This window comes from Bos taurus, chromosome 7 (assembly GCF_002263795.3).
Source record: "Bos taurus isolate L1 Dominette 01449 registration number 42190680 breed Hereford chromosome 7, ARS-UCD2.0, whole genome shotgun sequence".
In the NCBI taxonomy this organism is placed as follows: Eukaryota; Metazoa; Chordata; class Mammalia; order Artiodactyla; family Bovidae; genus Bos; species Bos taurus.
This window is the reverse complement of record NC_037334.1, coordinates 50,787,078-50,930,411: the sequence shown is the minus strand read 5'-3', so window position 1 is coordinate 50,930,411 and position 143,334 is coordinate 50,787,078. Positions and strand designations below refer to the sequence as shown.

At 49.1% G+C, this 143,334-nt stretch overlaps 2 protein-coding genes and 3 long non-coding RNA genes across 15 annotated transcripts; 3 read left to right on the top strand and 2 right to left on the bottom strand.

Moving 5' to 3' along the window:
• The first annotated feature begins 37,598 nt into the window (after nt 1–37,598).
• LOC132345751 (uncharacterized) lies at nt 37,599–44,709 on the top strand. The gene is made up of 2 exons (XR_009495274.1): nt 37,599–38,140; nt 43,606–44,709. It is a non-coding gene; the product is annotated as an uncharacterized lncRNA (long non-coding RNA).
• Nucleotides 44,043–78,322, bottom strand: CXXC5 (CXXC finger protein 5). Of its 8 annotated transcripts, none has more exons than XM_024994433.2 (4): nt 77,826–78,322; nt 60,949–61,066; nt 46,602–47,671; nt 44,043–45,075 (listed from the first exon to the last, which is right to left on the bottom strand). In XM_024994433.2, exons 3-4 carry the CDS (start codon nt 47,508–47,510, stop codon nt 45,031–45,033), a joined length of 954 nt encoding a protein of 317 aa, XP_024850201.1. In that variant the 5' UTR covers nt 47,511–47,671; nt 60,949–61,066; nt 77,826–78,322; the 3' UTR covers nt 44,043–45,030. The 8 variants fall into 8 exon arrangements, with proteins under 8 accessions (XP_024850201.1, XP_024850202.1, XP_024850203.1 ...); XM_024994434.2 differs by lacking the exon at nt 77,826–78,322 and adding an exon at nt 77,663–77,742; XM_024994435.2 differs by lacking the exon at nt 60,949–61,066 and having other exon boundaries at nt 46,581–47,671.
• LOC112447430 (uncharacterized) lies at nt 52,197–59,103 on the top strand. Of its 2 annotated transcripts, none has more exons than XR_009495273.1 (4): nt 52,197–52,284; nt 52,713–52,903; nt 53,440–53,619; nt 55,508–59,103. It is a non-coding gene; the product is annotated as an uncharacterized lncRNA (long non-coding RNA). The 2 variants fall into 2 exon arrangements; XR_003035627.2 differs by having other exon boundaries at nt 53,436–53,619.
• Nucleotides 68,686–72,132, top strand: LOC132345752 (uncharacterized). Its single transcript, XR_009495275.1, has 2 exons — nt 68,686–69,044; nt 71,738–72,132. It is a non-coding gene; the product is annotated as an uncharacterized lncRNA (long non-coding RNA).
• A 19,358-nt stretch (nt 78,323–97,680) lies between the features above and the next one.
• UBE2D2 (ubiquitin conjugating enzyme E2 D2) lies at nt 97,681–141,005 on the bottom strand. Of its 3 annotated transcripts, none has more exons than XM_059888352.1 (7): nt 139,378–140,542; nt 110,598–110,661; nt 106,162–106,193; nt 106,005–106,082; nt 105,813–105,918; nt 100,585–100,678; nt 97,681–99,352 (listed from the first exon to the last, which is right to left on the bottom strand). In XM_059888352.1, coding segments are annotated over exons 2-7 (357 nt in total). In that variant the 5' UTR covers nt 110,599–110,661; nt 139,378–140,542; the 3' UTR covers nt 97,681–99,306. The 3 variants fall into 3 exon arrangements, with proteins under 3 accessions (XP_059744335.1, XP_024850309.1, NP_001039961.1); NM_001046496.1 differs by having other exon boundaries at nt 98,422–99,352; nt 140,495–141,005; XM_024994541.1 differs by lacking the exon at nt 139,378–140,542 and having other exon boundaries at nt 110,598–110,712.
• Between the last annotated feature and the right edge of the window lie 2,329 nt (nt 141,006–143,334).

Below are 143,334 nucleotides of genomic sequence, written 5' to 3'. Positions count from 1 at the left end.
CACACAAAAACTCATCCTCACCCTTATGTGTCCACACACACACACTGCCACGGTCACATACAGTTTAACAGTCACACTTCAAACACTCGGTAACCCTCCCACATTCACATGCTTGTACACACTGTCACACACTCTTGTGCTCTCACACACTTCCGGTCACTCTCTGACACATACACTCACCCTATCACACTCACCGCCCCACCTGAACAGACTGAAGTTTGGGGGAACCAAGGTCAGCAGAGCCCCAACAGAGGCTCAGAGTGGGTGCTGACAGCCAGGCTTGCAGAGGAGGGGAAGAGTGGCCACAGAGGCCTGGAGTGAGAGTCCTGAATAATTCAGGGTGGTGGCTGATGCAGTGGCCAGGGGTGCTGTCAGCTGCAGGGAAAGCTTGCTGACTGGATTGTTCTGTGAAGATGAGGAGAATCAGTCCTGATTGGGGACTCACTGAATTTACAGAGGGCTTCTCATACCTGCTTTCACTTTTAATCCTTACTAGAAGCCTGCACATAGGTCCTATAGTCCCATTATACAGATAAGGAAGCTGAGACTCAGAGAAATTTGCTCAAGACTGTAGAGTGGGGTTCCCAAGGCTCTTGCATGCAGGCACCTGCATCTCTCTCCCATGTGCGCACATGCACACATGCTGAAAAGAGGTTCCTATGGTCACTGTGCCCAGATAGAGATGAGAGACCCCAGCCATCTGAGAACAAAACTCTGGAGTGTGCTGCTGGGTCTGATTCCAGGAGGCCCCCTGGCTCAGGGCCTGCACATAGTAGGTGCTTAACTGCTGCCTCCCAAATGAGGGCATTGTGCCGGGGTAGCACACAGGACAAGTTACTAGACATCTCTGAGTTTCAGTTTCCTCATCTGTAAGATGGACATAAAGTGTACCAACTCTTGGGGGCTTGGTAAGGAATGACCAGGAAAACCCATGTAAAGCAGTAAACACAAGGTCTGGCCTACTGGAAGGGCTCTGCTTCTCAGCTTAGATTGTGATGCAGACGCATTTCCCATAAAGAGGCAGCCACAAAGTCGTGGTCTGTGTACGCACAGTTCCCACTGCCTGGGGCATCCTCTCTGCTCTGCCTTGCTGATGCCAAATGTCTTCCATGTCTCCTCTTCAAGGCTGAGTGCATCTGCCACCTCCTTCAAGACAACAGTCATGGTCTCCTGCCATATCCAGCACCCCTCACTGACCTCTCCAGCACCCTCCCTGGTACCCAGGTGGCTGGCCTTGTATGCTGAGAGTGGGTCCAGCCTGCCCCGCCCATGGCCCGTACACAGTAGGTGCTCATGTGTTGCCTGATGAATGGACAACACTGCACCGTGTCAGCACATAGCAACCAGCAGTTAGGGTGCTTCTGCAGTTAAAATAAACTGCTGAGGTCATGGGTCTGTTTTCTCTGCAAAAACAAAAATACCCAACAGCTCGTGTCTGGTGAGACGCACAGAAGACGACCAGGCATGACTGCTTCACTGCCCAGAGGCCAAGCATCAGGCTCCCAGCCAGGTCCCCATCTGAAGGGGTGTCTGCCCACATCCCGGGGTACCAACCCTTAGAGGCAGTTGGGACGTGACTGCTGTGCCCAGTGAGAAAGGTGGGTGCTCTATCCCCAGAGCCCTGAGCTATGAGCAGATTATGGAGCATCCTCCATATTTGATTCAAAATAAAAACCACAGTAAACCATAGACTCGAAACTTATACGTTGGCTGAAATTAAAATAGCTTCTTGCTACGTTTTCTGGTTTCAATATTCTGGATCTGCTCATGGAAGCTGAATCAGGCAATTTGTCTGTCCCTCTTGCTTTTGTTTCTGTTGTTGCCCCTGCTTTACTGAGATCTCAGCACACGCTTGGTCTCCCCTCTGAAGCAGACCCCAGGCAGGTCTGGGGGTCCCATGGCCCTGCACTCATGAGACTGATCCCCCCACCAGCCTCGCAGCACCCCCTGGCCCCTCCCTCTTCCGGGGAACCTTGTGGCTGGGCCCGTGCCTGCGGCGAGTCTCACCCCAGTATTATTTTAGTCGCAGACAGACACGAGGCAGATGGTGACAACATCCCTTCCCCGCTCCCCACTGACGAGCTGTTGCCGCCCTGAAGCCTCAGGGTTCTTCTCCCTCAGGAATATTTCAATCCCAACTCGGTGGCTAAATGCGGCTGCTCTTGTGAGACGCGGGCACATCTGCTCCTCCTCCTCCCTACCCCCTACCCATTTCCTGGGGCTGAGCAGAGAGCCCTGGGGGAGACCCTACCTACTTCCAGTTCTGCCTTAGCCCCCTAGCTGCCCTACTGTGCACCAGCCACCAAGCCCTGAGCATTGTACCCACTGGGGCTGGAGGGGACAATTACTGTGCCCACTTTACAGATGCAGAAGCTGAGGCTCACAGTGAGCCTCATTTCAGTTGAACCTCATCTCAGCAGAGCCCCATCCCAGTTCACATAGCCAGAGAGGAAGTGTTCCCTTGGGTTACTGAACCCTGGAAACACAAGGTACACCCTCCAGTCCCTCCGCACACCTGAATCTCTACCTGACCACCTCTATGCACAGCCTCTGGGGACCACTCCAATCACCTCACCTTCCCTGCAGAGCAACTAGGAGCTCATTATTTAGCTGCTGTACCCACTCTCCAGCATCAGCCAACAGCCCAGGGCACAAGGACCCAAGCGTTGTCTGCCCATCCCCTCGCCCTGCTGGTCCTAGCTCAGTGAGCATGTAGGCTGCAATTGTGAACATCAAGGGCAGGAGGAGGGCGTCTCTGGCACAAGACAGGCCTGGTTTCCAATCTCAGCTTTGTCGTGACTTTGGGCAAATCACTTAACCCATTAAGATCTGGTTCTTCTTCTGTAACACGCACAGCAGTAGGCCCTCTCTCCTCTCTCCGATTCAGTGAGGCTAAATGCTATACTGCCAGCAACTAAAGCAGGGCCTCGAACACGCTCAATAAACATTTGTTGAGTGAATGACACATGTAATGAACTTAGCATCAGGCCTGACTCAGTGAAGCTAGTCCTACCTGCAGCCCCAGCCCAACACAGTGTGGGCCCAGCTCTGCCTCCATGGTCCACCACGAGCTGAAGTTGACCACAGGAGCCAAACTGAGCCATGCCTTTGGCCCTTCCCAATTCCCACAACAAAAAGTGCTTGGAGCCTTAGGAAGACAGGCCCAAGGCACTGGGCTACCACCTCTAGGCTCAAGTGGCAGCAAGGTGCTGGCGGCGGGCCAAGTCTGTTTTGATTCCCTCATGGCGCCTTTCCACCCAGCCACCCTGACTAGCCAGGGGTGTCAAAGCTGGACAGGGGTTCTTTGATGGTTTGTAATGCTCTGTGGGCCAGTGGGGCTTCCCTGATCGCTCAGTTGTAAAGAATCTGCCTGCAATGCAGGAGATGCAGGAGACACAGATTCGATCCCTGGGAAGATCCCCTGGAGGAGGAAATGGCAACCCACTCCAGTATTTTTGCCTGGGAAATCCCATAGACAGAGGAGCCTGGTGGGCTACAGTCCATAGGGTCAGACTTGACTGAGCACACACGCTCACTGAGCCAGTGAAGACTTGTCCATTCCCAGTCAGACCTCCCAGCTGTGGGCTCCCTAGCCCAGCACCAGCCCCACCCCCAACCCCCAATGCCTCAGCAGGCCTTCTGGGACTGGGCCAAGATATACACTGACAAACCACCACACAAAAACACACTCCCACCACAGTGACACTCACACCCCCAAAAGATATACAAAACTATATACTAAAATACACGCCACCCAACTAAAGGCACAAAACACACACACGACTCAACATGGTAGGGTACACACGCTCACAAGCATCTGCACTACAGGGCACATCACATGCCACAGTCACAAACACACGTGACATAGGACACTCCCACACAGTCACACAGCACAGCCGCGCACACCCATATGGTGTGCACAGCACCCAGGAGCACAGCAGGGTAGAGAGGCGTATCTTACGCAGAAACTGAGGTCTGTCTCCCCATCTCAGTCCTGGCCAGTTGAGGCCCAGCAGCACAGGGGGACACGCTGGAGCAGGAACACAGAGCCCCTGGAGGAGAAGAAGGGCACGCCTGGCCCAGGGTGGAGGTGGGAGGCGATCCCTGTTCAGGGTCAGTGCTGCAGCCCCCACTTTCACAGCTCCTGGGTTCAGGCCCTTATCACCCACTGACAGGCCACCACGACCAACCTCTCTCTGCAGCTGTCACCTCTGCTCAGGTCACCCTCCCATGCACGCATGACACAAGAAACCGGGCGAGGCTGGTCACTGTCACCACGACAGCTGATACAAAGGAAGAGAGAAGCTGTCAGTGCAGAAACCTGGGAGACACTTTTCACCAGGGGATTCTGGGCAGCAGACCACACTCTGCCAGTCATGGTCATGAAAGATGAGTCCATCTAAGTAGCCACATGTCACCCCACTCTAAGGGCACAGTCCTGAGGCCAGCTGGCATGGAAAGGCCTCCTGGTGAAGGCCCAGGGCCCCATCTCTGGCCCTGTCTGTCTTTGGGTTCATCTCATCCATCACTGGGCTTCCCCAGTGGCTTAGCAGTAAAAAATCTGCCTGCCAACGCAGGAGACGCAGGTTCAACTCCTGGGTTGGGAAGATCCCCCCTGGAGAAGGAAAAGGCAACCCACTTCAGTATTCTTGCCTGGAGAATCCCATGGACAGAGAAGCCTGGTGGGTTACAGTCCATGGGGTCACAAGAGTTGGACACAACTGAGTGACTAAACAACAGCCATTGCTTCCCCTGTCAACATCGTTCTGTGGTGCCTAGTGCCTTGAGGCTGGCATTCAAGATCCTTAGTTATCTTGCCTCATTATGTGTTCTTTTCCCTAGGCCTTTGCCAGTGCTGTTCCTTCCACTAAGAATGTACTCCCTGGCTCCCACCCCCACCTTTTGCATTCTGGCCAACCATCAAATCAACACTACCTCCCCTAAGAAGTCTCCCCAATCCCTGCCAGGAAAAAAATTCTCATTTTGGTGCTGGAATGAGACATGAGGACCCATATGAGGCTCCAATGGGGCTCAGTGTCCTAATCGGTGAAATATGTAAAACATGGCCCACCACCACCAAGAACAGAACGAGGCAGAATAACTCAGTACACATGAGTGTGATCAGTTTTGCCCAGTCGTGTCCAACTCTTTGCGACCCCACAGACTGTAGCCCACTAGGCTCCTCTGTCCATGAGATTATCCAGGCAAGAATACTAGAGTGGGTTACCATTTCCTCCTCCAGGGGATCTTCTCAACCCAGGGATCAAACCTGCATCTCCTGTGTCTCCTGCATTGGCAGGTGGAATCTTTACTAACACTGAGCCATCTGGGAAGCCTATAACTTAGTCCATAACTTAGTACAGTGGTTCTCAAAGCAGGGTTCATAGAACCTGGGAGTATCTAAGACCTTCTTACTGCAGATGGTGACTGCAGCCATGAAATTAAAAGATGCTTACTCCTTGGAAGGAAAGTTATGACCAACCTAGATGGCATATTCAAAAGCAGAGACATTACTTTGCCAACAAAGGTCCGTCTAGTCAAGGCTATAGTTTTTTCAGTAGTCATGTATGGATGTGAGAGTTGGACTGTGAAGAAAGCTGAGCGCGGAAGAATTGATGCTTTTGAACTGTGGTGTTGGAGAAGACTCTTGAGAGTCCCTTGGACTGCAAGGAGATCCAACCAGTCCATTCTGAAGGAGATCAGTCCTGGGTGTTCTTTGGAAGGAATGAAACTCCAGTACTTTGGCTACCTCATGCAGAGAGTTGACTCATTGGGAAAGACTCTGATGCTGGGAGGGATTGGGGGCAGGAGGAGAAGGGGACGACAGAGGATGAGATGGCTGGATGGCATCACTGACTCGATGGACGTGAGTTTGAGTGAACCCTGGGAGTTGGTGACGGACAGGGAGGCCTGGCGTGCTGTGATTCATGGCGTCGCAAAGAGTCGGACACGACTCAGCAACTGAACTGAACTGAACTGAAGGTCAAAATTATTTTACCAATAATACTAAGGCTTTTTACTGTGCTGAGATTTGCAATGATGGTACAAAAATAATAGTGGGTAAAATTGTTCGTGCCTTAGCACAAATCAAGGCAGTGACACCAAACTGTGCTAGAAGTCATTGTATATATCACTGTCAGGAGCTTCCATTAAAAAAAAAGAAGCAGCTAGTTTCCCTTAAGAATGTCCTTGTTGAAGTGAAGCAGTAAAAAATTAGCGATTTTATTAAATCTCAACCTTGCACACACATCTAGTAAACATTGTGTGTGATGATTTGGGAAATTCACATAAAACAGTCTGTAACATACCAAAGTATGATTTCTACCTCAAAGGGAAGCAGTTCTGCAGTTGTTTGAGTTCTGACCTGAACTAGCTGCTTTTTTATGGAATACCACTTTACTTTAAGGGCTTCCCTCATAGCTCAGTTGGTAAAGAATCAGTCTGCAATGCAGAAGACCCCAGATCAACTCCTGGGTTGGGAAGAAAGAAGGAAAGACAGAAAGAAAAAAAGACAATAAAGACTGACAGATAAACTTTAGACTTGGCTATCTGGCAGATATACTCTCAAAAATAACCAAGTGAGCCTATCACTTCAACAAAAACAACTATAGCATTTATCGCCAATGATAAAATTCTATTTTTTTTAAGTGAAAATCTGAATCGGGAAATACTTGTATAGGTCACCATGAGCTTGAGATCTTGCTGGTACATTTCTGATGAAACTGATGGTGATATCAATGTGACTATTTAATATTACATAATGAAATATATTAACATTTGAGAGATCTGCATAACTCAGTGAACTAAAATTTTTTAAATGACCAATGCATAATGTTATAAAATTATGCATGGGCAAAAGAGCCATTCAAAGGACAAGACAGACAAATGGACTTCAATGAAACAGAATATAAAGGGCCCATTGATGGGATTTCAGATTCTTCATAGCGCCTAACCTTTAAGAAACTATCACTTGTCAAGTTTTGGTGTAGTATCAAATTATCTGCAAAGGCGAGGGAAATACTCATCACTTTCCAAACAGAAATCTGTGTGAGGCCAAGTTTTCCTCATACACTTCAACAAAACAACAGAAACATACCACAACAGATTGAAAGCAAAAACAGACGTGAGAATCCAACCCCAAGGGGGCCTTTTGCTCTATTAAGCCAGATATGAGTGGGATTTGCAAAAATGTATAGATAACACCACTCCTCTTGCTAATTTTGCTTTGTTCCAGAAAATAAAGTTATTTTTCATAAAAGTACATTGTCTATGTTAACCTGTAATAGAGTTAGTATTATTATTTTTTAAATGACTGATTAAATACATGTTTTTAAATTTTGTTTTAATTTCTAATATGGTAAGTCTTGATGAATATAACTCACATAAACAAAAGCTCTTTGGGGTCCTTAGTAATTATCAAGCCTCTAAAGGAAAAGGAGAGGGGGCAGCAGAGGATGAGATGGTTAGATAGCATCACCTACTCAATGGACATGAATTTGAGCAAACTTGCAGAGACAGTGAAGGACAGGGGAGCCTGGCGAGCCGCAGTCCACAGGGTCGCAAAGAGTCAGACACGACTTAGCCGTGAACAACGAAAAGGAGTCCTGAGAACAAAAAGTTTGACAACTGGTGGTCTAGCGCTTCCACAGCAGGAAAGACTAGAGGCAGACATGAAGAAACATCTAGCTCAGCAGACACAGGCAGTGACCAAAAGGGGTTACCAGAGCAGGTTCTTTTGAAGAGGTCTCGGCCCCCAGTGAGACGTCTAAGTGGGGGAAGGGCTTGGAGCTGGGCGGGGCCACATGACTGGAGGGTAGGGGGTCCCCGCAGAGGCTGACTTTGCTCTGCTGCCCCTGGGAGGGTGGTGGGTATTTAGGGGGAGACCCCAAACATACAACAGACCTCCCCCGAAGCTGAAACTCAGCCCGGGAGCCCTGGCCCTCCCCCAGACAGCCTCCATCCTTCCCCCAGCACCCTCGAAAAGGATCTGAGCCTTAAAATTATCGTCACCACTGAGCAGCAGACAATACAGAGGGGACATTATGTGCCGAGAGAGAGGCCTCGTTGTTGGCGCTACGGGGAGAGACAGCAGCGCTCTGTTCTGAGCAGGCTGGGGGCTGCTCATGTGCTCCACCCCAGACCCTCACACCCTGAAGCATGTCCTCACCCCAGTGCACACTCAGACTCACCCGGGGTACCCATCGGGCCGCATGCTGCAGCACTCGGGAGCCTTGGGATGTGCCCCGCTCCCATCCCCCACCTTCCCGCCCACCTCCGCCCACCGTCTACCTGCTCTATAGCTTCACTGCCAGCCCCACCTATGTCCAGGTACTCCAACCGAGACCATGGGGCGTCCTCACCTGGGGAGCCCTGGCCGGGGGGCGGGGGGACCCCAGGAGCCACACTGTGTAGACTGAGGACGCCCTGCCCTGCCCTGCCCCGCCTGGCTGGGATCACAGGGCACTGAAACCGGCAGCCGCCTAGGCTGGGCCAGACGTGCCTAGACCCGCAGAGACGCACAAAGACTGCGTTGTTGCTTTGCCAAACCCTCCCGGCTCTGGAGTGGGAGGGAGGCACGGGGCAACTGGCGCCCCTACCCCCAGCTCCTGGGCTGGCCCTGGAGCAAGACTGGACTTTAACCTCTTAGGCCACCACGCCTGTTGGGGCTGGAGGGCAAAGGGAGGACAATCCAGACCTCCTGATAAAAGCCATCCAAAGTGGGGCTCCCCAGGCCCTGCGCCTAAACTCCACCCAAGGTCTTTTTGTTTTCCCAGAGTTGGGATCTCTCCAACCTTTGCATAGGTTGTGCCCTTGGGCCTGGAATGCCCCCCTCCCCTGTCTAGGAAAGGGTTCATTTTCTTTTAGGACACTATTCAGAGAGCACCTCCTTCAAGAAGCCCTCCTGACCCCCAGGCTTCCCACCAACCAAATGAGGAGTTCCAGATGCCCATAGGAGAATGTCCAGCACTGCCCATCCATGGCTGGGCTCACAGACACTGGCAGGACCAGCAGAGGACTAGGTAAGTGGGCACAGCAGGGACTCAGTCGCATCTCATGCCCCAAGACCACTCTGTGGTGGTGGAGGGAGGAGTTACCAGCCGAAATCATAGATCAGGACAGCCACCATCACCCCCACCAGGTAACACAGAAGGGAGATCCTTGGAGGAACCTGCTTTCCCACATCCATATCCCTGTTCTCTTTGCTGAGGACACTGTTTCTTACCCGTATGCTTGTCAAGTCCTACTCACCCAAGTGGTACTTGGTTTTTTTTTTTTTTTTGGCTGCATGACTTGCGGGATCTTAGTTCCCTGACCAGGGATTGAACCCGTACCCCTGAAGTGAAAGCACAGTGTCCTAACCACTGGATTGTTGGGGTTTTTAGTTTTTACTTAACATTTACAGAATACGTACTGTGTGGCAGGCACTGTCTTCAGGGATATTTAGATGTATTAATTCACTGAATCCTCAGCAACATTAAAAAAAAAAAAAAAAAAACTCTTCCAAGGTCACACAGCTAGTAAGTGGTGGAGCTGTGACTGGAACCCAGCAAGTTATTTCCATGAAGCCTTCCCTGGCCTCTCAGACCAGACCAGATTAAGGCCTTTGCTATGAGCATCCCCACGTTAAAATGTCTGAGATGGAATGAGCTGGCCATGAGTTTGGCTCCCCTCTCTTGACAGTGAGTCCCTGGAGGGGACTTGGTGGTCCAGCTCCTAACACAAACCTGGGCCTTGGGGACTCTCAAGAAACACTGTTGACTAAATAATCTTAAGCTCAGTAAGGACGGCTGGACTCCCAACACCCAAGGGGAGAGGAGGTAGGGGCTGTCCAGACAGGCCAAGGAGTTCCCTCCCCTCTCAAGGTCACACACCATCTACTTTGTCACTCACAGTAAGACCTCTGTGGTCCCTGAGTATATGGGGCTGTAGAAAACTGGGGAGGGTAGAGGGGCTGTCAGGCCCCTCAGGACACCTGGAGGCCCATCTGCTCCAAGGGCTCTGCACCCCTCCAGGCAAAGTTCTCCTGAAATCCTCAGGCACCATGAACTAAAGAGACAGAGCCTTCTTATGGTCCGCTGCCCCATTTCTCTCTTCCTATATCCAGTTTGCCAAACTGTTGGGTCATTTCTCCAGCTCCCATTCAGTGTGGCCAAAATAAAGCTCAGACCCCAACCAGTGGAGAGGGACACACGAGACCGCAGGCACCGCACGCTTCAGGGTTGCCCTATGGACAGAGCCTCTTCCTCTGAGAAGCCCCGTTTCCATCAGCTGCAGCCCCAAAAGGACACACAACAAAGCACCTGCCTTGCATTGGCTGTGTCTTTACTTATAAAGTGTAGTCAACTTCACTGCCCAGAGAAGTAGCCCCAAGATGGGAGCCACTGGAACGTCAATCTCAGTCTTCCCAACTCTGAAATCAGCCTGAAGAGACGGTGGGAAAAGCTACATGTGTTTATGGACAGAGGCACCTTTGGACCTCTGGGGGCAGTCCCTCCATCACCGCAAAGCAGAGTTCCCTGCCGGCCCCTGGATCAGGCCATCTTTCTGTTATTGCTGTTCAGATCTCTTCCCCCTGAGAAAGTGACTGAAGACAAGCCCTCCCTCTGTGAAAGGAGCTGGGGGTCCTCACCTACCCCGACCCTCCTAACCCCAGACACTAAAGGGCAGTTTCCAGAGAATTTGTTTCATAACCAAAAGAGGGTGGCAGTGGGGGCATGGTTGGACAGAGGGAGCTCCCAAATTTCTCTTCAGGCAGCAGTCTGTTTGCAAGGGAGCTGAGGGCTTTGCTTAAAACTGCCTGTGCAGCTGCTGTTTGTACTTAGACAATACATTACAGATCAATAAAAACAGCAAAATTCTCCAAAAGTGCTTTACATAAAATGAAAATGCCAATTGCCCATACCAAAAAATTAATTACTGTTACGATGATCATGACGGAGACTTTGCGGGTGCCAAGTCAATTCCCCCTCTTGTACCAGGCTGACCATGAGGGCTGCCTGGACTGAATGAACCCACACTGCTTGGAAATGTAAATCTACCTCAACTTCAACTGAAAAAATATGCTCCGAGCCAGAAAGCCCTGGGCTGGATCCGTGAGGGACAGAGATGTGAGGAAGCCCTAGATTTACCCTCTCTGGCTGAGTATCGACTCACTGTGTGCCAGGCACATCGGACACCCTTTGCCATCTTTTGTGACCACCTACAAGGGAACATTGAATCCCATTTTACAGATGAAGAAACTGAGGCTAGGAAAGGCTCTGTAACAACTGTTGCCATTTTTTCAGAGACATCCAGACCCTATGCTGAGTGTTTCTATTCATCATCTCTTGGCTCCACACTGTAGGCTCACTTTAACAAATGAAGAAACTGAGGTTCATAAAAGTTGTTGCCCTCCCAAGATCACAGAGCCAATATATGTGACAGACATGGGGACTTCCCTGGCAGTCCAGTGGTTAAGACTCAGCGCTCTCACTGCCGAGGGACAGGGTTCGATCACTGGTTAGGGAACTAAGATGCTGCAGGTCCAGCAGCATAGCCACACACAAAAAGAAAGAAAGAAATGAGACGTGAACCTAAATCCTGGTCTGTCACACTGCAATCCCTGGGCACACAAAGTACGTGTGATAATGGCTCAGAGAGTAGGGCAAATAGAAGTATGAGGCATAAGAGACAAAGGGCAGCCCCTTGCTTGTGGGAAAAAGCATATCAGAAGAGGAAGAAGCTGAATAAAACCATGAGGACTGGTTAGTGAAAGTCAGTCAGTCATGTCCAGCTCTTGGCGACTCCATGAACTGTAACCTGCCAGGATCCTCTGTCCTTGGAACTCTCCAGGCAAGAATACCAGAGTGGATTGCCATTCCCTTCTCCAAGTGATCTTCCCAACCCAGGGATCAAACCCAAGTCCCCCGAATTGCAGGCAGAAGAATGGTTAGAGTCTCAACAAATAGATATAAGGAGGGAGGAGGCTGCAGGCGGAGAGAACCACGCATACAAAGGTGCTGGGGTAGGAACCTGTGAGGTACACTATCTGTGGAACACAGGATAATGGAAAATGGATCAAGAGAAAGTAAGAGTGAGGATGTGGCTACCGGGAAGGCAGTGATGAGGAATGACCCAAGTTGTGAGTTTAAATCCTGGTTTTGCCACTAATTAAGCCTGAGACTTTCAAAAAGTCTCTTTCCTGCCCAAGTCTCAGTTTCCTTATCTGTAACATGGGAGTAACAATAGTTGTTTAACAGCATCATTTTGAGCATTCAGACAGGCGCCACGCCCAACCTAAGGTTCTTGTTACAGGCACTGGGGAGCCACAGAGGAACTCCTGAGAGAGGGATTCAAGCCCGGCTGTGAAGGGACTGACCCAGCCGCTCATGCTGAACCACAAAGGAGCCCTCCCTCGGCTTTAAGATCACTGACTCAGGGTGAGTTGCCCCACCCAACGTTTCTTTGACATCTCCTGTTTTATCTTTAAAGAAGAGTCTTGTGAATTCCCCTATAAGCAATTCAGGCTTGTTTCTACTGTATTAAATTGTAATATTAAATTATTGATCTCCCCCCTAGTAAAATATACAGTAAAAGATACAGGAAGCAGAGCCGTTCACTAGCCTGCCCCCAGCCACCCAAACAGCCAGGCCCAGGCACAGCTGCTCAGGTGATGGCAGTCAGCGGCCCAGGATCATGAGGGGAATGCTTGTCTGGGGGTTGCCTGCCTTAACATCTGCTGGTTCCTTCCCCTAAAATGCACTCTTCCTACCCCAGCCCTCAACAACACTAGATTTTCAGAAAATTTGCTTCACAACGGAAGGGTTACCCCCTTCTGAAACTCAAGTGTCAGCTTAACTGTATCCTCCTCAGAGAGGTCTTGCCTAACCATGCTGGGGAAGTTGGCCACATCACCTGACTTTAATGCTTGCCTGTCTAGTATTTTCTTATTTACCTATTACCAGCGTGTCTGTCTCACCCAGGCAGAATGTCTGTCCCATGAAAGCAGGATTTCTGTCTTGCTCGCTGTGTTCCCACCATACGACAGAGCCTGGCCCATAGCGGGTACTCAGTAAATAAGAGCCGGGAGGGAGGGGAAAAAGAATTAACACAGAACAAAATCTGGGTTCTTGTCCCCAAGATTAGGAGGCTCCTGCAAGCCTCAGTCACTCCTTCTGTAGAAGGCACAGGGTTAGGGTCTTAATCCAGGGACTACCATGGCCACACGAGGACCCCTCCCATTCCTGCACTGCTGTCACTGGCCTGCCTCTGGAGCTGCCCTTCCCTTCCCCATCTCAGAGAGACAGAAATTAATTTCTCTTTGGCATAAACTGATTTTGATGAGCCCAGTCCCGGGCGATTCATCACAGACCTCTCGGGGAGCACTGCAGGGAACGGCGGGTGGCAGCATGACTTATGGGCCTCGCAGCCCCAGACGCCCAGCCGCTTCTGATGGCTCCGGACACCTCCAGCCCCCCTAAATCAGCTGTGACGGAGAGACCTGGAGAGCTGCCCGGCCTGTCCTCCCGCTCGGCGGGTGCCCCTGGCAGGCGCCTCCCAGGTCAGGGGGCACAGGCTGCGCGGAAGCCGGTGACTTCATCCAGGCTGACTCACCCTTAGCCAGCCTCTGGGGACTGCAGGAGGGAGGCGGCAGCAGTCCTCACCAACTTGGAGCTTTGGGGAGGGGGATCCCCACCCTCTCTCCATCCCCAGGGCTTCCCCACACCGGGCTATGCCCCTACCCCACGGCATACCACCATCCCAGAATCTACACTGATGTCCTGCAGATAGCCCAGGCTGAGTACTGGCCTGAAGAGGTCTAGGGCCCAGGCCCAATGCCCCTCATACCAGCCAGGTAAAATGGACCAAGTCAATAACCTCTGAGATTCAGTTTATTCATCTGTAAAGTGGATATGGTGACCCTGGCTCCACCTACTGCTAGGAGGTATTGGGCGAATCCGCTTGATGAAAGAGGGTCTTGAAGATAGGAAAGTACTTATCTAAGTGGAAGAGGGGACAGGAAGCAGGATAAGTGGACCCCCATGCCACAGAGACAATACCAGACCTCTTATCCTGGCGTGACACGTCCTGAGTCAATGGCCCACCCTTCCTCTACCCCTTCCCGCTCCAGCACCTTTAGCATCCTTAATTTCCTGGGATACGTTATTCTCCTTCCACCTTTCAGGCCTCATGGTTCTAGGCTGTACTCAGCCTAAAACTCTTCCCTACCACTCTTTCTTCTTTGTCTGGCTAAGTCCTGAACCCTTAAGTCCTCAGCTTAGACATTACTTCCTCTGAGAAGCCTTTCCTAGCACCTCAGGTAGACCCTCGGGTAGACCTGCGCCTGTGTCCTCACAGTCTAGCTGTTCCCAAACATTAACAGTTATCACCGGTGTCTCATATCCGCCTCTTAGTCATTGCCCTTTTCTCACCTGCAGCCCTCTGTCTCAGCCAAGTGCTCGGTGTCTGGCAGGTGCTCATTGACGCAGGCTCATTGGAACTGAATTCCTGTGCCTACTCATGTCGGCTGGCAGGGCTGCCCGACGCACTGGCCACACAAGAAGTACTATGCACATCACAAAGTGAGGGGCCAGGACAGGTCAACTGTTCACGCTGCTGTGGCTACTGGGAGTTGATTCTTGGGAATCGGCACCCTTTCCTCACCTGTCCCTGCCCTCAATCACAGCACCAGCAATGCAGAGGTGGGGAAGAGAACCGGGAGGGCTTCTGTTCTGAAATAACCTGAAGATGCTTACCTGTGTCTAACAGAAGGAATATTCACATGGAGTCAGGAAATCTGAGTGACAACTCACCACCTTCTGACTTGCTTAGAAGACTGACCCCAACACTCTTGAGCCTCAATATCCTCATCTGTAAAAGAAGAATAATTCCCACCCTGCTGACCTCACAGGGCTGCTGTGAAGACCAAATTCAAAAGTGTGGAGGCAGATGCTTGGTTCATCTTGACAGAGGATACACTTTATCATCATCAACATCATTATCATGGACACACCTCAGCCACTGTCACCTAGGCCAGCGTAGGGCTCAGAGTGTGGAGACCCCAAAATCAGTGCCATTGCCAGCCACGACAGTCTTACCCCAAGGTCCCCCCCTGAGACCCCATCCTCATATAATTGCAGGGCCTGCTGTGAAATTTTAAGAGCAGTATCAGACCATACCTTCATTCTCTAGCTGTGTGACCTTGAGCAAGTCCACTTCACTGAACCTCAGTTTCATTTAAAAATGGCAATGATGGAACTTCCCTGGTGATCCAGTAGCTAAGACCCATGTTCCCAGTGCAGAAGGCCCAGGTTCAATCCCTGGTTGAGGAACTAGATCTCACACGCTACAACTAAGAGTTTGCATACCACAAGTAAAGACCCTAATGCTGTGACTAAAAGATCCCACAGGCCACAGCGAAGATGGAAGATGCTGCGTGACCCAGTATGTGTGTGTGCTAAGTCACTTTAGTCTTGTCCGACTCTTTGAGACCCCATGGAGTGTAGTCTGCCACGCTCCTCTACGGGATTCTCCAGGTAAGAATAGTGGAGTGGGCTGCCATGCCTCCTCCAGGGGGTCTTTCCAACCTGGAGGCTGAAACCGCACGTCCTGCATTGCAGGCAGATTATTTACCCATTGAGCCACCTGGGAAGCCCAAGACCCACACAGTCAAATAAATGTTTTTAAAATGGCAATGATGATGGTAGCTGTCTTCTAGATATCTCAGAAGGATTAAATGGGATAACTGGGTTAAGAGGACACTTAGCAGTCTGCAGCACAGTAAGTGCTCAGTAACTGTTACCCTTCACCATTGCCATCATCATCCCCATAAACGTTGTAGCTATGTGTGGGGTATGACACTCATGCTAATCCCAATCCTCCTCTACTATGTGTGTTAGTCGCTCAGTCGTGTCCGACTCCTTGCGACCCCATGGACTGTAGCCTGCCAGGCTCCTCTGTCCATGGGATTCTCCAGGCAAGAATACTGGAGTGTGCTGCCATTCTCTTCTCCAGGGGATCTTCCCAACCCTGGGATCGAACCCAGGTCTCCTGCACTCCGGCAGATTCTTTACCACCTGAGCCACCAGGGAAGCCCATCCTCTACCATAGTAACTTCCAGAACCTTCACAACAATGTCATCCCCACTTCCTGGGCCTCAGAAAACCTAGGACTTTCCAGACTGAAAACTCTCTGAAGGCAGAGGCCATGTCTCCAAAGTCTGGGCTCCCCATAGAATTGAGGCCATGCCTCTCTCTTCAAACTTTGTCTCCCTCACTGGCCTAGGGGCCAGGTCTCTTTTTTAGACCCACCCCAAGCCAAGGTCAGAGGAGCAAGAAGGGGAGAGGTCCAGCCCCGCTGTCTCCTTGCAGCAGAAGCAGAGGTTCAGGCTGTGGACAGAAGTTGGCCCAGGGCCTGCCTGGTCCTAGCTGCCCCAGCTGATGTAGAGAAGCCTCGTGACTGCCCCTTCTTCCCTGACTCGGGCTCCAGCTTCCCGCCTGACTGGGCTGAGCGCTTCAAAGCCAGCAGCCTCTGAAATGAGGCTGCAGCATCCAAACTGGCAGCTGGTGGAGGGAGTCAGGCAGCCCCCCGGCCCCCTGTGTGTATCTCCAGGCACTCCTGTCAATGTTGACTTGTCGGGCAGCATTGGCCACCAGGGTCCCAGGGGATGGTTCTAGGTGCCCGTATCACAGCCAAAGGAGCATTAAAGCTACCAGCATGCCAGTGAGTCTGGGCTGCAAAAGGCCAACACCTTCAGGCAAGCAGGCACTGGACGCCCACGTGCTGATGGGAGAGGGGAGCCACGGAGAGTGACTGCTAGGACATACACACGTGCTCACACTCTGCACCACACAGTAGGATGGCACTATGGGCTCTGACACTCCAGACCCAGGATCAAACCCTGCTTCCCCTATTTCCCAGATGTGTGACCTTGGGTAGCACTATGGGTTGAATTACTTTCCACCCAAAATGCGTATGTTGCTGTCTTTAACCCCAGTATCTGAGAATGTGAACTTACTTGGAGATAGGGCCTTTACAGAGATAATCAGGTTAAAATGTGGTCATTAGGGTGGGCCCTAATCCAATATGACTGATGTCTTTACAAGAAGGGGAAATTCGGACACAGTCACATATAGAGGGAAGATGATACAAGAAACACGGAGAAGACTGAAAATAGAACTATCCTCATGGAAAACAGACAATCCACATACACACAAGTTAGCTGATGGGAGAGCAAACGGTCAGGGGTTTGCCCATGTGTGCATTTGTTGTTGTTGTTTAGGCTCTAAACAACATCTGACTCTTTTGCAACCCTGTGGACTGTAGCCCACCAGGCTCCTCTGTCAGTGGGATTTCCCAGGCAAGAATACTGGAGTAGGTAGCCATTTCCTTCTCCAGGGGATCTTCCTGACCCAGGGATTGAACCCAAGTCTCCTGCATCGGCAGGCCGATTCTTTACCACTGAACCACCAGGGAAGTCCCCATGTGTGCATCCATGAGTGTTGATGTGTGCATATGTGCGTGCATAGGTGTTAATGTGTGCATTGAGTGCATCAGGATACTGTGTGCACATGCATGTTAGTATCTGTGCATCTGGGAACTCAACTGCATACCAGTGTGAATTCATACAGAAGTATATGTGTGTGTTGCACACGTGTGTGATGCTTTAACATGTGCATACACACATCTTCTTGGGTACATACATGTGGGGATGACAACATATGGGCACAGTGTGAGTCTGGATGAGTGAGCAAAGGCAGATGTTTAGGCAAGCGTGTGTGAGAACTTTAGGGCCCAAAGCTGGTGCTCCACTACTTACAGTCTAATAAGGAGGTCTGAGAGGCCATCTCGGCCATCTGCCAGCTGGTCTCGAATAGATGCACCCCTTCCCCACATCAGACTTCAATGCTCTTGTGCCCAGGGACGACCCCCTAGAACCCTCCCCTGGTTTTCAGGAAGTCCTTCCAGCATTCTAACCACAATCCCTGGGTGACACTTCAGAAACCAGTAGTCCAAAAGCTCCCAAATGAAACAGCCATCAGTCCTGTGTTCCAAGCACATGTTGGTCCTATGTCCTCATTCAGGTCCGATCTGCCTTTCCAAAGAGGAAGGTGGGCTTCCCCACCCTCAAAGATCTCTCCAATTTGAGTATCCTATTCCTATCCTATTCCTGTCCCCAGAAGGCCCCACACCAACACTCCCTGGGTAGGGAGGAGGTACTAAGTTACCTGGCCTATTTCCCACCATCACAGGATCTGATGCACGACAAAGAACCATGGCTGGACATGGGCCTAGGGTGGGGGTAAGCCCTCAAGCACTAACTAAGCCAGTGCCCACTGGGCATCTGGAACTGTTGGAACTGTGACAGGACCAATACTTTCCAAGGGTGAAAAAGGACCAAAGTGTAGGGCTTGTGGTGGGGAGACTCACGGATGAAACCACCCCCTGGGTGGACTGACTCCTAACCCATACACACTCTTCCCTGTTTAAGACTTGGTGAAGTCCTGAAGGACCAGACTCGGGGAATCAGCAACAGCTCAGCCAGAGTCTCTGCCCCCCAAAACTAGTATCTGAACCTCAGACTTGAGTTCTAGTTCTAATAGTGATAACAATGATAATAAAGGCTCACATTTATCACACCTGGACCTATGCTCACACTTTCAATGCACTGTCTCACTGAGGTCACACACTGTTTCAGTGAGGTTAGGGACTATTACTGTTATCCCCATTTTACAATAGAGGAAAACATGGCACAGTTTAGCTCAACATGCAGCTGATTCACAGCAAAGTCAAGAGAGCTTGAGTCAAGAGTTACACTTTAACCATAGAACCCTTACTTCACAGAGTGACCCTAGACGGTCCCTTCTCCTCTCTCCATCTCCCAGTCTATGCAGTGGGGCTGCTAATGGCCATGGCCACCTAGCTCTGTGGGACTCCCAGCTCTGACTCCTTGGGTGAGGGGATCATGCCTCAGAGTGGGAGCCAGGGCCTCCCCCTAGGGTCTTGTGAAGCATGCAGATGACAGGACAACCAAAACCCACTGAATCAGACTCTCAACATACTGCAACCCCTCCCTTCCCACATCTGCAAGCTTACAAGGCCAAATCATGCACCAAGGTTTGAGAATTTCTGGGGTGGTGGGATCCTTTGACAGGAAGGAAAGTAGTGGAAAGCTCCGCCAACTCAAGCCCTGCTAGAAGGACTTCAAGTCACAAGGCTGAGGATGCTCTGGGGTTTGGCTTACCATTCCTTCCTCATCCAAAGGACAATTCCTCATCTAATGGGGAGATCAGTAAATTCTAGAGGTGTTACCTATTATGGGGGTGGGGAGAAGGAAGAAGTGGGTTCTACCCCTTAATCAGCTCTCCTTGCCATCCCTGAGATGGACAGGCACAAGGGTCTGAATAGATGCCTCCTCCCCAAAAAAGAAAAAAAACTTGAGCGAGGTGGGACCAACCAGCATAGCTGAGGGAGGGGGAGCCTGGGGGTACTGGAGTGGCAGGCAGTAAGGTGGGAAGCCGCACATACAAAAGCTGACCCCAGCCAGGCCTACTGGCCAGCCAGCTCATCCCCACCCCCTGCGGCAGGCAGCTTGGCAGAGCTGAGCGCCAGCTTCTCCATCCAAACCCGAGTTCCCACCGAGCGTGCTTAATGCAGCGGCAGTGACATTTCTGCCGTCAGAGGCAAAAACAGGAACTCGGCCATTTTCTTGAAGGGCGCCCACAGTGCAGGCGGGAGATGAAAGAGGGTGGGGTTTCAACTCCTGCATCCACCGTCCTAAACACCCACTCTTGCCTCTGCCCAGTGCTCCAGCCAGGTCTAGGAAGTGCTCCAGACAGTGCTCCAGACAGACTAGGAAGCTGCTACAGGACTCTGACCCTCTTGTAAAACTGGGGAAACTGAGGCCGTAATACTGACGCTAGCTGTTCTGGAAAAGGTAAAAGGAGGGATGGAGAAAAGCCCCGAGGAGAATGCCTTAAAGAATGTTCAGGTGGGAGCACCAGTCTGAGGAGCCAAAGGGCTGAAGCCAGCAGGCCCCAATGACCAGCCTCAAAAGAGCCCACACACCTGGGCCCCCAACACTAGCGCGCCCTCATGAGGGCGCTCGCGGCATCTTTAATCCTCCAAGCAATGAGAGGGTTAAGCTTCCTCGCGTTACTTGCCGCAGTAAGTGGAAAGGAAAGAAGTGTCAACTCTGTTCTCACCACAGCGGGGCTGTCGGATGGCACCTCCCCCCGCCCCGCGCACCCGGCCCGGCCGGCTCCCCCGCCCTCCTCTCGGAGCGCGCGCACACACCTCCCACCGCTTTGCCCAAATTATTTTCGATCCCGGGAGACTCCGGATGCCAGACGCGCTCCGCAGCGGCGGCGGCGGCCGCGCCTGATTCATTGCGCCAAAGCTGCAGATGCGACCTCCCGCCTGCGCCCTGTGCCCCGGCCCGCGCCGGGCTGCGTGCGCGCCTGGAGAGATTCGGGGGGGCGGCAATTTGTAGGCTCTCCCCCCTCAAGAGGCAAGCTCCGGCCCCCCGGGGCCAGGTCCCCAGTCCCCAGCTCCCCGGGCTGCACTAATTAGCTTCCTCGGGGGGCGCCACGCGGCGTGAGGGGCGGCAATTTCCCGGCTAGGCTGCGGGGGAAGCGCTCCCACCGCCTGGGAAGGTGAAATGGGAAACTCGATTCAAAGAGAGCTTTCCCCCCCTCCGCCTAGCGCGGTAGAAAACGGGTTTGAAATTCCTCCTCTCTCTTTTTTTTTTTATTTATAGTGCACCGTCTCCATGGAAACCGCGGAGGAGGTCACGGTAGCTGGGCCCCCTCGCGTCACCCCGAGCCTCGCCGGCTGCAGGCGCCGGGATTGCGGCCTCCCAGGCGCCTCGGCCCGCGTGGACTCTACTCTGAGTTCCCCGCCCCCGCTCCACTCAGCCCGCGGCTCAGACCATATGACTCTGCCGGGTCCTAACCGGGAAGGGCGCACCTGGGCACCAGTGCGCTAGGCTATGCCTCTGTCCCCAGGCTTTGGCACGAGGGAGTGCGCCAAGATACACGTGCCCAGCTCCAAGACTAGAACACGTGCAGCGAGACGCCACCAAGGGGCTCACGGAACTAGTGAATGCCCTGTGCGATCGACCTATATAGGTGCACCACTCCAGACCTCTTGCTAAAACAAGACCACCCGTAAAGAACCTGGAGTCCCGCCTAGGTATCTTGCTAGCTGTGTGACTTCGGGCAAGTCGCAACCTCTCTGCGTCTCACCTTGCTCATCAGCAAAATGGAATTGTCGCGTGGCTTGAGAAAAAGTACGTTAAACGTTTAACACTATGTTTGGCACGTGGTTCTGAAAAATGGTAGCTGTCACTAGGGTTATTTTTTACAGACTGCAAAAGCCGAGGCCCAAAAAGCGTGGCTCAAGGGCGCGGTCAGCCCAAAGGCCGAGTTACACCTTGGGAGCTTCCCAGCATCTTAGCCTAGTCTCAGGCCGGAGGTTGAGGGGACACGTGCCTGCTTTGCTGAGCCTGGGCCTGCCTGGGGCGCGACGGGCGGGACCTCCTAGCCAGCCACATCCGCACCCGGAACCCTGGAGACGGGACTCCCCGCAGTGCGCGCCCCACCCCCCTCCTGCCCCAGCACTATTAGCAACGGGCCTGCCTGCCCTCCCTCCCTCCCAGGGCTGAGGCCGCACCTGCCCCACCGGATGGCCGCCCCGGGGCCAGGCCGTGCCCCCCACCGCGCACACTTCCTCCCGGACCCCCAGCGCCCCGCTGAGCACGCAGGGAGGAGGGGACCCGGCCGCCCCCGCCCAGCCAGCTTCCCACAGCCCGAGCAGCCCGGAGCCGAGGAGGCAGGAAGTCTCAGAGCCGGGGCGTGGAGGCGGGGTAGGGGCAGGAAGTTGGGGGTGACTCTCCCAGAGACCCTAGACAGGCCCCGGCGTGGGAGCGGGATGGGCGGGCGCGTAGGGATTAAGGGCGCGCCCCCACCCCCGCCTCTGTAGCCTTAGACCACGTGATCCCGGCCGGAGCGCCCCGCTGGGTGAGGGCGAAGGCCGCTACCTCTGGCGACCCCCAGCAGCGCGCACTAGGAGGGAGGGGCAGCCTTTGTCTACTTTGCCGCAGAAGCAGCCCCCCACAACCCCTCCCCCACGCGCCCGGCCGGGCCCTGCACAGCCCGGGTTTTCCATCCGGCCCGGCTCGGCTCGGCAGCTGTCAGGGGACCGAGCTGACCTTCGCAAGCAGGGAGTTTCAATTAGCCGCAGATCAGATAAGCGGGCGGGCCAGTCTCTCCGGGCACCGCGGGGGCGCAGCCCCGCCCCCGCCACGCCGCGCCAAACGCGCTCCAGATGGGAACAAAGATGGGGACGCAGCTCCACCTGCCTCCCCGGGGAGGGGGGAACTGGAGGCCCCGCCGAGAGGAGCTTCCCAACGGAGGAAGGGGTTGCGCACCCTCCCCAGCCCGTCTAGGCTCTCATTCGGGGCTGGGGTCTAGTCAAAACGATCCTTGCAACTCTCCTTGCCTCCTGCACAGCGGAGAGGTGCCTGCCACGCTGACCTCATCTCCAGGCGGGCATCGAGCCCTCCCACCCCCGGAGGAACGCTTTTGCCATCTCTGATCTCATCCGGAGCTCTCCCTGGGAGGCAGAGAGGAGACAAGAGCCCAACAGAGAAAGGAACCTGAGGTAGAGAAGGGCTGGACTTCTTGATCCAGATCACACCAACCACAACATTCTTTCAGATGTTTATCTAGTGCGTACTAAGTACCAGGCGCAGTTTAGACCATGGGGACATCAGCCTCTTAGAGCTTACATTCTCATTCAGGGAGACAGACCATAATCAAGTAAACAAATAGTTGAACAGAATCATTTCGGAGATTCTAAAGAGCCATAAGATACTAAAACAGGCCACGTGAGACTGGATTTCAGGGAGGTGACGTGTTATGGTAGTCAGGGAGGGCCTCTCTGAGGAGGTGACATCTGAACTGAAGCCTGAAAGACCAGAAGGAACCAGTCAAGCAAAGGAGAGGGTGTGGAGCATGCCACTGTGGACGTGACTTTTGGTTCAAAGGGGAAGCAGACAGGACAGGGCTTTGCAGACCAGGTGTGGCATCAGGGTTTATGAAAAGTGCAGTGGGAGCCTTTGGTGGGTTCTAAGCTGGGAGTGACATGGTCTGACTTACATTTTTAAAGATCCCTCTGGCTACTGTATAGATCAGAGGAAGGCAGAGGGATAAGAGAGACCAGAGAGGAGCAGGGAGGATGGGGCTGGAGGGGAGGAATGGGGAGGGGGGATGGCTTTCTGCTGTAGTGATATATTTTGACTGATGAAGTGGATTGAGGTGAAGCAACAACAGAAGCCTGGTGAGAAAGAGGCAGGCCTTGAACCTACATCAGCCTTTGGGAGGGAGCATGGAGGGGCTGCCCAGAGGTGAAGGGTAAAGCTATAGAGCAAGAATGCCAGGGTTCAAATGCTGGTACAGATATTTTCCAGCCGAGTAACCTTGAGCAGTGTCTCTATCAATATCACCAAGCATTTAAAAAAGAATAGCAGATTGTCATTGTAAGGTTTGAATATGATAACATCTGAAAAGTGTTTATCACAAAGCCTGGTAAATAGGTGCTCAATAAATTTGGGCTATTTTTATGAGCCTTTACTTCCCCCACACCCACACCCCACACCACCACCACCACCACCTGCCTCTTTGTATCAGGACCATCCCCTGGCATTCCTACCCCATCTCTGGCCTTGCTTTCTTTTGTTGCGAGTAGAAACTCCTGCTCTTATTCCCCCCCACCCTACCTTTATTTAGAAGGAAGTTGGGTGGGGAATTAATTAGAAAAGGACTAACCCAGTCGTTGTTCACTAAACTGACTGCTGGGATCCCTCATCTAGGACCCCAGTTTACTAATCCAGGTAACCCTACAAGCCCCTCGGTGGTCTCCATATGGGCCTGCCCTCCATGCCTGCCAGTCGAGTTGAGAGCATTCAGTTATCATTCATTCAATCAGATGAGTGCCCCTCTGGGCAAGGCTGAGTTGGGGACAGAGAAAAGCAAACCCAGGCCCTGCCCTCAGGCAGATGCTGGGCTGACTCCACTGTGGTTAGTTAGGGAATGTTGTGCTCTAGAAGCTTAGAGCAGGACCAGAGAGGGTGGTGGAGGGGGCTCTGTTGGGAAAGCAGTTAGTACAGTCAGAACTCCCATTTATGGAGCCTTTACCCAGAGCTAGTCACTGTACATGCAGGCATGTCATTGAGTCCTTACAACCACCCAATGAGGTCCATACTATTACTAGCCTTAATTTATGAGCAAATAAACAGAAACTTCCAGAGGTGAAGTGCCTTGCCCAAGATTACACAGCAATTAAGTCGTGGAGCTGAGAATCAAACTCAGGTCTGGCTGAGGTCAGAACAGGAGAATTTAAACATTCTACTATCTGGTCTCAGATTCTATTAAATGCAAGGATATCTCTGAAAGGCCTTCAGTCAAATTCCTGTGGTCATGGCTTTTGCCCTTACTTCACTCAACTTCCCTGTGCCCGAGTCTTTATCTTAACCCTCAGGAACCCAGCCTGGTGCCACTTCCTCTTGACAAAGCAGTGTTGATGCCTGCCCTTACCACCACTCCCCTTGGGTTCTTGGGCCCCTATATCCCATTTCAGAGCCTGTCAGTGCTGCTGACTGGAAAAAGAAAAGTTCTAGTTTGCATAATATTTGCATCTGCTTTGCATGCTATTCTTATAACATCAAAATACACAAAAGCCTGGTCCTGGTACCCTGTCCCCCTGTCCCCCCTGTTCTTGAAATACTCCCCCATCACAACCTGCTGACCAGAACAAGGGGGTGAGGGTTTTGGGGAGTACTCATTTAGGGTCCACCTAACCGTATCTATTTGCAACATTGAGTGGACAGAGATGGGAAGAGTTCTGTCTACCCTCATCCTTCCCTCCCCTACATCCCTTCCTGGCGGAATTCTGGGTCAGGGCAGGGGAGCCAGGGGCAGAAGGCAATGTTTGTGCAGAAGCGACACGCGCACACAGACACACTCACAAGGCAGTGCGGCAGGAAACATCTGGGGTCTGGGTGCTCAGCACCCTGTGACAGAGGATGAGGAGAAGGGAAAAGAGGGGGTCCTGCTGCTGTGGCGACGGCTGGGCATCCTCACGCCCCCACCTCTCTTCTCACAGGGCCAGTCGGCCTCCCCCACAGCCAGCCTCACACCTACAAACCCCTCTACTCTGGCTGCCTGGGCTGGAGGGACATGGGGAGATGGACAGGAAGAAATAGAGACACCAGTGATGGGATGGTAGCAAGGAATGGAAAGAAGGAAACTGTGGCTCTGCGATCCTGGGAAAAGAGAGGGAGAGTCTGTGCCCAGCCTGGCTTCAGCCTGGGCTCTTAACACATCAGGAACTCTTAAGAGACCCGGTGCGGGGGCATAGGAGGAGAGCTGCTGTGATTGGCCGATGAGGTGTGACCCACATGAGTTAACAGAGGACGATAACCTGTCCTGATTGGACTCAGACATAACTGTAATGAGTGTCTAGGGGTCTGAAGGGCCATGAGGTGTCAACAGTTGAGAACTGTGATTTGCAGAGTCATCTTGGCAGTCCACACATGCCCCTTCCCCTACTCTGGGTTGAGATTTTAGGGTTGGAGGCACACGGAAGCTCAACAGGAACCAGAGAGACAGGAACTCAGAATGGTGGGCTCACATGAGGTCCTTGGAGGGCTGGGAGACGGATACTGACTGAGAGGTGACACAGGCACCTTGACAGGCCATAGAAGACGTGAAAGGTGGGTGCACACTGAAGGAAGAGGCTGCCACCCTGGCTTACAGTTCACGTCTTAACCTGCCCTGGGATACACAAAGTGCTAGGCCTGTAAGGCCCCCGGTGCACCATCATTTCCATACACTCACCTCCCAGCACAGTATGTTGGGATCTGCCTCTGTGATGGACTGAATGTGTCCCCCTCAAATTCATATGTTGAAAACCTAACCCCCAATATAGTAGTATAAGGAGGTAGAAGCTTTGGGGGCAATTAGGTCACGAGGGTGGAATTTTCATCAATGGGATTAGTGTCCTTATGAAAGGGAGCCCAGAGAGATCCCTTGCCCCTTCCACCATGTGATGACACAGTGAGAAGATGATGTCTTTGAACTAGGAAGCATGTCTTCACTGAACACCCAATTTGCCAGCACCTTGGTCTGGAACTTTCCAGTCTCCGGAATTGTAATAGATGTTTATTGTTTAAGCCACCCAGTCTATGGTATTTTTGTTACAGCAGCCCAAGTGGACTTAGCCCCCATTCCCAGGAGAGGCTCCAGCTGAGTTCCCAGAGGATGCTTCCACCCCGTGTGGCCTCTCCCGAGCCCTGGCCTCTCACTGTGCATGTGCCTGTCACTAGCCTATGCTCAGCTGAGACCTTCACAGTCATCCCCACAGCCCTTACACTTCTGGTATCACACAACCCTGGGCGTAACTTCCGCTACCATAACTTGCAGTCACACGATCTCCTTGGGCCTCAGTTTTCTCATCTCATGCCAACTTTCAAAGATTCTTATAAGAATTAAGTTGGGTGAAGTCCTTAACAGAAGACCTAAATTTCATTTATTTAATCATTTTCTCTTTGAGTGACTTCCATGTGCCAGGCATTGTTTTAGATACTGGGATTTCAGCAGTAAATCACAGAGATAAGGTCCCCAGTTCTCAGGGGTTTCCATTCTAGAGAGGGAGAGTAATATAAACCACAAATATATGTTTCACATTATGACAAATGCTGTGAAAGTATAAATAGGATAATGTAATAGGGGACATAACAGGACCACTGGATGTAGCAGTGGGTGGTTTTCGATAAGATGGTCAGGGACTTTGTCTCTGAGGTGTCATCTGAGCTGAGACCTGAATAATGAGGAGTCAGTCATGCTAAAAGGCAGAGCACGGGTGTTCCAAGGAGCAGAAACAGCAAGTGCAAAGGCCCTGAGGCAGGAAAAGCTTGCCCTGTGGGGAGGCTGGTATGACTAGAGCAAGGGGAACAGGTAGGGCAGAGACATGGGCATTGGGGGTCCTCGAAGACCTTGGAAGGAGTCTGTCTTGAATTCCAAGGGCCTTAGCAAATCACTGGAGGTTTTCAGCAGGCATGCACTAGGAATTGATTTACACAGTAATTGCTCAATAAAGGCTGGCTGTTGTCATTGTGAATAATAATAATAATATAAAGCCCAGAGAGGAATAGCAATATGCCCAAGGTCACAGAGTCCCCATCCCACAACCCCTTCTCCCTTTGATTGGCCTTCCTCCTCCCCTAGGGAGCCCTGTGGATCAGCCCCGGAGCCTGGCGGGAAGGAGGGGAGGGCAGCCTCCCTCCCCTCATTCCTGCTCCTTCCCTCTGGCCATTTCCCGTGCTCCCGGCGCCTGCGCCCCAATTAGCCAGCGAGGCTGACGGCCTCGGCTCCGAATGACAGACACCTCCTGTCACCCCCTGACGGGCGAGGAGATTAACTCTGAGCGGCACCGGCTCCCAGGGACAACAACAGGGAGGGGGAGGGGATGACCAAGCCTCCCCCCCACCAAGAGCCCCCTGTGCCTTGGAAGGAAGGGGGGCTGGAGAGGGCCCCAGCTTTCAGAGAAGAGCCTTAGCAAGCTGGGGAGGACTGCCCCAGTCTGCTGATTGGCTGCTCTAGCTGGGGCCTGCTGCCCCAACCTCCACCTTTAGCGCTCTGAGGGCAGGGACCTTGCCATGCCTGTGGGGGCTTCAACAGCTGAGCACTCAGTTCTGGGCACAGAGTGGGTGCCCAGTAAACATTTAATCACTGACTATGCTAAGTACATTTTTTTTTTTTTATGCAGACTCATTCAATCCTCAGGGCATCCCCATTTTAACGAATAGGAAACGAGGCTCAGCGGTGGAGGGACTGGATCACACAGATGGCCTAAGATTTGCACTGAGGCTGCCTGATGCCAAAGCTAGTGTCTAACCACTGTAGTATATCACTTCTCTCCCTAGGAGGAGACTCAGCTCCTGCCACTTAGGAATTTACAATCCACTTTGGGGCAATGAGACACAAGCCCTGGGAAAGGGAATTAACACAGCAGTTCTGGGTATAGATGCTGAGTGCCAGGCTGGGGACACAAGTTCCAGATAACGTTCCCAAAAGAGTGGAGCCAGGAGAGATGGGTACAGAATGGAAGTGAGTTTTTTAGAGGACCTCTAACACAGGCATGATTAGTCAGGAAAGGACAAGAGGAAGGTGTTCCAGGAAGACCACTGCACAGGCAAAGGCTTAAGGCAGAACTGGGTAAGGCATGCATTAACTGGTCAGGACAGAAGCCCAACACACACTGGTTTAAACAAAATTAGAACCTATTGGTTCATTTTGAGGGTCAAGTATAAGAGTGTTTGGCTTCAAGAGCAAGGATCATTTTCCCACTTCTTGCTTCACTCATGGATAACTGTCCCCAAGGGGTAGCAGCCTCAAATTCCACAACATACTAGACAACCCCCACCCCATAATTCCAACCAAAGCCCTGGGATTTAATCTGATTGGCCAGACCCTGAACTAATCCAGGGATAGGTGGAGTCCCTCTAAAGCCCTAAGGGTGGAGGGGGAAGGTAAAGGAGGTCCCAGAGTGGGGAGGCATTTGGGGCCAGTCAACACCAAGGTTCCCCATTTCTAGGGCTAGATTCTGGGTCCTGAATGACTCCTCCATGGGCAGCCTGAGGACCTCCACTGTTCCCAAGTCCTACCTGGGTAGATGACATCCACCAATCCAGCTCTGGCCAGGTAAGAAGGAGCTCCAGGAAGCCTCTTGATCTAGGGCTGGAGGGGCCTTGAGACTTCCCCCTGTCCAAGCTTGCTCCTGGATGTCTCTTGGATGTCTCTCCATGGGCCTGCCTGATCTCTCCATCCATCCTTCACCCTTAGCCTGGCTGTTTCCACTAGAGTTTATTTCATTAGCACGGTCTTTAATTGCCTTTCACAAAGTCACCAGCTCTGACTGCCAAGAAGAGCAGTCTTGCAACAGAAAAGACTATGGCCAGGTTCCAGGAAGGACTTCTAGAGGGAGAGTGTTCCACCCTGTAGCAAGGGATAGACATGACTGTCAGAGTTAGGAAGCCAGAGAACAGGGAACAGCTGGGTCAGCCCCCCAGGTTAGAGTGATAGCTGTAATAGCTCATCTTAGAGCTAATGACTCTGGAGGTAACGAGCTCCTTTCACCAGGAAGAGAGAGGGAGGCACCGTACTTTTGGCAGGCATGCTCACCCTTGGGGTTTGGAGCACAGACTTGTAAGTCATACCAACAAAGATCTGAATTCTGGGTCAGCTGAATGACTTTGGGCTTGCGTTCTCCAGTCTTGGTTTTCTCATCTGTAAAATGGGGATAATGGAAGGCCTGCCCTCATTCAAATGAGATATTGCATCCAGGTGCTACCACCCCTCCTCATACAGATTCTGCCATAAAGGGGCAGCTAATATTCTTCTAGCTCTGTCCAAGTCTGGACCTTAGCCTGGGGTGGCCCACCAACTCTTTCTGAGCCTCAGTTTCTTCATTTGGACCTCCAGCCCTCTGACTTCTAGGATGGGTGACTTGGATGATCTCACTGAGAAGAGGACCCCTCCCACATCAGTCAATCCATGTGGGTTGTGGGGGCCAGGAGGGAAGGCAGCAGGCAATGCCCAACCAACGATTTCACCAGGCTGGGCAGGCAGCGCCAGGCAGGCGGGAGCTGGTCAGGTTTTTAATTGAACGCGATGCAAATGAAATGTAAATACCATGCAAATAAGCTCTTGCCAGGAGGCTCTGGGCTGGGAGCGGAGGGAGAAGGGAGGGGACTGCTGAGCAGGGGCCCTCCCCTGTCCCCCTTCCTCTCTCTCCTGGGGCTGCCCACGCCCCTGCCCACCCCCTGGTGCTGCCCACCCAACCAGGCCATTACATTCTGGGAACAGTGGGCACTGCATCCCCCGCCAGAGCTCCCTTCCTGATCTACTCCCCTAACCCTGTGGCTCCTGATGGTGGTGATAGGATGCTCAAGGAGAAGCCAGGGAACTTGTGAATGGGGCTAGCCTGACACAGACACTCAGTCACGTGGAAAGACCCATGAAGACATACATGGGACACAACAGATAGAGACATGCAGAAACCCACCATCCCCTCTCAAGTTCCCTGCAATACTGTGACCCACACAGACAGCCAATCACACATAAATATTCACAAAAGTACTTTCAGTCACAAATACACACAAATAGACCCAATCACAGGAGCATGCGCGCGGGCACACACACACACACACACACACACACACACACACACAGAATCTGTCCTGACGGAACTGCAGACTGAAGTCCCTGTGCTGGCCTGAGGTCAGGTCTGGGGGGTGGGAGGACAGTCACCCTGTGTGGTCAAAGCCTGGTGGTCTGAATGAGGCCAGATGGGCTATACGGGGTGAGGGAATCCTTCCGGGTGGCCTGGGCCCTTTGCCCACCCCCATCCCAAACACATCACCATACCTCAGGGTTCATAATCACTAGACAACCCCAGGTGTTGGTCTGTCCCCAAGTCCTGAGGAACTGAGCCCCATCTCTATCCCCCTGTGGTTCCATAGGCCCCTTGCCCTTAAGGAGCCAGCCATCTGGAAGAGGTTGGCTCAGGTGACAGGGCCTGATCTGCTAGGGCAGAAATCCATCCCCCTTGCCAAAGCACAGAGGACTGGGGGAAAGGCCGAGCCGTCTGGACAGAACTCCATTCCACCCAGGATCCACATCTGGAGGTGGGTCCAGCCCCCTCTCTGAAGTGACTCACGCCCCACATTTAACTCTCATTAGCGCCTCTGAGCCCAGATGGGAGGGACAACCACCATCTTCCCCCAGCAGACAGGGAGCTCTGCGTGGGCCACCCCTGCAGCCTCAGTTTCCCCTCAAGGGCCTGGCCCAGCGACAGGGGCTGTGTGGGAGAGCAGTGGCTCACAGTCTCCTTAGTCTGAAATGGGCCTGTCCTTCAACCTATGGAATGGGGGACTGGGTGTGGCCTCTTCCAGGAACCCCAGCTCCAGTCCCTTGCTGGATGCCCCACAGCCTCAGATAATCTCCGACCCCAGACTGCGGAGCCTGAGGAGCAGGAAGGAGAGGTGGGGGCAGGTGGCTCTGGATCAGGCCAAATGCTCAAGAAAAATAAATAAGTAAATAAAGCTCCCCCTCTGCCAGGGCCTTACACCGGGCGGGCTGAATGAATGGGACCAGAGAAGCAGGGATGCGTCCAAAAGGACCTATGGCCCTTTAGGACCTCCTTCCTTCCCTCGCTTGCTTCCCAGGCTGGACCTTGCTCTTTGACCAACACCGCAGTGTTTCTCCTGTCAAGGTGCACAAGGCGCGCTGGGCGCCGCCCTCTGGGAAGCCAAGCTGAAGACCCCCCTCCTCCACTGCCCCGGGGGCGCCATTCAGCCTGCCTCCACCACGCTCCCCCCCTCCCCTCCCCTCTCCGTGGGAAGGAGGCAGCTGGGGCGGGGGTGGCCGCGGGAGCGTCTTGCCCGTGTGATCGTGCCGAGCCGGGAATTCGGGGCCATGTGGGAAAGACATTAGTGCCGGCCGCCCTGCCAGCCAGGAATGCGCCCCCCGCTCCGCAGCCGCCGCCTGCCTGGCCCAGAAACGGTGACTCACCCGCTCCGTGTTCGTGTTCCCACCCCCTCATCGTGCACCCTCCACAGCCCACCGCCGGCCCGGCCGCAGGCTTCCCAGCCTCCCTGCCTTTGCTCCAGCTGGTCTTGCTACCTGCCTTGCCTGCCTTCCAGGCTCCACCAGCCTCATATTGCTGGGCCAGATCACACCTCCTGGGCAGACCTCAGACCCCCTCCCCTGGCCTTTCTCTTCTTTCCAGTCTTGCTCTAGAGACTAGCTTCTTAGGGACATAGCCCCTCAGGCTGTTTTCCTCACTCTGGGATGACTCACTCACCTCTGGGTCCCCACTGTCAAAGAGCCTGAAACACAGGGCAGGTGCAGAAAAGAGAAAGGAGTCGATGTAACCTGTTACCTTTGGGAAGCAGGGCAATGAGACTGGAGTGGTCTTGCTCCAACCTTCCCCTCCAGTGACCTTGGAATAGTAAACAATGCCACCTACTTCCTAGGCTATGCAACCCTGGATCCCTTATTCCCCTTGTCTGAGCCTTACTTCATCTAATACAGTAAGATTATAGTACCCACCCCGCTTGCTAGCCAGGGTGGCCTGTGCAGAAACTTTGGTCTGTAAGGTCCTCAGCTTGGGGTCTGTCTGCTGCTTGAGGGAAACCTAATTGCCATGATGGTAGTGATGTCATTACTAGTAACCACAGTTATTTAATGAACACCTACTACGTGCTGGTTACTTTCTAGAAGTTATCTCACATCAGCCCTGCCTCAGTCCTGTGAGGGTAGGTCCCGCTGTTCTTCTTTTATAAATCAGGGAACATTAAGGTTTGGTGAGGGGAAGGTACTGACTCAGGGACCCGACTGGGCTCCAGTTGGTAATCCCTTGCAGACCGTACCCTCATTGAAACCTCACAACCAGCCTCCCACCTCACCCAGATCCACCTCTCATAACTTTTAATAAGAAGTAATAGCACCAAGCAGCGGGCATAGGCTTCATTTTTAATTATCTAATTTACATTTAATTTTCCCCACCAACGTGATGCAGTTTATTAATGTTTTACCTAAGAGCATATATTTATGGGCTAAAAATATGTTTACAAAACTAATGGGCAACACTTCTCTTTTGGAGTCCCCTAGTTCAGACCCAGGGACTCCAGCTGGAGCCTTAGGTCCTATGACCCAGCAACCAACATAGTTCTTGACACTGGAATAATTAACAAATAGGTGTCCCAGAACCCTCTCAGAAAATGCCCCTTCCTTTCCAGGCTTCAGAATGAAATGATGATTATCGAGCGTTTACTCTGCCAGGCACTTTATGGGAATATCTCATTTAATTCTTTCACCAACCCTTACAGACTGGTGCTGTTAAACACCTGTTCTACAGATGGACAAACCCAGGAAGAGGAAGTATCCTACCCAAGGTCACTCAGGAAGGACCAGCATGGCAAACTTAGGGTCTATGACTTGAAGCCTACTCTCTGCACTGCAGGATTGAGTGACCCCCCTCAGAAAACCCATGCGCTGGTCCTACAGATACCAGCTCCAACCTTTGAGACCTTAGGGGAAGTGTGCCCTGTGGTTCTCAGGATGTCAGTGAAATTGGGTGCCAGGATGGAGTAGGGAAGAGTAGGGCTCAATAACACAGGTCTCACAGCGTGGACCCCCAGGGCTTGCTGAGATCTGGGTATAGCTTTCCCGGCCTCTCAGCACCGAATGGTTGTGACTTCCATGTAGGGTGCTGGAATTAGCAGGGGCACCCATCTTTCTTTTCCCCTTTGCTCCCCGTATGAAAGAAACCAGGCTTTCTGTAAGGCAGAGTAGGGACTTCCCTGGTGGTCCAGTGGCTAAGGCTCCACATTCTCATTGCAGGGACCCCGAGTTCCAGCCCTGGTCAGGGAACTAGATCCCACATGATGCAACTAAGAGTTTGAATGCCACAACTAAAGATCCTGCGTGCCACAACAAAGATCAAAGATCCTGCAGGCTGCAACTGAGACCCAGCGCAGCCAAATAAATAAATAAAAATGAATACATTAATAAATAAAGCAGGGTGGATGAGCAAAAATTCTGGTTTCCAGAACTTCCCTGCTGGTTCAGTGGTTAAGATTCCACTTTAGAGGGCATGGGTTCAATCCCTGGTAAGGGAACTACCACATGACACGTGGTGTGGCCAAAAAAAAAAAAATCTGGTGTCTAGGACAGAAGGGAGAGTATGAAACCTAAAACGAAGCCTGAGTCCAGGGCTGGTGGAGAGAAGACATAGGCTCAGGGCAGAAGGCTGGGGTGGGTACTCACTTTGACCTCAGCTCCTTGTGGGCAGTGTGACCCCTGGGCCTGGGCCAGAACTGCAGATGGGCAGCATAGCCAGACTGCAGGTGGAGAGCCATGTGGACTCCTCCTCAATCCCAGTCATGCTCACAGAACCAGGGACTCCTCTGAGATTTGAGGGAGCTAGCCCCTCCCCTACTACACAGGCACATACCTCTTTTTCAGCAGATGTCTGGGGGTCCCAGAAGCTCCACTTACTACTGCAGGACAAGAAAGGGCCACCCTAGAACTCAAAGGCCTGATTAGCACCCTTGAGCCACACTTACCTTCCAGCCTCAGTGTGCTTATCCAGAAAAGGGAGATACTGACCCAGTGCTTAGTTTGGGGTGCTGCCAGGACCTCCATGGCAATGAAATGAGTTAGGGCAGCCAGGGTTTGACCATCTGCTCCATTCTCAAGTTGCTCCTCTTCCTTATAGCACCTTCATTATATGGAAAGGGAAAGAAAGGCCCAGAAAAGCCAGAGGGCTACTGTAGATCTCATAGCAGATTGGAAAGCAGAATCCAGATTTGAGTCTTGCACAAGGGTGGGACTTTAGGAAACTCCATGGATCATAGTGAGTTAAGCTGCACCTTGGCACCTGGTCCAGGCTGGGCGTATGTGTGTTGCTGGCTGTGGGGGGGGGGCGGGGTGCGACGGACAGGGTGTCAGGGGAGCTGGCGCTGCCGCCTCCCTGGTATTTTTAGCCTTGAGAATGAGCTGAGCTCAGGGCTCTGAGCAACCACCAGCAGTGAGGGAAATGGGAAGGTCCCCGCCACCCCTCCCTACCATCACAGTGTGGAGCCAGGTTTAGGTAGTGGGGGCAGCCTAGGAAGGAGCAGAACCCAGGGGCTGGGAGCAATCAGGCCCTGAAACCCTGCACCCCAGCCCACCCCCATCCAGGTCATCCTTCCAATGCACCCTTCCTGTGGGGTGCATCACCACCCAGCCACGCTGGCAAGGACAGGCACCCCCATGTCATCACCTGCTACCCTTAGCTTCCCCTGCTAGGAGCTCCAGGCCAGCTCCTTCCTGTGCAGCCAGGTCAGAGCTACAAGGTTCCCATGACAACGGATGACAGCTGCTGAGGCTGCTGCCCACAGGGTCAGGGGTAAGGAGGTGTGGATGTCAGAGCAGAGCAAAGGAGGAAGCCCAGCACGGAGGTGGGAGAGGGGGCTGTATTGAAGCACCCCCAAATTATAGCTCCTTCGTGATGTCTAAACCCCTAGGAAAGGCCTAGAACTTTGGCTGATTGATGCTGGAAAGGACTCCTTTGCATCGATTGGGAAGGCTAGACAGGGGGACTGGTTATACCTTTGGTTGTGGGATCACAAAGCCAGCTACCAGGTTACAGCTTGGATGGAAGTCCTAGCCCTCTGCCTCTCAGCCCAGGACTCTGCTGCCTCAAGGCTAAGGTTTGGGGGATAGGAGTTGGGACCCAGTGTCCTCAGGATGTGAACAGGTCCTGAAGCTCTCCAATCTGGCCATTCTGGGTTCCCCATCCTATAATGAGTGGTCAAGGCCCCAGAACAGATAGGTCACTTCTGGCAAGAGCAGCCCCCTAGTTTCTAATTAAGAGCACGTTTCCTTTGGAAGGGGGCATGGTAGGTAGCATGATCATGTTCTCTTGCTGACTCCCCAGCCTAGCCCCGGGGGCCCAGAATGGGGTTGGGAATTTGCCTTACAAACCCTGGTTGACTGAATACCTCACTGCAGACTTAAGTTCCTTCAAAGACTATCCAGGTTCCAGAACCATCATTGGCTCCCACTGTGCCCGAGACAAAACACAGTTCACTCATCCTGGAGCTTGAGGTTGACACCACAGTCCTGTGGGCTCTGTGCAGTGTGGTCTCCTCACTGCTTGAATCTCTAAGTCTCCTAGGTAAGCAATACAGTCATTCAAGGCTCAGTTCTACTTACCCCTCCTCTAAGAAGCCTTCTTGCCTTTTCCCATCCACATAGATCTCTTGTTCACTGAGGGGTACAAGGCTTGAGAGATAACAAGGACATCACCCAAGATGTCTCATTCGATTCTCAGAGTATCTCTGGGAAGCAAAGCCAAGAAAGAGAAGCTTCTTGTAGAAGGGTATGCAGCCTGAGAGTGTCAGCTTCGCTGCAAGTCCCTTTTTCTCTTGGGGCCCCATCTTGGCAGTCACCAACCTGTGACCTTGCAGTTGGGATCCTCCAGCTGAGATTCAGGCCTTTCTCCAACTCTTTGTATATAGAGGGCCACCCCGTGTTCTCTGGTCTTTCCGGGTGGTGCAGTGGTAAAGAATCTGCCTGCCAATGCAGGAGACACAGGAGACTCAGGTTTGATCCCTGGGTCGGGAAGATCCTTTGGAGGAGGAAATGGCAACCCACTCCAGTATTCTTCCCTGGGAAATTCCCATGGACAGAGGAGCCTGGTGGGCTACAGTCCATAGGGTTTGCAAAGAGTTGGACATGACTAAATGACTGAGCAGGCACGCACGTACGCACGCACCCCATGTTCTCTACCTCCACTTCAGCTATTTATTCCACATTATTGAGTACCTAACATGTTCCAGGTAGACAAGCCCATCCCCTTTGGAGCTCACTTTCTAGCCAGCAAGTGAACAGAGGAGGGTTCACTCAGTCTGATCTCAGCAGGGCTGTGATGGGGGCACCCAGGGCAGGGGGTGCAGAGAAGAGAGTTCTCCAGCTGGACCTACGGAGTCAAGGTGGATGCCAACCACAGCTCAGCATCCCTTAGGTTCTGCCTGCTTAGGAAACTGTACTCCCGTATCTAACCTCAGTCCCACTGGCAGCAACCCCTGAAAGAAAACTGGCCGAGAAAGGCCAAAACCCAGGTCCCTGCCCCGAGCACTGTATCAACCAGCAATCTCACTGTTTCTGCTGGAGATCCCCTCCCTCCATTGTCTCCACAGACCCACCAAGATGGTCAAAGGGGCTGGCTGGACCACAGGCCCAGCAGGCCTAGGACCAACAGATCCATTACACCCCTCTTTGAGCCCCCCCACCCCTCAGCTCTGCTTTGGGGATCAGTGGGGTCTAGCGGGTGGTAGGTAGACAGGCAAGGGTCAGAGCCCCGCCTCCCCCAGCTGCTGAGCCAAGCTGGGAACAGAGGAGGGAAAGAGGCCCCAGGATTGCTGCTTGGTCCTCAGGATCCCCAAAGGCCACAAGGAAGGGAAGAGAAAATGAGAAAGAACTCAGTCTTGGCTTCTCAAATCCTCCCACTCGTCAGAGCCACGGGGGCTGCAGGAGGCAGGGCAGGCTCCCGACACAGGACCCAGCGCCCTCCTGGGGGTGGGGGTTGGAGCACTGGGCACCCTCGTGATGAGGCCGGCTGCAGGGCGATTAATCTTGTGAGGCCTGTGCGTCAGCCCCCCACTCCTCAGCCTCCCATGGTCAACCCCGCCCGCGCTGCCCCGGGAGTTAATCTCCGCTCGGGGGACTTCTCAGCCGCTGTCACGGCTGCATTAATTCTGAGGCAGAGGGAGGCAGGCAGGGGTGGCGGGGGGAGTGGATAGACTCCTTGGGAAGGTTTCGTGGTCAGCAGCTGGTGAGGAGGGGTCCCAAATAATGGGGCCTGTGTCCCCTTCAAGGCTCAGCCCTAGATGAGGGGAGGGGAGGGGCGTCCGTATTACCCCCCTCAGACCACCAGAGCCGGTGCACCCCCTAGCCTCTAGCCCTCAGCCGCCAGCTGAGCCCCAAATGCAGTTTGCAGTTTTGACGGCAGATGTCTCTCCTATTATGATTTATCAAAATGCTTAAGGTAAATAATGCACACAGATTCATAGGGGAGGAGGGGGCGGTGGAAAGTGGGAGGGACTGAAGGGGTTAGGGGGATTTGGAGCCAAGGGCTCAGAGCATCCTTGCCCCTGTCCCCAACCCTCCCCACTCAGGCCCAAGGCTTGAACCCAGCCTGGCCTGGGGCAAGAGGGCTGAGGTGACATCAACTCTACCCAGTAGCCTGCCAGAACCCAGCCCCCAGGGTCAGGGAGCCAGTGGACCTGTCCCGCCAGGCCTGGGAGGTGGCCACCTGGAGGAAGTGGTTGAGCCAGCCTCGGCCTCACACCTCAGCTTCGTTTCCATGGCTTCACTGCGTCCTGGCTCCCCAGGGCTCCGTCGCCTTATCAACAGCGGCAGCGGGCACTGCCCTTGCCCTCACCCTCGCAGTCACTCCCCCCGGACCCTAGCAGCTGCCTGTGGATCCCACTGCAGCCGAGCCAACTCAGTCACAGGCGGTGCCCCTTCCTGGGCAGCCTCAGAGCTGGGTGAGCGGCTGGGCGGGTGATGGGGACAGGTCAGGGAGGGGCGGGGGTGTGTGGAAGGGCAGAGGCTTCTGTAGATTCAGGCTGCAGCCACTTCGGGCCCCCCTATACCTGATCCTGTCATTCCAGGGGAGGGGTCTGTGATCCTGGGTTCCCTTCTCATCCCCTACCCTCACTCCACACTGTGCTCTTTGTTTCCAAACCTTCCTGGGCCTAAGAAGGTTTGGTTAGAGAACTTTATTGGGCTTTCTGATGTGAAAAGCAATACATATTTACTGGAAAAAAAAAAAAGTAAAAAAGAAAATAGTCAAAAAGTGCAGAAAAGTTTAAGTAAGTAATGCCTGACCCTAATCCTGCATCTGGGCAGGATCACAGGCAGCATGTGGGGTGGGGGTGGGGGGTTCTTCCAGCCAAAGCCTGAGACATCACCAGGTATTTACAGGCCAGCTTCTGAAAGCAGAGGAACTTGGCTTTGTGACATTGTGTATGTCTCTCTACTTCTACCTCTCTGAAGCTCAACTTTCTGATCTAGAAAATGGGATAACTGGTCACTGCTGTCCTCACAGGGTTGTGAGGATTGAGTGAGCTGGTAAATGCAATGGACTAGCCCAATGCCTGGCACACAGGCAACAAGCTCTGCCTCTTGTGAGGCGGCGATGTCATCAGCACCTCTGACCGAGGGCAGAGATGCAGAATATGCAGTTTCCAGCGGGCTGGGAAAAGGGGGCTCTTTCTGGTACATTTCCCCTCACCTGTGACTGGTACTTCAACTAGAGCTGGAAACACACAAGAGGGAAAACATGCCCAGAAAGAGGAGATAATGCGTGTATTCAGTCTACGGAAGGGTTCTGGTGCCAGGGATGCCTCACTGAGCTGCAGACCACAGCCCTGAAGCCAGGCCATGCCACCCAGAGTGGTCAGCAGTGATGGGGTTGGCACTGGAACACTAGACATGGCCTGCAGGGGTTAAGAAAGCTCCTGAGGAGGTAGCACCTGAAAGAGGAGGAAGGCATCAGTCAGGGAGAAGGTTGCCAGAAACAGACTACATCTGGACGGAGACCGGCCGCTGGCCGCCAGAGCCCCCAGCCCAGGCCGGGGCCCTGGAGGGCCTGGCGCCCCTCCCCTGGGCCCACCCCAGCTTCACGCCCTGCTGCCTGGAATCTGAGGCAGCCCTTGTTCTCTGGCAGGAGGGGAATTTAATGCCGCTGAGGGATGGCAGGTCGACAGGCGAAGAGAGATGAAAGTGTCCGCTCTGGCAGCTGGGTCGGTGCCCTCGGGGGACCCTCCCATACCCCCTCTGTCTTCCCCAGCCGTTCTCCACTCGGTGTGGCAGGAAGAGCCCTCAAGGGGCCCTCGGGGGAGATGTAGACCTTGGGGGACAGGATTCCCTGCAGGGCTGCGTGAGCTTGGGGGGCAGCTGGGCCTCTCTGTGTCGCTTAACTGCCTGCAGGGTGCCTAGGTTAAGGTCTGTATTAATAACATGCTGGTGACTGCCTGCTCCTCCCCCACCTTGGCTGTCGTCAGTACAGGGTGGCGGGTGGGTGGGTGGTGGGGGGCCAGGGCCAAGTGAACAGTGACCTCCATCCGTCCATCTCCGGCACCTGGGAGGGAGTGGGAGCTGGGGCTGCAATCATGTCAGGCCGAAGTGGCCTTGAATGCAGCAAAGCCATGGGGCCACCACCACCGCCTCTGTGACAGCAGAGCTGGGCTGGCTCTGGGAGTAGAGGCTGGGGCCCCACAGCAGAATCTGCCTCCAGGCCCAGTAAGCCCCATGTCCCTGTTGGAGGTGCTATGGGTTTTGGAACCATGAGGTGACCTTGTTGCTCTGCAAAGCACCCCACCGAGTGCCTCACCCTATGGTCTCTGGTTATGTTGCCCTTTTTTCCCTGGGAACAGAGAGGCAAGGGCATTCAGCCAAGGTCATCTACAAGGGCGCACACACACACACACACATACACACCCAGAACGTGGCTTTGACACATAGTGACCAAGAAGAGGGGAGAACTAATGTGTCTAGACTCAGACTCCCAGGCCCTGCCTTCTTTCCCATCCATGGCAGCGAGTGATCCTCCCAGAGGCCTGGCGCAGGCATCTGACAGCCAGGAGTCCAAGTTCTAATCAGGTCCCTTTACCATCTTGCTCTGTGACTTGGGTGTGTCCGCAACTCTCTCTGGACTTCAGTTGCTCATCTGTAAAATAGATAATCTCTATCCTGATGATTTTCTGGAGCCAAAGAAACAAATTTATTGAACAAATTGAAACCATCCCAGATTGAAGACAGCCTCCAACTAGCCTTGGGCCAAGGAGAAGTACCCACACAGAGAGCCTAGTTCTTGGCCCACAGTCATCCAGTATATTACAGGGGCTGTCCTGCTTCCTTCTTCCTGCACAAGGACAGTAGGCTCACAGCAGGGGGTCAGAGGCCCAATCTGGCATGCTGAGTCAGGTTCAGGGCACGATACAGGGGCCCCCGTTTGAGAGGGGGATAAGGGCAGCAAGGGACTAGGTCAGGCCAAACCCCACTGCTGTGGGGGGGAGGGGGCGCCTGGCAGGCTCTGGGTAGGCTGGGGTGGGGAGAGGCCTTTGGCGGCCACAGAGAACAAAGAGGCTGGGGTTGCCAGGATATTCTGCAGAGCTGAAGCCGGCGGTGGTGGGGCTGGGAGAGGGGCTGTGGTGGCCGTGGGAACCGTGCCTGCTGCCCCCACGCCAGCTCCCCCACCCAGACTGGGCCTCAGGGCCAGGCTGGGGTAAGAGGGGCTGCCAGGGCCCTCACTCTGTCCCCAGAGTGGCACGGCTGTCAGGGCAGAGACCCAGGAAATGCTGTAGACAAAGACACATGGCGCATAACTTGAGCATCACCGAGGGGAGCACAGGTGCACACCGACACACAATGCCATGAGCACACACCCAGGCAGTGTCACAAGGTCACAGCACGATCACAGGCCGGCAGCACACACTCACACAGAATTCTGGTACCAGTCTCAGGGCTGCACCCATGATGGCCACACAGACACAACATCGCAAACCGCAGAGAACCACCCAGGATATTGTCTCAGGGTCACGCGTACCATACAGTATGTGTTGCACATCCAGTGTCACACGTTCAGCTATACAACCTGGTATCACACTGGGTCTGTTACAGGATTGAACAATGTCACAGGATCATACATGCAGTGTCACAGGACATCCCAAAGTGTGGGGCCACGGACATCACATTCTAATCCATGGCCACACGAGGTCTCACATCAGTCTACCACACGCTGCACAGACCCATTTTCATAATGTCTCAGTGTCACGTATAGCCACAATGCTGTGCAAGACCTCATGTGGTTGTCAGGGCCTTGAAGCATCTCTTTCTCTCTCTCTCTCTCTCTCTCACACACACACATACACACGCAGAGCTACATGGAGGCTGGTTTTATCTCCAGCCCCAGGTGCGCTCACTTCCAGCCTCTCCAACCACCCCCTACCATCCAAGCGGGGGTACAGGGTACTTGAGGTAAAGCTCCCAGGTTACCAGGAGGTCAGGCTCCCAACTGTAGCATAAGGGAGCTGAGGGCACCCCCAGGGAGGGGAATTGGACATTCAGCTCCACAGGGGAGCCCGCCTCTAAGAACTTCTCTGTCAGATGGGAGAGCAGCAGGGGTGAGCCCACAACAGAGAGACAGAAGTGAGAGATACAGGGAGAGAGACACAAGAGACACTTGGAGACTGAGGTGCATGGGGAGGTGACGAAACACAGGAAAGGGAGTCAGAAGCAGGCAAGGACCACCAAGACACAGAGCCAGATAGAAACAGGCAGACAGGGAATCCCCTGGTGGACTGGGGGTCCCTCAGTGCTTCCACCACTGGGGCTGGGGTTCAGTCCCTGGTTGGGGAGCTATAACCTCCACAAGCTGCACAGTGCGACCAAAGATAATATTAAAAAGAGAAAGAGGCAGACATGCGGGAGCAGGGTCCAGGGCTGGGGCAGCAGCTAGGCCACTCTGTGGAGAGATGAGAGGTAGGGTGGCTGGGCTTTAGGGAGGATGCACCCCCTGAGGTGGGGGACATCTTGGTTAGATTTAGGTGCGTAATAGTTTTAAAATAACAGCACCAGCTACTATTGACAGAGTGCTTACAAGGAGCCAGGCCCTTCCCTAGAGTGATATCATTTCATTCTCAGGCAACTTGGTGGGGGAGAGACTATGATTATCCCCATTTCCCAGATGAGGTAACTGAGGTCTCATCATGTGTTCAGCCTCACAAGTCATCCCCACCCCTGCCTAGGCCTGCCCTCTCCACAAAGCACAGCTCAAGAGGACGAAGTTGGCAGAGGTGCGGGGCCTCAGACTCCAGGCTTCTCTGTGATGGAGAGTGAGCCCAGGAGCTGGGCTGTGGGCTGGCACGCGAAAAGGGGACAGGCTGGCTGAGTCACGGCATACCCCCCTTGGGGCTGGCACCAGAGCCATCCACCCCACACCTGTAGGCATGCCAACGAGGGCTGGCCGAGGCCATCTGCGGCCCATGCACTGCCAGCAGCCAGGCGGGGGCAGGCTGGGGCCTCCTGCCTGGGTGCCCCCTGCTGGCCAGGCTTCTCATCCCCACTCCCCTGAGGAGGACCCTCCCTGTCCCCAGAAGCTTCTGTAGGTGCTGCCGTTTGCCTTGTGCAGGGGGTGAGGGTGCCCTGGGCTGTAACACCTCCCCCTGCTCCCCGCTGGACGCCCCCCTTCGGCAGAGCCGCCTGGAGAGATCACAGGCAGCCACATGAAAGGGAATTTTTCCCAGGCAGAGATGAAGTTGAAAGCTGCCTCCCACTACCCCGCCTGCCCCTGCTGTGCCAGGCCAGGCTGCCGAGCTCCGGGTGCTCGGAGGGAGCTTGTGACACCCGGGGAGGGGTCGGGGGTTCAGAGCCCCCACCCAACTTGGCTGCTTTCTCTCCTCCCAGGAACAATAGCAGAGACATTCCCCCCACCTGACCGCCCACTTAGCTTCAGAAGTTGTCCCTTCCAACATCTGAAAAGCCCTCACCCACCTGAAGCCAGGCTCCAATGTTGTCAGGAAGTTCTTCCTTGAGTCTAGCTCCATGTCAGCCAGACTCAAAGCTGCTGGGTGGGAAGAGGCCCTCCTGGTCGAGTGGATGATGGCTGCGTCCTGCACACATCCAGCTTCTGTGACGTTCAGGGCTGGGGTGTGCAGCTGCCACCCCTTCCTGTTCAGGCTGCCCTGGCCTAGACCATGTGGCTGTGGTGACTGCCCCAGACACCTGGCCTCAGAGACCCCGGACAACCTTGTGCCAAGTCTTTCTAGGGGGAGCGGGGAGGGTGGGGTGGGGACAAGAGCCCAAAGCTAGGACACCTCCAGGCCCTACTCCAGCAGCTCTGAAGGGGGGTGTGTAGGGGTAGTGGAGGGGGGGTTGTCCGTGTGCGTGTGTGCGTGCTGGGCACAGCCAGGTCCCTGTGAACCTGGGCTGAAACTGCTCCCTGTAGCTTCACTTTTTTAGATCCCTGCAAGGATGAAGAAGTGAGAACCTGAACAGGCAGCTGAAGCCCCACCCCCAGCCAGAACTGCTGGCTACCCTACACTGATCGGACCTGGTGACTTGAGGTGAACAGGGAAGGTGGCCCCAGGTAAGTGATGGTCCCTGGCGATCCAGGTTTCAGTAGGGGGCGGGGGGCACAATCAGGCAGTGAGGTGCTCCAATAGCAGCCACTTCTAGATTTAAGAGCATTTCCATCCTGTCCACCAGGCTGGCTGCTCTGGCTTGCCCCATTTCTGGATCCAGTGAAGACCTCATTTCCCGAGAAATCCCACTCTCAGTGTCCCTAGGCCGTCCTTCCTCCTTCCCAAGGTCGTCCCAGACAACCCCTGCCCGGAAACAGTCCCAAGCAAGGCCCCAAACCCGGACAGCAAGAAGCCAGTGGTGTTTCGTGACACAAACATGCATTCATTTTATTCACAAAACAGCCTGGTTTCCTAAAACAATACAAACAGCATGTTCATCAGCAGGAAGCTGGCCATGGGCAAGGGGGCCCAGGCCACAGGGGGGCCCTGGGCACCCACCCCCACCGGCAGGGGGCCACGCAGAGAAGTCCTTTCTTCTGTTGCCATCAGTGAGGCCAGAAAAAAGGACTTATTTTCTCTAAGGTAAGTAGCCAGGATCAGAAATAGAGACATGGGCTCCCCAGATCTCAATGGATAAATGAACAGAACTTTCATTTTTGCAAAAACATCACTGTTAGGGTTGCGGGGGGGCTCCCATTCTGGGGCCCCTTGGTGCCCCGGGGGTAGGTGGGCTGCCCCCTCCCGCGCTGTGAGCACCTAGCGGCAGCTCCACACGCATGAATGGATACAGAGGGGCTTCGACACGGCGCCATCAACATTCTCTTTATAAACATGAGTGGATTCTCCAGGCAAACTATGCACTATTTCATGGTCGGAAAGAATCAAAGGAAGTTTAAATGAGGGTGGAGTTAAACTGTGCTAAATTACAGTAGTGCTTATTAGTAACTAGATTTCAAAAGGTTACAGAAAATTTACATTCTCTACACAAAAACTGCATCTCCTGCACAGACAACATCGACATCGACACAGGAAGGAAACTGATTGTCCATTCTTTGCCCAGGAAGTCTCGATACTTTATAGATTCGTCTTTACCTCTTTTTTGTTGTTGTTGTTCTTCCAAAAAAAGCAGTTAAATTTTTTTTCTTTTCTTTTTCTTTTTTATACTAGGGACGTGGAGATGTTAAAACGACAACAAAAAATATATATATAAAAACAGGAATGAAATCTGTGAGAGAATATTTTTGGTTCTAAAGACGGGTGCATCCGTTTGTCTTCGCCCGAATCCCTTGCCGGAGACCACACGAGCAGTGACATTGCACGGAGAGGGCAGCTTTGGGTTCCCGCCGCCGTCACTGAAACCACCGGAAGGCGGCTCCCGTCGGAAGCATCACCTTCTGGCGGGGGCGGGAGACAAAAACAAGGAGAGAGTTCAGTCAGGGTCCGGCTGGGCCTGGTGCAAAGACGTTCCCCCGTGGATGGCCTCCTGGCGGAGGGATGGGCATGGAGGAAAAGCAGCCACCCCGTGGAGTTCCTGCCATCCTGGCCAGGCCAGAGGAGCCTGGCCCGCTGGCCACTGGAGGGCCTGGAGCACCCTGAGGCCAGCTGAGCCACTGTGCCCAGGAACGCTCCTTCCGGCCAGGAAGACCCCTTTCCCTGGTCCAGAGGCCACAAGCACCAGGTGGCCACGGTGCCTCTAGGAGCTGTGTTCACGTTTCTGTTCAATGAGCGTGTACTCAGGTGCGCTGGACGCACACAAGGATGTGTGCCTTGAGCTATGCTACAGTGTGTAGTGTGTCTGGAGCTGTGGTGAGGTGGAAGGATGCTTGCTGTGTTTATTAAGACACTGCGTCTATAATAAGACTGTGTACAAGGCAGGATGTGTGTGTGTATCTGTCTGTCTCTACACAAGAGGAGAGTGGGTGCCTTTGTGTGCATCCAGGTATGTTCTCTGGGCAGGAAAGCAGACATATGAGATTTAGAGCTGGGTGAGGTGAAGGGGATAGCCACGCCGGGGTGCCATTATCATTTTGCAACCATTTTGGACATTTGCGTCAAGCCTATTTGCAGAGGAGCAAGGCAGGGCAGGGACAGCTGGCTGAAAAGATGCTTTTATATCCAGGCCTGGCATCACAGTGAAGCTGTCATGGCTGGGGACATGAGGACAGGCCCTGCCACAAGGATGGAGAGAAAGCATCACGGGAACCTTTCTGCCTTCTCAAAACTAATCCACAGTGGACAAACTTTGCCCACATCCCAGGCTCAAGCCACCTCCCAAGCCCATAGGAACCCTGGCCATTAACTATGCAGCCAGACTGAACTTGGGGCCTCCAGGCACCCCAAGTCTGTCACTTAGATGTCCAGAGCTAGGGTCTTCCAGGACTCAGGGCAGAGCAGTTGGCACTGGAGCTGCTCTATTCTTGGGAAAGGCTCTGAAGGGGCAAACGGAGGGCTTATCCCTCAAACCCAGAGGATCTACAGGACAGAACCCCTCAAATGGGGCAGGGGAAAGTCCCAGAATCTTGGGTCACAAACTGGAAACTTTAGGACATGTCTGAAAGTCAGAGACTTAGGACCTGTGTGGGAATCTCAATACCTGACCCAGAACTCTGGGTGGTGCGGGGCAGGGGGTAGGGGGTTGGGATTCAGAGTCCTGGGGTCTGGAGGGAATGTTAGGCCCCCATGTGGAATTACGTGCTTGCCTAGGTTGCAGACTACAACCTAAGGGCATCTTGGGATGTGGCTCTGACTCTCGGGGCAATGAACTGGTGTCTTGGAGCCTGGCCTAAAACTGCAGAGCCCAGGGACAGCTGGGCATCACCGACACAGGCCTAAGCAGGAAAGGTGGGGATGGGGACGGGGGTGGGTTTGGACTGCCAGACAGACACAAGAGCCCACACACCTCCCTCTAAGGCGCCGTTACCTCCAGAGCAGCGGAAGGCTTCTTTTTGAGTTCCTCACATTTTCTGAATTTGCAAATCTGATGGCCAGTCTTTCGGTTCCTACAACTGCTGCACTGCTCACAGTTGATGCGCCGCCGGCAGGGCGCACACATGCCGCAGCGTTTCCGCTTCTTCTTGCCTGAGCTGATGGCGGAGGCCAGCTCTCCCTGCATGGGGTACTCAGCCAGGCCGGCCATGTGCAGCGCGCTCTCAGCCAGGAACACGCCCGCGGGGGTCATGATGAAGAGGCCCGGGTTGATGGGAAAGGCGCCCAGGTAGGGGAAGTCGGACTGGCCGTTGAGGGCTTCGGCACCCGCCACAGCCTCCATGTCGGGCAGGCCGGCGCCCGCTTCGCTCATCAGCGGTAGGTGCTCCTGCACCACGCGCTTCAGCATCTCCGTGGACTGCGCAAACTGCTGCAGCGTCAGCTGTCCCTCGGCCCCCAGCTCCGTGGCGCGCTCCGCCTTGCTCAGCAGGCTGGCCACAGCACTGCTTTTGTGCTTTGAGGTAGAGTTGCTTTTGTCCACAGCCATGGCCGCCGCCAGGTCGTGCCCGTTGGCCAACAGGGAGGCGGCGGCTGCGGCCGCCTTTTCAGCTGACTCCCCGCCCATCATGCTGCCACCGCCACTGCCGCCGCTGCCCCCAAACGAAGAGTAGTGGGAGAGGGGGCGGGAGCGGCGCAGGCTCTTGTTGAGGGGTTCACTGATGATGCCGCTCTTGTTCCGCCGCTCGGGGGGTGGGGCGTCATCCGCCACCGAGGCTGGCGCAGCAGCGGCCACCGCCGCACTCTTGTCTGCCACTCCTGCCTTTGGGCCACTGCCACTGCTGCCATTGCTGCTGCTGCTGCTGCTGCCGCCGGTGTCCTGGGGGCCACTGCTGAGGCTCGACATGGTGGGCCCGAGGCCCTGACCCCGCTGCTGGGGGAGCCTGCCAACTGCGGGGGGTCCACAGACAAGCACCGGGGTCCTGCCGCCCAGGACAGAGAGACCTGGTGGGAGTTGCCCCTCAGCGCAGGTACATGGTCGGGTGTCCACGTGGAAGTGCTTTCACTCTGTCAGGATGAGAGGATACAGGGTCAGGGCAGTGGTAAACACCTTCCAGCCACCAAGTGCATCGCCACGGCAACCACCACAGCCTCACCAGGGCATTCATCAAGTGCCAGCCAAAGTTAGGAATTTCTCATTTGTACTATCTCAGTTAAGACTCATAAAAAACCTACAAATAGTGGCTAGGAATATCCTATCTGATAAGGTGAGGAAGACAAGGTTTGGGAGAAGAACTGACTGTCCCATAGATACATGGCCACTCAGCAGCGCAGTGGAGGCTCAGCCGGGTCCCCCTGCTAGGGTCTGGGAAGACTTCACCGAGGCAGGTGGTCCTTCCTGTAGGGGGAGTGGGGGTGGAGAGAGCAGGAGAGCTCCATTAACCTCAGAGGTGACCCTCTGCTTCCTAATCTTTCACTGACCCAATTATGTAAAAGAGGGGTGGACACAGAGCTTGGCAATACAGACCAAAGTATGGAAGCTGCTTCTGGATGCTCATTAGAGATTCCTAATTTTGTGTTAAGCCTTCAGTTGTGTTCGACTCTTTGCAACCCTGTGGACTGTAGCCCGCCAGGCTCCCCTGTCCACAGGATTCTTCAGACAAGAATACTAGATTGGGTTGCCATTTCCTTCTCCAAGTGATCTTCCCAACTCAGGTATTGAACCTAGGTCTCCTGCATTGCAGGCAGATACCATCTGAGCCACCAGGGAAGCCCAAGATGCCTAATACACATTAATTATCTCAAGGCTCTGTCAAGTCCTGCAGGTAAAGGTAAGTGACTTTGTTTCACAGAATTTGCCAAATAGAGCACAGAGCCCTTATTTGAAGGAGCACGTACCCTCCTGCTAGAGGGCAGGCAGCCCTGTGCCAGAGGACAAGCCTCCTCCTGTAAGAGTAGGGGGCCACCCTTGTGCACCCATCAGCACATACTCCCCACTCCCTCTCAACCCCAGGACCCACTCTTGTCTCTAGATAGGCCTCACTGCTGTGCCCCAGCCTGGCTCCCAGATGGGTCTGGAGAGAGCTCCCAGTGGGAGCAGAGAGCACAGAGTGGACTCTGGGCCAAAGGGACCCAGAGGTGTGACCCTCTCAGGAATGGAGTCTTTTCCCAAGAGGAGGTGTGACCCTCTCAGGAATGGAGTCTTTTCCCAAGAGGAGGTGTGACCCTCTCAGGAATGGAGTCTGTTCCCAAGAGGAGGTGTGACCCTCTCAGGAATGGAGTCTTTTCCTTGGCCATGTCCATGTGTGGGGGTGCCCCTTCCCAAGACAGAGCCTGTTCTGCTCAGGCCCCAAGACTAAGGCATGTGAGCAGCCAGGCTCCTTGGCCGGAGCTCTGGAAGAAACTGTTCCAGATGGAGCGGAGTGGTAGTTTCCTCATCAGCCCTGGCTCCCTAGCATCTGCCTGCCGTGGCCCAGCAACCCCCAAGAGAGGGGTGGGAGGACGGGGCCCCGCCACGAGCAGCTGGCGACTCAAGGGGGAGGCGCACATCTGGCCGGGCCTGTCCCGCCCTGGGCTTGGGGGTGGTGCACACTTCATCTCTGTCCCCAGGCAACCCCACCATCCCCGTCACAGAACTCAGCCTGTCCTGGGAGGTCATCCAGCCCAAGCCTGTGAACTGACAGAACGGGAAATCGAGGCCCTGGGCAGGCAGGGCCCCTGGCGCAGGACTGCTAAGGAGTGGCCACGAGGAGAAGCGAGTGCTGGCAAGGGAAAAGCTCCGTTCTCCAGGGTGAGGAGAAGGCAGGCATCAGCAGCCAGCCAGCCACTCTGCCTCCCCAGCAGGTACTGGCCCATCTAAGCTCCTTTGTAGTGAAGGCGGATGAGTGGTGAGGAAGAGCTGGGCAAGCTGGCAGATTCCACTAGGACAAACCCAGGATGGCCTGGCAAGGTGTCCAGACTGGGCCGGGGGGTGTCACTGGGGTCAGAGTCATAGTAAGAGGAAAGGAGGGTGAGTGCATATGCATCCCAGGATAGCTATGCTCTATTCTACCCACCAAGACTCCAGCCCAGGCTGGCTGTTGGGCCCTTGTCATCAGAGATCAGGGCCCCTCCAGGCATCAGGGACCCTGGCTAGGTGTGGGGGACCATGACCACTGAGACCAGGGCCAGTGACTATCATGCCAGGTCACCCAGCCCCTGCCCATCTGAGCTCAACTACCCTGCCCTGGACCACAGCCCCAGATGCAGGGTGAGGGAAAAGATAGGAGGAGGCAGGCGCCCACGGGCTAGAGAGGTGGGGAGGGGAACAGTCTGTGCCCCAGCCCCTCTGTGCGTCCCCCTGTCTCTGAGGCCTGCAGGCTGGTGGCAGAAATCGATAGCTGCATTAACGCTGCTTTTGCTCCACTCCCTCCCTCCTCCCAGCTCCACGATCTGGCTCTGCGTGTGGGGCGGGCAGGTCAATTAGAAGTCAGCTCCCTCTGACACAGACACAGCCACACAGCCAGGCCTGTGTTCAAGCTAAGTCTCTCTCTGCTTTTGTCTCCATACCAAGTCTCTCTTGGTGGGGATCTAATCTCATGTTCTGTTTGTCTCTGGCCCCCTCTTTGAATCTCTCCAATCTTTCATTTTCTGTCCTTCCTCAGGGACTCCCCTCGCCTAGCCCCCCCCTCCCCCAACTAGGTCCTGGGACATGCTAAGCTCAGGCCCAGAGGACGTGATATGTCATGGAACAGGTGCTGCAGGCAGTAAACGCTGGTTTGTCAGCCTCAGAAAGTGAAGTTGGGGGTACACGAGGACTGACACACAGGGTAACTCTGTCCTGAAACCCCAGGGTGGGCAGATGCCAACCTCTAGTCCCCATGGCCTAGTCCCCAACCAAGGCTGTCCCAGATCTGCCCCATACCTGGCCCATCTCCTTCAGACCCTGGGAAAAGCTGACACCCTTGTCCCAGCAGACCACTGACCACAGGGCTCACGGGCTCTACTCATGAAAGGGAAAGACATAAGAGGAGACCTTCTCCCAGGCCCCAGCCTCTACTGCAAGACACACAGCAACCCTCTCCCAGGCCAGAAAGGGCCTGGCAGTGCCCAGGCAGCAGGGGAGGAGCTGGGGCTGCGTTGAAGCGGAGCGGGAATGAGCGGGAGGGAAAGCTGGCGGGCAGGCGGGCGGCGGCGGGCGCATCCATCATCAGCCCTGCCAGGAACGCATCCAGCCCCCAAAAAGAAATACTGCGCCTGAGGAGGGACAACAAAGGGCTCCGTTTCATCAGCAATGCGGAGCCAGCGCCCCGCCGCCCCGCCAGCCGCGGTCAGCCCACAAAGGACCCCTTTGTCCATGCAGGAGCCGGGCCGGCCGGGAGCGGGGACCAGGGGCTGACGGGCGGGGACAGAGCCCAGGGGGCGGGGGTTGGGGGGAACCAGTCATGGAGCGCTGGGGGGCAGAGGGGGACGCGAGGCCAGAAGAATAGAGACAGGTGGTGGGGACAGAGAATCCAAGACACAGAACTCAAGGGGTGGGTCAGAGAAAGGGGCTGATAGAGGACAGAGTAAAGGGTCAAGGTTAGAGCATCGTGGGGAGCAGAGACCAGGGCAACTGGGTTCAGAGACACAGGCTACCTGGCCCAGCCCAGGGATGAGAGGATCTGAGAGACATGGAGACAGAACCCTGAAGGGAATCCCATATTTGAGGGCCTGGGGACCAAGAGAAGGCAGTCGGACATGCCCCTGGGAGAGGGAAGTGGAGGCAGATGTCAGGGAGACCAGATGAGCCCTGGCCCGCTCTGGTCTAAGGCCTGGGAGGAAAAGACAGGAAGGAGGGCTGGGGGTCAGGGCTTCCCACTCTCAGGGCTGAGCTGTGGGGCCCCACCTCCTACGGGCTGGAGCTCACTGGCTGTCCTGGGACGTGAGAGACAGTCAAAGCTGGGGCCACTCCTCCCTCTACTCCCAGACCCGGGCCAGCCCCAGAAAATATGGGACACGGCCCTTCCCTAACCAGCTCTGGCCAAGTGACACTCAGGCTCCCTTATCTAAGGGACCCTATCTGCTAGCATTTAGTGAGCACCTACTGCATCCCCGGCCCTGTACTCCCATGTTCTACATGTTCTCTCTCCCTTCTGATTCCTCCCCAGAACTCAATGAACTGGAACTATGAACCAATTCCAGAGATGAAGAAATTGAGGTTCAGAGAGGTTCAAGCTGTTGGGCCAAAGTCAAAGAGTGGTTCCCCGTAGGGGAAGAACTTGAACCCAGAGCCCAAGTGTTAGTCACCCTGCTTTGTGACTGCTTTTGCTTTACCAGGGAAAGGTGACCCAGCCACCCTGAGGCTGCCCTCACCCCCTCCCTGTGGGTTGTTACCATGCTTGTCACCTTTACGTGGTCGGGGGCACGAGCTGTCACAGGCCCCAGGGGAGTGTCCCCACCCGGGAGCTTGGAGATATCCAAGCAGGAACAGGGAATGCTGGACCGGTGACATCATAATGCCAGCTGGCAATGAGGTCACCAGAGGTGGTGGCAGAGCGCTCACTCCACCCTCTGTGCCAGGGGAGCCCAAACTGACCTCAGCAGGGCTCTGTCCCGGGTCCTCCAGGCTACACAGCAATGGGCAGGGATGGGGCAGGAGGGCATGTGGGGTGGGCTGGAGCTGTCTTGTCTGCATGTAGACCTGCACACAGGTGGCCACGGTGAGATGTTCTGGACCTTGCACACAGTAGCAGTAGCAGCCCCATGCCCTGTGGTCCTGGGAAGATACAGACCAGACTGGCACTGCTCTGGAGGGTTACAAAGGAGCTGGGCTGATGGGCACATGAACCAATGTGAAACGGGAGGGAGGGAAAAGGATTGAGCAGGACACCGGGACCTTTCTGGAGGAAGGGGCTGCTTAGCCTGTGAGTTAAGGATAAGGAGAGGTTACCAACGTGGACACAAGCTTGAAAGGGTTCCCAAGAAATGGGGAAGCGGGGGCGAGGTGTGTCTATGAGGTTGGCAGGGTTTCAACTGGGCGGGGCCTTGAAGTCAAGAACAGGATTTTTTTTTAAACAGATTTACTGAGGTATAGTTGACATACTACAAAATTCACCCATTCCAAAGTATGTAATTTAATCATTATTAGTGAATTTATGGAGTTGTGCAACTATCCTCCTACTCCTCTGCTGCTTGGAACAGCCGTCCCGCCTGCCGAAGGAGGGCTTCCTGGAAGAGGCAGCATTATCAGGGCCTTCAGGATCCCAGGCATGGCCCGGCAGAGCCCACCAGCGTTGCAGACTTGCAGACCCTGGCTCATTGCACCCTTCCCCACACTTGGTGTGTACTCCTGACATGCATGCTACACCCCCTCACATCCCTCCAACCCACCTTGATGGGCTGGTATCCTTGGTCTCCAATGGAGAGGGGGCGTTGGACAGACTGACTGATGGTGGGCAGGCCAGACCACAGGCTATGGTGGTTGAACTAAGCTGAGCAACTGGTATGTGTGGGGGTTTCCATCTCTGATTTCCATGATTCAGCCTGGGGAGTTTCCAGAGGGGAAAAAAAAGCCCTACTCAGGCCTAAGGAGATACACACGGTGACACCAGTCTTGGAGACCAGGAGAAATGCAGGCCTTCCTGGAGAAACCAGGGCACACAGCCAGCTGTGGATGGACACACATACAAGGACACACTGACCACTGTTGGCACCCAGCGGATGGTCTGGAGCGGGCCACACCCTCAATGCCACTAGGGTCTCCCTAAGACTAGCACCCCAAGACCAACTGCCAAGGACAGAATGGGGGTGGAGGCTACAGTCCTATTTCCTTGACTCCACACTCCCTGGCCTTTTATGCCCCTTTTCTCAGGCAGGCTCAACCCCCTTCCCTAAGGACTGAAACATGCTGCTGAGAACACCCAGGAGTATATGGGGTTCTGCCTGACCTTACAGAGCGCCCAAAAGGAGCTGGAGGAGATCAACCCATTTCATGGACAAAAACACTGAGGCCCCAGGCAGGAGGTATGCTCTGACATGGGGCTCTAAGGAATGAGGTAAGGATCCTGGGACACCTCTGATAAAGACAAGGCCTTCCTCAACAGGCACCTCCTTTGGGCCAGGTTCCTTCTTTAGAAAGGTCATAGGAGCTGGAGGACTCTCCTTACTGTGTGACCGTGGCATATGGCCTCTGAGCCAGTTTCCCCATCTGTAACATGGCACCACGAGGATAACAGCTACACGTATGGGGACCTTTCTATGTGCTAGACGGTGGACATTCCTTGTCTCATAGAATCCTCCTATCCACTTTCTGAAGGAAGTACTATGATTGCCCCATTTAGAACAGACAGTTTGATAAGCAATTGTGAGAAAATGATTGCCTCCCTGTTTGGGAGCTCCTGGATCATAGACTAAGGTTTCCCAAAGTGGAGATGTCTGAGCTGACACTAGCCTGGGATCAGAGCCCACACTTTCTTAGGACCTCCCTCCCGGTGGGCCTCACCACGGGACAAGCCAGGGAAAGCCAACTCAGAGATATTTGGTCCCCAATGGGAGAGGGCATGTATTCACAGGACTGGCCAGGGCATGGAGTCGGCAGGTCCAGGTTCGTGGCTCCATCCTGTCCCTTCTTACTGACTTTGACACCTTTCCCCACCTTAGCCTCAGCTTCCATCTGTAAAATAGAGATCACTGGTTCTTGCTCCTCACCCCAAGCTGCAGAAACCATGAGCCCAGAAGGGCCTGTGGGGAAGGAGGTGGAGAGATACAGAAAAAAGACTCCAGATAGCAACCCACCCTCCAAATTCCAGGAGGAAGGGAGATTTTTCAGATTGGGAAATTGAGGCTTGGAGAAAAGGGTTCTGAGCAGGCCATAGGGTTGGGACCGAGCTCCAGAGGATGTGAGGCTGATTGGGGTTAGGAGCATCCAGCCCTCTTCCTTTCCTATCTCCCCAGAGGACATGATAATAGCAGACCTCAATAATGAGCACTTACTCTCTGCTACATATTGTGCTAAGCATTTCACATGTATTTTCTCACTGAAATCTCTAACTCTTTAACTACTATTAACCCCTTTTACATATGAAACTCACCTGCCTAAGGTCACTAGGTCAATCAGCGCAAGAGTCAGGATTTGAAACCAGGGCCTGGCTCTCCAGCACTGCCCAAAAGCTCTGAGGCACATTTTGGCTAGAGGGTGAGGTCCAGGGGCACCATCTGCCTAGGGGAACTCTCTTGGTTTCTCATCGGTCCTGGGGGGGAGGTGGGTAGTTCTCAGGCTCTGAGCAAAACACTTTGGGACGCTGTCACAGAGAAGTCTGCAGCTGTACCCTAAGGCCCAGGAAGACAGGGGAAGGGGCTGCGGGTGGGCCGGACGGGCCAGGCTGGGCCAGAGCTCCGGGCATTCCGGCGGCCTCCGCAGGAAGCAGAATGGGACGGAAACCGGCTCCTGCCTCCTCCCCCAGAATCCTGTGGGCAGCCTAGCCGGCCTGCACAGAGGCCCTCTTTGTGCCTGCCCCAACCCGCCACCCGCGGCTGGCCCAGGGTTTTGAGTTTCCTGGGGGGTGGGGGCCCCACCACTGCTAAACCTCCAGCTACCTCCCCCTCTTAGAGGCTGTCACAGCAGCCCGCAGCTGGAGGAGGAAGTGAGTGATGACCAGGGCTACCCCAGAGACCCCGGGGCCTGACGTGTATCCACATCTCATTCCCCCAACACACCCTAATCAGGGGCTGGAGGTGGGCAAAGGACCCAGAGACAGAGCCTGAGAGGCCACCCCCCTGAGCCTGCCCTCCCTGCCAGCTGTCACCAAGCCCATCCTGACCCATCCAGGACTCTCCCATCCCATTCCATCTCAGTGCACTTGTGCCCAGGCTGGTGGACATCCATGGAGGCTGGCCAGGTGGGTAGGGTGACCCATCTGTCAATCACCATTTCCTATTTTCCAGGAACTCCCTGGACACACAACGTGCATCCAAGCGAAGGCCTCAAGCTCATTTCAGCATTTCGGGGGTCCAAAGCTCCTTGGGTGTTGCAACTGCTCAAGAACACCGGACCCCAAGGAGCATGCTCGAGTTGGAGTGTATATGGTGAGGAGCAGCACGAGGGCCAAGTATATCTGCGTGTGTCCACCTGGGAGGTGTGTCAGAAACCTGTGCACATTGCATGCATGAGAATGTGTCTGGGGCTATGCCCAGGTGTGTGTGTACAGTCTCAGTTATTACTCTGTGGTTTTGAGTACTGACATACAAATGGGGCTTAGATACCAGTGGAGGTGGAGGTCTCTGTGTGACCTCCTGTGTGTAGGAGTGGAGTGTGGCTATCTGCATCTGTGGATGTATGTGTATGACTGAGTGTGCATGTGTCCAAATAGAGTGGTTTACATGGTGGCTGGATATCTGTGGGTTCTCCTGGCCTGTCATGTGTATGTGTGTGTGTGTGTGTGTGTGTGTGTGTGTGTGTGTGTGTGTGTGTGCATGCACTCACTGTGAGTTCTATCAGGACCTCTGAGGGCTTCTGAGATACGGGTCTGGGGCTCAACTGGCATGGGGATGGCACAGACAGGAACTCATGCCAGGTGCTGGGGCCCCTGTGGAAACAGGAAGCTGCCCACCGGAACACCTGGGCTGTGGTGGAGATTGGGCTCCACCCAGGTTCAGTCTGTACCCCTGAGAAATCAACCCAAGGCTCCCCTAGCCAAAAAGCTGTCCCAGCCTCGAGGGAGGCACCTGCCTCGTCTGCCGTTCAAGATCCAACAGCTCTGGCCAGCATCTAAACCCGTGAGCCTGGCCTGAGCGAGGAGAAAACTGGAAAACAAAAGCCCCCAGACCGCAGGCCCTCCCTGCAGAGGCGTGAGGGAGGCAGGCAAGAGGCGGGAGGCTCAGGAGGAGGGAGGGAGGTGTCGCCGCAGCCCCCGAACACAAAAATAATGAGGCGAGAGGGGCTGTGGGGCCGAGCTGGCTGGTTCCGGAGTCGCTATCTGACCTTGACAGATGCCACAGCTGGGCGCCTGGAGAGGAGCCGCCGCCACAGTGCTGCAGAACAGCACCCCCACAACCCGCCACCTCCCCCAGACCGGGTCGATGGAGGTTCAGGCAGGCCCCAGCCGCAGGCAGCCACCCCACCAGGTGGGAGCTGGAGGACCTCAGAGTGTAACCCAGTCAGGCAGGGGATAGAGGGAGGAGATGGAGGCAAAGAGAGTGAGTGGGGGCAGGACCACTGCAGGGAATGGGAGGCAGCAGTGGGGTCTCCGGAGGGCACCCTGGCCCTCAGGCGTGGCTGTGTGTGTAGGAGAAACACGTAGAGCGTACTATTGTGCTTGTGTAGCTATGAGGCTGAGAGTGTGTGGTTAAGAGAAGCAAGTTGTGAGTGTGGGTATGACAAAGATCGTATGTGTGTGTGTGTGTCCTTGGGGTCACCGATCACTCCCCTGCCCTCTTCCAGAGCCACACCTGTCCTGGCAGGAGCAACCCACGCTGGGGTCAGGTGTGGCGGGGTGCAAAGAGAGCCAAAGGCACCCTGATCCCCGGCTACCACCAAGTTCCGTCACTAGAAGACGGAGGAGAGGTGGCCCTGTGGTCATCCTGGCCTCCCCTTTCTCACCCGCAGGAGTGCTCCAGGCACAGAGATGGGCGTGGGGCTGGACGCCACCACTCTGGGGACACCAGTGAGGGGCTGGGGTACAAGCTGCAGGAGGGGATGTTGGGCTGGAGGCAGATTAGCAATTCTGAGCACTGGCTACATAATTAAAAAATCATTACGGCAGGCGGGCGGGCAGAGCCATGTGAGCTCACGCTCAGAGCGGGTGGGGACATGGCCATGGCACTCCCCCTCCCACCGCTTCCCGGAGGAAAAATCCCACCTGCTAATATAATTATGGAAAAACACAAGCACAGAAATTCTGTTTCAGCAAACAACATGCCTGAGTGCCCAGGGCCTACCTGGCCCTCAGCACAGTGGGCTGGCTGGTCACTGTGCCCAAGGCTCCCAGCAGTAAGCTGGGTCCAGACCCCCACCTCTTCCGCCTCAGCGGCCCCCAAGAGCAGGGGTGGAGGTGTGTGGGGGACATGTAAAGCCCAGCTCCCCAAATTCCAAATCCAACAGAAAACTGGCCCGTCCTGATAGTTGACAAATGGGGAAACTGAGGCTAAGGAATCCGTGTAAGGTTATGGTGTTTGTGGCAAAGCTACAGCACCAATGGGCCACCCCAGGAACTCAATCCCCTCCCGTCCCCTGTAGTCCTCCAGCTTCCCTATCTCATCGTCATCCCCCGGCCCCATCCGCTCTTGGCTGGGGGGCGGTGGGAGAGGACACACGAGCAGCTCTCTGCCCGAGTTGAAACTGGACTGTTCAAGTCAGCTACTCCAGCACCGCCCAGCCCCTAACGACGCCGGGATCCTAGGGTGAGGGGGCACGGGGAACCCCAGGCTCCCCGTTCGGGGACAGGGCGTCCTGGGCTCGGCTGGGTTAAGGTAGGCCAGCAGGGCTGGCTCCCGCCCCGAGAACGGCGGCCAGCTCTGGGGCACAGGCCCCAGAACGGCAGGAACAGCCGCCATCACCTCGGGCCTGGAGCGGGAGGCGGCGGCGCGGGGAGGGCAGCCGGGCCTAATTAGTCTGCCTGGGACCCGGGCGGGCGCCGGGGTGGCAGACGCGGCCGCCGGAGCCGCGCAGGCATGTCTGCGCCCGGCCGGGAGGCGGCGGGGAGCCGGGAGGCCGCGCGCCCTGGGACGCGGTAGGACGGGCGGGCGGCCTGGGAAGGCCCGGGCTGAGGAGATGCCGGCCCCGAACAGGCCTGCCTTCCCTCATTCCTCGGTGCCACCAGGCGCAGCAATTAGAAGCTTTCAAAGTTTGTCCTTAATTGGTTTCATTTTTGCCTCATAAATGATTCATGGCCCTGGAGGTCTGGGAAGGGGAGGGAGTGGCAAGGGGAATTTGGGAGCCAGGCCCCCTACCTGAGGCTGGAGAGGGGCCTGCAACCTTTGCCCAGTTGAAGAAGGGCTTGGGGAAGCCTCAGGCAGGTGGGATCCTCCAGCAAAAATAAAAAACCCCGGCCCTCTCCTCAGGGCACTAACTAATTAGCAACCGTGACTTCTCTGCAGACCAGTTCTGCAGCCAGGCCCAGAGCCACCGCAGCTGCTGCGGCCCTGGGAGGGTGAATAATAATATAATGATAACAAAATAAAAGTGTCAATAGTAATAATAAAGATGGTGAACACTTAAAGTTCTCACTTAACTTTCGGACACGCAGTTAAGAACATCTCTTTTAACCACCAACCCTAAATCCCCAAACATTATCAGGAAGAGGTACCAGAATCCCCATTTTGCAGTTAAAGAAACTGAGGCTTGGAGAGCTTAAGGTCACTCCTCTGCCCCTCCGATGCTCAAACTCCTCACTCCCCAAGGTCTCAGTAGCTTGGGGCTTAGGGCTGGACTTCTGGAACACTGCCAGTGAGTTAGGAGCTGCAAGTCCTAAGGAAGCCTGCAGAAGACCCCAGAAAGGTCGAGTGATGCCATATCCACCTGGGCCAGGTTAGCTCCGTCCCTCACAAAGCTGTGTGACCTTGACTGAACAATGTCTTCACACACCCTTAACTGGCCCATCTGTCAAATAGGAAACAGCGGCCCTATGACCCCCACCAGCGCTCACTTGTGCTGGGCATGGGATCAGAGAGATGTCACGGACCCCATGCTCAGGGAGCTCCCAGTCTAAAAGAATGTGGATGTACACAGAGAGAGGGGCTTAGTAGAGTCTGTGCAGAGAACTCCAAGCACTCAGCCAGTCACCTGCTGAGGGCTTCTTGGGGGTGAGGTGGACAGAGGAAGTGTCTCCCTTTTAAGCACGTTCCCCAGTGGCTCAGATAGTAAAGAATCCGCCAGCAATGTAGGAGACCAGGGTTCGATCCCTGGGTCAGGAAGATCCTCTGGAGAAGAAAATGGCAATCCACCCATTGCCTCCACCCAATTGCCTGGAGAATTCCATGGACAGAGAAGCCCTAGTGGGCTAAAGTCCATGGGGTCGCTAAGAGTCGGCCACAACTGAGCTACTAACACAACCCACACAGAATGCTCAAGGAATGGGTGTGGCCCACTTAAACCCTAGGCTAGAGGTCAGACCTTGAGGAAACCCAGAACTACAGACTACATCAAAGGGATATTTGATGAAAAATGCCCAGCTTAGTCTGTCCAGGACAGTCACTTTTATTCTGAACAACTATGAGAGGTGAGGTCTACACAATTATCTGCAAGGCCCACTTGGTCCCTAGGGACCTCCTGGAGGTAAGGAAATGCACTCAACAAATTCAGGAGCAGATGCTATATGGGGCTTTCTGGTGGCTCAGTGGGTCAAGAATCCATCTTTGATGCATTAGACGCAGAAGACATGGGTCCAATCCATGGGTCGGTAAGATCCCTTGCAGGAGGGCCTGGCAACCCACAACCCCAGGAGAATCTCATGGACAGAGGAGCCTGCGAAGCTACAGTCCGTAGGGTTGCAAAGAGTCAGACACAAATGAAGTGACAGAGTAAATGCTGTATGGACTAACTCCCCCTAGAGGCCCCAGGGCTCTGGGCCGCTAGCTGGCGGCTCTTGGGTACCTCATAGATACCACCTCCTCGTGTGTCCTCCAGCTCCTGTCCCAACCACTTGCACCAGATTTCCCTCCACAAACTCTGCCTTCTCAGGCCCTGGCACTTGCTCAGTTCCATTGTCTCCCTGCTCTCCCACCCAGCCGGCCTCCACCAGGCAGCGAAACCGAGGCCTCAAGTGGTTATACCTCCCACTGTCTCCTTCCTCCCTGTGCCTCCTCACAGCCCTCTGAGTGGCGTACGTGATCGTCCCTGTGTCCCAGTGAGGAAAATGAGGCTCTGAGCAGAAGCTAAAGGGACTCATCCAAGACCACACAGCTTAAGGAAACCCAGGCCCAAATCTCTTGAAAGACCACGTTGCTCACCTTGCTGGCCTCCTAGAGGTCACATCCCTGACCTGAACCAGGACTAGCTACTTCTTGCCCGAGCCCCGACCCATCTTCTGTCTAGACAAAAACTATACTGAATCCGCACTCCTCCAGACACAAGATCTTGGTCAGACCGTTGTGGTCAAGGGCCCTGCAGGGGGCCCAGGAGGTAGCAGGGGTCCCTACATACTCCGAGAGCCCTAGGGTATGGGGCCTCCTGCCTCAGCCCAGTTGGGTCATCCCAAAGGTTGGGTGGGAAAAGTCCCAAGATACAGAGTACCACAAATGTCTGGGGAGGGGTGTGGAGGAAGCACAATGATGTCAGGGTGGAGGGGGTTGGCCATGTTCTTTGGCCCTCTCTCGGGTACAGTCAACTTTAAGGCTCCTATCACACACTAGGGAGGGGGCTGCCTCTGGAAAAAAGGAAGAAGCCTAACCTTTATACATCCGCTACTCCATTCTGCTGGAGAATATAGCTGAATGGCTTGGGCAAGTCATACCCTCTGAGTCTTCAGTTGTTTCATCTGTACAGTGGATCCAAACTCTATGGAAAAGCTTTGGGAACAGGTTTAGAGGTTTTCCTTGAGAAAAGGGATTCAGAAAAACTGGATGAAACACTCGGTGGTCTATGTTGGCTGGGGGCACTTGTATAGTAGAAGCTTGACAACTGCTTGATAAACATACAAACAAGTGGCTGAGTTCTCAGACTTCAGAGTGCCTCTAAGCAGGTCCAGGCGACACCGACTTCCCAGGTGTCCCCCCTGAGCCAGGACATTGGTCTGCCCAGCCAGGTCTCTGGGGTCCCTCTCCCCGGCCTGACCATCTCAGGCGGGTCAGCACTGACGTCAGCAGGACCAGCTGGGCGTGGAGCCCGCCACCTCTGGAACAGCCAATTAATTAACTTTTTCAAATTAATTTCCCAAGCAAAATTCCATAATTACATCTGTCTCCATCAGCCTGAGCTGGGCAGGCAAGACGACCCCGCAATGAGATGGAATATGACCATACCAGGGGGTGACCATACTGGCCCCAGGAAGAGGTCAGAGACACTGGAGGTTGGGTTTAACCCCAGCAGGACAATGGTCTGGTATCCTTATGGATGCTGAATGGAAGGGGAGGGGGCCAAGAAACCAGAGCCCTGCACCCCTGCAAGCCAGGCGGTGGAGGGCTCAGAGACACCTATGCCTACCCAGCTCATCCTGCTGCCCCCACCCCCGACTCTGTGCCCCCAAACCACAGTGGGTCTTGGCAGGGCCCAGTAGCAGCACAGGCATTGCGAGGCTGAGGAGGCCACGACTGCGGCGTTCTAATTTCCCAAAGGGGCTGAGATTAATTAGCTCACACACAGGCGCAGAGAGGGAGAGTGGGAGCAGGGGCGGGTAGCGTCAGGCGAGGAGCTGGCTGGCACTCCCCCCACCCGCCCGGCAGGCAGTCAGGCGGCCTTGACAGCCTGGGTGCTCTGAAGGTCAGTGGCCAAGCCGGCTGAGCCAGCAGACTGGCACTGTCGCGTTCCCAGAAGCCCGGAGACCAAGACTGGGAGGGGCAGCAACCAGGACAGCTGGTGGAGGTGGGGGCGGGGGCCACACTGATGAAGTCCGTGCCAGGTGCTCTGTCCACACCCTCTTCTTTTATTCTCCCAGCAGGCCAAAGAGGTAGGCACCATGGCCTTCCCATTTCACAGATGAAAACACTGAGGCTCAGAACTGAGTTAAAACTCACGCAAGTTGTGGACGGTTAATTCCGTGCTGACACGAGGTCTGCAGGAGCCCTGGGCCTGGGGGACCCGGAGACCAGCTGCAGAGTTTGTGAGTGTGGCTGTCTGACTGTGGCTTACCTCTGTCTCAGAGCATGTGCTCGGCAGACTCTCAGTCATTTTAGAGATGCAGAAACTGAGACCAGAAAGGGGAAGTAACTTGCCACATGGCACAGGGCCCCAAACCCAGACTTTCTGCCCCTCCATTTCAGGCCAGCACCAACTTCCAGCAAAACAAACCCAACTCGGTGACCTGTAGTGAGACCTGCCCCAGGGCCACGCTGTGCCTGGTGCTCTCTTTAGCTAACCAGTACACTGATGAGGGTGGGGTGGTCACTGTCACCCTTGTGTACAGAAGAGGAGGCTAGCTCCAGCTCAAGGGCACTTTCTTAACTTCTCGCTGCAGGGCTCCCCAGAGAGGAGAAAGGCGTCCCCAGGAGGTGGGAGGGTAGGGATGGGAGAGGTGTATGATGCTGATCAGGCCCCTAAGCAGTTCTCACAAGCCTAGCAATTGACCTTCCCAGAACTTGTCTGCAAGAAGATCCTTGCAACCCTAGGGAGACTCAATCCGCTCCCTGGGCCACGCCTTGACTCCTACCCGACACCCAGTGAATCATGTCTCCGCAGAAGCCAAGGGCAACAGGGCTTACCCTCCCCAGGCTTACGGGATCAGCAGTCCCAAGGTTCTTGGGTCCAAGATAACAGACGGCCCTAGAAGAGTCATGGGGTGGTGCCTAGGTGGGGAGGGGGCTGGCCCAACTAGGAATATTCTTCGTTGTGTTAATTATGGGAGATGGGTAGAAGCCCCCCTGAGGCACAGGTCTACATGGGGTTTGGAGCCAGGGTTCCCCTCCCAGTCTGCAGCCTCAAGCTAGGAGACCTCAGACAAATGGCTTGACCTTGCTGAGCCCACTCTCTGATCTGTGAAATGCCCACCATGATAGCCCCACCCCGACCAGGGTCCTAGACAGGATGAATGTGAGGTTCTCAGTGCAGGGCCAACATGCATAGGTGCTCAATAAATGAGCGCTGTGTGGTTATTTTTACGGTCATCCTCAGGCAACACCAGAATGAGTGAAAGCACTGCTTGAGCCAAGAATGTTGGGTAACCCAGGCTGTGGCCCCAGTTCCGCCACTGTTTGAGTCTGAGCCAATCTCTTATGTCTCAAGTTTCCCCAGGCTCAAGTAGAGCATCCCCTGTCCTGCCCTCTTACCTGCAGGAACCCAGGGAGGTACACATACGAAAGGGGTCTGAGGGCTACAGCGAGGGCAGTACTCTGCCATGCTTTTCTGGCCACAGGAAGAGCCCACTTCTACTTCTTACCAACCTTTCCTATTTCCTTGTCCCCTTCCCACCCTAGCCTGGCCTGCTCCATGTCCACGCTTCTTCAAGCTCCCACAGTCCCAACAGCCCTTCCATAGGTGTATTCCAAGCCCCTCACTACCCTGCAAAGGCCACATTAGCCACCTGGAAATCCCTGAGTCTAACTTGTGGCTTTGCTATCTGTTGGGGGTTAGGGGATAGAAAAAAAATCTGGGAACCATGGTTGGCTCTCTGTGTATCTAACCCCAGGAGTGTGCACCTAAGGATTCCAGGTTCCTCTGTCCTGGGTCCCATCCATTCCCAACCATTCCCCTCCCAGTGATCCCAAGCTCAGCTTCCTCAATCCCACACTCCATCATTCCCATCTAAGAACAGCCCTAGAGAAGGCTAAATCCACGACATTCTAATTAAGGAGTCTTTGGTGTGGGGTACCACTCCCAGAAAAATGCCAGCTTTGGTGGAGCCAAGAGGTGGAGAGGAGGGCTGGACTCACCTGGAGATCCAAATGAGGCATGGTGCGAACCACACCCCACCATCTACTTTAGGTCTTGCAGTTTTAAGACAGAGATAAGGGTCATACCCATTTTACAGGTGGCTAAAGTGAAGTCAGAGAGGTCGGCAAACCAGGTCATGATTACACAGCAGGCAGTGACCAAACCTGGTGTGGAGCCCAGGCCTGTGCAATTCTAGAGCTGATGGCTCGGGGACAGCCAGTTCTCCTGACTGGCCACTGCTGTTTGTTTTCTTCAGGTTGCCTGGTCCTCTCTTCTCCCCAGCCACTGTCCAGGCCGTTATGGGGGAGACCTATGTGGCCAGGAGGTGGGAGCCAACATGGGCCAGAGTTCACCTGCCCCTTGACTTCTGCTAGGCTGTCTCAATCCTGTGGGACCAGAACGAGCTGCCCTCTGAGCGTTAGGAGACTGTATCCAAAGTCCTTCATGAGCAATGAAGTCATCCTCATTGGACTCAATTCTCTCATCTGAAAAAGGATACCTTTTTTGTGTGTGAAATATAGGTTATGCCCCCAGTTCTGCTCACTCAGGGAAGGCAAGCGCCAGCCCCAATGGGCAGCAGAAGCACAGAGGCTCCCCGAGGGCATCCCCCTAACCCAGCAGCCCAGCCCTTCCTTGTATTCAGGCCACGGACTAAAAATCAGGGGCTAAGTCTGAATTCTGAGTCTTAGGGTGCTGGCTGCAAGGCAGGAGGCCAGGGTGACCAGGGAGGGTGGACTAACAGACTCCTGAGGGCACTCAGCCCACTAGATCAAGGGAGTCTCATTCCTCCCCAGTCTCTGGCACCCCGCAATCTCTCAAGGACCCTGCTCCCCGAGTGGGGGGAGCAGCTGGCCACTTGGCACTCCCAGGAAAATTGATTCTCCGTGGCTTTCCTTCTTCAGCCTTTCCTCTACTGAGCTACGCCCCCCCCCCCCCCGCCCCATCCCTTCCCCATCAACCCGCAACTGGCTCTGCCTGGGCTAGAGTTCCCCATACTGGAGGGCAAGTGAGTTTAACACTTCCATGCCTGTGACTGGGGCCTCCTTCCCCAGGGGTGGGGAAACATCTCCCCTCCTGTGCCCACCCTGCAGAATTCAGCTGACTCTACACGGCCGAGGGTGGGTCTCCTTTGTGTGAGCCTACACGGGCCTTTCAGTGAATGGAGCCCCAACCTTGTTGGGAGCGAGCCTGTGCACACCAGGCTCCATGGGGTCAGTGCCCTGTGCCCAGCTCTTCGCACCATCTGGGTGAGAGCTGTGGCCAGAGAACAACGGCCTGAGCCTGTGACAGGATGGAGCACATATACCAGCGCCTTACTGGAGTCGTGTATGGGGTCCATGTGTGACTGTTTGTCCATCCGTCTGTGTGTTTGTGTCAGCATGTGTCGTGTGTGTGTGCCAGAGGCTGGGGCTGTGAGTGTGACAGCGAGTGTCCACAACGACTGTGACTGGGCCCTGCCCGTGAGTGTCAGCAATGTGTGCTGAGTGACTGTTTGTCCCAAGCGTGTGCCCCTGGGTGTGCCGCGTGGGATGTGCGTGAGTACGCGCTGCCTGCCAGGCCGCAGGGCCTCGTGGGGCTGCTGGGGATGGGGTGACTCACATCTCCTGAGCTCATCCCGCCGCCAGCCCGCCCAGCTCACCCTGCTCTGCTGGGCTCATGGCCGCCAGCGCTGGGGGCTGGGGGGTGGGAGGGAGGCAGGCGCGGGCAGACGCGGCAGGGAGGCCGCTTGATAAATAACCTGCTGCTTCCCCAGGCCTCTGAGAAGGGGAGGCTGCATGGTGGGGAGCAGTGGGGAGCAGGAGGGAGGCAGTCCTGGCCCCCAAGCTCCGGCGACCCTGGCCCCCACAGCCCAGGCTACGACTCCGGTTCCTGTTTCATCGAAACCTGAGCTGGGAAAAGCCTATCGGGTCATCTTGCCTGTCCCGCCGGCCGCCAGGCCCAGGCAAGCTGCCCCTCAGGGGACAAGCCCGCAGCCTGGCCGCCCAGCCAGTGGGTGGGTGGGTGGGGGGAGGATATTTCTGTCCAGACTAAATGGAGCTCGAGGCCTCTGTCTGCACCCCCCCCCCCAACAGCTGCTCCCAGGGGCCCCCTGGCTCTGCAGGACTGAACTAAATATAGCCCCCCACCTCAGCAAACCCCCAATGTTCACCTCTTCCCATTGACCCCACCCACATGAGGGTAGGGGGAAGGCTGGAGAACCTGCTGTGTGAGCCTAGGCCAGTGCATCCCTCTCTCTGGGCTCTCAGCTATGAAACATTAAGTATTACTCAGCTCTAGGCCCTGACCTGCCTAATAGGCCTTATCGGAGAGAAGATGCAAGTGACTAAATTGGGGTCTTTGTCCAGGGAGGTAAGGGCTGAAGTCCCCTCCTTCAAAATGACTCCAGCCTGCTTCAGCAAAAGAATACCAGGGGAAGCTCTCGCCAGCATCCCCAAGTACCTTTAGGCTTATAAACATAGTCCCCTTCATCCTGCTTGTTCTTTGCCCAGGCTGGGCAATACCAGGCTCCTCCAATCGGCCCCAGCCGGACCCTGGCCAGGAAACAAGTTGTGCCAGGCTTGGGGAGGGGGGAGACGCGGGAGCATGACAGCTGCTATTTCCTGGAGGCCACAGTTGGGCACAACCCGGATTCCTGCCCGGCTCCACACTCCACCGGACAGCCTCTCCCAGGCTCTGGCCTTCAGCAGGGCACCCCTTCCCCAGTGTCAGCCCCGTCATCAGCCAGGGTCCCACCCAGTCCCTCTTGTCCCCTGCACTGGTACAGACAGGAAGGAGGTGCCGGATGCACCTTCTGGCCTGGGCTGGGAGAACGGTGGTCTCTGCAGGGTTCAACAGGCGGGGGAGGCAGCCCCAGCTTCCCCCCTCCTGCCTGCCTGCCCACCCGGCTGCTTCCCCCAGCCCCACACACACCGAATTCCCTACATGCCTGTCTGTCTCTGACAGCTCGCGCAAATACTTGGCTGCGCGGGCACCCGCTGTTCTGAGCCCGCTGCGCCTCCTCCCCTGCCTTCCCCGGGGGGCTCTGCAGACACAGCCAGGGACGGGAGGGGGGCCAGAGCAAGAAGCTTGGTGGGCAGTAGGGGGAGTGAAGGCAGGAGGAATCGGTCTCAGCGCCCATCCCCAGGCCTGGGGGAACTAAGGGATTTGGGAGGCCACCGTGAACCAACCCTAACTGGGCGGCAGCTGCTGACACCCCCGCTGCCCCCCGGAACCTCCCAGGAGGACCTTCCGGAGGCCTCCCACTCGTCTCAGCCGATGAAACAGCATCTGCCACCCCCGCGGCGGCAGCTCAGGACAGGGCGGAGGGCACCGCAAGGCCCCTGGGGAAGGCTTTGAAATCTGGACTATGGCCCAGCCCCTCCTGAGAGCCTCGGCCCCCCACCACAGGCCCAGCCCTGGAGCGTGGGGCGGCTGCGTTCCAGCCCTCCTGCAGTGTGAGGGGTACACTCGCCCAGCTGCCAGGCCTGGGACGTCTCCATTGGACTGGCTGGGGGCCTTGTTTGCCCCCAACTCTCCTCCTTCCTGCTTGCCTCACCTCCCTCCCCGGGGACCAGTGGAGGAAACACTTCCTGAGAACAGCTGGGATTTTCCGCTGGACACTGGCCTTGCCGGTCAGACCCTTATCTGCACCCCCCAACCTCATTCCTTCTCCTAGAGTCACCCCTTCAGCCAAATCATACTCCCACCCAACCGCCAAGGACACCCCTACTCTCCCTACCATCCTCCCACTTGCCTCAGCGTCCCCAGTACCCAGCACATGTCCAGGCACTGAGTAGACAATGAATGAATGGCCGGCCACATGGAATGACATGCTCCATTTTGCAGATGGGTATACTGAGATCAGGAGCGAGCCCAGCTCCCATCCAGGCTCTTCCTGAATGGCAAGAATAGCCCTGGCGGCAGGGCCCTTCTCTATTGTTTCCCACCTGGTACACTTTCTACCCCAGGAACCAATGCAGCCCTCCCAAGCTTCTCAGGCATCAGGGTGACTCCAAACAGAACTTCTCAGTGCTCTGGGGCCAAATGCCCAGCTGACTATTCAGGACCACTGACCCAACTCTCCCAAAGCGTTAGGGTGGGCTTTAAAAGAATTGCAACTGTACTGTCTTTGTGACTAGACTGTGGGGTGAAGCCTCCTCTCCCCATTGCACAGATGGGGCTGCAGAGGCCCCCAGGGGAGGGGGGAGCTGCAGGCGGCCGTGAATCAGAGGGGGAGCTGGGAAGCCGCCCGGCCCTGCCGGCTGTCGCTGGAAGCAACAGCCTGCATTTCCTCCTCACACTGGTGCCTGGGGAAGCGTGGGCAGCGGGCGGGCGGGCACTGCCGTGAGGACCCCTCCCGTGCCTGTAGGCTAGCTTCGTCCCCTCACTGCCTGCCTGGGCCCACACAGTCCACTCCCCGTGCTGGCGTGATTTATTTCCAGAGAGGGGCAGACCAGAGGCAGAACTGGGTTTCATGTCACTGGCGGGCACCACAGGGAAGCCCCTCCTCTCAGATTCTCAATGTTCCTAGCATCGAACAAGATTGAAACATGACCATTCACGCTTCCTTCCAGCAGTAAAGCCCACGGTTCTGTGATTCTAGACTCTCAATGAGACAAGAATCCTGACAAGAATCCCTCAGCTCCAAGCATTCTATGATTCTAGACTCCTGTGACTTAAGATTCCAGGCCATTGAGACTGGACACCGCCAGAAGAAAGAGGGGCCAAGTCCACTCCTACCTGCTGCTGGGGGCCCAGCTAAGCAATTTTCTATCGAGCTTTGGGGGAGGTGGGTCAGGCAGGAAAGGAGCTGGGCTCTCCCGTCGGGGTCACCAGGAACTGGACGTGAGGCTGTGGGGCAGGGCAGGGGGTTATGGGGATCAAGCTGGTCTAGTCCTGGAGGACAGGCCACCACCTTGTGGCAAACACAGCCACGGACGCTGCAGCCGTCAGGAGGCCCAGACCTCGCCAGGATGCAAGCAGGTAGGTGGGGCTTTGTCAGCTTGTGCCCCCACCCTGGAGCTCAGAGGGAAGAGGGGTGTCAGGTCAGGGCTGGTCTCCCTGCTTCTCAGGTTCCAAGCCAAGCTCCACGCTTCATCTTCCAGTCTTCACCACCCACTGCTTCCTCCTTCCCACCACAGTCCCTCACCTCTCAGGCTCCCAGGCCAGCCCCAGCCCAGGCCAGCTGGCAGCCAGCCAGCCGGGGCAAGGTTCCCAAGCCCATTTGATAGATGGAAAAACTGAGGTGGCGGGGGAGAAGACGACATGACCTGCCCCAAGGGCTCAGCCTTGGCAGCCTACTGGTCTCTGGATGCATCTCTCAGTCCTGCCCCTCAACCTTGCTTCCTAGAATCCTCTGCAGGGCCAGTAGGTCTCCCCTGAACAGTCTCCTCACCAACATAAGTACATCTCCCCCATCCTGGTGTCCCTTGACAACACTCAATTCCACAGCCAATCACCTGCTCATTCATTAATTCATTCTTTCATTCACCCAACTAGCCAATCAGCCCATCTTCCCACAAATGCCAGGTCCCTTGCCAGGGGTCTGGGGGACTCAAGAAGCAAAGAGAGCAAGGCCTGTACCCTGCAGGCATTGACGGAGTGCCTGCTGTGTGCTAGGCAGTATGGACTGCCATGCACAGCCCAACCCTGCCTGTCCTTGTGGTGTTCATAGCCCATCAAGGGCTCTGCCAGGACCCAATCCCACTTGCAGGAGTGGCAAGTCCCAAATGCTCCAGCCTCAGTTTCCTCATCTGTATATGGGGAAGCTAATGGCACCCACATCATTGGCCTACTGTGAGGAATGAACAAAGTGAAGGCTAGAAAGCTGTCCACATAGTACCTGCCCTCAGTCAGGGGCTGGGACGGTTTAGCCGTTGTCATCACCATTGTTAAGACCTACTATGATTATTATAGTAATAACTGGGAGACAGCGAGTGATTAGAGCAGCTAAAGCTCTTCAAACACTTAGCTGGTGCCAGACACTGAGGGGACAGGAAGGAATCACTGCCACATCCCGTTGCAAGGCTGGCAAGGAGCAAGCCCAGTAACCTCCCATTAGCATCTGATGATCAAGGGACTCGATGGTTAGAAGCATGGCCCTGCCTCCACGGAAGATCTACTCCAACATGTGTTCATGGGTGCCGCACATGTATATGCAAGCTTTTAACCATGCACATGAATACATGTCTACACAGGAAAGCTGGGAGGGCCGGCAGGTGAGGTGGGAAGCAAAACAGCAGTGAAGGGAACACAACTGCTGACGCTGGCTCAGGCCTCCCACCCTAGCCCACTCCACCCTGGCCAGTGATCACAGCAGAGCTGAGGGAACTGTGGCAAGAGCAAGGACCAGGCCAGTGAGGAGAGGCCCGAAAAGATGCTTTGCATAGTTCTGGCCACCAGATTACAGGCCTAGGCTAGGCCCCTAGGTGGGGGTATGGGGGCTGCCAGGTGCCTGCAGTCCCACATGGGTCAGGCCACTGCGCCTGCACTTTATGCCTGTCCCGGCATGGCACATGAGCATTCCTGCTGGCAGACCGGCCAAGTCCGAGGAGGTCAGGGGAAGTCACGGTGAAGGGAGGGAACAGTGGGCCCAAGGGCCATGTGGGGTCTGCCGGACAGGGGAGGGTGGGCACAGGGCTCCCCCTGGGCCACCGGGCAGGCCTGGCTCTGCCTTGCTGGGGCCAGCAGCTGGAGGGAAGTAAATATAGCGCGGGGCGTCCCGGCCACATTCCTGGGAGGCCAGTGCGGCCCGCCTGCCCGCTGCTCTAGGCAGAGTGCAGCAGCCAGGGCCCAGAACTGCCCCTGCCCTCTTCCCAAACAAACAGAAAAATAAATAAAACCAGCTCTCACGGCCAGCACAGCTTGGGGGATGGGGGCAGGAAGGGGTGGACAGGGTTGGGGGGGCAGCCAGGCGTACCAGTTGCCGCTGTTTCTGTCCTGCTGGGGAGGAGGAGGCCAACAAAAAGAGAAAAATGGAGGGAAAGGGCAGAGGGACAGCCAGAGATGTGAGAGAGGGGGAGAGGACACGCAGGAGAGACCAAGTTTTGACAGACAGAGGTGTGTGGGGGGGCAGGTTAAGAGTGATATGGATGGTATCAGGGCTGGGGAGGAGGCACAGGCAGCCCTGAGGTCAGTAATTCAGCAATTCAGTGACAGGGATACCCCGGGGGGGCAGCAGGCAGACAAAGGGGGGCCTGTGGGCTGGGGCAGGGGGCTGGCTCCAAAGGCCATGAAATATTAAAGACCTTAGGCCAATGAGTGACAGAGGTCATAGAAATAAGGAGACTAGCCAGGGAGATACAGGAACCCTGGAGCAGACCACCCCCCCAGCCCCGGACCCAGTCCCCCTCCACCACCTCCTGAGCCCAGCCAGCCTCCCCCAGCTCTCCTCCGCCGTGGCTGCTTTCTGTCTTTCCATCCAGACGGAGGATGGACTGAGGGTGGGAGGGGCCCGGGGGATTAGTGAGGGCAGGGGACCTTTGCCGTTCTCTCTTCCCTCCGGCTGATCTGTGCACAGCCGGCCCTCCAGAGCTGCCAGCCACCCTAGTCAGAAGGCCAGGAGGCCTGTCAGCACAGCCACTGCCACAGGCACCTCCTGGGGAAGGAGGGGGTAGACATCCAGCTTCCCCTTCACAGAAAAAAAAAAAAAACAGCCGCACCACCACTTTCCACAGAGACCAGCGGGAGAGAAGGCCATGCCTCACAGCTCAGCTGAGCCAGCCAGTCAACGGTCGAGCAAGCCAGCAGGTCATCCCCCAGCCCTCCCACCGCCGCCCCCTCCCCAGGCTCCACCATCAACTTCATGACCTTGGCCAGTCCCCCTGTCCCCGAGCCTGTGCCTTCACCAGCCCCACCCCACCACAGGTTTGGTGTGAGGAAAAGAAATAAGAGTACAAGTAACACCTTGAAAACCTGCAGGGGGGCTAGGGCCAAGGATGCAGGTAATCCTGTGAGGTCAGGCCCATCGTGGGTCCCATCTCACAGATGGGGAAGAGAAACCCAGACAGCCAGAGTGACGTACCCAAGGTCACACACCTGGCAACTAGCAGAATAAAGACAGAAACGCTAACCATGAGCCATGTGGGGGACAGGAAGTCCTCATCACCATAAAAGCCAACTTTGATTGAATGCTGACTATGGGCTAGCCACTGATGGTGGGCACTGCACAGCCATCCCTGTGTCCGTGTGAAAGTAGCCTTGTGAGGCAGGCATTCTTACACTCCCATTTCAGGGATAAGGAAACTGAGGATCACAGAACATACATGGACCAAAGGTCATACATATATCCAGCTTGGCAGTGACATGGCCAGGATTTGAAGCCAGGTCTGACTCCTGAGCCAGTGGTCAAATATACCTGTTTGGGTGAGGTCAAGGCTGGGAGTTATAAGGGGCCAGTAGCGGGGGAGCTCAGTGATCCTATTGGTACCTGGAACAGCCACCAGGAAAAGGTCAAAAACAAAGTCACAACTGCTAGACCACCAAGGGGTGGTCGGCAACTCCTCTGGGAATAAGGAGATGGGCAGAGCCTGTGGGGACACTGTTTAGGGGCTTGGCCAGAATGATCCTGGTCTACTCAGAGCCCAGGCACCAGATAGCACAAGCCCCTGCCCCTAGCATAGGGCTACTGAGGCCGGTCTATAAACAGTCAGCAAAGCCCCCAGGGCTGCAACCAGCACCCGAGGGCCGGTGTGCCAGGAACTAATCACACTCCACCTCCAGAGCCCCCAGTGCAGGCGGAAGAGGGGGCAAGATCCCCTCCCTCCCTCCCAGGCCCTGTGAGCCCAGAGGGAGGCCAGCATCAGAGGCAGGAAATGAAGAAGAATTTGCGATCTAATTGAGCTGGCGGGGGATTAGGCGGCAGAATGCAATTACAGGGGCTGGAGCAGGGCCAGGGGCACTGACACCCTGAGATGTGGCCTGGCCCAGGTGACTGGGCCGAGCCAGTCTCTGGCCAGAGACACCCTTTGGGGAGTGGGGTAGGGAGAGGGAGACAGGTAGGCAAAGACTGGGGCCAGAGCACTCTTCAGCACACACAGGATTGCAGGTTCCAGCTCCATGAAATACCCAAATCAAGTTTTCCTGAGAATTCTTCCCCAGGGAACAGCCCTATGCACTCTCTCACGGGGAGCAGGCAGAGAAGAACACACGTTCTCACAGGCTCCACTCATGCATATACACACACATGTGTTCATGCTCCCAGGAAAGACCCACAGATCCATGTCCACTTGCATGGGGACAGGCTCCCAACCTGCAGACACACAGCAATGGCCCTTTGTTGCCAGTGGCTCCACCAAAGAGGGGAAGAACACAAAACAAAACAAAAAAATACACCCATGACCTTAAAATCCTTTTATTCCCGTAATCACAGGCTGCCATTGCCGTGGATACGCGCTGTCACCCCGGCCCCAGCCTGTCTCCCTCCATGGCTTCCAAACTCCCAGCAGGCAGGCAGACGGGGAGGCTGCCCAGTTACTGCTGGGGAGGGCAGGGGAGGATAAGGACCGGGTGGGAGAGGTTCAACACCACACACGTTCACAGACTCAGGGCCTCAACTAGGGAGGGAGAGACTCAGAAAAACAGATGGGCAGACAGAGATACAGAAAGAGCAAGAACACAGACACCAGCTACCAAAGACACAGACCACTGTCAGCATAGCTCAGATATGCCCACTCCCAGAGTTACACACTCTTTCCCAATTCAGTACCACTCAAGGAGTGATACAGTCCCAAATTTACAAGCGTATACAAAACACACAGATATACACAAATCCTGAACACACCCTCTCCAAAATTCTAGGCCCACACAACTCAGAATATACACATTCCTAGATTTACAGAGACAGACCCAACTTTCAGATACAGATTCTCAGGCTCACAACACACAGGTATATATATATGCGATGCAGACACAACTCTTAGATCCATAAACACATGTCCTGATTCAAATATACACAGGCTCAAACTCCCAACACCCCAAGATAAACAGACACACATTCAATACACATAGTCACAGATATATCCATCTTGAGTCATTAGCACACACACTGCCCAGATTCCCACATCCCATACCAACAGACTAGACCTACACAGCCTCACTGAACAGCTGACACTGCCTTTGGCTTTAGGGGGTAGGTAGAATGGTTGGAGATTCCTGGGTCCTTGAGGGGGCAGTCCTTTCTCATTGCCTGCAGCCTGGGAGGTGGGCTCAAAGTTGGGGGGAATAAAGGGGGAAGTAAGAGAAAGAAAAAAAAAAAAAAAAAAAACTTGAGTGGGATATTCTTGTTGGGCAGTAGCGCGTGAGTAACTGGGGAGGCTTTTTGTGGTCTGGTGAGTTTCAGCTATGAGTGAGAGTTTAACTATTAATACACTTAATCAAGGGCACTTCACACACACACACACACACACACACACACACACACACACCCCCCCCCACAACCATATACAGAGGCTAGGATGGGACCAGGTGGTGGGGGGGGTAAGACAGAGAGAGCCTCAGATAAAAAAGGGGAAAGCTCCATTCAGGGGCCCAGGGGGGTGAGGGTAAAGTCAATGATTCATTTCTGCAAGCCCAGAGGGTGGGGATTGACACATAGTAGGTGCTCAATAAATATACAGTGGGCCAATGAATGAAGAACTGAACCACATATAAAGGGTGGCAATAATAACAACAGTAATGATAAGTGAGCCCCGCCTCATCCTTGGCCAATTGAGACATGCTTCAGAACACCAAGCTGGGGAACTGGCTTTGACTTCATGGTCACCCCAAAAGACATGGGATCTAAGAAAGTAGGCCAGAGTCTGGCTCATCAGCATCCCAGCATCCCTCCACCCTATCCTTTACCCTGGAAAGTCAGCTGACCCCGGCCCAGCCTACACCCCTCCCTCCCAGAGAGACCCCCCCCAATCTCCATTCTACTGTCCCATGAATAAGTAGGTGAGGTCCTAAAGAAAGCAGGGTATTTAATTCCCATAGACTTGTTTCTTTATCCAGATGGAACCTGCACCCCGCCCCCAACCCTATGAGCCTCAGCTTCTCATTTGCCAAATGGGTAGAAGCTGAAAAGAGGCAAGAGTTGGGGGTCACAGTAGGAACCCATGGAACACAGGCTTAATCTGGCCTGGGCCCGGGATGCAGAATCCTTCCCTTCCCCCACCCAGCCCAGCCCTGCCGGGTGGACATTCCAGGCCTCACGTGATAAAGACGAGGCCGCTGGCCCACGGGTAAGTCAACAGGCTCTGTCGGGGGAGAGATAGGAGGCCCCGGCCAGGGTCACCTGCTGAGCCGGGAAAACAGCCGGGCCCAAATACACACATAAATAAGGCGCCAATGGACAGCCAGTCAGCCAAGGGTCTGTCTTCTGCAGAGGAACCTCTGCCCCCCACCTTGGAAAGGGAGGTGGCATGGGAGAGGGAGGCTCAAGTCTAGCTCTTGCTTCCCTGGGAGAGCCCCAGGTTCCTGCCAAGATTGGAGGGGGGGGGGGGGAGGGGTGGTCTTCTACCAACGGCCCCAGGCCTAACTGAGAACTCACGAGGCCAACCTCCCTCAGCTGTTCCCACCCCTTCCCAGGGCAAAAATCACCCCCTCTCCCTCCTCCCCAAGGAGAGAGGACAATTTCCGTTCTGGGAATGGGGTGACAGCTGCAGAGCGGGCCACTATCCGCCCCTCCCCGCCCGACCCCGCCAGCTCTTGCTTGAGTCTCATCCAGGGAAACTGCTAAATCAACACTACGCAGTAGTAGGTAGCGCTGGCCTCAGTCTCCCCGCATCGCTCTCAAAAAGGCGTTTGGGAGGCGGCTTCGGGTCTCAGTCCCTGGTTTCCTAAGACGGTAGGCACCTAGGGTACGGGATTGGGGCGGGGAGGTCTTTCGGGAGGGGGATTAGGGCAAGCTTCGGCCAGCACGCCACCTAAAACCGTCTAATTGAAATGCTCTCACTTGCATGAAGAGCCTTCCCCCGGCCCCCGCCTCCCGCCCCCGCGGGCCGGGGCAGCTGAGGTGGCGCCGGGCGTTCAAATAGCGCTCCAAACAAGTCCGCAGCGACCGCGCACGCAGCCCCCGCCAGGCGGCCCCAGCGGAAAACTTGAAAGGGACTCTGTTTGCCGGCCGCCCTGGGGCGGCTCCGGCGGGGGCGAGGGCCGAACGAACGCACACGCCCCCTCCCCAGCGCTTCCTGCGCAAACGCGGGGAGGCGGGGGTGGGTGGGGGGCAGCCGGCCCACCACAAAACCTCGGCTCGGAACAGCGGCTGCGGCGCAGGGAAAGGCGGAGGTCAAGAGGCTGGCTCGCCAGAACCCCCCGCCCCCCGCTTCAGCCCCTTCTATCCGAAGACGTGACTCTCAGACCACCCAGGGTCCAGGGGGCAAAGTAGGGCGCGGCTGCCAACCCTTCAGACTGCCATCGCAGGAGACAACAGGGAGCAGGTCTTCCCGGAAGAGTCCCTACAGAACCCCCAAATCTGCTGGTTCCTCCTTGCAGCCCGTGGCACCAGCCCAACTCCGCGCACCCCTTCCGATTCCTGAGGGGGGGCACCAAAAAGCGATTTTGCTCCCTCATTGGGCGCTTCAGCTCTTCTGACAGGTCCCGGGAGGCGGCCCCCCGTTTAAAAACCGGGGTCACTCACTTTCTGTGGATCCTACAAATAAACAAAGCCAGGCGCACCCCGCGCTCCCCGCCGGAAAGCAGCCCATTACGGGCGAGGACAACTTCCCCCAGCAAGAAAATTAACACATTCTTCTCGCGGCGGTTCGGCCCCTCGCTCTGGGGAAGCAAAGAGGGAGGGGGGCTCGGGGCCAAACTTCATGGGTAAATTTGGGGCCAGAGCAGCGAAGCAGGCGGCTGGGACACCCACCTCCCACAGCTCCTCAGCTAGAAGAACACCCCCATTTTCCCTCCCTGGCTTTGCATGCTGCTTGGCCACGCGGGGCTCGGGAGACAGGCTGAAAGACTCCCTAAGGCTAGGGAGGAAGGGAGAGAGAGGCCGCGGGGAGCAGTGGTGGTCAGGGGTGATACTTTGACGAAAAAAAAAAAAAAGGTCAAACTTGATCTGCCCGCCAGACACCCCGCGGGCAGCGGGGGCGAGGAGCCTGAGGGGAAGTGTAGAAGTGGCCACCGCCCCCTCCAAAAGGAGGGGGAGACTCAGCCGCGCGTCGTCTAGGGCATTAAGAGCAGTGAGTGATGCCCCCAAAAGACAGGACTACGAATGGGGTCTGTTGGGGGGAGTGCGCGCCGGAGATCTCCAATCAGCCGCCCCCGCAGACGGAGCGCGAGCCCAGCGCCAAGAGGTAAAGACACGGGCTCCCGCCGCCCCTGTGCCCTCAAGCTCGAGTACTTGGGGAGGGGACAGTACCCCTCAGGGAGAGCCCCGGCCCCAATCCAAGGCGCCCAAGCCGCCGTCCCCGACCCTAAAACCCCTCTTTTTGTCTGAACTCAGTGATCTGCGACCGAGCTGACTGCGGCTTGGGGAGGCTTGAGTATAGAAGAGGCCACTGAGCGTTCACTGGAGCTAGGGCTCCTAGCCCCCGGGGCTCCGAGGCTCAGATTACGGGCGCCCCCCGCCACACCCAAACACGGACCCCTCTTTTCCCGTCCCTGGCTCTCCGCACCTGAACTTCGGGGGAGCCCGCGCCGCCAAACTTTCCGCAGACTTGCAGCGAACTCCGGCCCCGGCCGCGCACCGGGCCCCGGGGGAGGAGAGGGAGGTAGGCGGGGAAGGGGAGGGGGCCGGCCTCCGGGGGGGTCGGGGGAGGGCCGTGGCCCGACACCTACCGGCTCTCAGAGTCGTCCAAGCCGCCACTGCCGCCGCCGCCGCGAGGCCGAGGGGGAGGGGCGGGGCGGGGAACTGCGCTCCGCTCTGGGCACCGCCACCGCGGTGCGCTCCGCTCCAGCCGCGCCGCCCGCCGTGCCCGGGTCCGGAGCCGGAGTCACGCCGCCGCGGCTGGCCGGAGGCGGGGAGGGGGGGGGAGCCTGCAGCACCTGCCCCTCCTCCCCCTCCCCGCGGCCCAAATTAAAAAACAACAAAAAGCAACTAATCACCCCCGAGCGTAGCGCGGAGCGACTGGCTGAGGGCGCAGCGTGAGGCGCCCGGACTCAGCAGGCGGCGCGCATGGCTGGGCAGGGCTGGGACGCGGGGCCCGGCTTCGGGGAACAAGGTTCGGCTGCTCTTCTCTCTCGGCTCGGGCGCCTGCTCTCGCCGCCGCCTCTGCTGCCGCCTCTACATCCCCGCTCAGGCTCCGCCGCCGCGCGCCCGCCCGGGCAGGAGCTCTGAACGCTGCCCGGGGGCTGCCGGCAAAACCCGGACCGGACTGCACGCTCCCTCCTCCTCTCCCCCCCCCCCCCCCCCCGCGCCACCTCGGCTCCCCTCCCTCCTCCCTCCGCCTCCCTCCCGACGCAGCTCTGGCCACTTGGACGCCGCAGGCTCTGAGGCCGGAGCTGCAGCCACTGCGCCTCTAGCTCCCCGCGCTCTGACGAGGTCGGCCAAGGCTCAGCTCTCCAGCGCGCCCGGTCTTCACCTCTTTTCCCGCAACTTTACAAAAAAATAAGAGGACCTCACCCGTTCTGTAAGGAGTGCATGGGCTTGAAGACGCACCTTACAGGGAAATCCGCCATCCCTCTGCCCTTTCTCGCCAGCCGGCGGCGATGCTTCAAGGACCAGTAGGGAGGGTTTGGCCGCGCCCCTCAGCTCAGGTGCGCGTGGGGCTGGGTACTCCTAGCCGAGCACTCTTGGAACTAGACGCATGTTCAAAGATTTCACTCTTCCCAGAGCGCTTTCCCATACTCAGTGGGCTCTAGTTCCCAGGGAGAAAGGGGGGGGGGGGGGAGGGCAGACGTCCCTGTTCCCATTACACAGATGAGGAAACTGATTCGTGAAAGGACATTTTGTTTGCTACGCCGCCCCCAACCAGAACACTTGAGTCCTGAAGCTAAAGAGACCACATAGTGGTGTTCTGAGACGGTGGCCTGTGAACTCTGAGCCTGAAACAGTGCCTAGCACAGCGCCATGCTCAACAGACACTGGCTGAAAGAATAAAAACCCAGTGGATTCAGATTTGGACCCGCACATCCTCACCGTCATTCACTGGCCCCTCCATCTGCCCAGCTTGGGCTAATCCTAAAGCTGCATATGTCGACCTCTCACCACTTCAGAGACCCATAGCGCAAGCCCCGGGTCTTTCCCCAAGTGGAAAGTTTCTTCAGTTCTGTGGAATTCGTGGGGGTGGCTTTGTGCTTCCTGCGCCAGAGAAAACACAGCCCCCAAAGGAGAGACTCTAGCAGGAAAGGGGCAGGGCGGTTGGGGAAGTCTACCTAGGGTTAAATGTTACAGCCTGGGGCCTAGATAAGTGGGAGTTAACTGTGGCAGCCCAGGTGCCTCCAGTCACAGGAGCAGTCTTAGTGGAAGAAGTGGAAGCAGTTCCCACCTCACTGTCTCTTCTCCTCCTTGGTGTTGCTTGCCTGGGTGTTGCAGCGCCTGGGGCCTGGGTTTCACAGGAGCAGCCTGTGGATGCCCACCGTCCAAGCTTTCTAAATTTGGCTTTGGGACTTTGACCCAGCCAGGGGATAGGGGTGTGAGGGAGGTGTCAGAGGGCAGAGTTCATCTGGAATGTGTTGCCTGTCTACCTGCCCTGACCTCCAGGAGTGACTCTCTCGTGGACACCCCCTCCCTTCCTCAAATGCTGAGAAGTGTTCTCTCAACTGTGTGTCAAGGAATGGCTCCTAAGTGGGGGGGGGGGAGGCTTTAGCCTCTCCTCTCCAGCAATGTTCCTCAAAGCCACCCCAAACATACCACATGAGGAAAGCAAGGTACTTGATCTGAGAACATAGTTTTAAGACAAATGAACACCTCTAGATTATCACCCCTAAACTGCTTAAAGACAGACATTCTGGCTGACCCTGAGTGTCAGGTACTGTGTTGGACACTCACTTGACTATATGAGGAAAAAGGAGGCAGCGTCACATGCCAAGATGACCAGAGATCTCCAAACACTTAGCCCACCACGATCTACCTTTTCTGAGGAAGCTCAGGCCCAGACTGTGAGGAGGGACTTGTTCCCCAGGAGTCAGCAGCAGGCCTCAGAGGATTAGGACCCAAGAAATGAAACTTCGTCCTCAGGGAACTGCAGCCTAGTGGGGGAGAATGTGGAATCAGGCCCTGCACACCTGAAAAAAGCTTCATGCTGAAATTCATGGGGTGTGGGGGACAGTACCTCCACCTTAGGGAATTACTACTAAATATCCACTTTTTCCCCAAGGACGTCTGCCCACCCTCCCCAACTTGGCAAAGGCCAAGGGGCTGCAGGCTGCAATGGAGATGAGTCAAGTAATCCCAATGGTGACTTTCTCAGGGATGGGTGTTTGCATATGTCTGGCCCAGTTTAGAGTCAATCTTGGAGTCTTCCCCTTCTCCTGGAAATTAAGTAGAGGGAGACCCAGATCCTCACCTCTCCACCCCAGATAGGAACCAGAGAGGAGACTGGCAGAACTGTCCACATGGAAAATGCAACATGAACAGGAAATGCCATGTGCAAGCCATCTGCATAGAACTGTAACCATAACGAGTGAAACAAGAGGGAGACACCCAGGAAGGATTGGGCAGGAGGTCTCTGGCCTTGGGGGTGACTATCCCCACTCTATGCCCCTTCCACAAGAAGTAAAGGGATCCTGGTTCACTATTCCTCCCAAAAAGTATTTGAATTTCACATTGCTATTCAATCAATCTAAGGATTTAGGAAGCAATTTCCATAAGTCTCCAGTACCTGTTGGGGAGAGAAGAGGCATGCAGCCACCTGCCCTGTCTTCTGGGTAGGATCCTGCTCTCCTGGTTCTGGTTAGAATATCCATAGCTGGCATTTACAAAGCCTTCACCTTGAACAGGGCATTAAACTAAACAGTTAAGGCACCTTATCTCATTTAATCCTTACATCATCCCCAGTAGTGGTAGCATTCCCAATTTTCAGATGAGGACACTGACATGAGACAGGCACCAAAGTTGTTTTCCTAACCCCTGAGATTTGTTGGCCTAGTGAAGCTTCTCTGTCTGGGATTCACCTTGGTCATCATCCTATAGTGACTCCTCAGAGCCCATCAGGCTCAGCTCAAGCTCCTGCCCCAGCTTGGTCTGGCTTCCTTAACTGGTCCTGTTCTTCCCTGCAGTTCCTAAGCCCTGCTGACCAACACCATTCAACACTGGTGGTTCTTTCAGATACCTCAAAACTTCCCTTCAAGTTTGCATGTCTTTGTACAAATTGTTCCCTCTGCCCAGAAGGGTCTTAATCAAGCTCACCTCCTGAAGTCCTCATTGAAGACCAAGAGCATGTTATCACTCTACTGGGAATCTTCTCTGACTTCTATTCCCTGCCTCAGTTTGGCTTCTCTCTACAGAGCCAGCACTAGCCTTTGTGCAAATCAGAAAAAGCTACCACTTTTTGGCAGGTATAGGTACCCCCATTTGGCAGCAGGTCATGAACTGTCTTCCAGTCTTCCTTGCTCCCTTTGCCAGCTGGCTTTTTTGTAGTGCATGTACTGAGCAATTGTAGTCTGTGGCCTGGCTTTGGGGCCCTACATCTGTCCCCTCCTATGGCCACAGTGACCACACTGCACAGAAATAGCTTTTATTTGCTCATTTGTCTCCTGTCCCCTCACTACTACCATCCACAAACATTTGTTGAGAGTAAGGGAGAGTCCCCTTCCTGCTTTGGGCCTGAAGCCTGGCACTAAGTAGGTACCAGTAACAAGGATTGTAGCCAACATTTTTCTGAGCACTTACTATGTGTCTTGTACCATACTAATTGCTTTCAGTGAATATGCTTAATCCTAGGACTCACACAGCTGTTTAATGTTACAGAGTAGCAAAACCAGGATTTAAACCACTGCCTTGTAGGAGGGATCTACCTTTTCCATTAAGTGAAGTGGCTCAGGCGTGTCCAACTCTTTGCAACCCCATGGACTGTAGCCTACCACGCTTCTCCATGCATGGGATTTTCCAGGCAAGACTACTGGAGTGGGTTGCCATTTCCTTCTCCAGGGGATCTTCCCAACCCAGGGATTGAACCTGGGTCTCCCACATTGTAGGCAGACGCTTTACCGTCTGAGCCACCAGTCACCGATTAAACATCCAATGGCTTGGAATGGCTGTGTGGAGAGGAGTGTGGGAGTTAGGGTTTCCAATTTAGATGGTCAGTGCAGAGCCTGGCACACCCTTCTACTGAGGCGCCAGTTCCCTCATCTGTTACCACAGAAAATGAGGGCCAGGGCATTTGGAGTCTTGCTTCAGGGCAGGGTGCAGGATAGTCTTCAGTGGGGTCACACTGGTGGTTACACTTCACCCAGAGCAGGGCTGGGGGTGCAAACATGGCAGGGGAAGAGAGATGCCTGACTGCCTAGGCATAGGCCTAGGCCTCAGGGGTCTCAGGACTCACATACTGACCATTGGCCCTTAGGTACCACTGCTGTCCCCATGACCTCTGAAGGGACAAGAGAAGTGTGAAACTAGAAGGAAATTTCAGAAAAGCTAGGTCTGTTTCTTAGGAGGTCAGGGTCCAGTCCATCCCTAAGAAGTCAGTTTGGTGGCCCAGCCCGGCCCTGAGCTGTGCAAACAGAGTGGAAAAGACTAGTAGAAGGGTTACTCCTTCAGTCCCAGAACAAAATGACTCTGGGGTGAGGCTGGGAGGGAGCAGAGACCAGGCCAATACATGCACCTCACACACTTTGTAGTTCTGCTTGCCCAAGCACAGCTACACGTGTGCCACACACAACCAGAAGTAGCCCGATACTCTGCCAGACCCAGGGAAATAGGGAACTCAGCCAAATGTGACGAGGGGAGAGGGGCAGGGACAGTTGGGGGTGTCATGCCTGTGACAGTAACTCTCGACTTCTCTAGGCACAATCCTGGTTCAGCTGTCTTTCCTATGGGAAGTGGGAAGGGACTGGGTGCACTCAGAGGCCAAAGCTGTGTGGCTCCATGGCCCTCAGAATCATGGGGAGGGAGGGATCCTGAAGTAACAGAATGGGGCCTTGGGGGATGGGAGGACACAGCATCTCAAATCTGGTGACTGTAGACCAGAACAAAGGGTGAGGGTGTGTGTGCCCTGGGCATCCAGAAGCCAGCCTGGCCAGAAAGTGCTCTACCCAAGATCTACTGGCTCTGGTGGATGATAGGGAGAAAACTGGAGGTGGAAGAGGTGGGGCTCAGCCTCCCCTCACAGATCTAGCCCCAGAAGGCAGAGCATTGAGACTTTAAAACAGGACCCAGCCTCTTTCCCCAGACCAGACCTCATCTACCAAGCCCTACTTTGTTTTTCCAGAGAATGGGGTGCTCAGGCAATTGCCTGGGGGTAAGCCCCGGATGAACTGCTCTTTGAACTGGCGGGACTGGTTCTGTGTCTAGTCGCCTGGGCTGTCACGGGGTTGCTTGCTTGCCTTGCCTGGCCTGTGAGGAGGGAGGCCTCAGGAAGGGGCCCCTCGTAAATTGTTAACTCCCAGAGCAGCCTGTGCTGCCGTGTCCCCCAGCCCCACCCCCAGTTGTGACTCAGAAAGCCCACTGGAGGCCAGAGTAGGAGGTTAGAGGTCACAGCCAGAGGTCCCAGCACCTGGACAAATCCTTCCCCTGATTGGAGGGAGGTGGGGGGCGGGGAGTATATGGGGACATTGTCTATGGCAAAGGCCCTTCTAACTTCAGAGCTTCTCACCCTAGTTTGCCCTCCAGCCTTCCCACTGTAGCCCTGACCTTTGTCTCTCAGGAGAGTCAGAAACTCTGGGTGGGCCTCATGGGGCAGCCCCTGGGCAAGTCCCAACCCCACCAGACCCTTAATCTCAGGGAGATAACTATGCCAGTCCCACCACTTCAGCCCAAGGGGTGTCACTAGGACTAGATAATGAGTGGTTGGGGAAAAGAATTAGATACTGTTCAGAACTGGGATAGGACCCTCGGCATTGTTCCAACCCTGCTCCCTGGTGCTGGGGTTCCCTCAAGAGAAATAAAGGCTGCCTTTCTGAAGATATTATGCTAAACTCTTTATCTCCTTGGTAATTTATTTAGTCATCACATTCTCATTTTGCAAATAGGGAAACTGAGGCTCCCAGAGATGTGACTTACCAGGCTGTGACAGTTGTTCAGGAACGGGGCCAGGATTTGAACCTGTTGTGTACTCTCAAGCTGAACCCTTAAAGGGTTCTCTGTCTCCTTTTTAAATTCTTAAACTACTAGTGAGGAGACATTCTAAAGGCAGAATGGGCTAGACAGTTCCCCCAGTGTAACGCTGTGTGTAGGGGGGGCTGGTAGGGGAGTGTATATGGGTAGGAGACTGGCAATGCGCCCAACCTCTCTATAAGCCCCTTGGCCAGGGCAGCTCCCCCTCACATCACAAAGCCCCAGGTGCTATCACAGAAGAGGCTTGACTGCTGCTTCCAGGACCCTTCAGGAAGAATTCTCCTGACCCAGACAGGCTAACAAGAGAGGATTGATGGTGCTACCACCCTTTTCGCTAGGGAAACATCTCAGAAGCTGAGGAGACAGAGACAAGAAAAAAAAAATCAACTTTTAATCGAGATTGCAGATTCAGAAAAGATTCATAAGTGAAATGATTCCCCAAGGAAATATAAAAAGTTACTTACGGCACGGCTAAATTGAGCATGCTTCAATCAGGGGCTGTTGAGAAATCATTAAGATATACAAGATGCTTTTTTAGATATATGTGATTTCTGTCAGGACAGCTGGCTAGTGCTCCACTTAGAGAGATCTGGCCTGGAGCTCTCTGGGCCTGTTGTGTCATCTCCTCAGACTCATAGATGAGGAAGAAGGGCAAAGTGATGAGGAACCATACCTGCTGGGCTCCAAGAGCTGCTGCTCAGAGGTTGCCACTGCCCCTAGGGGCCCAAAGACTCTGGCAGGGAGAGTGGAGCAGAGGGATAATGGTCAGAACTTTTAAAATATTTATTTGGCTGTGCTGAGTCTTAGTTGCGGCATGCGAACTCTTAGTTGCAGTATATGGAATCTAGTTTCCTGACCAGGGATCGAACCTGGGTTCCCTCCATTGGGAGCAGAGTCTTAGTCACTGGACCTCCAGGGAAGTCCCTGGTTGGAACTTTTTATTGACTGAAGTAGCTTTTCCCCACTTTCCAAAAGCATAATGGGATGTGGCAGGGCTAGAACTACTTTATTCGAAAAACTAAAGAGGGGACTCACTGCTTCATATCCCCTGACCCCTTGCCCTATTCCTTGGGGTGGCCTGAGGAAGTGGTCACTCTATATGGACAGAGAAGGACCAGAATGTGCTCTCAGATCTATGTCTGAGGGCTCTGCCTTGGGGGAGGGGGCAGGTCAGGGAACACTGGGGGAGTAGACCACCCTGGGGAGTTTTCAAGGATGATCACTGGCTTTGGAGAAGACATTCTCCCCTCTCTGTCGCAGCCACAGCCATTTCTTAGGAAGAAACAGAAGACTTCTTCGAGGTCCAACTCTCCTCTCTTGCAGCCTGTGGGGGTCCTTCTGCCCCTTGCTTCCTCATGCCTAGGACTTTCAGGATTGAGGCTAGGACATCATGGAGAGTCTCTGGAATACTCATCACCTTCCCCCTCCTGGGGACCAAAACTTGTGGGCTTTAGAAAAGGCAAGGCCTAACTCACCTCCACGCTCTGTCCAGTACCTGGTTCCCAGTTGGTGTCAAATATTTACTGAAGAGGAGGGAGGGCATGAAGGCAATCTGTCCCATGGGGGTGGGTGTGGAGGAGAAAGGACAGGCAAGAGCCTGCTTAGGGGACTGAAGTGGCAGTGCCTAGACCCCTTTTCTTAGGCCTACCTGCCTGGGTAGTCACCTCCTCCATTAAATCATCAGGGAAGGCAAGAAACCTGAGCCGGATGGTGGTGGCCACACTGCCTTGTGGGTGACCCGAATCCGATCCCGGCCAGGCCGAGGCGCTATTTTAAACTCCAGCTCCAAGCTGCCGCCTCAGACCGCTTGGCTTGCCATCTCTGGTTACAAAGCCACTGCCCATCTCCCTGCCACTTCCCCCTCCCCACCCTAGAACCCCCTAGGCTCTAGGGTTCAATGTGTCTTGGGGCACCCCTACTCTCTGTAGGCCCTGGTCTGTCAACTAGCACTGATGCCTCTCTCCATCCCTTGGCTGAGCCCACTTAGGTACCCTCATCCCTCTACCCACACCAGGACCCATTGACCTTTATTCCGACTGAAAATTCTCCTGTGCGGTGCTTATCCTAAGGAATAAGGGCACACCCTGGCCAGAGAACCTGTAATCTTGCACCCCGATTCTGCTGGGGTTAGATCACGCAAGCTAGGATAGGGCAGATACTGCAGAAAGAAAGGAAGTAGGTTCGATATAAGTAGAGACTTCCGAGCAGTGAGACTGTGTTCTAGAAGATTTTCCCTTTCCTCAATGTCTGCCTGTCTGCTTGGGCAGGAAAAGGTAAATGACTCCAGAGGGAGTCCCCTCCCCAATCCCCTGGCCCAAGGGTTTGTGGGTTGAGGGGACTCAGGTACCATTTAGCCAGCCCACAATGTATTCTTCTCTCCCTTTCCTAAAGGGGAGAGCTCAGCACTCAGGTGGCCCAGCTGGCTGGGCCCGCTGGACTTGTGTCCACAATCCTCCTACTCCAGGCAGTAGTCCCCACTGGCTCTCAGGCCTGCTAGACCTACTCCCAAACCAACACAGGCCTAGGGGAGGCAGCAGAGACATTGCCAGGGCACCAGGGGAAGGGAGGAGGCTGATCATCCATGTTGGCTCCCTTCATCTCAAGCTGGCTGGACAGAAGGTCTCCCAGGCAGCCTGAGTATCCCCATGAACGCCCCAACTCCCCCACCGCCATGCTATGTAGTCTCAGCAGTAAGGTGTTGGCACCAAGCCTGGTGCAGCTGAGCAGTGACGCCAAATGCCCTGCCGTCTCAGGCAAGCTCGGCTCCCTCCAACCTAGCAGTTGGGGCCATGGGGAGGCGGGGAGGGTGTCTCCCACCCTCCTGGGCCTGAGGCAGCTGGGGACAGAGCCTTTCTGGAAACCTCCCTTTACACTCAATATTTAAGAGGCTATATGGCATACCTGTGAGGTCCTAGCCACACCTTCCAACCCAGGGGGTTGGTCTTCAGGTTAGACCAGCAGTTCTCAACTTGAGCTGATTTTGCCTCCCAGGAGACACTGGGGAATACCTGGAGACATTTTTGGTCATCTCACCTGCCGCTAAGCATCATACAATGCAGAAGACAAAGAATCAAATGGCCCAAAATGTCACTAGTGCTGAGGTTGAGAAACCCTGGGAAGAAGTCCCTGACTAATCTAGGAGTCTGGTAGGAGACAGGAGGCATTCTCCACACATACACAGACACACACACACACTTCATCATCTCTTACTGCCCACAGGCAGAGCAACAGACTCCTTGTGGCCTGAGGAATGTGGTAAGCTGCCTGCCTACCCACCTTCCCACCAGCCTCTGGGCTTGTCAGTAAAAGTGCCCGTGGCGGGGGGGTGGGGGGGGTGGCGCGGTGCGTGGCAAAACTTCACCTGCCTAAGAGCAGGACTCTGGACATATCCTACCTACCAAGGGAGCTCTACAGAGCCCTCCCCTCAAGAGGATCTGGGCCTATAGAAAAGCATAGGGGTTGCCCTACCCCTCCAGGCCCATCCCCAGGGGGCTGGCTCAGCCTGGGGCTGGCTGCAAGCTTTGGCCTCCTCCTCATCTCTCCGCCCCCTCCCACTTCTATTTAGGAGGCAGCCACGGTGGCTCCGCTCCTGTCTCTGGTTTCCTAGGGAGCTCTGCTGAAGCAGCCCAGCCTCCGTGGGTCCATCTGTCAGGGAGGCTGTTCCGCCCCATCGATTGCTGTTCCCAGGGGGGCTGTGCTGCTCGAGGGACCCAATGTGGCGGCCAGATAGGCGGGAACCACACCGATAAGAGGGGGTGGGGGCAGCTTGGCAGCAGGCAGAGCTGAAGGGGGCTGACACTTCAATGAGAAGAAACAAAGCTAGACAGGCATGAGAAATGCAGAAGGCCAGGGGCACCAAGGCAGGAGGCTCGCTGGAATGACCTCTGAAGCCAGCTGGCACTCTCAGGACTCGGTTTTGCTTCTGGACGCACCAAAGTCCCACTTATAATGACAATAGTAATAATAAATAACACATGTTGAGCGGGAACAGTGTGTCGAGCACTGGACTGGGGGCTTTGCACACCTCTGCTTTCACCTGAGGTTCACACTCATCCAAAGCAGGTGCTGTTCTGTTCCTCCAGGGGGAAGGAAGACGACCAGAGAAGTTACAGCGCTTGTCAGCTGCCACACAGAGGTGCTGGAACTACACTTGGAGGCGGGTCAGCCTGGCCAGTGGCTGTGCCCCAGCCCCAGACAACGCCAGGCTAGGGGAGGAGGCGTGTCTCGCCAGGCAAGAGGCCCTGTCCGCCCTCCCCTTGGAGCCGCCTCCTCCCCTGGGCTGTGACATCTGCCCCGCTTCCAGGCCCCAGACAGCTGCCCAAAGCCACGTCAGCACTTCCACGGGGGAGCCTGGAAACTGGCTCTGGCCCCTGAGCAAAGGGGGACCAGGAAGGCTGTGAGTCCCCGACCCCGACAGGGTGGCCTCGAAAGAGCATGACCCACTCAGCCCGGCAAGCGCTGTGTCAGCATGACTTTGCATCGGGCTTTCCCGAGCCTCAGTTTCCCCTGTTCAGATTGGGCGCTGAGGGGCAGAGGCCCGAGTTGGGAAGGGGGTCAGGGGAGGATGCAGCAGCATTTTTGGTGAACAGGAGTAAATATCCCCTTGTAGCCAGAGCTCTGGGGGCGCCCTGGGCAGCCTGCGACCCCCACTGTCCACTTGGGGCCAGGTGTTCATTTGGCGAGGGTCAGAAGGGTGAAGGGGAGGGTGGGGAACTACACACGGCCCAGGCCCGAGCACTGGCTGGCTGGGGCCAGAGATAACCGGCGCCTCCCGGAAAATCATTAGCATCTGTTTGGGCCGCGGCAAAGTTGGCCCGCAGGCGCCTCCGCCCGCCGGAAACGGCCCCTCACGCCCCCACCCGAGCATACTGGCTAAAGGAGCGTGCCCCCACCCTCCCCGGGGCCAGCTCAAACTGGTGTATCGACAACATCCACCCACCCAGGGAGGAGGGTCTGGGTGCAGGGCCGCAGGCCAGGCAGGCGGAGGTGGGGGTGGGGGGGCGCTGGCGCTGGTCAGGCGTCGCCGTCGGGCGTCCTGGAGTGGTGTGGGCGGCGCGGTCCGCGCTCCGGGCGATCCAGGCCGGCTCTTACTGGCGCCCGCAGTGGCGGCAGCCCAGGGAGTGTGTGGAAATGACACCGCCAGGGCGGCGGAGATCCCCCCTCCTGACATTGGCTGGAAAGTGGAGCAGCTCGTCAGGGACAATCAATGGCGATCGATCGCTGCACGGCGCGGGCGGGCAGCGCGGGGGAGGGGCAGCGAGGCTGGCGGAGGTGGGGGCATCAGCGGCTGAGGTCACATAACACGCAGACCCCAAAAGGGGCTCAGCGGCACTTGGGGTCACATGGACACACAATCTGTACAGGGATGGGTTACTATGGGCCACAGCCCCCACCAAGGAAGCACACTCACCACATGGAGTTACTGCACACTACTACAGTGTCTGACACAAGTTAAGGCAGGAGGTCAAGGGGTCAAACAAATGGTTCCCACGGACACACAAAAATAACAATACAGCCACAGTATCACACAACCAGTTCACACTACCACCACAACCGGTGATCCTACACTACACACCCACAATTATCACCAAGACACAAAAGTCATACATTCCACTAGCTGGTCTTAACTACATGACAGAAGGGAGTCACATACTCTGGCTGCACAACAAAGTCACACAATAAAGCAAAAAAGTCACACAGCCGAATTATACACCATCACCTCAAAGAACAGTGTCAAATTGGGTCTTAAAACTAAGAAACAACAGTGCCCCATATTGGCAACCCAAAAGGATAGAGAGCCCAGGTATACAACAGGGCCCCACACTGCCACAAGTTGCATTTCAGCAACTAAGACAACAGATGCAGCTGAACCCCATCCCCCAATATGAATATAACATGGGAAAATAAACATTATGGCACAGGCAAACCAGCATTAACTCTGAGGGCTCTTACAGAACCAATGAGCTACTTACTGCAGGTTAGGCACTTAGTGCTGGGCCAAGTACCTGGTAAGCATTCAAAACACAGTGGGTACTGGGATTATTTTTAATGTCTGTATACTAATTAAGTCATATCAATATAATGATTATTACTACTTAATAACATCACTCTCTCCAGATAGGTCCATCCCTCTCCAGAAATCTGATTCATCTCAGCAACAAAACTAGTTCAGCCATTACACGCACCTGAGAAACACAATCCAAGCATCACAAACTGCTGTACTCATTCACATAGTGGTCACACGTATCAGTTCCCTTAGTATACTGCCACACTGGCCACACACACTCTGGGACTTTGGTGGGGAAACCACCTCCAATCTCTCATCAGGTACACCTCAACTAGTACATAGTTACTGGCCCCATTTCCTGCCACTCTCACAAGGTTGAGAACACAGAGGGCCTCCCACCTAACAGTGATACACTCAGTTACAACAGGGTCCCAGAACCTCCCACACAAACTCCTTAAACACCATGGCAAATCAAGTCTCTCCATTGCTTCATTTCTCATATAGAAATGGAGGCATCAGGTCCAGAGCCCTATTACAAATCTAAATCAGGAAAGAGTACTGGCCCCAGATCAAAAAATCCACCCCCCAACACCCAGACACCATTTCCTAGTGGTACATGTGTGTAGGAACAAGGCCAAGATCCTTCAACACACCCTTAGAAGCCACTCCTGTGGTTCCAGTTGTAGGGCTAGCTGGGCTGGAGCCCTCATTTCCTCCAGTTAAGGCCTCGGCCCTCCCAGGGGCTTCCAGAAATCCCTTGCAGCCAGGGAGCGCCCCCTAAATGTTCCACCAGTAAAGACTTCAAACATTCTCTTGTCTGGCTGTGTAGCTGACTAATCCCTCAACCTCTGTGCCTGGATCCCAAATCTTGCCAGTTGATCCAAGATTCCAATACCTGCTCCCCTTCCAGAACAGCTATTTCCCTTCCTCCTGCACACGTGCACATACACACACAGGCACTCTTTAAGAGAGCTGCAGAACCACTAGGTAGCCTGTGACCTAGGATGGGGGAAAGCAAGGATCCTGGGCTGTGGGCAGTGCTACAATTACCTCTCATCCCTTATTCTCATCCTCCAGGTAGGATGGAGAAAGAGTTGCAGGGGAGGTCTGGCCTCCTTCCACATCATCCCCACTCCCAGGTGGCTGGAGGCTGCTCTTCCCAGCATTCCATTCCAGGCTTTTACTCACTAGAAAGGGTAGCTGGACTCCTTGTTTGTTCCCCAAAAGAAACAGACACAGACCCTGTACAGGGACACACGGGCTGGCTAGGCATGTCCATCTAAATGCTTATCTGTTTTTTGGGTAAATTTTTTCAGGCCTTGCCCAAATGAGTAAGGCATAGGCCTCAAAGGGGCCCAGAAAACATGCCCCAAGTCCCTGGGTTTCCTGGGAGATGCTGCTGCTCAAAATCCTCTGGCCTGTATAGGAGTCCAGCAAAGATGTGCAACTACCTAGGCCAACTTCCCTGAATCCAGGAGCATTCACAGGTAGCCCCAATCCTTTAATATGTTAAGGTCATTTTCCACCAAGCATTGCTATAGGCCAGGTTAGGTCAAGTGCCTATTTTCTAGATGAGAAAACCAAACAAGAGAGGAATTTGTTGCCCAAGAATATACAACTGAAAAGTCATGGGCCTGTGATTCAAATCCGGATTTGACTTCTTTTTCTCAAAGGCTACACAGTTTAGGCTCACACCCATATGCATAAACACTAAGGAATGTCCATGCTCACAATTCTCTCACACTCTCACAAGTTCCTACACACATAGGCAGCCCCCTCCCGCACAGACACAAGCAGGCCTACACTCTCCCACGCCTGGGGCCTGTCAGCCACATTCTCCATGGCTCCCTCCCTCCAACAGGGACAGTGGCAGGCAGCAAGTCCACATTCCCAGGTTTCTGCCCTGACCCTGCCACCCCCCCCTTCCCCACTCAGAGCACACATTCCTCCTGCTACAGCCAGATAACCAGCCCCAGGGGGAGGCCTGGGAGAAAGCAAGGCATTCTGGGGGCCGGACTGCTGGCCCTACTCTGGGCTGCTTAAGCCAGTTCTATTCCCTGGATCTAGCATGGTAGGAAGTCAGAAGCTTTCCCTGCAGATAGTCCCCATCCTCTCAGCCACACCAGACCCAAGGCTTCCCTCCTTATTCCAGGGCTGAGAGCTGGAAGCTGTGAAGCTCAGAGCTTCACACTCCAGGACGACTCCAGGGGTCTCCCAACTCACCCTTTGGATGCAAAATCCCTTATACAGTTAGTAACTAAAGCAGGACCTAGGGAGCCCCCAGGACTCCTCTCTCTACCACTCTAAGAGTCTCACAATAGGTAAAAGCATAGGTTCCATGCACCAAGAGCCCCTAAGCAGTTTTCCCCATCTGGGGGTAGTAGCAGTTAAATTCTCACAGCTCTGCCTGGGGAGCAACCACTTGGCGGGCTCAGCAAATCTGGAGTTATTTGCATACCCAGATGGCCAAGCCTGGAATTTCAAAGAATTCCCCAAGAAGAGGCAGCTGGCTTCCGGGTAGTGGCCCTGGAGGCTCACAGCTGTTGGGCTGGAAGACTGGGGAGTCTGGGGCCCCTAAACACAAGATAAGATTGAAAAGGACAAGGGAATAACATTTCCCAGGTCTTATTACCACTCCCAGCTCTGTTCCTCCTGTCCTCAGCCTCCATCCCTCAGGTATGAAGTCATGTCCTGGTTGCCCAGAGTAGGTAGGCAGCCAAGACTAGTTGGCTAGTCACAGGGACTGCCTAATCTTTGGGGAAAGGTTAGTGGTAGGCACCAGGCAGAGAAGTACTAGAAATATGGGGTCCCTTTGTTCACATGAAGTAACAGACAGGTCTTTGTGCCCATGCAACCTAAAGCTAGGTGGCAAAGGCCCTGGCCTGGTCCCTACGAACCTGTCCACACACATGCACATGGCTACTATACTAGTGCTGAGGGGAAAAGGTGGCTTGATACTTCTGGCAGACCTTGGGTTAGAACACTAACCTGTTTCCTGTGATTAAGGCTATGATGGAGCGTAACTGAGCTAGGCACCGGGCCACCCAGTTTTGGATAATCTGTAAACAAAGCCAAGCCCAAACAGACCTCCCCAGCCCAACAAAAGCCCCTCCCAGATTCTGTCCAAGCAGATTTACTGACCACCCACTTCATGATTGTTACATAGGTCACCACTGCCCTCTGCTGGCAACTCAGGTACTAGCATCCACTCAGACACAGCTCGCTCTCTACCCAAGCAAAAAGCCCCTTTCAGTCACCTCCTCCATCTGAGGGCACAGAAACTTAAACCTACCCAACTATTAGTTAAAGTCAGAGGGTGGCAGGGGTCAGGATAAGCATGGAAGAACCCAGGGACGGTGTTAAGAGGAGAAATCACAAAGGAATTCTGTCAAATCTTCCCAAAATTTACACCCAAAACTTGAAGTATCCTTTCTATCCAGCTTAGAAGTTAAAAACAGCACCCACCCCATAACCTTTTACAATGCACTAGAACCTCCCCCTTACTCTTTGCCTTATGCTCTTTGTCCCCTCCAAAGAAGGGCCAGGCTTAGATGACCCAGAGCCATTCTTTGAGAAAGCTCAACTTCTCTGGCAGGTCTCAGAAAGCCTTTGTTCCCCTGGTTCCTTCTGTTACACTGCAGCAGATGACTGAAAGTCCCTGGGCACCTCTGAAATGCCGGCTCCCAACTTTTACTTCAACACCCTGCAAGCAGCCACACCATTCAAAGATGGCAGAGATGTAGAATGTAGGTAGAGGGGACACTGCCCAGAAGAACCAGTACTGCCCCTCAATTAGCTGGAGGAAGATCCCATGCCCCTGCTGTCAAGGGAGTTAACCTAGACTTGCTAACTCAAGCATGGAACCTCTCTCACCCCTGAGCTGGCTCTGGAGCCCAATTGTCAGGTTGTATTTGTGTACTGTTTCTAGAAACCTCCAAGTCAGATGGTCTAAGCAGCAGCAGCTGTGGAGCTTCCAAAGCTACCTTCATTTCCTATGGAAAATCAAGGGTGAAAGAGCTAGCCAAACCCTCCCTACTCATTAACTCTTGTTCTCTAATAGACCCTACAATTTATGGTAGGGGAGTATCCTTTAAGAGTCAAGATTTGCAAGTATTTAGGAAGAAATTCAAATAGGAGAACAAGTGGCTCAGGGCAAGAAGTGAGGTGCCTGGGAAAATGGCGGCTGTCTCCACTCATATCCTTGGAGAAGTCTGAAAAGGAACACAGCACACTGACTAAGGCGGGCACTGCTCTTCTTTGGACATCAGTCACCGGAGGCCTGACCTGGGCACTTAGTAACTTTTTTCTTTACTTTTCCCAAAGTGATCAACCATTTGTTTTCAGTGTGCACCATCAGGTTATCAGGAACCCCAGCCCTGGAAAAGGCCATTCTACTAACGACTCACACTGGAGGTTATAAACAAACCCCCATGCAGCGGAAAACTATTAAGACCTTCATACCATTCTTCATCTGATGAGAGGCAGTTTGAAGACAGGCATCTGAAGTTTGCTGTGGTTCAGATGCAGCTCCACAAAAAATTCAAAGATGAAAAGTAATCACTTGTCACAGAAATGTCCGACTCTACCTCTTCTTTAACCAGCCCAGGAACAGGCACTGAGAAAGGGCAAAGCTGGCTGGTGACTGTGTTACACTGAAGCCAAAGGCCTTAAAAGTTGTATAGTCAGTCTCAATCTTTGAGTTTTTCCGCTTATATTGATTAGGGTAAAATATGGCAACAATGGGGAAATGTATTTGTTTTGGGATCACTCTAACAAAGTGAGCCCATGGCCAGTTTTCATTATTTCTAGGCCCATCCCAGGAACTGGCCTGGAAATACTCAGAGGGGCCTCAACAGCAACCACTTATATTAGCTGGGGGCTTCCCTGTGGCTCAGCTAGTAAAGAATCCACCTGCAATGAGGGAGACCTGGGTTCAATCCCTGGGTTGGGAAGATCAAGAAGGCTGGGGGTTAGGTTAGGAAAAGCTGGGGCTAAGGTTAGGACTGCAAGGAGATCCAACCAGTCCATCCTAAAGAAGATCAGTCCTGGGTGTTCACTGGAAGGACTGATGCTAAAGCTGAAACTCCAATACTTTGGCCACCTCATACAAAGAGTTGACTCATTGGGAAAGACCCTGATGCTGGAAGGGATTGGGGGCAGGAGGAGAAGGGGACGACAGAGGATGAGATGGCTGGATGGCATCACCGACTCGATGGACATGAGTTTGAGTGAACTCCGGGAGTTGGTGATGGACAGGGAGGCCCTGTGTGCTGCGATTCATGGCGTCGCAAAGAGTCAGACACGACTGAGACTGAACTGAAGGTTAAGAAAAAGTTTTTAAGGAAGGCTTTTGTTTGGTACTGAGAACTCAGAGCCACTTTTCATCTAAGCACACACAAAAGTAATAAGGAAATAGGGAACAGGCTCTAGGAGTGTCCCAAAGGAAGTCTATTTCTCTTCTTGGGTGAATATGGATGTATGTTCTGATAGACTGTTACCTTCATAGTTATTCTCATATTAAAAATCTGCTTTCTCCACACTTCTCCAGGCTGTTGGCCCAGCCAGGATCCTGAGTGGCTTTTTAGCAAGTTCAAAGTTCTATGTTTGGGAGCTACCACATGACAAACTCTGACTGGCTGAAAGTTGGAATGGTCTTGGGTACCTCCAACTTCTTGTGGCTCTATCTTATTACATATAATGAAGATGTTTTAGATTATAAAGAAGAAATGGGTTGGAAAAAACTTTTTAAATGTGAATATAGTATGTTTTGTATCGTGATTGTAACAGTTCCCCTGGATTTACAAATCTATTATTAATATAAGAGAAAAAGCTTTATGTGAATATTATGTCAAATCAGCATCGTGTTTTGCATCATTAAAAAAAAAATCTGCTTTCTCTTATATAACACCACACTCACTGGAATAACACATCACTTAATGACTGTTTCACAAATGGAATCAAAAGGAGACAGGTTCCTAACATGACTGACAATTTTCTGCAGGGGTAACAAAGATGCTGTTCCTAAGTAGGAAGGAAGGAAAGATGTGTTCATAATTCAGAAGACCTAGGAACTGAAGAAAGTTCTTCCACTAAAACCTACCCCCTGGATTTGTTAAGGGGTATGGTACAGCATATGAGACAAGGCCAGTTTCACTTTAATTGCAGTCAAGGGGCAGTTTATAGGCTTTCCAACTATAGTTTAGAAATAATTCATTTCTCCTCACAATAGGGCTCAAAATAACTTGTTGAGGCAAAGACGAATGATTGGAAAAGTGGAATACTATAGTTTCTGGAAGCAGAAAAAGAGTGCTTCACTTGCTAAGTTAGTGCAGAGAACATGGACTCCTCTCTGACCACCATATCCTTCTCTCTTATAGACCTCCCTGCCACTCCCCTACCCAACAGTCCTCTTTCCAAATCTTTACATTACCGAAAATGTAGAAACTAGCGGACAATGGCCACTGGCCAGTAACAGAGTATGTGAGTATCTGAAATCATGTAGTTTTACTGAAAGAGACTGCTTCAACCATAACTTGATCAAGCGTTCCATGTTGTTGAGAAGCAAAGCAACATATACACACCACTATATTAAAAAAAAGATAACCAACAAGGACCTATTATATAGCGCTGGGAACTATACTCAATATTTTATAATAACCTGTAAGGGAAAACAATCTGAAAAAATAAATATATATGTACAATTGAATCACTTTGCTGTATACCTGAAACTAACACAACATTGTAAACCAACTATATTTCAATTAAAAAAAAAAAAATAAGCAAAGCAACCCATACACTTGACATTCCCTTGTAACCAATGCCTCACCAAGATAATCAAATCTACTGCAAACAAGCTTTTGTGATAAAACTAGAGACAGTTCTATAAAAACCAACGTGATCCCAGATGAGACCCATTCCAAATGACACACTTTTTTTGTGAGTAGGGAAGATGGTCTCCCTCACTGAGCCTTCATTCTGGCCAAGGAATATACAACCAAACTTGACAATATATGTTCCAACCTCAAATGAGCAAGACCAATTGCATTCAAAGGCCTTATGTTTCATTCAGCACCTGAACATCAGGACAATGACTTTTACTTTAGCACTTGACTTAAAAGCACTCTTGTAAAAATATCTATGTTATGGCCTAATAAATGGTAATAAGCTGGCTGGTCTCTAAGATGACCACAGAATGAGGCTTTCAGGATCTGTGCAACTAATCCACGGTCAACAGTCAAAAATTGAATTCCCACTTACCCACGATACTGAGAATGAGGGTAATTCTAGGTTAGAGCTCAATTCTAACTCCTTTACCCACAACTATTAACAGTCAAACCTTCTTTGCAAAGTCAAGGATACTAGAAATACTAATAAGTAGCCAGCAGCTAAAATGCAGCATTTTAAAAGGTTTGGTGTATCACACTTCAGTTCTGAGATATAGTGACACTGAGAGATAAGACAACTTAAACAAGTTTAAAACCAAAAGCAGTGGACATTTATTCCTCAATTTTTGTGCAAGAGTGTAAAGATGCATTTGAAAGAACCTGATGGCTAAAGAGCATCAGCCATGGCTTTCAGGCTAGCCTGATTTACAATTAGATTAGGAGAAGTAGGGGGGAAAACGGTAACTTGCCTAGTTCACACGAACGATGTTTCTGGCAAACACAGCTGTTTACAAGTTTCAAACTACATTTTACTAGCGTCAAGGGAAGACTTCAAAAAGCCACATACAGTACAATTTAAAACTGGATGAACATCCTGCGACGTTAGTGCAAAGTAATTATGTAGACTCTCCAATACAAGATTGTGCTCATGTTTCCCAGGTTTGGTCAATGTTGCTCTTTTACAATCACAATCACAGAAGCTTAACTTACCAAACAGCAAGGCCTTTGTTTGATGCCCTATGTATCAGAGGAATGTCACAAGGTTTTGGTGAGATGCAGCTTAATTTCAATAATAAAGCAAATTTCTTATGTAACAGTCATGTTCCTAGAATACTGCACATATGTTTCATGGAAATTCTTTTAAGCTTATGTGTTTATCTTGTTCAATAAAATTACTTTCAAGATATACTTTTTACTGTGTAAACTGGAATTGTTTCATGATTTTGAAGTGCAACCAATATAAGTGAAAACATATCAGGGGTGGGAGAAAATCCACCACTAATCTCAGCTAGACAAAGTTCTTAAAATCAAAAAGCCTATTCACACAAATTATATGTAATGACTGTAGTAATCAGTTTATTACACAGATTAATCATTCTTGAACGTACAAGCTCCAGAGGAGCAACTGGGTCTTTAAATATACACAAGTATTTCCATCAAATGAATTGTCACCCTTACATCCAGATAGACCTAAGCAGTTAAAAACATAAGAAAAATAAGAGCTATTAGCTATGTATTAACTGAGAAACCACATACAAACCAAAGAATATGGAAGAGAGAAAGAGGGGCTGAAAGATGAAGGTTGAAGGGTGGGGAGATGTAAAAGAGTTGGGAGCAAAGCCCATCACATGTTACTTACTAATAGCTCCAATCCATTTAAATGTTGACCAGTTAAACTTAGACCTTAAAATACAGGATGTGGGTAGAGTTTAATCTGGTTGGTCATAACTTTCACCTAAGACGTAAGTCCTTCGGAATAAAAGGAATACAGAAACAGCTTCATGTTTTTCACCTTGCTTTTCATAACTGTTTTGAGTTTAATAGTATTTCACTTAAAAAACAATCTCCTACAGGTCAGTGGAGCTTTTCTTCCCCATCCAAGAACACACCATACCCACCACCCCTCACCTTGCCGTTATCCAAATTTAAGTCAATAAGGAAAGCTTTTAGTCTCACACCTAGGTTATGCCTGGAGAACTGGCTTGTCACACACACACTTCTCTGCTAGGAGGCAATGTTGGTACAGAAGTACAGTATTTCTAGTTTGTTGTTCCAAGTATGTACAACACGCAGCACTGCTGTATCAGGTAAACATGTGCACAGGGGAAGATGAGGCGTGGGCTCATAGAAAGCAGTCAAATGGAAATCAAAAGGACTTTCTCTTTCAGAGTTCCCCTATCTTTATTTGTAGAGGTTATCCAATAATTTCTTTAATTACATCGCATACTTCTGAGTCCATTCCCGAGCTATTCTGTTGTACCTGTACACACAAAGAGAAGCTTGGCTTAACATAGGTGAGGAGTCAGTCAGAAAGCAACAGAGTTCATTCATTATCCCATCTAGTAACTCGAGGGGAAGAACTTATAGAACTTCAAGTGAAGCCATCTTCCTACTCCAAATTTCTAATAAATGTTAGAAATATCCGATAAACGCTATATAGGATTCTAATTAAATTTCAGCACTTGCTGGCGTATCTTCAGTCTCTACTTCACTGACCTATTTCTGAGGTGATTTTCAACCCTTGTTTTACTTATTTGGAGTTCAATATAGTTCTATATTATATGGTTCTTGAAATCACATAAAAATGATCAAATTGACATAATACTTTTCCTGCATCAATAAACCAACCAGTTCTGGCAGAACTTATTTTATTTTATTTTTTTTTTTGGCAGAACTTATTTTAACAATTTGGTTGCTAAAATGAATGGGTTTATTGCTTCAGAAGAACATTCCAGTAATAAAATAAGCAGGGCAAAGGATCTTTAATTTTTATAGATACTATGTAGATTCAGATTAAAAAAAAAAAACTAAGACCAACTGCTGTTAGAATACCCCATTCTCATTGCAGCTCCTTTTTAAAATATCTTATCTATATGCCTCTCTATCAATAATTCAAATAACTATTTAATCTTTTATATTTTAACTTTTGAAAATGAATCATTTTCTCCCCATCTATCTCCTTCACAATCTTATTGAATAATATGCAAAACAAACAAAAGATTACAACATTTCATTTACTATATCTTTTGATACCCTGACCACTTTTCAATAATTCATAATACAATTCTAAAACGTGCAAATTCTCCAAGTTTTATTTTAAAGGAAATTTGGGGTTTTGGGGTCTTGTAGCATTTATTTACTTTCTTTTTTAGATTATTCCAAATGGTAGAACATCAATTCTCTTTCCCATTAATTTATAAATATCTACCTAAGACAACTGGGCTCTTGATGCAAAATCTTTGCATGTCAAAAACCAAGAAGAAGACATAAAGCTGTTGGAAAATATATTGTAGAAAAGTTCTTCTAGACAGTAGGAATTATACAAAACGGAGATAAAATCATCTACTTATAATACTTGATGCAAATACTGCTGTTTCCTGTCCCCAACTGAGTATATTAGGACTTCGTTTTAAGTGTCTGATTCATGCTCAGACCTTAGACACAAACATCTCCACCCTATCAGACACTCTTCTGTCTGGAGACCATACTTACTTTTCTCTATCTGTTTTGTAGATCCGAGCAATCTCAGGCACTAAAGGATCATCTGGATTGGGATCACACAACAGAGAACAGATGGACAAAAGTACTAGAATGAAAAAAACATATAAATTAGTAGAGGATAAAAGCAAAAAGACTGAAAGAAATATGAGATGCCAACACACGAGAAAATTCTAAGACCCTATTTACTGTAGTGTTAGCAGGTTTGTAAGCTCTACCTAAGTTTACAGTAATAGCAATTAACAAAGATTCTAAGACTTCTCTAAGCTTGAACCAGTAAGAAAGCTGGCCCAAGCTGGTGAACTGTCTTGCCCCATTTCCCTGGTTAGTGAGTAATCAGAGTGGAATTATTAATAGAATACAGGTCTTTCAAATCCTAGACCAATAAGACTTTCCCCAGCTTATAAATTTCCATTTTTGGAAGCCCATGTTCAGGGATAAATGGCTTCCAAAATTCTAAAGACAACCACACTACTGAATGCTCTTAGTAAGAAATGACAACTATGAAATCCAACAATTATTGCTTTCTTGATGGCAGGTACCATATTTAGATGCAATCGATTTGTTTCATTTTTAGTTGAAAACAATTTAGTTTAAGAACACAGAGGCCAGTACTTGTCCCCAAATGGAGCTGGCCACACTTATTACAGATGATATGACGTATCTCAAACAAAAGTCTCAAATTATCTTCAGCAACGATTTCAAATCTCATCTCAGTCATTTCCTCAACGACAACCTGAAATGTGGCAGACAAATCTCAATAGTACAATTTCCTCTGTTTAAATTTGTTAACTTACGTATTCCTTTATTGAAGGCAAAGAGGAAGCCCAAGCCACTAATTATATTAAATCCAGTGGCCTCTGACATACCAAAATAAATTCCAATCCTCCTATTCTGATGTTAACAGAACTCAGCTATCTTATTTCTCTCTAATGTTCTGTAGCAAGAGACAATAATTCAGAGCCCACTGTACTCCCAAAACATCAATTCAGCAGGAAAAGGAATTTATTCATTTTCCCATCAAATCTATCCTACAGAGATCAAGGGCTTCTGAGAGATGAAGAAAGTTTACATGCCCTTTATCATTCAGTTGTTAACAAAAAAGCTATTTCCTTGCCTTAAGAGTATATGGAAAATAAAAAACATCAGGAAAGATGTTTTTTGACTCTTCATTCCTGTTGCCCACAATTCTGGTAGATGGCATTCCCAAAACATCTTCTCTTCCCATTGTCAGGTGTATCACCTGATGCCCTCTTCAAGCACAGAACATTCTAACAGCAATTAGGAAAGATTTCATGTATTTCCTGGAAATGACAACAGGGAGTTATAGATTTTTGATTGTTCATGAAATTATTGACTACAGAAGAAACTTGTCTGACCTATCAAGCTGGCAAGAATACAACTGACTCTTCACCTAAAATTAGATACACTACCAAATTAGTATAAGTTCCCTTTACTTATTGTCCAACTATTTAAAACAGGCAACTTTAAAGAGATATTTTTTAAATTATAGTTGATTTACAGTGTTGTGTTAGTTTCAGGTATACAGCACAGTGATTCAGTTTATACATATACATTCATTTTCAGATCCTTTCGTATTATAGGTTATTACAAGATACTGAATATAGTTTCCTGTGCTATACAGTAGGTCCTTGTTTATTTTATATATATAGTAGTGTGTATAACTATTAATCCCAAACTCCTACTGATTTATCACTCCCCATCCCCCTTTCCATGTCAACCATAAATCTGTTTTCTCTGTCTGTGAATCTGTTTGTTTTGTAAATAAGTTCATTTGCATCATTTTAAAAAGATAAGCTTTAAGTAAATAACCTTCTTCACTTTCTTTCCAGGAAAGGAAGGTAGGATGGTGGCTATCTGGATCTAGTGAAAGGATTTTTAGTACACTACTTAGTTCCTTTATTGGTAGAAAATTAATTTTGGCTTATAATATACTATACTTTCTTTTTCTATAAAGAGAGTAACTTCTATTTCTACAGCTTGTAGAGACTCTTTACTGAAGTAACTAAATTTTCACTTATATATATATATATTCTTCTTCAGTAAATAACCAATTTCATTAGTGTCATAACTCAATCACTTCCAATTCTAAAACCATATAACCAAGTAGCTTTACGATAGAGTTAACCTGCTTCAAGTTTTCTATATATTTAGGTCCCTTACCTATATACTCAAAGAGGAGGGCATTTTGGGTCTAGATTATTGCCCTTTAAAACAGAATATGTTAAAGAATAATTATATCATACATAGAATTTGGGTCTTTCACAGAAATGCTTGCCCATACTTCAATTTACAAAAGAGTCTTTATAACACTAAACCTAGGTACCCTGATAAAACCAAATTCAACAAAATGGTACTGTAGTTATTTTAAAAGATAGCTATCCAGACAGAACATACCAAGTCAAATAAATTAACAACCCTTATGACTTAGAATAACTGAAAAACAAAACAAAACAAAAAACACCACCACTAGGCACAGAAGGGAAGAAAAAAAAGCTATGATGACAATTTCAGCTATCCAGACAGACTCCCCCCACCACCATCCACCCACCCAACTCACCCACACACAGAGTCCCACCTCTCTTGGCCCCGTTTATAGCTAGATTTATATCTCCAGTTACTTGGTAAAATAAGAACAAACAGGTCAGGAAATCACAAGAACAGGCATATGAATACTTTCACAAGCAACCACTGAATGGCATGGAGGCCTACAAAAACAATAGGGGCCACTTATCTGTAAAACTGTTTCAGTCACAACTTTTTAAAATGTGGTTCTTTGATTTTTTTTGTTCACATTTTTGCCTAGGACCCCAGAAATCTTAATTTAATGCCTCAGAGTTTTTGTGCCTTTAAAAAATTAATGTGGAAGGGTATACAAGTGTTACCGTAATTATAACATGACAAATATCCAATACTTTTTACAATAGTGCCTTTATCCCAGTTATTTGGGTGCTTACAAGGAATCAGTTAACTATGCATTTTTGCTGCTTTTTAATCTCCAGAATAATAGTGAATAGTTTTTATCACCCCTACTCTATAGATGAAAACACTGTGGAATACAGAAGCTAATCCGTCTCAAATCTCAACCAATAAGATGTGGAGCGGAGATCCTAACACAGGCAGTTGCATCCAGAATCTACGTTCTTTACCATGAAACTATGTTGCCTCCTGTCTAAATGTATGCATTAAAGAAATGATAAAATTTAAGTAGAGAGGAAAAAAAAAATTTCATGTACCAAATTTCAGCCTCAAATACCCAAACTATTTCTTTCTAGCTATTTAATATACCTTCTATACAATGCAAGTTACAGTGTATAACATTTTCTCTCTTTCCTGCTTTTATCAAACACTGTATTTTCCCATTTTCCACAGTATTTGTAAGGATCAATATTCTTTTGAATGCATGTGCCAGAACCGAATGTGTTTTTTCTGCTGTTGAACCTATATGTCATTTCTAATTTTCAGAAATAACATTGTTGCAGATGTAGATTTTAGCAGTTGGGTTTGTTTTCTTAGTACAAACAAATGAACCTAGAATTACTGCGTCAAAGGATGTTAATATTAATGATTAAATCTCCTATCTCTTAATACAGGCAGACTAAACAAATCTATCTGTAGCATATATAAGCAATCATTCCAATGTACTTCACGAAGTACTTCAATGTACTTTTTCTTTTGAAAAGAAAAAATGTTTAGTTTCCTTTTTAAAAGATCTTTGTTAATTAAAAAGGTGAAGTGAAAATGTTAGTTGTTCAGTCATGTCTGACTCTTTGTGATCCCATGGACTGTATGTAGTTCACCAGGCTCCTCTGTCTGTGGGATTTTCCAGGCAAGAATACTGGAGTGTGTAGCCATTCCCTTCTCCAGGGGATCTTCCTGACCCAGGAACTGAACCCGGGTCTCCCACATTGTAGGCAGATTCTTTACCGTCTGAGCCACCAGTGAAGCCCCAAAAGGTGAAGAATGGGTACTTATTTTAATTTTTATCTCCTTGACTATTCTGTTCCTTTCTGTCCATTCATCTACTGGGATCTAGGTTTTTCCTCTTACTGATTTATATATGTTCTTCATATCTGTTAAACATACTAGCCCATTATCATAGGTGTGTGCGTGTGTGTATGTGTTAGTTGCTCAGTCATGTCGGACTCTTCACAACTCCACGGACTGTAGTCCACCAAGCTCCTTTATCCATGGAATTCTCCAGGCAAGAACAACACTGGAATAGGTTGCCATTCTCTTCAAGGGATCTTCCCAATCCAATCAGCCCATTATCATACTTGTAGCCTATTTCTTGTACTGTATTTTGACAACATTTAATGATGGACGTGAGTCTGAGTGAACTCCAGGAGTTGGTGATGGACAGGGAGCCCTGGCGTGCTGCGATTCATGGGGTCGCAAAGAGTCAGACATGACTGAGCGACTGATCTGATCTGAATCCTCTTGTGATTTCATGTTGAAAGGTTGTACAATTTCAAATCAACAAGTAAGATAATATTCAGTTCAGGGATATAAAAAAATCTCCAATCTACTCATATAATTAGGTCGTATTTAAAAGAACTACTGGATCTTTCATCACAAAGTTAGTAACTAACTTTCTCTACACATTTTCAAACACACACACACACACAGATGCATGCACCAATATACCACAGACTAAGATGCTCACATAAACATATACATTAAATTGATTATCTTAGATGATGATTCTGTTCTTGATAGAAACCTAAAGACAAGAACAGGTAAAACTTTAAATAATGTGAATATGAATTCATCTATACTTTGTCCTTCAAGAAACTAATATTTTAATTATAGTACAAATATTCCTCTACAAGGGCTGTTTTTTTCCTATTCCTGAACACTATCTATCCTTTCCATTCATGGATCTCAAGGCTGGAAAGACATTACTTGTCTTCTACATTAACCATGCTCTTAAAAAAACGGATTCACAAGGGCCATATTCTAATCTATGCCTGAAGAGCAAGAACAATGGACAGAGAGCAATCACAGCACCAAGGAACACGTATGCTTAAAAATCCAACTCTCTAGTGGGTCTATACCCCAGATCAAGAATAAGGGGGACCACTACATTCTCTTAAAAAAGAATTTGACTAACCCTTTCAAGAATAAGTAACCTAAAAAAGACACAAACACACAAAAAAACTAGTAGGCTTTATGTTGATATCAAATATCTATTCCATTACCTTTTGAAATAGTTAGTGCTGGAGACCACTGTGACCGTAGAATATCAAGACAAATGCTGCCATTACTGTTAATATTTGGATGATAAATTCTTGTTGTAAATGCAACCTATCAAAACAAGGAAAACTTCTTATAAACAGTTTCATTAGCATTGTAGAAAGTAGATAAAAACATAGTTTGCATATTCCAGTTACCTTAGGTGGTTTGAAGGGGTAATCTGTTGGGAAATGAATTGTCAAGAAAAATACTCCACCCTGATAGGGACTGTCATTCTGTTGATAACAAAAAAAGTTGGGTTAAAATGAGTGAATTACCTAAACTATTTATTCTGAAATTAATCTGAATACTTACTGGCCCCATTATTGTAGCTTGCCAATGGAACACTGAAAAAAGAACAACAAAAAGTCACCATGAAGTAATATCAACAGTATACCTACACCATAACAACATATTATTCCCCATGTAATCTCAGTTCATTCATAAGAAACATGGTGAGTCATTTAAATTAACTTGGAGTCTGAGAAAACAAAAATGACTAGCATGGTGTAGAACACTGATAAGGTGCTCAACAAGAAAGTTATTTGGGCTAAAACGTCTTAAAAATTCATGACAGGGAGACAAAATTCTTGACAAGGCCGAAAGTTTCACTTTTAAACAGGCACTTCCTTACCGCAAAGGGTAAAAAAGAACCACAAGATTCAATTCTTTGATTGTATCATTTCCCCAACACTAATATCTATAATATACTTCTTTTATAGTACTGGTATAGAGCAGAACAGTAAACTTAAAGTAGATAATACTCAAATTAGGAAATGCTAGTTTTTTCCAGTGAGAAAAAAATGTCCAGTTCTCATGTGTAGATCTTTAGAATTACTGGTATCTCAATAAATAAAGAAAACATATGCTGGAAGTCCCAAGCTTGATTACAAACTCTAGGGATAATCCCAATAAATCATAAACTTGTTTAGTAAGGAAATTTTCTCTTCAAACAGCAAAAAACGGTGCATGTTCTGTTTCAAAGGTGATGCCACTAAGTACAACACAAAGATCAAAAACCCAGTCTTCACTTCTAAGCAAGCTACTAAGCACTTAACATTCACACTAGGATCTGAGCACACTAAAGGAAGCTGTCAATGGGATTATACACGAGCAACTCAAACCAGCTAACTCTTGATGCAAGGAGGTAATGTGAAGACTAGAAAGCCACACAAAAATCCACTCGGATGTCAGCCCAAACCCTTAAATTCCTTCTGATCATCTGTATGAGAACTGCCCCTATGGTTGGCTTGCCCCTCACTGGGGCCTGAAGCTACAAAGAGCAGTCTGTTTACTAGGGATTAAAAATAAAGGGTAGGTATTGCTGAGGCTCTCCTTTTTAGATTATTCACCATTAGTACTGAGAAAAATTCCTCTTAACTTCTGCCAACTAATTTTTTTATGGATTAAGTAGCTAAGGAGAAAGTTACTTTGAGTCACTAAGATCAGTCCTAGTATCTTCAACAAAGGTTCTATTAAAGGCCCCATATTAATTAACAAAAACCATTTGGAGACCTACCATTTTAAATCTTAATTGCATATTCTGCCACACTGGTTATATATAAGAAAACCTACGTAAGAGTCACTGACTTAGGTCTCTCTCTGGAATGCATTTAAGTTGCTTCCATGTCTTGGCTATTGTTAAGCAGTGCTGCTATGAACACTGGGCTGCATATATCTTTTCAAATTAGAGTTTTCTCTAGATAAATGCCAGGAGTGGGACTGCTAATCATATGGCAACTCTATTTTTAGTTTTTTAAGAAGCCTCCATACTATTCTCCACAGTGGCTGCACCAATTAGATTTCCACCAACAGTGTAGGAGGGTTCCTTTTTCTCCATACCCTCTCCAGCATTTATTATGTTTAGACTTTTTAATGATGGCCATTCTCACCAGTGTAAGATAATACCACATTGTAGTTCTGATTTGCATTTCTTTAATAACTAGCTGTATGAGCTGTTTGTATATTTTGGAAATTAATTCCTTGTTAGTTGCATCGTTTTGCAAATACATTCTATTCCACAGGTTGTCTGTTTTGTTTAGTTTCCTTTGCTATGCAAAAGCTTTTAAGTAATTATGACCCATTTGTCTGTCCATCACTAGGTGATGGATCCAAAAAATATTGCTGCAATTTGTGCCAGAGTGTTCTACGTTTTCTTCTAGGAATTTTAAGAGTATTTGGTCTTACATTTAGATCTCTGAGTTTATTTTTATAAATGGTGTGAAAAAATGTTCTAATTTCATTCATTTACATGCACCTGTTCAGTTTTCCCAGTATCACTTACTTTTCTCCACTGTATATTCTTGCTCCCTTTGCAGTAGATTAATTGATCATAAATGCATAGGTTTACCTCTGGGCTTGCTACCCTGTTACACTGATCCATATGCTTTTTTCTGTGTGTGCAACCACCATACTATTTTTTATTACTGTAGCTTTGTAGTACAGTCTGAAGTCAGGAAGTCTTCTTTCTCAAGATTGTTTTTGCTATTTGAGATCTTTTGTGTTTCCAAAATTTTAAATTTGTTTTGTTCTAGTTCCATGAAAAATGCCATTGGTTATTCAAAAGAGATTGAACTGAATCTGTAAATTGCCTGGGGCAATATGGTCATTTTAACAATATCTATTTATGTCATCTTCAATTTCTTTCACCAGCATCTTATGGTGTTCAGAGTATAGGTCTTTTCAGCACAATGTTTTTATGCTCATTCATGTTGTAGTATGTATCAATATTTCATTCCTGTTAATCATCAAATAATATTCTACTGTATGGATACACCATATTTTATTTATCCCTTCATCAGCTGGTGGGCATTTGGGTTGTTTCACTTTTTGGTTATTATAAATAAAATTTCTATGAACAAGCATGTGTGAGTTTTTATAGGGATATATGTTTTTATTTCTCTTGGACACCTACCTAGGAATGAACTCACTGGTTCATACGGTAAACTCTGTGTTTTGCTTTTTGAGGAACTGTCAGACTGTCTTCCAAGCTGGCTGTACCATTTTGCATTCTACCAGCAAAGTATGATGGTTCAAATTTCTCCAAATCTTCATCAACACTTACTATTTGACCTTTTGATTCTACCCATCCTAGTGGGTGTAAAATGACACCTCATTATGGTTTTGATATGCATTTCCCTGATAATTAATGATGCTGAACATCTTTCCATGTTCTTACTGCATTTGAATATCTTAGAGAAAAAGCTACTCAGATCGTCTGTTCACTTTAAAATTGGGTTATTTATCTTAATAATGTTGAAATATAAAGACTTTAAAATCACTTTCTTAACAGTATCATTTGCTGTCCCTAATTTTTAAATTTTGATGAAGTCTACTTTATCTTTCTTTTTCTTTTATTGCTTATGCTTTAGGGGAGTTTAACTCTCCAGGGTAACCACTTTTCAATCTGAGAAAGGAATGTAGTAGTACCAACTATGGTAGAAGCAAAGGCAAATTACTTTAGCACACTACAGTACTGAACTTCAAAAGTGAAATCTAATCCCCAGACTTCAAACACTTTTAATTAAAAATCAGTCTCTCAAAAAAAAAAAAAAAAATCGGCCTCTCTCAACTCTGAGCAATTTACCTGAAATAAAAACACTCTTTCAAAACTGAATGACCACATTGATGCAGATGGATATGATACCATGGAATGACAAAACTAGAATCAGAAAATCTGAGAATAAGTCTACTTCAAGAACCACCACAAGTCTCTCACTGGATTCTTCTCTAAAACAGTTAACAATTTCTCTTCCAAACACTTAAAGAATTGTGAGGCAAATGAGATAATGTGTTTAAATACTTGGCCTGTCCTGTTTGATATCAAATACTATATATATTCAATAATACTGGACAGATCTAAACATAACATAAATGGGATTTTTTCATAACAAGTACTTAAGTCTTATAATTTATAACATCTGTTTCATCTATAAAGCAATCCTTGTACAAGGATTCTGCTTTGATTCCTAAGGATTTAGCAAACCAAAACAACAATCTTAAGAAAAATGAGGAAAAAATTAATCTTACACACAAGTCCATATAACCTCATTTATTTTCTTAACCTATATACTTCCCTTACACAAATGCTTCTAAATATATTCCCAAGTATATTCCACTTTTCCCCTATTTGCTAAATATTGCATTTTTGTGTGTGAGAATTAGTTACACAGCCTGCTCAAATATCCTCCATTTTTAAAAGGCTGAAAGATGGCATCAGGGGGAAAAGCTGTCTTGAGACAAAGTGGAACAAAAGCAAAATTATTATCCAACATGTATGGTAAGATACAATAAATTATTTCAAACAGGATTAAGAAGATAAACTGGACATTAAAGGTAAGTTGTAGCTGTCTTCACAAATATGAGTCAATACAAAGAAAAACACAGACCCACATACACACTGCCACCCCCCAATCATACTTACTATTATCTAACTAAAGAACAATAGCTTGCTGTAGACAAAAGCTTGAATATTTTGTCTTAGGTAAATACCCAGAAGGGACAAAGGATAGGAAGGAAGAGCCAGAACAACTACACAGACAACATCTGGCAGAAGAATTCAAAATGAAATACAGTACAAAAGATGATGGGATACACATAAAACTGCACCTTTCATGGGCAAATAAAGGTAAATTGCGTAATTAACTCTTCATACAAATAATCTTGGCAGATATATATTTATTAGTAACAGAGTTCACCAAAGGCAGACTGTTATGCTGTTTTATGTTTTAGTATTCCTTTTAGATACTTACTATCATCTCCAACGGGACCTGCTGAACACTGTGCTGGGGGGTCCCGTGCCAGGTCATTCAATTCCTTCAAGAAGGAGAGAAAAAGAAATGTATTTAACATAAATGTAACTATTATCCATTAATAAAACCATCACTGTTACCAATAATCTCTGTCTCACCAGTAAAGCTTTTAGCAGCACTCCTTCAAAGTCAGAGAAGAGAAAGGTAGATTAATTCTTTAAAATATTTGGAATTCCTGAATATAAATGTATGTTTTTAAAAGTAGATCATTTTTGCTTTGTTTGAAGTTTAATGGGTATTAAATATAAGGAAAGTAAACATGGATCATATACTAAAGAGCCACAAAAACTGTTTCTTTGGGTTTTCTTGGGCCGCACCATGTGGCGGGATCTTAGTCCCCAGACCAGGTATTGAACCCATGCACCTACACTGGGAGTGTGGACTGCCAGGGAAGTCTCACAAAAACTGTTTTTAAGTAAACACTTTACTTATTATTTTCCAATAAAGATCAACAGCTGGTTTTTGTACCTCAAAACCATTAAGTTACACTTCAGATAGGAGTCATAAATGTTCCAAATTATACAGAACCATCTGACAAGATACTGGTATTTTTTCAGCTCATATCCACTACAAAGCTTCCAGAGGTAGTAGGAAAAACTTTAAAAGGGATATATTACAAAGGCTGGTTGGATATAACCCATCATAAAGTCTTGAAATCAGAGATGGAATTACATGTAGTCATGCTCTACAAGATGTCAGCTTCTTAGCTATTTTAACACAAGAACCCACAAACTTGAGATTTGTTACTGGGTGGGGATGCCTTAAAAACCACAAAGCAGGAAATCATACTATATTCCCTTTCCCTTTGGCTTGGTATGTGAGATAAAAACAAACTCTGAGGAAGGACTAGTTTTAATTATCTTTTAAAACTACAACGGTAAAACCTACCATTTAAGAAGTATTTCAAACCTTATTGAGTTATATAAATATTTTAAATTGCAACACAGATATTTCTGTAAGTTCCTTCTTCTGAGTTAACTTATTCAACCAGTCATTACATCAATTATTTTGTTTTATCCTATTTGTAAGCTTGGAGGATAAAGCATAAAGTATAGAAATAAAGTTCTGTTAAGTTTTTTTTAAGTGCTGGGATTGAGATAAAGATTTAATAATATTTACTTTCTTTCACATCTCAATTTGAGGATTTTGTATTTCTCTACAACAGAGATTCCTTGCCCATCTCAAGGAGAAAAACAAAAAACCTACTGTACAGTTCACATTCCTAAATGTTTCTAATACAGGTCACTATAACTAGAGAGCTTGCTTGATGTGAAACACAAAAGTTAAGCCACTTCTTTTGACTAACTTCATCTAAGTTGAATATAAGGATTCATCAGGTGGTGATCACTTTTTAACATATCAAACCACTATGTTGTATACGAGACAGTAACATAGTGTGGTAGGTCAATTATACTTACTAACACTTTTAAGTAAGTGGTAGGGCTGTAATATGTATGTGTGTGCACGTGCGTGTACGTGTGTGCACGCACGCATGCACTCAGTTGTGTCCTACTCTTTGCAACCACATGGACTGTAGCCCACCTGGCTCCTCTGTCCATGGAATTTTCCAGGCAAGAAGAGGTTAATTAACACTGCTGTACACTATACATAAAAGTTTAACAGAGTAAATCCTAAGAGTTCTCATCCCAAGGAAAAAAATTTTTCTCTTTATCTTTTATTTTGCACCTGTGAGATAATGGATGTTCACTAAACTTATTATCATGATAATAATTTCATGATATATGTAAGTCAAATCATTATACTGAACATCTTAAACTTATGCCAATTACATCTCAAAAAGCTAAAAGGAAAAAAAAATCCTTGTCCTCTTCATAAGTCAGTATTATATAATTAAAAAAAAAAAAAAGAAAACCTTAACTCAAATTTGTGCTAATTCACAATTAACATACTCATTCCAACACTTCCTTGGTTGAAGGCACTCACTTAAGTATGCTAAGTGAAATGAGACATAAAAAGACTATTATTCTGTATGATTCCATTGATACACATTCTAGGAAAGGCAAATTTATAACAATAGAAACCAGATTAATAGTTTTAGGGGCTAGAGGGAGTTGGAGGGGACTGATTACAAAGGAACATGAGGAAAATCTGGGGGGCTATGGATATATTCTATATTATGACTTTGGTAGGGACTGCAAAACTGTGAATTATACTCATTAAAACTCAAACTATCACTTAAAATTGTTGATTTTATTGTATATACCATAAAGTTGTTTACTAAAAGGGCATATATTCATTCATCTTCATATTATGCATACAGTATCTCTGAAGAATAGATACAAAACTAGTTCAAAGTATTTGCCTTCAGAAGGAAACTTTGCTTTGGGGGTAAGAATAGGAACTACATGTATTTCTTTTATACCTTTAACAAGTATATTTATTGTCTATTTAAAAAATAACGTACCAGTTCTGACTATACATTTGGATAAAAGAAAAATAATTCTGAAAAAGCTGTGACTATCTGAACAGTAATCAGAATAGTGAAAACCCAGTTAGACTAAATAAACACAGAAGCTACAAAATCTGAAGTTTCCCTGGTGGCTCAGTGGTAAAGAATTCACCTGCAATGAAGAAGACCACCTACAATGCAGGAGACACAAGTTTGATCCCTGGGTTGGAAAGATCCTCTGGAGAAGGAAACGGCAACCCACTCTAGTATTCTTGCATGAGAAATCCCAGGAACAGAGGAGCCTGGTAGGCTACAGTCCACTGGGTCACAAGAGTTGCACATAATTTAGCGACTATACGACCACAACCACAAAATCTGATGTCCCTGCGTTATGATTAAAACTGAAGGGGGAAAAAAAACTGAAGGGAGTTCCCTACTGGTATAGTGGTTAGGATTTTGGGCTTTCACTACCATGGCCTGGGGGAACTGAGATCTTGCAACCCGAGTGGTGTGGCAAAAAGAAAACAAAATAAAGATAAATCTTGAAATTAAAGGCACATCTATCTAAATCACTGGGCAGAAAAAAATACCCTATTACATCAGGCTGTTGGCTTTATCATATGGCTTTATACCTATACATTAATTTTCTTGACTTTTTATTTCCCCCCAAATAGTATTCAGATTTGTCTTGTATATCATACAGCAAATCATACATTACTGGGATTGAGAGTAGAGCTAGGACAAAACCCAAAACCAAGCAATTTTTCTGTTTATTGGAAAACTTTTCTGTAGAAAGAACAATAGAGAGAAAGTGAAAATGTCAGTCACTCAGTCATATCTGACTCCTTGTGACCCCAAGGACTGTACCCCACCAGGATTCTCTGCCCATGGAATTCTCCAGACAAGAATAGTAAAGTGGATTACCATTTCCTCCTCCAGGGGATCTTCCCAACCCAAGGACTGAACCCAGGTTTCCTGCATTGCAGGCGGACTTTTTACCATTTGAGCCACGTGGGAAGCCGTTATAGACAAAGTACATATAATTAAATTTAGGGGAAAAAAGGGAGGAGGGAAGTTTGACAGTTAAGGTAAAGAATCCTCAATTTCTAAAGAGACTTTATGGTCTTAACTTTGAAATCTAAAAAAATATTACAATAAAGGTCTTATTTTCAAAATAAACTGTGAAAAAAAAATAAACTGTGGATTTTAATAGAGTTCTCAATTAAGATTTTCTTCTTTGACATTGTACACTCCCCTTGTTTCTAGGTATACAGAATCATTATTTTTAAAGATTAAGGGTTATAGACAATTTTGATTATCTGAAACTTTCCCAAGTGTTTAATTTAGTTCAAACAGCCCTCAAACCTTATACCAATTAATTATTTTCAAGTAAAGTTTAATTCACTACAAACTTTTTTGTCCATGTTGCGTGGCATGCAGGATCTTAAGTTTCTTGACCAGAACTGAACTCCTGCCCTCTGCAGTGGATCGTGGAGTCTTAACCACTGGACCGCCAGGGAAGTCCTCAAACTTTTAAATACATTTCCTACTACTATCTTTTTTGGCTCAGGAATATGTTTTCCAATAAAGACACACAGGAATGATTATAATGCCTTGTATATTATTATCTTAAGAATACCTATTTTCCAAAGGATTAACCCTTCTTTAAAAGGGACCACTGTTAAAGAAAACAAAACATTAAAGCCTCTAAGCCTGGGATATTTCTGTATTACAGCACTATAGCAAGAAGAAAGAGGACTTCCTAACTGTGGGGAGGGGGTCCTACAAGGGCTATGCTGACTTTACTTTCCTTGTATCCTCAAATACTCAAATAGGTCATTAATTGCTAAAACTTAATGATATTAGCTATTTAAAAAAACCCTGTTTCCCCAGTCTTAACAATTATGAAGCAAAATATACATAGTATGGAACACAGATTTGTTTCACCATTTTGGTCTTACCCTATGGCAAATGGTAAAAGGAACAAGATGGGAAAATGAGAGATTGTAGTTACTTTCATAGAAAATTGGCTTCAAAGTCAAGCGTTAATAGTTCTAAAATTTCCTGTACAAATCAAAGGTCTTTGGTGGAAAATCAGCATATGAGACGATTTAAGCAGAAATTGTGATTCAACATCAGAAGAGATATCTAGACTAATCGCCCATTTTATATATATAAAAAGATACAAAGTAGCTAATCCAAGGAAAACTTATAATTAGAGTAAGGATATGGTTTACTATATATGTTCTATTATATCATGCTTCTTTAGTCTGAATCTAAAATAGTAGAAATGTACAAGTTAGAATATCTGAGAATCTATAACTGAACCTCCTTTAAGATGAATGAACAGCAAAAAAAGAACAGCTAGATAAGTAGTAGTTCTCAAAAATGAGACCCTGGCACAGCAGCATCATTATCACAAGAAAACTTATTAGAAATGCAAATTCTCAGGCTCCAACCAGACCTACTGAATCAGAAACTCTGCTGTTTCAAAGCCTAACAAGATGCATTTTAACAAGTCCCCCAGGAAATTGTGATGTACACTAAATCCTGACTGCCTTTATGTTTGACGAATTAAGAATCAAAGACAAAAGACAAGGCTAGAAAACTCATTACCAGCAAGACTCAAAATGAAGGGAAGGTGAAGGAAAACATGGCAGCACAGAATGAAGAACTCAAGAAAGGGGTGTTTTCCACATTTTCAAGACACAGTGAAGGCAAGCAGTCTGTCATTACCATAGTACTGCATTCTCCCTGCCCTACCCTATCTCACCTGGGTTGCAACAGAAACGCTAACTCATGTGTCCAGCATTAATATCTGAAGTTAGTATTTAAAAATTAACTGCTAGAGTATTTAAAATTACAAATTTTTAAAACTCTGGAAATATTAGTAACTCAGTTATCCTAGATCAGTTTGAAAAAAAATTATGATTTCTGAAAATAGCAAATTACAGAATCTTTTATATCTGGTACTGATAGACTTAATCCCTTGGCACTCTGAAATATTTTCTATTTCCCTCTTAATAATGCTACCTTCTATTTTAAAGACAAATTGATAAAAAATCTATCAACAGCAATCTTTCCCTGAACTTAGTATAAGCAGAAGTAGTAACCTTATTTGAGATTAATGTCTGTACTCTTTTTAAAAAATTCAAGTCAACTAAGACTATAGAAAATACCCAGCAAAAACCTATTACTCAGCTTCAATTCAGTCGCTCAGTCGTATCCAACTCTTTGTGACCCCATGGACTGCAGCACACCAGCCCTCCCTGTCCATCATCAGCTCTTGGAGTTTACTCAAACTCATGTCCATTGGGAGAAGGCAATGGCACCCCACTCCAGGACTCTTGCCTAGAAAATCCCATGGATGGAGGAGCCCGGTAGGCTGCAGTCCATGGTGTCACTAGGAGTTGGACACGACTGAGTGACTTCACTTTCACTTTTCACTTTCGTGCATTGGAGAAGGAAATGGCAACCCACTCCAGTGTTCTTGCCTGGAAAATCCCAGGGACCGGGTAGCCTGGTGGGCTGCCATCTATGTGGTCGCACAGAGTCGGAAACAACTGAAGCAACTTAGCAGCAGCAGCAGCATGTCCACTGAGTCGGAGATTCCATCCAACCATCTCATCCTGTGTCATCCCCTTCTATTCCCGCCTTCCATCTTTCCCAGCATCAGGGTCTTCGCATCAGGTGGCCAAAGTATTGGAGTTTCAGCTTCAGCATCAGTCCTTCCAATGAATATTCAGGACTGATTTCCTTTAGGATGGACTGGTTGGATCTCCTTGCAGTCCAAGGGACTCTCAAGAGTTTTCTCCAACACCACAGTTCAAAAGCATCAATTCTTCAGTGCTCAGCTTTCTTTATAGACCAATTCTCACATCCATACATGACTACTGGAAAAACCATAGCTTTGTCTAGACGGACCTTTGTTGGTAATGTCTCTGCTTTTTAATATGCTGTCTAGGTTGGTCATAGTTTTTCTTCCAAGGAGCAAGCATCTTTTAATTTCATGGCTGCAGTCACCATTTGCAGTGAATTTGGAGCCCAGAAAAATAAAGTCAGCCACTGTTTCCCCATCTATTTGCCATGAAATGATGGGACCAGATGCCATGATATTAGTTTTCTGAATGCTGAGTTTTAAGCCAACTTTTTCACTCTCCTCTTTCACTTTCATCAAGAGGCTCTTTAGTTCTTCTTCACTTTCTGCCATAAGGGTGGTGTCATCTGCATATCTGAGGTTATTGATGTTTCTCCTGGCAATCCTGATTCCAGCTTGGGCTTCATCCAGCCCAGCGTTTCTCATGATGTACTCTGCATATAAGTTAAATAAGCAGGATGACAATATACAGCCTTGACGTACTCCTTTCCCAATCTGGAACCAGTCTGTTGTTCCATGTCCAGTTCTAACTGTTGCTTCTTGACCTGCATACGAATTTCTCAGGAGGCAGGTCAGCGGGTCTGGTATTCCCATCTCTTTAAGAATTTTCCACAGTTTGTTGTGATCTAAACAGTCAAAGGCTTTGGCATAGTCAATAAAGCAAAAGTAGATGTTTTTCTGGAACTCTCTTGCTTTTTCCATGATCCAGCGGATGTTGGCAATTTGATCTCCAGTTCCTCTGCCTTTTCTAAATCCAGCTTGAACATCTGGAAGTTCACAGTTCATGTACTGTTGAAGCCTGGCTTGGCAAATTTTGAGCATTACTTTGCTAGCGTGTGAGATGACTGCAGTTGTGCGGTTGTTTGAACATTCTTTTGCATTGCCTTTCGTTGGGATTGGAATGAAAACTGACCTTTACTCAGTTTAGCCCAATCTAAACGCTGCTGCTGCTGCTAAGTCGCTTCAGTTGTGTCCGACTCTGTGCGACCCCATAGACGGCAGCCCACCAGGCTCCCCCGTCCCTGAGATTCTCCAGGCAAGAACACTGGACTGGGTTGCCATTTCCTTCTCCAATGCATAAAAGTGAAAGTGAAGTCATTCAATCGTGTCCGACTCTTCATGACCCCATGGACTGTAGCCTACCAGGCTCCTCCGTCCATGGGATTTTCCAGGCAAGAATATTGGAATGGGTCACCATTTCCTTCTTCAGGGGATCTTTCCAACACAGGGATTGAACCCATGTCTCCAGCAGGCGTCTCCTGCATTACAGGTGGATTCTTAACCGCTGAGCCATCAGGGAAGCCCTATAAATAATAAGTACCCCTCCTCTTTTTTAACTGTGTATCAAAGCCTTTGATTATGTATGGGTTTAAAAAAATTATTTCCTCAACCTATACACCCAGGCAGAAATAACTGTACTGTTCAACACACTGGAACTTGCAAACCCAATCATTGCCTAGAGATGGGAAAATTATTCCTAGAGCATGCTTAACCAAGAGGTCAATTCACCTGCCAACAATTTAAGAACACAGAGATGAACATGATAGAAACTATCTGCCATCTGAATCGTCATTCACCACTATCTGACAAGCCTTCTGTAAATACTGGAAACTAACCATATCGTGTAATTATGTTAAATGAAAATTAGCTTCATAAGGATTATAATGGTTATTCTACAACTATGTTCCTGCTGGTATCAACAGGGGCAACAGGCAGAAGTCAGTTTTTCCGAAGTCTTAACATCCCCTGATGTTTTATTATTCTGCTCTTAGGTAACTTTAAGCAAGTCATTCGACTTCTCCAGATCAGAACTCCCGTATCTATAAAACAATGAAGTTAAACTAAAAAAACATGGTTTGGTTATAGGTTTAAGGGTTAAATCAATTTGGGAAATGTTATAATCCACATCCTTATAAGAATATTCAAGATTCTAAGCAAGTTCTGAATAAAGGCAACACTATTGTTTGGGCACAGAACCAGGCTTTGCTTCTTTCTGTGGCCCATTCTTCCAATGCCATGTTCCCCACCCAAGATTTTATTCTCACAAATGCCTAATGTCTGCAGCAAAGTCAGAAATAAGTCTGAAGGAACCAAGAACACTTTTTATCCTAAAGAAATTTTTTTGTTGTAGAATAAAAGACTTTTAAACATGACATAAAGAAATCTACCCAACATGGCTAATACTGTCCTAAAGTTATCTATACCTTGTCCCCTCCACCCCCAATCTGGACTATAAATTACTTCAGTGTGGTTTTCTGTCTGTGGTAAAATACACAAACATAAAATTTACCATCTTATCCATTTTTTTTCCATTTTAAGTATACAGTTCAGTGGTATAAAGTACATTAATAACACTGTGATCAAAATGTTTTAAGAAAATGTTTATAGTAAGAGAAAGCACATTATGAATAGCTTTTCAGATATAGTTAATACAATATAAATTTCCTTTCTAAGGCAATCACATGTTTTTATTAATTTTTAAAGACAGTTTTTTTTTGTTTGTTTATGAAGTTACTTTTGTCAAATTCCAGGAAATCCTTACAAGTGCTATTTGTGTGACAATGTTGATAGCTTCCAGTAGTGATCAAATATATAGCGGATGTGTTTCTGGCTTAAAATACTTTTTCTGTATAGAAAGGGGGGGGGGGAGCACATATCTTTTAAAGGGGAAATGATATGCTATATAAAGATATTAGCAAAATTAGTCATTTATATAATCTTATCTGTTGCAAACTAAAAGTTTGCAAATACTGAAAGCTTATACAACCAGTGAATTCCCTGAAATTTCTATAAAACAAATTACAGCTGAGTCATAAGGATTCATATTTGTTTTGGCACACAAAGGAGAAACCAATATGAAATTCTGACATGCATGTGATTAACCTAATTATGAATCTGAGGATAAAAAATTGTTTTAAAAAAGCTAGGCCCAGTTCACTTTCATCTATCTTCACAATAGCACAGTTATGATTTTAAAACACATCAACACTAAATATTTTCACTTTAAAAGATTACTGTCCATATACTGCTTTTTTTTAGGATGAAAAAAAATCTTATTTCCCAGGGACTTCCTTCTTTTTCCAAGCAGCTTATTATTAACTATACTATACAAATCTAGCATTATATGGTATAGTAATACTTTATGATCAATTTTTTATTCACAACTATCAAAATTTATGTGTACCCTTAACGCTACCCCTGGAATACTTAATTCTAAATTCCCTGAGTTAGAGACAAGGTATAATACAATCTTTACCGCATTTTCCAGAGTGGAACTTAAGAGACACTCAAATGTCTGAATGAGCAGATGAATGAATGTCTAGCACAATATCAAGCCGAACTGATGTTTAAACACTGGCAAATGAGATGATAAACAAAAGTACATTAACAACTTCCAGGAGGAAGTCCAGTCCAATTCAGCCTAATCACCTACAGTGCCAGAAAATAGAAAGTCTATAGTGACAAAAATATATTCAGATTTAATTACTGAACATGAATGGAATAGGTGTTTTGAGTGAGACTGGGTAACACTAGAGAATAAGGAGTTCATTTCTTTGAGCACTTTAGCAATAACCACTTAGATGAAAATGTTCTAATTAAAGATAATATTCTTTGTTCATTACTGAGGATCAAGAACCTTTTCAAGACCTTATTTTACCTATATGAACTACCATTTACTCATTTCAAAGCTTTTTCTTCGTCAATTAGCTTTTAAATTTCAACTAGTTCAAGACTCCAGAACAGGGTTCTTGGAATACTCTAGGCACCCTCCTACCACACGCACCTTTAGCCTTCACTTAAATGTGCTGAGAGGTTTCCTAGAAGCCCCTTTCCCCCATTTTCTGTTAAATACTATGATGAAAAAGTGCAAGTTGCCTTAGCAACTCAAGATAGTTTATATGTATGATTATTTAATGTCTCTCGACCCAATGACAAATAGGAATTTGATATCCAGCACAGTTCCTGATACAGAGGGAGTCCCAGTAAATACCTGTTGAAGAACAGATTGTTACAATTACACACAGTAATTTTACGTATGCTGCTGCTGCTAAGTCGCTTCAGTCGTGTCCAACTCTGTGCAACCCCATAGATGGCAGCCCACTAGGCTCCTCTGTCACTGGGATTCTCCAGGCAAGAATACTGGAGTGGATTGCCATTTCCCTCTCCAATGCATGCATGAATGCAAAATCGCTTTAGTCGTGTCCAACTCTGTGCAACCCCATGGACAGCAGCCCACTAGGCTCCTCTGTCACTGGGATTCTCCAGGCAAGAATACTGGAGTGGATTGCCATTTCCCTCTCCAATGCATGCATGCATGCAAAATCGCTTTAGTCGTGTCCAACTCTGTGCAACCCCATGGACAGCAGTCCACCAGGCTCCTCTGTCCATGGAATTCTCTAGGCAAGAGTACTGGAGTGGGTTGCCATTTCCTTCTCCTTTAAGTACCTAGAGAAGGATAATACTATCTTTCATTGATTGTATGATTTTTTTTTAATATACCTGACATCAAACTGCCTACTATAATCAATGGTATGTCAGCTTCATTGGCAATATCTTTTTTTCTTAGTAGTACAACCTTCAAGGCTTCCCTAGTGGCTCAGACGGTAAAGCGTCTGCCCACAATGCGGGTAGACCTGGGTTTGATCCCTGGGTTGGGAAGATCCCCTGGAGAAGGAAATGGCAACCCACTCCAGTATCCTTGCCTGGAAAATCCCATGGACAGAGGAGCTACCCTGGTAGGCTACAGTCCATGGGGTCACAAAAAAGTTGGACATGACTGAGTGACTTCACTTCTACATCTTTCAATGGATAGCATCTTAGATTTAATGAAGTAAGGCACTTGAGAAGGCAGTAATAGTCTGATACTGCAGCCAAAGGATCCTATAAATACCTAACAAAGAACAAGTTTAGAATTTTGGCAATCAAGGACAAAGTAGAAAGTGCCTGAGTAAATGACAGTTATGATAGGAAAATCACAAGTCTTCCAGAAGACTAATTCTGTAATAATTAAGGGGACAAAAATATTAAGGAGGTACAAATGGTACCAGAAGCAAAACAGGCAAGTAGCGGCTTCTTGCTCTTGGAGCTGATGATGGCTGGTAGCTAAATTGTAAGGTTAGGTCAGACTCCACACAGGGTCTCTGTCAGGATCTGAAATTACCTCTCCTTTAGTTACTGAGGCAGTGGTCCGTGTTCTTCCACACTCTATTTCCAAAATGAGCCTGGCATATAGCCAAGTAGATAGGAAGAGTCTATGCGCTTATTACATATGCCAAAAGATTTCAGTACTAAGCTCAGAAGAAAACACTGAAATAACTAAGAAAAGAGCTCTGTTCTTGGCATTCGAATAACCAGAATCTACACCAGTTGATTCCACCTCAGTTAACAACTACACAACAAACTAGAAACCTAAAGAACTCTTTTATGGCACTAATCACCATGTACCACAGTCCAAAGTCTGAGAAAATGGGGAAATAAACAAATGACATTATCACTATGTTGGTGTGCTTCTAGGCTACTTAAAAGTGGCAGGACAATGAGGACCTTAAAAAGAGTTAAAAACGACATCCTTTTTCTCATTATACTCCATAAAACCATGAGACCCTACTCGCCCCTAAAATAATTCACGTATACTATTTTTAGTAGTAGCATATGGTTAAGTTCTGGTACTCAGATGCTTTGAAATATATAAATACTATTTAACTAGGGCTTCCCTTGTAGTTCAGTTGGTTAAGAGTCTGCCTGCAATGCAGAAGACCCGGGTTCAATCCCTGGGTCAGGAAAATCCCCTGGAGAAGGAAATGGCAACCCACTCCAACATTCTTGCCTGAAGAATCCCATGGACAGAGGAGCCTGGCAGGAGTTGTAAGTCCTGCATGGAGTCCTAAGTCCATGGAGTCGTAAGAGTCGGACATAACTTAGTGAGTAAACCACTATAAGACTGTAAATCCTCAAAACTTAAAAATAACACTTTCCATGGACTTTACTCTTCACTATTCCAAAGCACAGCTTCTGTTTCATGAGTTCTCTAACACCAACTCAAGGAGTTCACGACGATGAATCAGCATGTGCTCAGTTGCTCAGTCATGTCCAAGTCTTTGTGATCCCATGGACTGTAGCCCACCAATCTCCTCTGTCCATAGAATTTTCCAGGCAAGAATACTGGAGTGGGTTGCCATTTCCTTCTCCAGGTGATCTTCCCGACCCAGGGACTGAACCCAAGTCTGCTGTATCTACTGCACTGGCAGGTGGATTCTTTACCACTGCACCAGCTGTTCAAGATAATGAATCTATTCACAGTTAAATCAGTCTTCCTACAGGTTGAAATCTCTATAAGATGTGACCAACACTCAAGTAAACTTAAATTGTACTCTGCTAGATGACTTGCTACATACTTGCTTGGGATTGTACTTTAGAACAACTATAAAGACAGATAAAAAAATGACTTGTCCATCCCTTAGGAACAGTCCAACCTCTAAAACATGACACTAAACAGTATTAACCAAAGCATGAATAGGTACATCTGAAGAAATGTCTTTTCAAAGTTACATTTTAGGTTAGCCTAGAGACAGGAGAGTTCTCTGTCCACATTAAAATCACTTGATATGCCATTTAATCAACTATATGCTACACAATAATAGAAACATGTACTACTATCTTGGGGAAGGTACTATAGTATCACGACAGTAAGAGAAAACAACGGTTTCCTTTTTGCTATGATGAAATTCTCAGTATAAAGGGATTTCCATTTTGTCTGCAGCAAAGATTAGGGGAGGGCCAGACAGAAAATTCAAGTCGATAGTTAGGCTGGAGAAAGGTTTGGTACTATTACCTGCTTCAAAAACATTTTAAATTCCTGATGTTAACAACAAAGCTTAGTTCTCCTAAGCAGTTTTTGATATGGCAGATCTGACCAATTAACCTACAGAGAATGTTTAACCTATATAGGCATTATAGTGGTGCTACTTGAGGATTCTGAGAGCACTTTTTAACAAAGAGGAGGTGACAGGCAGAAGTTGTTCTTTGTTATGGTAACAGGAAAAGTATGAAAACATTATGAATCAAGTAGAAAAGAAAAAAAAACCCAGCATATCCTAGTCAGCCTTCGGAGAAGGCAATGGCACCCCACTCCAGTACTCTTGCCTGGAAAATCCCATGGATGGAGGAGCCTGGTAGGCTGCAGTCCATGGGGTCACGAAGAGTCGGACACGACTGAGCGACTTCACTTTCACTTTTCACTTTCATGCATTGGAGAAGGAAAAGGCAACCCACTCCAGTGTTCTTGCCTGGAGAATCCCAGGGACAAGGGAGCCTGGTGGGCTGCCGTCTATGGGGTCGCGCAGAGTTGGACACAACTGAAGTGACTTAGCAGCAGCAGCAGAAGCAGTCAGCCTTACGTTATCAAGATCATGAGTTATGTGACAGTCTTGGAAAGAATAAGACTGGTAGTATAAAATTATTTGTTCCTACAACAAGAGTACAAACTTCTAGTTATTAGATAAATAAGTTCTGGGGATCTAATGCACACGGCAATTATAGTTAACAATACTGTATTATATATTTGAAACTTGCTAAGAGAGTAGATCTTAAAATGGTCCCAACCACACAAAAAAAGAAATAATTATAGGACATGATGGCAGTGTTAGCTAACACTATGGTGGTAATCTTTTTACACTATGTAAATATCAAATTCACACTGTATAAGAAACTTACACAATGTTATATATCAATTATATATTTTATTAAAAATAAAGCAGGTAAACAAAGCAACTTAGGTTATTTTGACAGGAAAAGACAAACCCCCAAGTAAACGGTTATATACCTCTTCTCAAAACAACCACATTTTTACATTTCACATCCAACAAGCCTTTCCCTTCCCCTCTACTCTTCCCTTCCTCCCTCCTATTGATTGGCCAAACAAATCTTCATAAAAAACTTCTCTGAATTAAAACTGGAAAAAATGTTATTAATAACTTAATATTACTCAACCATTCAGAACTGTTTTTAATGAATCCAAAGAAGCAAAATTCTACTACTACAGAATTAAATTTATAACAAGGGACCTTATCCAAGAAGTAAATATGCCAGTATAAGACAACGCTTACTACAACTTCTCTTGCAGTAAATAATCTCCAAAGATCCCAACAATTTTTCCTTCCCTGTAAGAATATACCACTTCTCTTATTAGGAAGTAGTCTATTTCCTTTCCTCCTGAATCCCAGCTGGCCTTGGATCTTGTTCAACCAAAAAAAAATTAAGCAAATATGACACTGCATCAGTTACAAGTCTAGTGTTGAGACTTGACAGCTTTTTTTTCTGCTCTTTCCACCACAGCAGCTCTAAGCCACCACACAGAAAGTCCAGGCTTTCTTGCTGGAAAGGCCATTTGGGGGACAGTGGTGCACACTGCAGCCAAGTCAGCATCAAGGCCCCAGACACATGAGAGAGATCTTCTTGGACCCTCTAACCTTGAACACAGCCACCAAGAATAACCGTGGCTGATAACACAAGAAACAAAACCTTCAAGTCAATCCAGAATCCTAAGAAATAAATCACTGCTGTTTTATGTTTTGGAATCATTTGTTATACAGCAAAACTAACTGATAAATATCCCTAGGCAGCCTCTAAAAATAATAAGACTCAATGATAGATCCTTCCAACAATTATTACCATAGCAACTTCTCAGCAAAACAATACCAATTTCTAATTCTGCAACATACTGGAAAACAAACACACACACAACCCCCACCCCAAACTACCCTGCTACTGAAAGTTACTGGCCCAAGAAAGGTGGAATGTCATGACAAAAGTAGTTTATTTCAAGTGATCCACATTCCTTCAGAATTGACATTTCAATATATTGCCCAGGGTTCTTTATAACACCAAATAATATTCATGAACTATTTTAAAAATATGTAAATGTCCAATACTTTTATCAGCCACATAAACAGAGTAAGATTCACAGGAGTTTTGTATGACTTTTAAAGTGTTTATTCTTTTAGAGTTATAATTCCCAGAAATTAAATTTTTGTGTAATACAACAGCATGTGTTTAGAAATATATACAGGAAGAACCACTGAATGTACCTCAGACTTCCTTATCTCAGGATTTCTCAATCTGGGAAATGACTGACATTTGGGGCAGGATAAATCTCTGTTGTGGGGGCCTGTCCTACACACTGTAGGATGTTCAGTAGCTCCCTGGTCTCTATCTACTAGATGTCAGTAGCACCCAGTAGCCTCCGAGCTGTGACAGTTAAAAATGTCTACAACGCCAAACGTCACCTGGTAGGCAAAACTATCCCTACTGAGAACCAATGCATTATCTCTAAGTAACACATTCTGAATTCTTTACAGATAAAATGATATGACATTTGGGGTTGAGTTTGAAATAATCCACAAAGGTGGAAGAGGTAATCAAGAATAAACACAAAATGACGGGTGATGGGACACATGGTGATATGTTGTAGACTACTGAATATCTGGATATATCTGAAATTTTCACTAAAATTTATTAGACACCTGGTGTCTCAGATGGTAAAGAGTATGCCTGCAATGTGGGAGACCGGGGTTGGATCCCTGCGTCTGGAAGATACCTGGAGAAGGAAATGGCAACCCACTCCAGTATTCTTGCCTGGAAAATCCTATGGACGGAGGAGCCTGGGGGGCTACAGTTCATGGGGTCATAGAGTCAGACATGACTGAGCGACTTCACATTTTTGTGTACCTTTATATAGCCTGTTATGGTCAAAATAATGAAAAATTTTAAAGAAAAAAGTTAATTTGGCATTATCTTACAAAAATAAAGTGCCTCTTTCTACAACCAAACACTCCTACTGACTATAAAGAGAAACTCTCACCTATGTGCATCAAGGCAACACTGAGCTTCAGCGTCTTTACTAATAAAAACTTGGAAACAAAATGTCTATTATAGGAGGAATAAATTTTAAATATATTGTTGGAATATTTATATTCATTGAAAATGCATGCTATTTAAAATGTATACATTTCCATAACATCTATGTAAATTGACAACATCCAAAGCAGTATTATATGTTGTTTATGGGTAAAAAGCTGAAAATAAAAACTAAAAATGACATCTAGATCACTTCCCTGATTCTACCAGTGAATGTCCTTCCCATCCAAGCAAACCAAAGGTTTGTTCTCCAGAGAAGATAAAACATAAGATCTCAGAACTCAGAGACATGGAGCATAGTTAATGGCATGAATGATGTATGGAAATCAGAACGTTAAGTGAATGTTTACATACACACTTTGTCCTGAAAACATACACACAATGTCCTGAAAACATACACACAATGTCCTGAAAACATGGGAAGTTTGACCTATACATTCCAGGCAGGAGATGAAAAGACCCTTCTCAAGAAAAACTGACCAGCACAAGATAAAGAGCTATATGACTCACTGACATCAGTGATTCATCTGGAGAATAGCCCTGCCAGCAAACCATAGAGTTTCAGTTGCCAAACCTCACTCCCCTATGCTCAGACCCTTTAATCAGCTTTTTAATGCCCTATTCTAAAATAAGGATAAACAACAGTGAAAGAAACTGGCCATCTTCAACATCACTCAACATATAAAGACCAAAACAACGGGAAGAAAAAAAAAAGCAGGAAAAAGCAAAGACCATGCAGGGAGAAGAAAAAAGTTAAAAACTATCATGAATATCTTTAAAGCTAAGAGAAGCTACTGCTTCTATGAAATAAGAGGAAAATCCTTAAAACAAGCAAGCAAGCAAACATTCTGAGAAAGTCTTTCCAAAAAACAGATAAAAGATAAACATGGAAAACAGAAAATATAGGAAAACTAGCTCAAACACTCCCCAAATTTACCTGTAGATTCCATACAATCTCCATCAAAATTCCAACTGCCATTAAAAAAAACCTAGCAGAACCTAAAATTCATAGGGAATGCATGGGATCTAAAAAACCAAAACAGTCTTGGAAAAGAACAAAGTTGGAGGAGTCACACTTTCAAATTCCAAAACCTAATACAAAGCTACAGTATTCAAGACAGTATGGTACTGGCATAAGAAAAGACATACAGATCAATGAAACAGAATTGAGAGTCCAGAAATAAACCCATATATTTATGGCCAATTGGTTTTTGACACAGCTGCCAAAACAATTCAATGTGGGAAAGAATGATCTTTTCAACAAATGGTGCTAAGACAACTGGATATTTACATGCAAAAATGAACTCAGATGCCTACTGAACACTAGATATAAACATTAACTTAAAATGGATCAAAGACCACCATCCCATTCCATCAGGATGGTTACTATTAAAAAAAAAAAAAAAAAAAAAGGGCCAACAAACCAACCAAAAACAGAAAATATAAGTGCTGGTGAGGATGTGGAGAAATTGAAACCCTTGTGTATCACAAGCAGGGAGGGGGAGCAAGGGCTAAATGTAAAACAGTAGAGCCACTGTAGAAAACAATACAGTAGTTTCTCAAAAATTAAAAAATAATCACCATATGATCCTGCAATTCCACTTCTTGGTATATACCCAAAATAACTGAAAGGAGGATCTTTTAAACATACACCCATGCTGACTGCAGAATTACTCAGAAGAGCTAAAATGTGTAAATAACCCAAGTGTCCAACAGCAAATAAATGGATAGGCAAACATGGTATAAACACACAACAGAGTACTAAATAGCCTTAAAAAGGAAGGAAATTCTGACACTATAGAAGAATCTTGAGGACACTGTGCTAAGTGAAAAAAATCAGTCACAAAAAGAGAAATACTACTTCCATGAGTAACCAAGTCAAAATCATAGAGAGATAAAGTACAATGGTGGGTTCTTAAAGGCTAGGGAGAAAGGTAACTTTTGAAAAATGAATTCGGGAGATAGCAATGGTTGTACAACAATACAAATATATTTACTAGCAATGAACTGTATATTTAAAAACAGTGAAAATGGTAAATTTTATATGTATTTTACAAAAATTAAAAATTGGAAAACACAAAGATCTAAATATAAGAGTTATAGCTAAAAAACTCTTAGAAGGAAATAATTTTAAATATTTTAAATAAAATTACCATATGATCCAGCAATTCCACTCCTAGGTATATATCCAAGAGGAATGAAAATATGTTCACACAAAAATCTGAAGATAAATGTTCATAGCAGTATTATTCTTAATAGTTAAAAAATTAAAACAAACCAAATGCCCATCAACTGATAAACGGAAAAAGAAAACATGGTATATTCATACAATGGAATATTATTTAGTCAGAAAAAGGAATTAAGTACCGATACACGCTACAACTTGGATAACGTTGAAAACACTGCCTCAATGAAAGAAGCCAGATACAAAAGGTCATATGTTGTACGATTCTATTTATATGAAATGTCCATAATAAGCAAATCCATATAGACAGACCCAAAAAGACCAACTGAATGTCAAGCAAAACAAATGAAAATTGACCTACACACCAAACATCAGGAAATTTCACAATACTGGGGACAGAGAAAATCTGTAAGCTTCCAGAAAGGCAAGTGGTAACATATATAGGATCACAAATCAGAATAGTTTTGGACTTAACAGAAGCTAGAAGATAATGAAAATACTGATTATAAAAGTAAAAAGAGTGCCTCAGACTCTGAGATTCAAGTCATGTTCATGATTCAAATGCCAATACATTGTTACTTGTTCCTCAAAGTTTGAACAATTTTCTTAACCTTGTATTAATGTTGTATGTAACCTCAGGAAACTGACCTACTATAACCTCAGTGATGATATATTACTGCCTTGACATAATGGGTAAAGTAGAGGAGGTTGCACAACCATCACTAACAACAATGTACTTTTATCGAAACATGATTATTTCTAAATATATGCAAAGACCCCAAGCTCATAAATTATCAAGAGAACCCATGGTTGCTGACTAAACTTTAACACTGAAGCTAAATTAGGTAGGTCTGAATCTTAAGCTGGATAGTAAGCGCCTAGGTGTTGGTCATTACCAGTATCTAAAACTTACATAATAAAAGATTAAGCTTCAGGATTTTAAATTATGATTGTTTCCAATTATTTCTAAGAATGGAGATGAGTTTACACAGGCTTCTGGAATTACCAAAATTGTTTCATAATAATAACACTAAACTAAAATTATGGTTTTAGTCTTTTCAAAAAAAGGACTACAGAAAATGCCATATTCTCTAACTGGGAAAAGTGCTATGTGGTCACAGTCACTAGACTTGATTTTTCCATATCTGTTTTAAAAAACAATTAGCACTACTATTTTAAAGTTTTTAATCTAAATATTTATGTCAAATAAGTCCTGTATTTTGTTTTTTAAAAATAGGGAGGCTATCCACACTGGGATAGGCGTAACTCAGTGCAGGATGTCCAAGTCAGGAAGGACGGAGTTAAGAAGGGCACCCCTAGGAGAGAGGGGAGCAAAGAACAGTATCTATGCAGGAGGGCCACAGCAATGGGAAGTTGATTATACACAGAGGAACTGATCAAATGAGTAATTACATTAATGAAAGCCAAGTTTTTCACTGTAAGAAAAGGAATGTCAATATCGAAAAGAAAAAATACAGGATGAATCCTATGGTACTGGACTGGAATTAAGATTCATCAGTGTAAATTCATGGTCTCTGATACACAGAGAGAAAAGCAAATCTACACATTCACATATTCCCTAGCTACATCCACTAATTACACTGAGAAAGTGTGGAAACAGTGAGATTCCAAAAGCAATCAGCATACCTAGATGATTACAGAGCTAGAGCAGGGAAAGTGTAAGAAAAAGGAGGAAACATCTTTTGTGCCAGAACTTAAAGAAGTGCTCAACTGATGGGGAAAAAAGCAAACTGGGGACAAGTTGAGCATTAAAGTAAATGATAGTAATCTAGTATAACTCACATGAATTAAAAACAAGAAAGCACGAGTTCACACAAATATAAATTTTAAAATGAATAAATTAAAACTTCTGAGTAAGCGCATGGTACCCAAATTGGCTCCCAGTGATCTTTAACTCCTGGTATTCACTCCCATATTCACTCCTCTGCCACACTGCCCTGGGGGGGAATCTGTGAGGTCAACAGAACACAGTAGAAGTCATGGTATGTTGCTTCTGAGATTAAGTTAATAAAAGATACTCCAGCTTTCACTTGGCTGCTCCATCTCTGGCAGATCACTCTGAGGGAACCCAGCGCTATGTCTCAAGTACACTCAGGCAGCCCTCAGTGGGGAGAAATATATGTGGGGAGGAGATGAATCTGTAAGTCCAGCAACCCATAAAGAACTGAGATCTGCCAATAACCACGGGACCCTGAGCCAGAACCACCAAGCTCTAAGCAGCTAAGTTTTAGGGTATTTTCTTATGCAGCAATAGATAAATTAAAAAAAAAACAACAACACAGAAGAAGTACATATATTCAAAGTGTCTCTGAACAAATTATTTACTCATTATAAAGGGGAAAAAAAGTAACTTCATAGTATGAAACCCTGGTAGATACCCCCTTAATCAAGTGACAGAAGTGAAAATTCTCCATAATGGGTCAAACTAAAATTGAATAGTACCTGATAGGATGGAATGAAAAAAATGAACCAAAATCACGCATCACTAGATAGGATGCAGAGAGGGAAAGAGTAATGCTTCTGTGACATTCCTAACAAAGATGCGTGACCTAAACCTAATCTTGAGGAAATAGCAGAAAAACACAAACTGAGGGACATTCTACAAAATAACTGGACTCTAATCTTTAAAAGTGTCAAGGCCATGAAGCAAAGGAAAGACTAAGGAACCAAAGGAAACTAAACGAGTAACTATGGACTGGATCCTTTTCTACAAAGCACATTATTGGAACAACTGGAAAAACTTAAACGGGGTCTGAGGATTAGATTGCAGTAATATTTCAATGGAAATTTCCTAATTTTGATGTCCATGTTTGTAAGAAACATACATTAAAGTATTCAGGGTTGATGAGTCATCATGTTGGTACCTTACTCTGAAATGGTCAAAGAAAAAGATGTTCTAGGTATTGTATTTGCAACTCCCTGTAGGTCTGAGACTGTTTCAGAATTTTAGAAAGTTAAAAACAGAAAAGCCTAAAGGCAACTACAATCTAAAACAGTCATTTATTAGAATTTGGGGATTAGATGGTACACTGCATTGAATGCTCCTCAAAATGACATGTGACACATCTTAATTCCTATCACCTATAAATGTTACTTTAGTTAGAAAAAGGGTCTTTGTAAACATACTTAAAATTAAGGATCTTGAGATAAGATCATCCTAGATTACCTGGATGGGCCCTAAGTATCCTTTTAAAAGACAAAAGAGAAACCACACACAGAGAAAGTAGTGTGAAGACAAGGCAGAGACTGAAGTGATGTGGCCACAAACCAAGGAATGCTTACAGTCACCAGAAGCTGGAAGAAGGAAGGAAGGATTCTCCCACATAGCTTCCAGAGGGTGTGTGGCTCTGCTGGTATGCTGATTTTGGATTTTTGGCCTCCAAAACTGTGAGAGAATAGATTTCTGCTGTTTTAAGCTACTCAGTAATTTATCGTGTCATTTATTACAGCAGCCCTACGAAGCTCATACAGCTGGTGTACATGAGGACATTTAATCTAAAGAAAATCACTCACTCCCAATAGTACACTATTATTTTAAGAAATCTATTTCTAAACTATTATCACTGTGGCTTCTGTAAAATTCAGCTTTGATTTCAAATTTTTTTATCTGATATAGGCCCTTAAAAAGTTGACGAAGGAGTGTTATGATTTAAACAGGTACTGACGTTCTGCAAGTGGCAGGGGCGGGGAGGGGTATGTGCTCAAAGGACAGAAGCAGATACTTCTATCACAAGATACTGTTAAGAAAATTGTTCTTACATCTAAGCTTACAAAAACATCACATGTACTGGAAATATATTAAGATTACAATAGATAGTTTACTGAAGAAAAAATTTGGAATTCAATCCCTTTTTCCGATTAGAAGTATTATAAAACATAATTTTTACAACATCAGGGTGTACATTTTTTTCCTTCTTTTTTGACTGGGGTGGCAACAAAGCAAAATGGAAAACACTTATCACTGACACCATCTAAGATTTCAAGATTCTGCCAATTTCACAGGTCAACATTACTGGGCAATTAAGCCAGTGGTAATTAATATTAACAACTATCTTTTATGTGGTCCATATTTCCTTTCTACTCATCCCTTACAGGCTTGCAAAGTATATGACATTATCCTCATTCTATAGGCAAGAAAGCTGAGACCAAAGAAAATCAGTGAAGTAACTTGCCTAAGGCCACACACACAGGGTTAGAACATGACTGAGTAGACATGGAGCTCCAAAATTCTACTAGTTTTTCCACCATACTACTTGCTGTTGACATTCACTAAATGCTGCTGGCAAAAACTGAATGCCTACTATGTGTCAGGTACTGGGAATATAATGAATAAGACAGGGACTTTGCCCAGAAGAATTCAGTCTAGAGGGGGTAATAATCAATCATGTCTATATACTAAGAAACAGTTCTATAGTAGAACCTATTGCCTGCATGCCTGGGGCATGCTTCACAGAGAAGTGGTCTGTTGGATATCCAAGGATGAATAAGAATTCAGAAGGAGGAGGGGGTGGGTTGAGAAGGCATACAGAAAAGCACAAAGACTAAAGGAAAATAATTCTGAGAACTGTTTCAATTACAGTAGTATTTCTTATGAGATGCTAACATGTATTACAGGGATAAAGATGGCAATATTTTTGTCCTAAATTTTACCTATCTTTAATACGTGTTTTTAAGAAATACTACATATTTACACTAATATAAAGCAGTAATATGCCTCAAGAAATTTGCACACTACAAAGCAAATTATATCTATGCTCTGATGCACAAACAGCATTTAACCATGGGTATTATCTATTTAACTTCAGTGATTTATTCTGATTATAATACACATTTGAAAAGTTATTTAATCAAAGCATATTGAACACTAATATTTCTACTATACCAATTCATTCCCTATGGGCCTATAGCTAGAATATGGAAGTTTTAAAGGAAAAACAGAGTCCTTTCTTAAACCCAAAAATAACAGATTATTTTAAAATAAAGATAAGTAAAGCAAATACTTTTTTTTTTAATTAAGTGACCTGTCTGTCCATGAGACAATAATGTTGGTAGTAGTCTAACTGCATGAATATTGCAAAATATGCAACTTTAATTCTTTCTTTCGCTGCAGTGCACCTGTTTAAAACAAATGTCGCAGTATACTGTAATGAAAACAACACAGAGTAACACATCTTTTTTTGGCCACACTAAGTGGCTTGTGGGATCTTAGGTCCCTATCCAGTGATTGAACCCAGGTGAAAGTGGGTGTGAAATGAGCAGTGAAATTGAGGGGTCCTAATTACTGGACCACAGGGAATTCTCAACAGTAACACATTTAATGCAGCATCTGATGATGATCCCTTTTATTTTCTTAAAATACTCTTCTTAGTTGTTACTTTACAGCAAAATGACAGTGAACAATACTTCCTCTTAATGTATTTTGTTTGTAAATAATTTCCCTATTTTTGTGCTTGTAATATTATATATTAATTTATCTGGGGTCATGTGTGCTGTCAATTTTAATCCAAGTATACATTATTTCATGAACTCTTATTTGTATCCATCAATAATATTAATTTAAAATTATTCTAAAAAAGTTAGGAAACACTAACTTTATTAGAACACTAGATATGCAGAAGGAGGAAACAGTTTATCAGAAGCCGAGGGAAATGAGTAATAATCACATCAACTGTTACAGAAATTAAATAAAAACTGAGGTATCCATTGCATCTGGCAATAAAGTAATCATCAGTGACCTTACTGAACAGTTCCAAAACAGTGAATAGACACTATTCTGTCAAGAATTTTGGCACTGAAATGTCAGAGATGGAAGCGTTAAAGAAGAGGAAGGAAAGGAATCAGCTCTAGTTGGGGAGAGGAGGTTAAAAGCTTTTTTTTTTTTTTTTAAGGAGGAAAGTCTTAAATAAGTTTGGATACTGAGAGGAGTCAAAGAAGAGAGAACTAGGAGAACAGGGACAATTACTAGAGAGCAAGGACCTGGCAAAAGAATAGGATGAATAGCAAAAGTTAGCTTGCAATGAGAAAAGCAGAGCTTCTCCGGAGACAACAGGGAAGAAGAGTGATGGCCAAGGTATATTTGGAGCAATGGTTGGCTCCCTGGTCAAGACTGAATGCATCTGAATCCTGGCTCCTCATATCATAGCCATATAATCACAGGCAAGTTTGTTTACTTCTCCAAGCCTCCATTTTCTCTTCTAACCTGAGAACAGAATTCTCACAGGGTTGTTCAGAAGATTCAGTCATTCTGATGCACACTGAGTACTCTGAAGATTGTAGCTGTGAGGTCTGGTTTTTCTTTTTTCTTTTTAAAGTCTTCAAAGGAAATTTGAAAGGATTCATGCAGATTTCTATTTTCTCTACAGAATAGGTAATTGGGTCACCTACTGAGATTAAAACAGACTGTTTAAGGAGGTAGGACAGTGATTCTTAGTCTTTTGGAGAGATTAAAAAACCCATTTGACTATGATGAAAGATATATGGAGGATAGAACACCCAAAATTTACATAGTTTCTTATTTTTCTGCTTTATGGGAATTAAAACACTGAAAAACAAAACAAAAATGGCATTGTTTTAAGGGAATTCATAGACACCTCTCCAACAATAAAAAGAGATGCCAAAGGTAAAATCTTCTGGTTCCAGAGCATAAATACTCAATTGTTTGAACAAAAGAAAAAATTGCATTCCCTGGGATTACACCCCTAATGACTGTGTAAGGGTACAGTGCCTGCCAGAAAAGACACTGAGCAGTCAAGAAATCCAGGTTCTTAATCCGGCCCTACTAAGTCACATGGCCTTTTTAGGCCATAGCTCTGAGATGTGATGCAGAGCTAAAATTTTATGATTCTATTACTTGAAATCTCACTTGATTGTGTATACTGAAGAAGAAACGGTACTTTATTTTTCTATGTAATATTTTTAACATGGTTTTGAAGGTTAGCCTGGGAACCTCACCACCGAAACTTTATTTCTACAGAAAAAACAAGTGTGCGCCTTCAATTTTGGGATGAGGCTGCAAAGGTTGCTGGCAGCATCAAGCATGAGTCAGGTATTCCTATCCTGAGAACTGCCTAGGATATTTTAGCAGCCTTCTCTCTCTGGACTAAAATATCCAGAATTGGACTTTGTCAAAACTTCCTCCTTGTCAGTCAGCAGTACAGTAATACACTTTGGGAGATTTTAAACACCCACACACCCACCCCACTTTGGGAGACTTACACACACACATACACAACCCCCCCCACCCCCACACACCCCTAGATTTATGAAGTTAATGAAGGCTGTTTAAATTATATTTAAATAGCAACCCCAAACGAGCCAAAGAAAGTTTCTCAACTCAACAAACCTTTGTGAAGCAACGAATCGTTTCTAAAGGAAAAAAAAATCTTCCCAGAGATTTCAAGAAGCTTATCTTGTGGAATAAGAAGGGATGTCTGTTTTCCAATATATAACTAATACAGTCATCTTCTGTCAACCACTTATTATATTAAAGTTCCAAATACTCCACAAGACTATTTGCTAATTTGTTTCATCATTTTGACTGGAATAAACTGAATCCTTACCTCTGATAAGATTAATGTAATGTATCATATCACACTTCTATTTTAAAATAATCTTGAAACTAGTACTATTATGATATTACAACTCCCTTCCCATATCCTTAAAATTCATCCTTTGGTAACTGGCAATCGTAGATATTTTGAAAGTATGTAGTCTACAGAAAGATGATTCATAACATGAAACAGATTACAATGAAGAGTAAGTTGTAAGCATCTGCCTGGGATCAATGTGTCTACTAAAATGGTTTTTCCTACAACCATAACCATACAAAACTTCACTGAAGAAGTTAACTAAAAGTTTACCCCAAAAATTACTTAATTGTGCCTATTTACATAAAGCAGTACTTCCAAACTTTGAAAAAGACAGAAAGTATGGTTCAAATGATTTAATCCTTACGTTCCTGGTTACTTGCTGAACCTCAATCTTTTGTTAATTTTAATTCATACATTAAACTGGTACCTACCAATCTACCAAAAAAAGTGTGGAGGTGTCTTTTGGTTTTGCTGTCCTTGTTTTTAATTTGAATTGGTTGCCAGAACTCTGGTTTTGTGGCTTACCTCAAAAAAAAAAAAAAAAAAAAAAATCTGGTAACTTTGGGCACAGATCCTGGCAATAGCAACATTTGGAGGGAGCTGAATAGCAGCTGCCCTCTTCTAAAAGCATGTGCAATTTCTAGTTCCCTCCAATTCCCTTTGCTCACTTTGGTTACCTGCCTAGTCATCAGAGTTTGAAATTTTATTTTACTGGAATATTAACTAACTGACTGGGGTTTTCAGGAAATTTAAGACGCTTTAATCATAGAAATACAGTAAATCAAGCGGTAGTCCTGGCATTAAAGCTATGTATACCAAATGTTAATTATATCTAGCAGGACATCATTAAAATGTACAAGTCACTATTATTGTTAAGAGCTTTTAGTATCCTAACTTTGGTCTGTCTTCAATTCCTCATGATATTTAGCCTTTTACTCCTCCTCAAAATAAAGAAATTTACCCTGTATTTCAATATTGTGGCACTGTAAGAGCACAAAAAAGCCTCCTGCACTGTATAACAAAAGTAAAGAAGAAAAACAGGAAGCAAGTTTAAAAAAAAGGTCTCTGATCAGTCAAACAGACCACACAGTTCACAAAACACATGAAGCCCTCTTCACTCAGAGCCTACTGGATCTTATTTTAGACATAATTTTAATAAGCTCAGTGATCTGGTTTCCCAGCCCACAACAGATGAGACGCAGCCAACTGGAAAAAGGCTGGGGGTGGTGCTGCTAGAGGCAGACACTCAAAGCATCAAAATCAAAGCTGAAGACCCATAATGTCAGCAGAAAACCTCAAAATGTAGCAGGCCGGGGCCATTTGGTGTAGATACCAACCATACCAAAGGGTCCCAAACCCTTCATGGAACCATAATGGATGTTCAAAATGAAAACTCTTTGGTAAACTCTGTTAAAGCATATACGACCTTAAAGTTTCTATCAAAATAAAGTCCATCAAGAGCTTTTTCCAAAAAAGTCATGGCATTTAAAGGACTGTGAGATTCACACAACACTATTACCCTTTGTCAATGAAACACAAGACAAAGAATTCCTGAAGCTGCCTTGGTCAAAAGTATTTGTTCTTAATAAAATTTTATTAGAACCCAGATGCAGTAGTTCATGCTATCCGAAGTTGTGAGGTATTTAAACAGAACTACTTTCTCAGAGAGTAGTAACTGGGAAGATTCAAGACTAAGACCAATTATGTAAGCCAAGTCTGTCTTTGGGGGACTGCACCGCAGATACATTACTAGTGCTGAGGGTGAGATAGGACTGGTCTTATCCATAGCTAGGTTAAGTCTGTATTCAATTTAAAATTAGTGTTATACAAAATGCTTGGGGGAAAAAAATCTTCATTTTATTTTCACAATATTATTGACTAGTATGTATACCAAAAATTAAGTTTATTTTTCAAATCCCTGGCAGTCTAAGTTGAGCCATACTTTGAGGACAGTTCTAGATTATAAACCAGGTGAAAAAAGGTTAATAAAAAAACTTGAGTTTTAAAAGTTCAAATAATCATGGTATACACTTGATTTTTCTTACTAAAATTTTAATAAAGGTATCTTTTAGAGAAAAATCTAGCAAACATGCATTATCTCAAAAGAAGGCAAGGAAGACGATTAAAATGCATGTTTTGAGTGCTATTTCCTTCTCTAAAAAAACCTCCATAGCACACATATCACTCAGAGTAGAGATTAAGGGCTATATCTCTTGATCTGTAAGTGATCACACATTATATTTATTCTTCTTCAGGTTTTAAAAGTGCACAATCTTCTACAAGTATAATCTCAAGTTGATAACTTCTCAATTAGTCCTCAAGAATCTATTAACTCCTTCAAGCCTTAAAAATGCTATTATTTACTTGCATAACTTGTCCTCAGTGTGCTCCTGCCCCTTAAAAAGTTTCAAAAGAGCTCTACTTAGGGATGAGCTTCTTTTAACAAACTATCTGCTTCACTTTAGTACAAGATTTACTGTCTAAAGTCTGCCCTTTTTCATTTGATAGAAATCAAAGTCAAAAGAAGTTGGTGAGGATCTAACCTAATTTACAATAACCACTGGGATTAATTCCACAGGAAAGGTCTTTGATCAAGAATAAAACCAGGACCAACTGCTGAACTCAAGTGTTTAAACTGACCAGATCTCCATTTTTACTGAGTTCTCTTCCCCCTTGCATCTCCATCCCATCCTAGATAATGTATCCCAGGATCTACTACTTACTGGCTAGAGGTTTAGTACAGCCTCTCCAAGTAGCCAAGTCAAACACGAAACAAATCATCAGTGCCGCTTCCCCCCTCTAAGTAAAAAAGATAGTGAGAGATAATAGGAGGTTATAATATTAGAAGGAAGCGAAAAAACCCTAAATTTTAAGCGAAGTCCATAATCTAGAAGCAATATTACAAAAGCTTCCGTAGAGACAACTACAGATAACCCTTCATTTTAAAGGGCAAAGAAATCTTTTCTAATGGAAAAATCTAGCAAAATCCCTTTTACATTAAAAGGATCTCCCAGAAAACATCACCTAATTTAAGCGTTAAAACCCATTTTGCGAAGAGAATGTAAAAGGAAACTTTGTGAAATTCTCTCCAGTGGTTTTCAAATGTTCAGGTTTCTACCTCTACCCTTGACAATACCCTTTCTATTAAATCCACTCCTGCAAACTGAAGTATGTTTCTGACTACATTTGGCAACCTCACGGAATAAAATGCTTCTCCCTCCACCTCCCTCCTTCCTTATAAAAGTCATGCTTATTTCCTCAACTTCCTACTTAGTTTCTGGACGAGCAGAGTGGACGGAAGCGTGCGGCCGCTAAACGGCAAGCGAACTCAAGAAATATTTCTGGATCGGACAAAAAGGTTTCCTCATACGGGTCCCAAGCTCAAGGGGTTCTGCGGAGTGAACCTAGGCAGGTGGGGATAGGGGGTGCACAGGCGGAGATGGGGCACAGAGCCCTTTCGACCTCCGTCGATGGGGCCTTCCAACGCTCCAGTTCCAGCACCCCCTCCTGGCACAGCCGGACAATGGCCCTCTGGCACAGCAGTCCCAGGCCGGGGAGAGGCCCTGGGACTCCATACCACGCGGGGCCTAGAAAGGAGGCCGGGAAGGAACGTTGAACCGGCGAGCATACCTCCGGCCTAAGTGCGGGCAGCGCGCCGGGGCCTCTACGGGCGCCATCACTGGGAGTGGGGTGTGAAGGCCGCCCGGCCGGGCCATCGCCAACAGCCCGGTCCGAAGAAGCCGGGAGTCCGGCGGAGAAGACGGCGGGAAGTGCAGGCCGCAGCCAGCTCGGCGGACCCGCCTAGCTGCCCGAACACACAGCCGATCCCTGGCCGCTTACCTTATGGATTCTCTTCAGAGCCATCGTGGGAGGTGGGTGGCGGCGGCCCCGGGGCGGGGACGGGGGCAGGGGAGGGACGGGGAAGGGGCGAGGGGGCGCGAGGCCTCCTCGGTGATTGCGGATCGGCCGGAGAAGATGGGGAGGGCCGGAGAAGATGGGGAGTTCCGGAGCGCGGGTCCGGCGGGACGGACTTATGGCCGGGGCCAACTCGGCTCCTGAGCCTGCCGCAGCGGTCACCGCATCACCCGGCGGCGGCCCCTTTATGCGCTGCCGCCCGAGCCGCCGCCGCCGCCGCCGCCGCTGCCGCCGCCACCGCGGTAGCTGCCTCTTCCTTCTAGGCTCAGCGCCGCCTCCTCAGCCGCCGCGGATCCCTCCGCCGGGGAGCAAGAGCTCAGGCCTCGGGCTCGGCCGGCGGCTCTGGGTAGGACAGCCGGAGGGACTGCCTGCTGCAGGTGGACCGAGAGACGCGCGGGCGGGCGGCGCCGCCGGGGTGGGGCAGCCGGAGCGCGGGGTGGGCCCAGGACGAGGGGCAGGTCGGGAGAGCGGGGATTGGCGGGCCGGGGGAAGGGAGGGCCGGGCCGCGCCGGCGGCGGAGGGATACGGGCCGCCCCTGTGTACCTCACGCGCCGTCGCTGTCGCTGCCGCGGACGGCGAGAGGATGACGCCGCGAAGCGCAGAGGAGAAATCTCGCGAGACCTGTGGCGCGGGTCGCAGAGGCTTGCCAGTAGTGGTCCTTGATCGCCTTGCCTGTGGGCTCTCGGCTCTCATTCGCGTGATACATGAGATGAATAAACGTTTAAAAGCGAATGTTTTCCAGATCACTCGACCGTCCCCATAGCATAAACCTACCGGGGAAGAGCACGTAGGGCCATAGGAGGAAAGGACTTGTCCAAGGTCACACAGCTCCACAGTGGCATAGCTTGGGACTTCCCTCAAGTCTAGAGTCTGGTCAAATCTCTCTCGGGAAGCCGCGTGATAACAGCCTGGGCACCTGCGGGACTATGGTTCTACATGCACACCGCCGGCAGCCCTGAGATGGTTTTCCCCAGGAAGGCCCCAAGTAAGTGACAATTTGAATGTCTCCCAGTCTCTGGCTTGTCAGGAGAGGTGCTCCACTTGAATTGTTACAAATAAGCAATAAAGCTGTTCAGTTCAGTTCAGTCCCTCAGTCGTGTCCAACTCTTTGCGACCCCATGAATCGCAGCACGCCAGGCCTCCCTGTCCATCACCAACTCCCGGAGTTCACTCAAACTCAAGTCCATCGAGTCGGTGATGCCATCCAGCCATCTCATCCTCTGTCGTCCCCTTCTCCTCCTGCCCCCAATCCCTCCCAGCATCAGGGTCTTTTCCAATGAGTCAGTTGTTCGCATGAGGTGGCCAAAGTATTGAAGTTTCAGCTTTAGCATCAGTCCTTCAATGAACACCCAGGACTGATCTCCTTTAGGATGGACTGGTTGGATCTCCTTGCAGTCCAAGGGACTCTCAAGAGTCTTCTCCAACACCACAGTTCAAAAGCATCAATTCTTCGGCGCTCAGCCTTCTTCACAGTGCAACTCTCACATCCATACATGACCAGTGGAAAAACCATAGCCCTGACTAGACAGACCTTTGTTGGCAAAGTAATATCTTTGCTTTTGAATATGCTATCTAGGTTGGTCATAACTTTCCTTCCAAGGAGTAAGCGTCTTTTAATTTCATGGCTGCAGTCACCATCTGCAGTGATTTTGGAGCCCAGAAAAATAAAGTCTGACACTGTTTCCACTGTTTCCCCATCTATTTGACATGAAGTGATGGGACCAGATGCCATGATCTTTGTTTTCTAAATGTTGAGCTTTAAGCCAACTTTCACTCTTCTCTTTCACTTTCATCAAGAGGCTTTTGAGTTCCTCTTCACTTTCTGCCATAAGGGTGGTGTCATCTGCATATCTGAGGTGATAGATATTTCTCCCGGCAATCTTGATTCCAGCTTATGCTTCTTCCGGCCCAGCGTTTCTCATGATGTACTCTGCATATAAGTTAAATAAGCAGGGTGACAATATACAGCCTTGACGTACTCCTTTTCCTATTTGGAACCAGTCTGTTGTTCCATGTCCAGTTTGAATTGTTGCTTCCTGACCTGCATATAGGTTTCTCAAGAGGCAGGTCAGGTGGTCTGGTATTCCTATCTCTTTCAGAATTTTCCACAGTTTATTGTGATCCACACAGTCAAAGGCTTGGCATAGTCAATAAAGCAGAAATAGATGTTTCTCTGGAACTCTCTTGCTTTTTCAATACCTCAGCAAAAAACTTGCACAATGTGTGCCCCAATAATTAAAACCAACTTTACGTTCAGCTCACCATCAAAAGCAAGCTTAGAAAACCTATTCTGGATAGCACTGAAACATGTAAATTATCATATGTGAAACTGATCACAAGTGCAAATTCAATGCATGAGACAGGGTGCTCAGGGCTGGTGCATTGGGATGACCCTGAGGGATGGGATGGAGAGGGAGGTGGGAGGGGGGTTCAGAATGGGGAATACATGTTCACCCATGACTGATTCATGTCAATGTATAGCAAAACCCACTACAATATTGTAAAGTAATTAGCCTCCAATTAAAATAAATAAATTTTTTAAAAAGAAAACTTATTCTGGGATTACTTTTAAAAGATAGAGGCAAAAAGTGAGTTCACTGAGCAACTACTCTGTGTGGAGCCCTGCAACCAGGACCAGAGAAATATAAGGCTGACTGGTTTTATAAGGCCTGGTCTGGGAGATGCTTTTTACCTGGTTGAGGACCCTGAAGACACAAAGAATAATAAGTAATATTCTTCTGGGCAGTGATGACTACATTCCCAAT

What these genes read in the sequence shown, in the direction of transcription:
- UBE2D2 (XM_024994541.1), bottom strand. Translation starts at nt 110,697, where the DNA reads ATGTTAAATACATTTCTTTTTCTCTCCTTCTTGAAGGAATTGAATGAC. An exon ending in ACCCCTTCAAACCACCTAAG is followed by an intron (nt 105,919 to 106,004) that starts GTAACTGGAATA and finishes TTGTTTTGATAG; the next exon opens with GTTGCATTTACAACAAGAAT. An exon ending in AGCACTAACTATTTCAAAAG is followed by an intron (nt 100,679 to 105,812) that starts GTAATGGAATAG and finishes TTTTCATTCTAG; the next exon opens with TACTTTTGTCCATCTGTTCT.
- CXXC5 (XM_024994433.2), bottom strand. Translation starts at nt 47,510, where the DNA reads ATGTCGAGCCTCAGCAGTGGCCCCCAGGACACCGGCGGCAGCAGCAGC. An exon ending in AGCCTTCCGCTGCTCTGGAG is followed by an intron (nt 45,076 to 46,601) that starts GTAACGGCGCCT and finishes CGCCCCCGCCAG; the next exon opens with AAGGTGATGCTTCCGACGGG.